Source organism: Camelus dromedarius, chromosome 1 (assembly GCF_036321535.1).
Source record: "Camelus dromedarius isolate mCamDro1 chromosome 1, mCamDro1.pat, whole genome shotgun sequence".
In the NCBI taxonomy this organism is placed as follows: domain Eukaryota; kingdom Metazoa; phylum Chordata; class Mammalia; order Artiodactyla; family Camelidae; genus Camelus; species Camelus dromedarius.
In genome coordinates, this window is record NC_087436.1 from 69,090,116 (window position 1) to 69,234,294 (window position 144,179).

The following is a 144,179-nucleotide window of genomic DNA, read 5'->3' on the forward strand; positions in this document are numbered from 1 at the left end:
ATAGCAATGTTTTTTTCTTACATATATATACATATATATATATATACACACACACACATGTTTTCAGATTCTTTTATATTATAGCTTATTACAAGAAGTTGAATATAGTTCCCTGTGATGTATAGCAATGTTTTTAATGGATTAGTTGCCAGATAGTCCTGACATATCCACGTATGCCCAAACTCTCATTAAGCACGACAAATGCGGAATGATATATAAAAGCTAACTTTGGCAAAAGTCCTGACATGTGGCGTGTGCCCTTACAGGAAACTTGCCTGATATAGCACGTTTGCAGCTAGAGACTTTGTCTTAAGAAAAGTACTGTAAGTACATATATTTTGCTATTTCTCTGAAAAGTGATTTGAAACTATTTGTTTAGATCACACGATGGAGGCTTGTATCCAGAGAGGTATGTCAAAGTAAATTATGCATTACAAAGATTTGCCAAAAGAATAAATCATTTTTCTTGGGCCAGCCTCTAAGCTTAAGGTTTCTCTCTCACTCTGTAGAAAGATAAATATTACAAGGTAAAAGGGACTATATACTTTCTATAAAGCCTATGTACAGTCTTCCTAGAAGACAAAGCAGAGTCATTTGGGGGGAATCTTTCTATAACCTTTTAAATATTAGATACATAAAATGTACATACTTAAGCTAAATTATGGCCAGTGTTCAAATTCAAAAAATAAGGGAGAAATAATCAGTAAGATTTGTGACATGCTTTTTTTCTGCCTCTTACTCTCAAAATTAATTAAATTTTCCATTGGTTAGACATTTCAGTTCCATAATTGTTTTAGTACTGAAAAATGATTATCTATAAGACCTTATGCTAAAAGGTAACATAGAAAATGCAAAGACAATAAATAAACAGATGTCTTTCCTTATAAGCTAGCACTTGAAAGTTGGAGTTTCTACAAATACTGCAAACCAGAGTCATAGACTTTTCTTATTAACATCTTTCATGGAGGGGGTATTGGGGAAATCCTTAGCTTAAACCATTTGAGTATTACAAAAAAGGCATGATTCTCCACTTAAGCAAAATTTAATTTTCAATGGAAACAATGAAATCTGCTTAATCCTGATTACCACTGGACAGTTTTTTGTTTTTAAAAAGATGTTGTTTAAGAATCCGAAACCATCAGAAGCAGAAAAACAGAATGGACTGATTCCTGTAGAAAAGTTGGTATCTTGCCAAGCTTGCTTTTCTTAAAAGGAAATAAATTTCCTCTACTTCTGTAAATGACATTTAGGGCAAAAGGTTAGCAAATAAGTCCCCTAAACCTTGAGCTCATAGCCAGCCTCTAGTTTTCCATTTCTGGTATTAAATTCCTCATCCTAAAAACCACACGTATGTTCATAGTTGTTGGTTGATTACTAGAAGATTGGGAGAAAATCCTTCCTCCTATTTTCAGAACTCCTCAGTTCTGGGATTATTGTTTCTCCACCCTCTCACTTCTTTTCTACCTGATGTCAAGGCCAAATGCTTTCCAGCTGGAGGCCTCTTTTCATGTCCTCATAATACCAGGGAGAGATTCCCTCTTATTCAGATCTCAAGATGACAAGAACGAAGACAGAACCCATGATGACCCAACTCTATTGCAATTCAAAAGCAGAAAGACAGTTGGGTCAAGAGGGAAAACAGCATCCTACCTTCAGCTGCACTTTGCAGGGAGGCAGAAGTGTGGAGCCCGCAGAAGAGCACCTTGCCCATGTAAGCAAAGCTGATGCGTGCGCACTCCACAGCTCAGGAGCCTCTGCACCCAACATCTTCCAGGACACCCATGTTTATAGCTATAGCAATTGCACTATGTCAGAAAGGGTTATTCCACTGTCACAGTTCCTTAAGGGCCAGTCTTGTTACAAGAAAATGTCAGCTTGGATTTTTTTTTTCCACCTTTATTGAGATGTAATTTTTATCTTGCATAACGATAAATAAGGAACACTGCACAAATGTATGTGTCACTCTTGACAGAGGTCAAGCTAATTTCTCTTTATGGTTCCAATTTTAGTATATTTGCTGTGAAAACAAGCACGAGGCTTTATTGGATATTTATTTGGGGTGTTTGTATTTTTTAATTATTATTTTGATATTATTTAGATCTGAAAAGTCATCAAAGCCCAGATTAATACATACACAGTAAAACAAACAAAAAAAATACACAGTAATATGAGTGGATATCTCTACATGATCTAGATTATTTTTAAACTTCTTCTTGATTATCAATGTTGTCTGAAGTTTCTGTAATGAGCATTTATTTACTATTTATAGGTTAAGAACAAACATAAAATTTCTTTTTCCTACAAAAAATGATTATCTCATATTAAGTGATTTTTCTTCTTTCTATTTTAATGCATTTTTTTCAAATGTTTACAATAAACATATATAATAAGAAAAAGTAGTCATTATTTTATTTCTAAAGAGACCTTGGTGAGGAAATTGTTTATTTTTTTGCCTGAGTGCTGGGAGCATACAAAGATGGAATTTAGGAGACCAGCACAATAAAAAGGCTTAAGTACTCTATAAAAAATGATGAGTCAGCAAAGGCAAAAGTGCTGTCTCACTGTATAGAAAGATGTTCTCGCCCCAGCTGGGTGAGCTTTGGTTCAGACTTAGGCAAATTCACCTCTGCTACTAAAGTGAGCTGGTATACCATGTCCTACTCTCCACCTGGCCAGAAAGATAAACAGCTAGAAAGAGTCTGAAATGGAAAGAGCAAGCCCAGCTTATTCAGTGTCAAATACTATTTGATGAACTGTTTGATCATTTATATAATGTCAATTTGACTTAGAAATTAAGGTAAAGGGCCCAGAAATAACGAAATTTGCAGGCTCTACATAACCAAAATGTGCAAGTAACTTCATCTCTTGGACCAAATGCCTTTTTCTAGTAAAAATCAGTATTTTCTGTGGTCTTTCTCAATTCTAATAGTCTATCAATTGTGTTGTTTCATAATAAATGAATTTGCATATATGCAGGAAATTCCTGTCTTCTAATTTCATTTTGGGAAATATTTGACAAAAGTGAAATTAATAGAGAAAAAATTGTCGGTGACTAGTTATCATTTAAAGACACAATAAAGCATCTTCAAGAAGGTAATTTTAGCTGTGGTTCTTAAAAGAAAAATTCTTTAATGTCCACTCAAAATACTGCATGATGTTCTTTTTGGGGGAAAACCTCAAAATAGGCAGCATACAGCTAAGGCAGCAACCCGTACAAATCCTCTTAATTTTGTTCTGAATTGCCAAGCCAGTAGCATGATGTTGATGAAATCTTCAAACTTTCCTGTTGATGCTGACATAACAACATGCAAACATTTTAACAATGTGCACATTAATAACTGTGTTCATCTGAACAGTTTCTCTAGGAGTTTGCCTACTAATCTTACCACTCACTTAAGCAATTGTGAAACTGTTAATGTGTGTAGTAATTTTTTAAAAGCTTCAAGAGAGTAATTATAATGTAAGGCTGGGTGGATGCATATAATTTGGTATTTTTAACTCAGAGATCCCCATCTAGAAACTTCCTGACAATGAAACTTTGTCAGAGAGAAATGCTGGTATACATACAGGAGAGACTACAATGCCTGGAGAAAAGAGGGTGTAATCACCCAAAAAGAAGTGGGTGGTGCTTTGATTGCAAAGCCCTTGGGCAAATGCCCAAAACTGGTGTTTCTCTTCAGCTTTCTTCTGTTTGCTTGCAGCGTTCTAAATGCTGGGCAGAGCCATTCACAGTAAAGTCTGAAATTTTGAAAATCCTTGGGAATGAAATGGAAATATTAACAGTTTCTCATTTTCAAAGAGCAAAGAATTTTGTTTATAGATAAGAAGCAGTCATTTTTCAGTGGATTTGCAAATGCCTTCATTCTTATCTGGAAAAGGCTTCTTAGAAATTGTTTGATCTTTTGTACTCTTTTAGCTAAATGAGTCAGTTGAAAGTTGATGTGTGATTTATGTTGTGAGACACAGTGGATCAGCTGGTGGGTGACATGGTGACGCATGGGTTGGTAAAAGAATTTACCAGAGATAAAGTATGGGAATAGAAAAAGAGTTTATTAGGGATACTCTGCTATAGATAACAGAGGGCCACACAGGTGGCGGGGGGGGGTGACTGTGTGAGCACAGGTGTGAAGAACAAGGGAAAGTTTCAACAGTTACACTCCTGTAGAAGATGGTGGCCCACACAGGTGAGAGGGGCCTGTGTGAGCGCCCAGGGCTGGTTGGTGGCGTTTTATAAGGCAGGATCACAAGGTGCCTGATCAGCTTGTGCACAAGTCTCTAATTGCTTGTAGGTGAGGTAAAAGATTTAGGGTTCTACTGTAAAGGGCGGTGGGATTCATGACTCTGATAAGGTGGGCTGAAACCAATAGCCAACCTGAGCTATTATAAGATTAGGCATTACCTGGTGCTATTAGTCTGTTAGGGGCAACATGCCCAGTAAAGAATGTCTGAGAGCCCAGAAATGGGGGTCATAGGACTTTGAAGGACATCAGTTGGCCCAACAATTTAGATATCTTTTCTGCTGCCATTGGAGCTAATGCTGTTGACTCATTTTGTTGCTGAACACAATTTTATGTGCCTGATGTACACTGAGTACAAATAAATGGAAACATCAGAGTTTGGATCAGAGAAAGGTTTATTGCAAGGGCCATGCAAAGAGAACGGGTAGCCCATGCTCAAAAGACATAAACTCTCCTATGGTTTTGGGGGAAAAGTATTTTTGGCAAAATTTAAGGTGAGGGCTGCAGGGTGTGTGACTTTCTTCTGCTTGGTTGGTGGTGAGGCAACAGGGTGGTGTTCCAGGAATCTCAATCATCAGCCCTCTGGTTGCAAACAGTGTGGGGTCTCAGTATGTAGTAGTTACCATCCTACACCTCGGCAGGAGCCTTAGTTCAGGTAGAAGAACTCAAAGATACATTGTTATGTATATTCCTTGAGGAGGAACTAGAACCCTGCTTTATTGCTTCACCACTGTTTCTTGACTATTCCTCTTTTGTTTCTTCATTTCTTCATTTCCCTGATTAGCAACTGTTTGAATCTGCCCTTTGGAACTCTGGGAAGGTCTAGGAGGCTGAAGCCTTTTTCTTACAAACAAGAAGAAAGGGAGACCGGGAGGCAGAGGGGGTGGTGGTGGGGCACTGGAAAGTCTTTTGTACCCTGGAGGGTCCTACAGGGTCCTACCTGGTTTCAATTTCTAAGAAAACACTGTAAAACCATCAGGTGAGGAACCACTAGTTGTTACTACTAAGTTGAGCAAGTTTTAAAACTAGTGTTGACTGACATAAATGCTCAGCCTAAAAGTTGAGAGTTATGTTTTATTTGGCAGGAGGACTGGAGCTGGGATGATAGCCTCTCAGATCACTCTGAGGATCTTCTCCGAAGAGGTAGGGGAGGAGCTAGGATATATAGGAGCTTTACAACAAAGACCAGGTAGTTGTAACAATAAAGATTACTTGTTATCTGAAGAAAACCAGGCATCTCAAGTTAAAGAATTTAGTGCTTTTCTGTGTATGGGAGGAGGCAAACATTTGGGCTCAGTGAATTCATTCCTTTGACAAGCACCTAGCTATCTAGGGCCAGTGTCCTGTCCTTTCTTATTCTGAGTCCCCTCAGGGTGCACCATTGTGAGTGGCTACAGAGGCTGGGCTGCAGGCTTATCTTCAGTGGGGGGTGGCAGCAGCTGCTGATGACTTGGTTTCAGCATTCTTTGTTTACTGATACGGTTTGTAGTATTTTTTGTTCACAATATGTAACAGTGTATCTTTGAGATCTTCTGTAGGAACTAAGGCCCCCACCAAGCTGGATGATGGTAACTTTAGGCTGAGTATCAGAGTCCTGGAACACTGTTACCTCACCATCAACCAGTCAGAAGAAAGTCGTATACTCTGCAGGTCTTCCCCACAAATTTTGCCTATAAAAATCTTCCCCATAGGAGAGTTCAGGTCTGTTGAGCATGAGCCACTCATTCTCTGTGCATGGCTCTGCGATAAACCTTTCTCTGCTTCAAACTCTGACGTCTGGTTTGTTTGGCCTCCCTGTGGGTCAGGCACATGAACTTGGGTTGAGCAACAGATTCTTCTGCTATAATCATACATATAGTTTTACTATGTGCTAGACATTTTTCTTGGTTCTTTAGATACATTAACACAAACTTCAAAGTAACTCTGTCAGGAAGGTTCTATTATTATCCCCATTGAGTAAATAATGTTAACTCTTCAAAGGTCATGCACCCAGTAAATAGCTGGTTTGGAACCCAGGCAATTTGGATTAAAAGCCTATGCTCTTAGACACTATGCTAACTATTTCACTGGATTATAACTGTCTCTTTACATGTCTAGGTCATTGTGATACTGTGATTTATTATGAGAAATATATATTTGGTCTTCATCCCCACTCCTGGTACAGAGCTTTTAAAACCCTAGGAATTTCCTAAATTCCTAGAAACAGAAAATATGTCTTTTGTTACGTTAATGGGTGACTTCTGGAAAGCCCCTAGATCACCTAAGGGTGGGGTCTGGTTGCCTGGGGAACAAACCACCTGGTTAGAGGGCTGGATCTTTTAGTCCCACCTCTGACTCCAGGGAGGTGAGAGGGGCTAGAGACTGAGTTCCATCATCCAAGGCCAGTGATTTAACTATTCACACCTATGTAATAAATCCTTCATAAAAACCCAAAAGGAAAGGGTTCAGAGAGCTTCTAGGTTGCTGAACAAAACACTTCCACGTGCCATTGTGCCAGGTCCCAAACTGCACAGTGACAGAAGCTACTTTGCTCAGGACATTGCCCTATGTATCCCTTCTTCTAGCTGTTAATTTACATTTTAAAAAATATCATTTTTAATAAACTGGCAATCTAGTGAGTAAACTCATTTGCTGAGTTCTGTGAGCTGTTCTAGCAAATCATTTGAACCCAAGGAGGTGATCATGGGAACCTCAGCTTTATAGCCAGTTGGTCAGAACCACAGGTGACAGCTGGGACTTGCAATTGGCTTCTCAAGTGGAGGGCAGTCCCATGGGACTAAGCTTTTAACCTGTGGAATTTAATGTTATCTGTGGGTAGATAGTGTCAGAATTAAACTGAATTCTAGGACATCCAGTTGGTGACAGAAAATTACCTGGTAGTGTAGGGGAAAAACCCACACAGTGGAATTGGGCAAAGAATAATAGTCCCCCTTAAGAACTGACTGTTCACTCCTTGAGGATAGGTGTTGTGGCTCAGTCATCTTTTTATCTTTATTGCTGAATACAGTGTAAGAGCCAAACAGATTTTGTTGAAATAAATTGCAAACTCTTTAAAGACTAGAATTCTTTTCACACGCATGGTATACAGTGTATTTTGAATGCTCTGCACACTAGGAATGTAAATAAACATAGATAAAGGAATGGATTTATCTCCTTATGAATAGGGTAAATTTTAAAGAGAGGATAGCAAGTGCTGCAAAATAGTAAATATAAATGGAATTTATTTCTAGACAGAAACTGCTAAAGATTAAAAAGTCAAATCTGACTCCCTTTCAAAAACTTGATCCTTCTTTCTCCTTAAACTCTCCAATAATTCACTTCTCTTAAAACCAGATTTCCATCATCTTATGCACTAACTAAACTTTTTCCTTGAAGTTCTTAACCACTCATGTCTTAGATGAGCAATTCTGAGCCTTTTATCCTCCTTGGCACAGAAGATGCTCCTTCAGGTAAGAAAACTTCAGGTAACACGTAATTCCCATCCATAGGATTCACTAAAAGGCCCTTTCCCTTCACAAAATTTTCTCAAGTCACTTACATGACTCCCCAGCTCCTCCTCTCATTCCATTCCCAGGCCGGGGAATCACTACTAAGACCACTTCCTACCTTCCCCTTTCTTGTTGCTGGTTTTTATTCTGTTTTGAAGAGCTAATTATTTATTTCCATTTTTCTGTTTGCCAACTGAAAGAAAAACACACAACCTAAAAGTTGAGAATTATGTTTTATTTGGAGACTTTACTGAGGACTATAGCCTGGGAAGGTAGCCTCTCAGATAGCTCTGAGGAGACTGCTCGAAAGAGGTAAGGGAGGACCCAGGAGAAGAAGGAGTTTTTGCTGGAAAAAAAAAATGTAGTCAAACATCAAATGATGACTGCTAATCACAAAAAAAAATAAATAAATAAAAGAAACTTCCTCAAGTTAATGATGTTAGTGCTTTTCTGTGTATGGGAAGATAAGGGTCAGGCGCCTTGAAATGATTCCTTTGGTATGCATCTTAACTGTCTAGGGCTACTACCCTGTTCTTCTGCATCCTGAATTCCCCTCAGGGTGCACATTGCAGGTGGCTGCAGTGGCTGAAGCTTGATGGAGGCAACATTCTTTCTTTACCAGAATGGCTGGCAACATTCTTTGTCTGCATATCTATTTCTTCACTAGTGATCCTATCTATGCTTAGAATATACTTTGCTATATTCCAAGGAATCCAAGAGTCCCCTTTAAAATGGCCCCTTTTCTTTCCAACATTGCAACAAATAAAATTCAGACTGTACAACGATTATTTATTAACCCTATATACAGATTTGTTTAATGTGCTTACATAAGTTTTTCTATATTGTATCTCTGAATATGAAAGATATCTGCCATCTGTATTTGCCATCTCAAAATTTTAGTGACTTGACAAAGTCACAATTCAAAATTGGTCCAGCAGCTCTGTTCAGCAGCTCCCTTCTAAGTGTTGACTCAGGGAAGCTCCACTTTCTAAAAATCCTTTGCTTACAATCATGGGACAATGGAGAGAGTGCACAAAAAATTGTGAAGGACATTTTAGGAGCCAGATCCAGAAGTGGCAAAAATAGCTTCTGTTCACATTCTATTTACCAATCTGTCAACCTAAACAAATATAGGAAACAGTAATCAAGTAAAAAGTATTTATTTGGGATCAAAGGATGGCAGTTCCAGGCACTCAGTTACTCAGACTCAGGAAGTAACCCAAAGAGTGTCCCTAGGGAGTAAAAATCAGGAGCTTTTAAAGGCAAAGAAGAGAGATTTGCATTACAAAGAATTTGGGGTGTATGTATATATACATATATATATATACTTTTTTTTAGTTGACATATAATCAGGTTACAATGTTGTATCAATTTCTGGTGTACAGCATAATGCTTCAGTCATACAGGAACATACATATATTTGTTTTCATATTCTTGTTACCATAAGTTGCTATAAGATATTGAATATAATTCCCTGTGTACACAGTATAAACTTGTTTATCTATTTTATATATATTAGTTAGTAAGGCAGAAGCTAGTCTTGGCTGAACATGACTGAGTGCTAAGGCTATCCCTAGAGAGAAGGAAACGTCTATTATTGTCTATTATTGCAGGTATTCTTGCAGAGTCCTTGGAATATTTGTGGTTTGGCCAGGTCAAAAGTTCATGGCTCTAGCCTGTGAGGACATGGGTAGGTCCACCTTCTTAATGGCCCCCAAGCTCCATTTTAAAACTCCTTGACATAAGTGACTCCATTTTGTTTCATATTTCTGAAGTCAAATGGCTGTGATCTATTTGATCTTACTACGAGAGACACTGAACTATGAAGCATTCCCATAGTCCCAAGAGGAGGAAACAAGATTAGTGAGCATCTAGTTAGTCTCTGCCACAGTCCTCCTTTCTAGCCACTCATTGTCCCTTTATCTGTCCTCCCACACATGAAAGATATTGACTCCCATCACTAACCCAAAACCTTTCATCACTAATTGCATCAACTCAAAATCCAGGCTCTTTTTTTTTTTTCTATCTATCTATCAATTGGCCAATTTTCTCCTGGGCTCATCTCTTTTTTTTAACTATACACTGTCAAATGAGCTAATAGTCCCAAAAAACACTTCTAACATTTGGTTTTTGAAATTCTTCCTATAGAGCGACAGTTCCATCAACACATGTCTGCCTTGCAAGGAAAAGCAGGTAACAAATTCACCAAAAAATTTGCCACCATATAACATAGTTATCTAGCAACTATTTCTTTACAATCTTTAGCCAATAGCTGATGCAGTGCCACATATTTTAGATTTTCGTTACGGCAGTACCTCACCTCTGTTACCAATTTCAATTAACAGGAGTAAAAATCACTAGCTGCTTTAACTATGAACCCTCAAATCAGAGGGATTAATACAACAAAAATTTGTCTCCAGTTCATGATGTGGCCCAGGCAGCTCTCCCAGGTGACTCTACTCCGAATGATGACTCAGAGATTTGGATTCCTTCCATAGTAAGTCAGTCTTACATTTCACTTCCAGCCACTCAGACAGAAAGTATGAACAAAATTGAGGAGGCATTTTAGTGGCTAGCTCTGAAGGTGGCAAACATCACCTTCACCCATTGTTAAAAACCAGTCATATGGTCCCAAATGAATGACAAAAGAGACTGTCAAGTACGTTTCCTGTGTGCTTTGTGAAATGAAAAAGTAATGTTCAGCCTGTAGCCAATCTCCGCCACGCTCTGCAAGGGAGAAAGAGCCCCAGACTTAGAATCAGAGTGGTTATATGTAAATCCTGGCTCTCAGTTCATAATAAATGTTTGATCTTAGTTAAGTCAAGTGGTATCTCTTAATCTTTGTTTTCTGATACATAAACAGTATTCCTAAAAATCTATCATTATAAGGTTATAGAGACATGAAATTCAATTCTATATTTTATTGGTCAGAATTATTAAGGCAAGTACAACAGAAGCCAACTCTAATTTAGATAGAAAAGTAATTTATTACAAGAATTTTATATAGCTAAGAGAATTGCCAGCAAAGCTAGGGAACCACATTCTGAAAAAAGGAAAGTACAAAAGATAGCAGGCAGCATCCAGGACCAGAACTGAAACCATGGATCTAGAGTCATGAAGGTGTTACTGAATTCACTCAAGAATCCAGTACCGAGAGACATGTTTTGGGTAAAAAGAAAGATAACTTTATTGAGGAAGCTGGAGATCCTGGGGATAAGGTGGACTTACATCACAAAGAACCAATTCCCCACTCCCTCTTTACTGAGAGATTATATAGGGAAAGAGGAAAGGGCTATGTGCTAGGGTGGGGGTTAATCTTCTATTTTCAGAGACGATTGTCTCCATCATGCCATTCCAAGTAGCCATCATGTATTGCTTGCAGTTGCAACATGACCTGAGCCATAAATCTCTGGTCAGCTAGTTTTTCTGGTTCCAACTGGTCTGGGGTCTGTGTGCCTGTGGGCAGCACACAGTTAATTTCTTCCATCTGGTGAGTGTTTCAGTATCTGCAAAACAGCTCAAAGGATATGGCTCAGAATGTTATCTATATCCCTTGAGGAGGAAGTAAAGGTCCTTGATTTTGTTTAATGGCTAAACTAGTAATAACTTGCCTCGCTTGACTATTTTCCTTTGTTTCTGCATTTTCTCATTTCTCTGATTAAATTTATTGTTTGGAACTTGGGGAAGGCTAGGAAGCTGAAGTTTTTCTACAAACAAGTGGTAGGCAGAAGACATGGAGGGGAGGAGGGGGTCTGTTCTTGGGAAGGTCCCCTAGGGTACTGCTCAGTTACAAGGGGACTTTTCCTACTACTGGCGAATTCTGGATGCTGTTGGATTCTGCCAAGCAGCTCCTGAGCAAGGGAGTCCTGCTTCAGAGAGACTCAGCGGATCTCCAGGGACAGTTCCAGGGCCCTACGGTTGAGAGAGGCAGAGAGCAGGTCAGAGGGGACTGGCTCCTCAGCAAGCTGGGAGCTCCTGGACCCGGGAGGGAGTGGGGGCTCCTAATCCCGAAACCAAGGAGGTCAGAGGGACCCAGGGTCTGGTTGCAGATAATTATCGCCCATATAAGGCATGGGGTTATCAGAGGCCCAGAAAGGCCAGAGTGTACTGGGATCAGGTACCTGCTCTGGGCAGTGGTGGATGGTGGTAGAGGCTCATTTGTTCATGGGCCCCTTCCAGGTTGATGAGGGCTCCTCTTAAGGCCTCCTCAGGGTCCTCCTGCACCTTTGCAGCTCCTCTTGCATGGACTGCAGCTCTAGCGCCATCTGCAGGCAGGGCATAGTCAGGGACACAGAGGCAGGTAGGTCCCAGCCTTGCTCTTCCCCACAGGGCAGCCCACCCACTTGTGCAGCCGCTCACCTCTGGCATGGACATCGTATGCCACCCTTGTTCTATTTCCACTGGAGCTCTGCAGCAGGCGTTAGTCACACACTGTTACCACAAGTAGAAGAGATTCTCCACTAGCTCCCAACACAAAGTCGAGTGGGTGCAGCTGACTGGTTGAGCCCAGGTCATGTTCCTGTGCACTTGCTGAAAAGGAAGATGGGATACCTAGTGTACGGCCTTTGAGGCTTCTGTCAGGGATACTTATGATTAAGAATTCCCCAAATATAGGAAGGGAGTTTGTGCTCTGAGCAAAAAGAACAACAAAAGACAAATATTTACTTTAGACACTTACTGAGCTATGCCTGGCAATTTCTGGGTTCAAGGGATAGAAGTCAATGAAATAGTTCCTGCCTCTAAAAAGGTGTACAAGAAAGTACTTTATGAATTGGAAAGACCTCAGAAATTGAAGATACTAATATTACTGCAATAATTTTAATATCAAGATTATATTAATAGATTCTTAAGATATATTAGTTTTATTCAGATCTATGCCCAAGTGTCCTTCTATTTTCAACATCATCTGACTCTATCTAGGAGCCTAGATATCTGACCTCACATGCACAATATCATTTTTAACTAATAGATTTTGATGAGGATTAGCAGATAGCAACTCCAAAATTACAAAAATACAATATATATGGATGAGTTTCTGTGATTTCTCATTAACTACTGAAACTACAGTTCCTGGTCTACCAGAAGGACCACCTGTATTCATGTAGAGGCATGTCAAACAATGGTAGGAAAATAAATAGTAAACAAAATAAAAACTAATGTTATTTGTTTTCTATCATAAAGAGAGACTTTGGAATTTCAGATGTTTCGTAAAAGAATATATTACTTTTCCTACATTATGGTATAAAAGAACTGTGGATCTCTGAAGAGTATTTCTTCCTACACAAAGGAAAAGCCCCTCTCCAGGGTTAAATTAGTAATTAACATTCAGTGAGTTGAATGATTGATCTTCTGAAAGAAAGTATTGTAGGTCGTACTTAGTCACGCTGCTTATCGTGGCAATGAACCAGGGAGTTTGTGACTTAGCCTGTCCCAGAGGGATGGATCAAAATCAGAAGTGGAGGAACCACTGACTCACAAATCTTACTTCCTTGGGGAACAAATAATGAGAAACAGGTAACAACAATCGCAACCAGCAGGCAAATACTAAGAAAAAGAAGCAGGACTTTCTAGTTCCAACACAACTAGATCCCAAAGGGTTAGCTTGTTCATCTGTCTTCAAATTTCAAAATAGTCATTTCTGCAACTGCAAAATCACTTTGAAATGCAGTATGTATAAAAATTCACATGAAATAATCAGAAAATAATAAGCATAATCATGATGAAAATAAAAGAGGAAAGTGGCATCACTATCAATTTACAGAGTGAATATAAACCAGTTTAGTTAATAATCGGTTTCCTTAGGTAATCTTTCTGAACCTATTCCTTCTCTAATTAGAAGATGAACAAGAAAAAAACAGATGACAGCTGAATTGTAATCATCAACTCTGAGTGATGTAATAAGCTTTTTCTTTCTCACATGGTAATGTCTATCCTTCCTCACCCTAAAAAACACTCTTCTTTTTAAACTTTTTGAAGCACTTTAATCAGCAGCCAAAGAAAGATATTGTTCAGATTACCTAAGATGTAAAGTTGGCATTTTTCCACATGACATGTATTCACTACATGATCAATTAAGGAGCCAACAGTGATGTTAAAACACACTGAATAGAATTAAATGTTCTACATGGAGATATAATATCCTCTTAATATTCACAGTTAAGACTATTAAGACTGTGCTGTATACTCCATTGCCTACTTTCTCTTTTGTGATTGTTCAAAGGAAGGGAGAAAATAAGAATATAGAGCAGAGGGTAAGTGCAAAGACAAATAATTTTGAGAGGCTCTGAGTTCCAAAGATAATCCTCATTCAAGGTCATGAATAATAATGAAAGAAAGGTAAAATGATAGCTTCAATTGAAGTACTTTCTAATGATAACACACTAAAATCTGTGAATGCAATTTAAGCCTCACATTATACCAATTAACAAGATAATGACAAAAGAAATTCCACTATTAAAAAAAATCACCATATTTATCACATAGAAAAGTGAAGGTTTTGATGAACATAGTGCATTATTTTCTTTTAAAATATACTTCCTACATTTATGTTTACTAGTATAAATATATGTGTCAGGTAAAGCTTTACAGCTTATCTTGTTATTATCATTTGCCAAACTGAAACAATTAAAATATAACTGCTATGATATTTATTATCTTCCTCTTATCCCAGAAAGGATATAAGAGCAGGGGATCATCAGAAGCCTGAGAATTCAACATGCTCATCCCCAGATAGCACTGACTTTCATATGCTCTCAAATTACTTCAGACCCCACACTCCCTGTTCTACTATGCATTATTATTTTTAAACAATCAAGTGCACAAAATTGAGTTAATCACACTCTATATTTCACTGTACTTTATCAGCCTTTTGAATGCCTTTTTTTCTACTCTCATTCAGTATTTTTTCCATTCATCCACCATCTTTATCTCTCTTCAACTCGTGTACAAATATTATTATATACTAAATGTAATATTAATAAAATATTAATTTATTATATATTAAAATACAGGCTTTTCCAGTCTGTCATCTCTATATTTATTTAGATACCCATGTATCCTTAAAAATAAGTATAGTGTTGCTTTCTAGGTGTCTGCATTTAATCTCCTTGAAAGATATTCTTTTATAAATCTCATATTTTGGGTTGGGGATGGGCATAGCTCAGTGGTAGAGGACATGCTTAGCATGCACGAAGTCCTGGGTTCAATCCCCAGTACTTCCATTAAAAAATAATAATAATAGAAAAAAATTTAAAAATCTCATATTGTTTCTTTTTTTTCCCTTGCCATGATATTTTAAGATCCATCTAGCTATATATTAATCTAGAACATTCTGATTACTGCATATAACTTTATTATGTGTCTATCTCTCACTTTACTTCTCATTCCTCTCCTGATGGACATTTCAGCTTCCCCCATTCTTATTACCATAACCAGTGCTGTAAAAAATATTCTTAGGGACAAGTGCAAGAGACTAGGATGTAACTGCTACATCCTATAGAGAGTATAAGAAGAGTTAATGTACCAAGTACTTGCAGGTTGCCCTCTGGAATGGTTGCACCAGTTTACCTTCTCTTAAGCCTTATAGGAGATTTCCTATTTCCCAACATCCACACCTCTACTTGAAATTATCAGACTTTCTAATTGATGTTTTAATTTGCATTTCTCTGATTACTTGTAAAGGTAAATTACTCTTCATTTGCTTTTTAGCCATTTGGGTTTCCCTGTTTGTGTTTTTTCTGTCTCAACAGCAGAATGGAAACTTCACAAGTCCTGTTATTTAGTGCATCTTCTTTTCTTTTTCCTGATTAGTTTGATCAGAAACTTGCCTAATCAATTTTTTAAAAGAAAAACCAGCATTGGGTTTTTATAGCAATATCTAGCACACAGATGTTCAATATATAGTGAATGAGTGAGGAATAAATGAGTAAGTGACAAAGGAATGTCTTTTGCTATGTAACAAACAACTGAACAACTCAATGACATAAGAACAAACGTTTATTTCTCACTCATGAGTGTGCAGACTGGTCTGCGGGAAGTTGTGGGCTCTGCTGAGGTCTACTGGGCTTGGCAACAGCCTGCAGTTTGGTTTAGGTCTGCAATGAGAGGAAACCATCCTTAAGGGTTTTTTGTTTTTGTTTTTGTTTTCAACTTTAACAGGTTTCATGTTTTAAAATTCCTTTAAAAATAGGAAAGAAAATGGGACATGATATTTATAATCCAGTAAGCTTAATGAAAACCCATGCAAGCTGACTTGTCAGGAAAATGTCTTGATTAAGATTATATGATTACTCTCTCTTCTTTATTATAAGTTAATATCCCCTATTTATTTTTTCTGATTTGCATTGTAAAGAAGATAAGGCTCTCCAATATGCCAAATCATTTTACTACAGACACTGTCTTCATCTCTTAGGAGTATAACATCTACCAAAGGTTAGTTTTAAAAAAATAAGTGTATTTTAGAAAATTGTGTGACATAATCAAACATGAAGACATGTTGCTACTCTGCCAGTATACATGACCATACCAGGTGTTAAAATTCTGAACAATCTGGTATCTGTTGGTAAATGGAAGCTACCCTGAGCCCTTCCCCCGTGCCTCTCCAAGGCCCCCGCATGACCCAGTTTGCCTCAGATGTACTTGCAATCTCCAGGTGAAGGGCACAGCAGGAGCCTCCCAGAATCTGCTCCAGCCCTTTGACTGATGTCTGCTCTGATTGGTCAGTGCCCATGCTGTATTAGATGTCATATATTTTAAACATTATCTCTGATTATAGGAAATAGTGCATATTCACATGTACAATTTGTAAATAAATTCATGGAAGGTTTTTATGGCCTTTGTTCCTCCAACAAATACCCATATACAAATGACATGTGTCCCACCTGTGTATACTCTATGAAATCTCTGGGGTAACAGAAGCGGTCCAGTCTAGCCACCCCCTGAAGCCATCTGTATTAACGGCTCCAGCAGCTTCTGATCCAAGCATAATGCAAAGCATTGCTTCTTCCACACCTTCTGCATCTCCTAGTTACCTCTTGGATTCATTGCTTTGCTTGCTCAAACACTTCCTCCCACCCTGTTTTCAAATAGAATCTTTGTGTGTCAGCCTTCTGAGGCATTGTGCACCTTACAGTAACTTATTTTGGCCTTACATATAATGAATTAGATTAAAACTGTTAGCTTGAAATTTCTCCTGTTTCAACACTTTCTCTGTGCTCTTTCCATCTAGATACTAATATCATTCTTTACTTTTGCAAAATTGTGTCACTGTGTCTTAACGTCTCTCTTTTCTCTGTTTTTTAGTATCACTTTGTCCCTTCCTAATTTCTCTGGGAATGTTCATTGACCTGATCTTACAGTTCACTAATCTGTTTTTCAAGTGTATTTAGTCTGAAAAAGTATCCACAAAAGAGTAGTAAAGTGTTTCTGATACAATACTTACTACATAATTTTGTCTGGTAGATTTTTCATGTTTAGTATCTCCAGTTGGTCCTTCATAATTGATTTTTCTGATTCATGTTTCCAATTTCCTCCTTTAGATCACTAAGGTTATTACTTATGCTTTTTAAAAATTCTTATTTGGTCTGGTCCATTCATTTGGCATCCTCTAAAGATTTCTGTTTACTTTCTTTTCATAGTACTCGCGTTCCTCCCACTTTGTTATTTTTTTCTTGTGTCCCCTAGGATTTAGAGTAATACCCAGATGATAGAATAAGCAGATGGCATGGACACCAACTAATTTTAACAGAATATTGAACACATTGGAACAGACAGATGCCCACTGTAACTACTCGATATAGGCTCAGTGTTGAACATCAGCTTAACTTGGGACTACAAGCTACCTTTGCTAGTTATATGTACCATCATATCTTGATTAATATCTCCAGTTTGCAAAGTTCTTGTGCCAAAAATATCCTGCTCAGTGACCAAATTCTGATTTTGTGATTTTCTCTAAATTGATTGGCAACATACCTTCTAAATCTTCTCCCTGCAACAATTAAACTATAATTTGGCATTTTCTTAAGAACAGTAAGATTTCTGAGGTCATAAAATGTTTAAGATATTAAGAAAAAGCATTTTCAAGAAAAGGCCTGCATTTATGAGCATTCTGATTATCATCCAGCAAGGGTTTTCACTTGCAAATTAGATGACTTCATACATCAAATTACAATCATGGACTATTGTATATAGAGTTTTTATTTATATCAAAATTTAATGAAATGGTGGTAAGATTCATTTGATGCTATAATACTTACTGTTGTCTTTTTAAATATTTGGATCTAGCACTCAAGTGTCAGAACATTTCTAGCTTTCAATTAACCTATCTTGCCACTAGGTGGAGAGTAATGACAGTTTATCGTCTCGTGGTAAACACAGGTTTTTAAGATAATTGCTTAAGTATAAAGTATGAGGTCTTGTCTTAATCTGGTAAACAATATTTCAGAGTTCAAATATTAATGTTTCTAGTTTCAAAGGTGAACTTAAAACAAGTTCTTTCCTCTCTAAATCACTAATATGAATAAAACAAGCCTTGTCCTTAATGCCTCCTCTAAATCTCCCTATGCTTATTCTGGGAATAAAAAAGAGGATCTTTAGCCCCAAGAACAGTCAAAAGTCAGTCACTCTCTTAACATTTGAGACTGGATGCTGTACATGCTCCTATAGAAGAAAAAGATGTGGGAACCGTTGTCTGACAGCCCGAGGGTTCCCTGGGCATTCATCGAGCTGCATTAAATCAGAGTAGGATAGTGACTTCATCAGTGGATTCCAGCCAGTGGAATGACAGCTGAAAGCCTGGGCCTTTCAGACCTCTCTGAGCTGTAGAGCTCTTCCTCACAGAGCTGCTTTCCTTACAGGGCTCTTACTGTGAGTGGCAAGAAGTTCAGAGCCTGGACCCATGTACATGTAACCCACAAACCTCATAAAACCATACTGATAAATATTCAAACATTTACAATTCAAGTCTAGGATATGCACCTAAACTAAACTGGTTGCATCATCATCAAGTTACATAATCTTAATTTTAGTTAAGGCCTACAGGCTTAAACTAAACTTAAAATTAGACTAGTTGAATTTTGCAGAGAGTGAAAGAAGAAATTTTTCTTGGTATTTACTTGAAAGCCTAAAGAGAATTGTTTTCCAATAGAGGAACATAGTAAGGTCACTAGATCTTAAAGTTATTTAACTAGTAATAACGAAAAATAATAAAACAAATGGATGAACAAAAGAAACGTTGTTTCCCATCATCTGAGATGTGTGAATGCATTACTGCATTACTGCTGGGGAAATGAATAGTCTAAAGACTTGACTGTAATTCCCCTATGGTGAGAATTAAAACGTTCAAACTTCCTAGCAAAAGAAATGCTAAGTTTTTAAATGATGTGTCGTTTTCCTTTTTAAAACTACAATAAATGCATTAATCATGATTGACAACATAGAACAAGGATGGCTAAAAAGAGTATAAACATAAATTTTCAAAAGGGCAATTTTGCAATAATTGTAAAAAACTTGAAAAGTACTTGTACCATCTGACTCAGATTCTACTTCTATGAATTTATTTTATTTATTTATCATAGAGAAAAATACTTAAGAACCTAAAAACCTAAAATTTAAGGAATGGTTAGGTGAATTATAATACAATGTGCTATTTCCATTCCCATCTACTTCTTTTCTTTATGTGCCTTTGAGGTTGGAAAGTAAAAACTACGTTACCCAGATGTCCTCGCTGTTAGGGTGGCGGATGGGTTTGGGTTCCACCAATCAGGGTCAAGAGATCGTGGACAGGACCCGCCACAGCGGCTGGTTTTGATGCTGCGAACCCAGGCGGAGCCTGTATTGTTGTGCCCGCCGCAGCCGCTCGGTTTGACGACTTCCTAGTGGCGGTGCTGCTTCGGGAGTGCAGGTGTGGCGGTGTGATTCTGGAGGGTGGAAGTCGGTCCCAGAAGCGCCCTAGCCCTGCCATCACAAAGAGTTTAAGCCGTCTACACCCCGGCAGTAAATCCTTCCTGCTTGAGCGACAGAACCGTGAGCAACTGAACCATAGCCAATAGCTCATCCATAAGGTGAATACGACACATCAATTTAAAAATCACATTGTCAAAGTTAATATTTAATGAAACTGGAGTATAATTTAATAATCATTTATGTCAAAAACTGTTTTCTTAAAGGACGACTGTGTCTTTAAGAGCAAATAATTGCATTCATGTGAGTAGTTCAATGTGGTTGTAGGGAAAGTTAAAAGTGATTTTTTTAAGACAGAGCATTTTAAAAGATTTCCCATCTGCCTTTCAGTTCAGCGGCAATTCTGTTGCTCTGCTCCCCAGTTTCCCTCGAAAGCATTTGTTTTTAGGTGTAATCCAGTTATCGACTAAAGTAGTCTGTCCTGTGTCATTCAAACAAGTTTGGCTCAAATCCACATAAATGGTAGAATTCCTGCATTCCTCCTGGTTTCAATTGCTCAGCTAATTCTGGGGAAAAGAGGGAAGGTGTTGGGAGGGTGACTTTGGTTTTTTTTCTGAACAATTAATCTAGTGATTTTTCTGCTTGTTCCCTTAGTTGTGTTAAATTAATTAAACAAGGAGGCCATTAGACTGAGGTGGCTATAAATACCCTGTCAGCCTATATAAGCAAACCAAAACCTAAGTCCATAAATACCAAGGTTACCAAATGAAAACCTAAGGACAACCAATATCCAAAATATATAAACTGCTCATACAACTCAACATCTCCCTCTCCCTCTCTCTCCCTCTCTCTCTCTCTCTCTCACTCACACACACACATGATTAAAAAATGGGCGGAAGACCTGAATGGACATTTTCCCAAAGAGGACATGTATATGACGTGAAAGTGGCCAACAGGCACATAAAAAGATGTTCAGCATTGTTAATCAAGAGAGAAATGCAAATTAAAACCACAATGAGATATCATCTCATACCTGTCAGAATGGCTATCATCAAACAGACCACAAATAACAAATGTTGGCGAGGATGTGGAAAGGAACCTCATACACTGTTGGTGGGAATGTAAATTGGTGAAGCCACTGTGGAAAACAATATGACAATTTCTCAAAAAAACTAAAAATAGAACTACCATATGACCCAGCAATTCCACTCCTAGTATATATCCAAAAAAAACACAGAAACACTAATTTGAAAAGATACATGCATCTCAATGTTCATAGCAGCATTACTTACAATTGCCAAGATATGGATCAACTTAAGTGTCCATCAACAGATGAATGGGTAAAGATGATGTGCTGTGTATAGATAGATAGACAGGTACATGGGAATACTGCTCAGCCATAAAAAATAACAAAAGTTTGCCATTTGCAACAACATGGATGGACTTGGAAGATATTATGCTAAGTGAAATAAGTCAGACAGAGAAAGACAAATACTGTATGATACCACCTGTACGTGGAATCTAAAAAATAAAACAAACTAGTGAATATAACAAAAAGGAAACAGACTCACAGATCTAGGGAAAAAACTAGTGGTTCCTAGTGGGAAGGGGGGAGGAGCGAGATGGGGATAGGGGATTAAGAGGTACAAACAATTATGTATAACAAAATAAGCTGCAAGGATATATTATACAACACAGGGGATAGAGCCAATATTTTATAATAACTTTAAAAACTGTGAATCACTATATTTTATACCTGTAACATATATACTATTTTACATCAACTATATCTCAATTTTTTTTGATTAAAAAAAAAAAAAAAAACCAAGATCAACCAATCCTAAACAGCCAGTTAGGCCTTAAGCTATAGCCAGTAGATAATTTCCTTATTTTGCAGTCAGTCTTCTCTGTAAGTCTTTCCCCCAGTTCCTGTGAGTGCAGTGTTTCCAACTGCTTCCAGTTTGGCAAGGCACAGTTTGAATTGATTTTTGCTGAAATAAACTCTCAAAATGTTTAATTTGCCTCAGTTTATCTTTTAACAGAAGAGAGAAATAGCAATCAATTTTAAGTGATTTTTTTCCTACTTCCATTTCGTAAGACTGCTAAATCATCATATTTTCACTTAAAAAGTTTTGTAAACCTGAGAACACACCTATATGTTCTGCATATGTACCTTCTGCATAAGGTGATTATGAAGTCAATGAGATAATATATGCAATTAAATTTTAGCATTTAAGAATATAAGACCCTAGGTGTATGTAAGTGGTGAAGAAATTGACCTAAACTGAACTTACATTCTTTACAATCCTGATTCTTCTTCTATATTCCTTATTTCGATTAATGACATCTTTTAGATGCTTGTCAAGAGCAGATGTTATTTCCTTCTCTGGGCTAGGTTTAACTTTAGTTCTTTTATTTTTTTTGGGGGGGGGTTAGGTAACTAGGTTTATTTACTTATTTATTCATTTTTTTAATGGAGGCGCTGGAGATTGAACCCAGGACCTCGTGCATGCTAAGCAGGTGCTCTACTACTGAGCTATAACCTCACCCTTCTCGCCCCTGTTCTTTTAAATTAAGCGATGAGAAGAAAATTTCAGAGCAGCAATAATGGTAGAACACACTACTCTGGGATTTAATAAGTAAATACGTGGAAAATAAATAAAATGATTATTGCTAACATAATGATCTCAGCCTTATTTCTAAATAATAGGAATAGGCAGAAAGAAGGCAGAACACGTCTTTCTTTTGAAGCAATCATCTGTCTAGTCATGCCCCAGAAGCCCAACCACTTATTGTGGCTAAAACTGTATGTCCTGCTCCTCTTCTCTCTAGGAAATGAAGTTGTGGTAAAACTACTACCAATAACAGCAACAATAAAACTTCCATCTTTTAAGCACCTACTTCTATGTGCCAGATGGCACACGTGCTTTACTTGACAAATCCATGCAGTAACTCTCTGAAGCAGGTATTCTGATACCCACATACCTGCAGATTAAGAGGCAGACTAGGAAGAGGTTAATTTGACCAATAGCTCCTAAGTGGCAGAGTCACAATTAGATCAGAGAGCCTGATCCAAGAGTTCCTAAAGAGAGATAAAAATTTCCAGAGGCAGGCTCATCACAAACCAAATTACAAGATGCATAGAGAAGTTGATAGAGTTATTATATTCAAATGTAAATCCAATCACTTCAGTCATTTAAGATGCCTGTTAATATGGCAGGTTCCCAGACTTAAACAAGCCCTGAATCAGATTTCTGGGTTCAATACCTGGAATCTGTATTTTCAATAAGTTTTCCTTATGAATCTTACACACACTATAGTTTGAGAAATCCCGATCTGGGGGATGAAGTTCAAACTCCTTGTTTTGGCACAAAAAACAATGTCTTGGGCAGTGCCTGTCATGCAGTAGATGTATAATAAATACTTGTGGAAAAAAACCTGAGGAGGCAAGAAGGGGAGTAAGTTGAGGAAACAGATCCAGCTACTTAGGTTTTGGATAAAATTAAGGATTAATAGGGAGATAAGGAAGATAGATAAGATTACCTACAGAAATACTGCACAGATCAATTCCAATGCTGAATCCGTTTTCTGCCTTGTTTTTCTTTCTCCAAAAGGCTAAGTAGCCCTTGAAAAACAAATACAATTATTAACTAGGTGTAAATTTAACTGCTCAGCTTTTAAATGCCTTTCATTCTTTCCCTCTTTTTATTACACCTTTCTTTGCTTGCACTGGCATGTGAGCTGATTGTTCTGGTCAAATGAGCCAGTTTAGGTGGAAGCATTGATGTACAGGAGCACAGCTTGTGTCCATGTCCTAGACACACATGCACAAAGGTAGTGGCTGCACATCTGTGTTCCACTTAGCCCACAAAATGTCTAAAATGTCCCTGGAAATTTGGCCTCAAACCTGCTTTAGAAAGTCTGGCACAATTTAACCAAACTTACCCAAATAAGAAGTATCCTAATGATTTTAAGACTTCATTTTTTTAGAGTAGTTTTAGGGTCACAGCAAAATTGAGAGGAAGGTATAGAGATTTCCCATATAACCCCTGCCCCGAAGCATAGCCTTTCCCACTATCAGCATTCTCCACCAGAGTGGTACATTTCTTATAATCAGTGAAACTATACTGACACATCATAATCACCCAAAGCCCATAGTTTATGTTAAATAGACCTTTGATGTTGTATAGTCTTTGGGTTTGGACAAATGTATAATGTAATGTAACCATCATTATAGTATCATGCAGAGTAGTTTCACTGCCCTAAGAATACTCTGTGATCCCCCTTTTCATTCTTCCCCCACCTTCAACCCCCGACAACCACTCATCTTTTTACTGTCTCCGTAGTTTTCTTTTCCAGAATGTCATGTATTCAGAATCATACAGTATACAGCCTTTTTGGGTTAGCTTCTTTCACTTACTAAGATGCATTTAAGATTCCTCCATGTCTTTTCATGTTTAGTAGCTCATTTCTTTATAGTGCCGAATGATAGTCCGTTGTCTCAATGTACCACAGTTTACTTATCTATTTACCTGCTGAGGAATATCTTGGTTGCTTTAAGATTTTGGTAATTATGAATAAAGCTATTATGAACATCTATGTGCAGGTTTTCTGTGGGCATAAATTTTCAGCCCCTCTGGTTAAAAACCAAGAAGGGCAATTGCTGGATCCCAGTAAGAGTATGCTTAATTTTGTAAGAAATTGCCTTCCAGAGTGGCTGTACCATTTTGCATTGTCACCAGTGTGTAAAGATAAACTGAAGCATATTAAATATTTTAAGAGTTTATTTGAGCAAAAATGGATTCAAAGTGGAGAGTGCTAAACCGGAAGTGGTTAGGAGAACTCTGCTGACAAGAGTCAGGGGAAAGACTTAAACACAGAAAGCGTAGAAACAAAGAAAGGAAAATATTTGACTGGCTATAGCTTAAAGCTTAGTTGACTGTCCTTAGCGGTTTGATTCATAACCTTGAGGCATTTACAGGCTTAGGTTTTGGTTTGCTTACATCAGTTGCCATGGCATTAGAGCCATCTCAGTGTGATGGTCTCCTTGTTTAATTCATTTAACAAGAGGTAAGGTTATCTGCCCAAGTCCAAGGATAAAATGCAATCATGTCTCAGAAAAAAACTGCAGCCAAAAACTAGAATGCTGTAAGACAACTAAGATGTGTGTTTTCCTTTTCTGCTTTTCCCTCTGCATTTCTTATTCTTTACTGAAAGATTAATCTTATCTGCTACTCAGTCCATATTATTGTCAAAAAGTGATTAGCTTCAAATATTCACGTGTTAGTTATAGCTTCAGTCACACAAAGAAAATGATTCTCGGTCTTAATTCACTTCTAAATTCTACATTGCTCTCAGCAGCTGTGGCCAGGAGAGACTGTAACTATACAAATATGGCGACTCAGAGCTGTGTGTCTGAGGGGCAGTTAAGGGCAGTAGTATGCTGGAACTGGCTCATAATGGCTTGTAAGAGCCAACTTAGATTTTCACAAATTTTGCAACTTGGTTGTTAAACACAGGAATTATTAAAAATTAGATTATATAAAGGTATAGTTAAGTCAACTATATTAAAAATAAAGTAAAACATATCAAAACTCACCACTTCCTAATTATTTCAACTAAGTTGTAATATTATCTATGTTCTTGAGGTTATTTACATCTATTGCACCTGTATGATAAAAATACTATTTAATTGTGTGTTACCACGTACTTCTCAACTCTGTTCAGTGATGTGATATCACATTGGTAGCTTCAAATAGGTCACGATGGGAGTATTTATATTACAGAAATTGGCAAACACTACAAAGAAGGTTTTTCCTTCTGGAGAGCTGGTTGTTAAATATCTACCAGCTCACCAGCAATTAAAGGAGTCAAAATACCGTTTACTCCACTATCTACTACTTATACTGTACTAGAAGGTAAGTTTCTTCAAACAAGCTATAACACAATTGATAACAGTACAACTTTTTAATTATTTATTTTTTTAAATTGAAGTAGAGTTGATGTACAATATCATATGTTATAGGTGTACGATCTAATGATTTACAATTTTTAAAGGTTATACTCCATTTATAGTTACTATAAAATATTGCCTATTATAACATACTGCTTAATATATATAAACTATATGTATAGCTTATATATTTATAGCTTAATATTATAAAATATTGCTATATTCCCTGTGTTGTATCCTTGCAGCTTATTTTGTTATACATAATTGTTTGTACCTCTTAATCCCCTATCCCCATCTTGCCCTTCCCTCTTCCCACTGGGAACCACTAGTTTTTTCCCTAGATCTGTGAGTCTGTTTCCTTTTGTTATATATTTGCTTTATTTTTTAGATTCCACATATAAGTGATATCATACAGTATATGTCTTTCTCTGTCTGACTTATTTCAATTAGCATAATACCTTCCAAGTCCATCCATTTTGTTGCAAATGGTGACATTTCATTCTTTTTTATGGCTGAGTAGTATATATATATATATATATCACATCTTCTTTATCCGTTCATCTGTTGATGGATACTTAAGTTACTTCCATATCTTGGCAATTGTAAATAATGCTGCTATGAACATTGAGGTGCATGTATCTTTTCAAATTAGTATTTTTGGGTTTTGGGGGATATATATCAGGTGTAGAATTGCTGGGCCATATAGTAGTTCCGTTTTTAGTTTTTTGAGAAACCTTCTGTTGGGCTACACCCCACAGGCCTGTAAGCCCTGTACTTGCCCAGCCTCAAGACTGAAGAAAGAGCCCAGAGTCAGTGACAGAGACATCAATAGTTTAATAGATAGGGGATCTTACATGTCTGAAGCAAGGTCCTGCAGCGACACCCCACCATGTGTGGCAGATGGTGGGCACTCAAATTATATGTATCCCAATTTTGGTTCAAAAAATAGGAAGGCTATTTTAAGGATGAGTTACTGCTAAGAGATGACTGTGAGTTTGGAAAGCTAGATAATAGTTTGGATAGCCAGGTACACAAGTAACCACAACGAGAACAGCAAGTGTCAGGGGACTATAGAGCAGGTTGGGTGATACCTTAAAAAGACAAAAATAAATAAATACATACATAGTTTTCCTTTATACAAGGTGTACATACTATGGAACATTGATTAAAATTAAATTCTATTAAAAAAAGTAGAAAGAAAAATTCACAGTTGGGAAGCATGTTGGACTCCTTGTAGGGAGCAGTAAGGTACCTAATTCACATTTTAAGCAAATGCTGTGAAAAATAAACAACTGGAAAATAATTTATGATGTAAAAGGAGCTCCAATTGTTTCAGAAGTTTTACTGACTTAATAACAATGCTAGCAAATGCCTCTTAGAAGTAGGAATTCCTTATTTCTTTCCCCTTCATCAAGCCATCATTATGGTGAGTTAGCTTTGATTCATTTTTGATCACCCATTGTGCCACTAACAGCATTTTAGTCTTCTACTCTGACTCTATGGCTTTTTAAAATTCATGGACTCTGGTTTCTCTTTGTGTGTCTCTCCATTTCTGCCTACCTTACTATTTTTTTAAAATTGAGATATAATTGACATATAACATTGTATTAGTTTTAGGTGTACAACATAATGATTTGGTATATGTATATATTGTGAAACAATTGTCACAATAAGTTGAGTTAATATCCACCACCACATGTAGTTACAATTTTTTTTCTTGTGATAAAAACTTTTAAGCTTTACTCTCTTAGCACCTTTCAAATATCCAATACAGTAGTATTAATTATAGTCACCTTGCTGTACCTTACATCCCCATGGCTTATTCATTTTATGACTGGAATTTTGTACGTTTTGACCCCCTTCACCAGTTTTGCCCACTCCCCAGCCACCCACCCACCCACCTCATATCCATGAGCTTGGTTTATTTGGTTTTGGTTTTGGGTTTGTTTGTTTCAATTAGATTCCACATATAAGTGAGATCATAAGGTATTCATCTTTCTTTGTCTGACTTACTTCACTTAGCATAATGCCCTCAAGGTCCATTCATGTTGCCACAAATGGCAAGACTTCCTTCTTTTTTATATCATATTTTCTTTGTCCATTCCTCCATTGCTGGACATTGAGGTTGTTTCCGGGTTTTGGCTATTATAAATAATATTGCAATGAACATGGGGGTGCAGATATCTTTTCAAGACAGTGTTTTTGTTTCCTACAGGTAAATACCCAGAAGTGGAATTGCTGAATCATGTGGTAGTCACAATCATATTTTCGATTTTTGAGGAATCTCCATACTGTTTTTCATAATGGCTGCATCAATTTGCATTCCCACTAAACAGTGCACAAGAGTTCCCTTTTCTCCATATCCTCTCTAACACATGCTATTTCTTGTTTCTTTGATAGTAGCCATTCTAATAGATTTGAGCTGATACATCATTGTGGTTTTGACTTGCTTTTCCCTGATGATAGTGACATTGAGCAATTTTTCACGTAACTGTTGGCTGTTTGTGTATCTTCTTTTGGAAAAATGTCTGTTCAGTTCCTCTGTCCACTTTTAATTGGAATGTTTTAATTTTTTGATGTTGACTTTTGTGTGTTTTAAATTTATTTTTAGTATTAACCCCTTATCAGAGTTATGATTCTTCCATTCCATAGGTTACCTTTGCATTTTATTGATAGTTTCCTTTGCTGTACAGAAGCTTTTATTAGTTTGACATAGTCCCATTTCTTTATTTTTGTTTTTGTTGCCAAATCCAAAAAACCATTGCTAAGACCAATGTCAAGGAGCTTACCCCTATGTTTTCTCCTAGGAGTTTTATGGCTCAGGCCTTCCATTCAAGTCTTTAATCCATTTTGAGTTGATTTTTGTGTATTGTGTAAGATAGGGGTCTAATTTATTCTTTTTGTATGTGGATATCCAGTTTTCCCAGTACCATATATTGGGGAGACTATCCTTCCTCCATTTTTTAAGGGTCACAAATATTTATTCAGAAATGGGTAAGTAACACAGAGTCTTCTCCATTCCTTAATGGCTCTTCCTCTCCTTTTGAATGAGAGACACGGAAGAGTGGAAGGTAGAGATAGACACAGGGTTGGCTTGCCACTTTCTCTTCCCTAATTCCCACAATGACATCCTGTGGAGGAGGGGAGGCAAACAGATTCCACTCCCCATTGTATTTTATGGCTATCCAGAGGACAGCATCCAGATGGCCAGGAGCTGCAGGTGGGCTTAGTAAAACTCTGGGAAAACTAGAGCAGTATGACATGGGAATAAGAAGGGAGAGGGAAAGGGAAAGCCATGAAGGCAGGCTACTTACCATCCCTACTCTAAGCAGAGTCCAAGCAGTGATCTGATTGTCCCCAGTACCTAAGAAACCAGGTCCTACTGCCTTGGGGTGCTTTCTTAGAGCAAGTAGAGAAAAGTTTAGGAGGAATGTCTTCCAGCTGCTAAAGAGAACTAAGTTGGTACCCATTCAAAAGGGAGGAAGGGAACAAACGCAGCACTCTTTAAAGGATCAGAGGGTAGAGCACCATCAGGTACATTCCTTGGACTCCTCAGACCTGGGCAACCTCTGAGCTGGTTTTAAACCCTGGGTTCTTCCTGCTTAACAGACTTAACTGTGGAAGTATGAGTTTCTAGGTTTTTCTTCTTCACTGGGCTAGCCCTAAGCAGGTCACCAGAATCTCTTAGTGCCTCAGGTTCCCTTGACCTTTCAGTCTTATGCCTTTCACAGCACTTGCTACTGATCTTGTAGAATCCTTCTTCTCAATTTGTTCCAAGTCTGCCAGCCTGGATTCCTATTACAGTCCCCCCAGACCAGCAGGAGACTAAGAATGACACTGGAGCAGCTCTGTCCTGGTTTTCGTGGACTTCCCCTGGGTTCTACAGGACTTGTCTCCAATACAGTTAGACATTGGGAGTTAGGGCTTCAACATACGAGTTTTGGGGAGACATAGTTCAGTCCAGAGTAATACCCTAAGGCAGAACGAACAAATTAAAGTTGAAGTTACTAGAACCGACATAGGATAGCTGTATAGGTACTGTTGACTGCTATGAATAGAAGTACAGAGCCAACCTCTGGTAACCCTGCATGGAGGGAGTCATGAAACTAAGTAATTCAACTCTTACTATCTTCCTACTCTCAGATCTTCTGTGTGTGCCTTCCCTTGTCTGCACTCAGCCAAAACCAAGGAAAGGAACCAACTGAGCAGTCTCCATAGGTCAGCTTTTTAAAGTACGGAGCAGGGTAGAGTGTAAGAAAAATGGGTCAGGGCAGCCAGAGAGACCCAGCACACCCCTGTACCAAGATGCTACCAAGAAAAGAGAAGAAGAGGAAAGAAAAACTCTGAAAGACTAAGCATTTACTCAAAAGAAACTTACCTCTTCAATAAAATAAAGATGACAGTAATGTCTCATGGGGTTATTAGATGGATTAAGTGAAGTAAAACACAGGCAGCATTCAGAGCAGACTTGGCAGTGCTCAGTAAATGTCATCTATCAATGTTGTTAAAAAGTAAGCAGAGCAACTTCGAAATTCCAGAATTCTTTAACTATCCCAGGAGTAGATAATTATTTTTTAAGCTGAGCAGAATTCTTTTCTTTTTTTGGAAGTACTTATATTTTGAAAATCTGTTTCCTATTAAAAGACTTAAACCAATAGAATTCCTATTAAAGAATGCATGCAAGGCTGCCTTCTGTGGTACATGTAAAAGCTAAATGAAAACTTGACGTTGACATCTTAGTGCAGAAGAAAATGTTCAGGTACCTGGTTTCAAATCAAAAGATTATTACACTTCCAAATTTTAAAATACCCTGCAATATCTAGATATTTAGATTTTTATTGATTTTTTTCAATTGAAAATATAACTGCTGTTATAACGTTTGTTGAATCTAACTCACAAGTTGGTTGTGAAGTTTAAATGAGATAGTATATGTGGAAAGGAAGTTCTAAGTAAACGTGCTAGTCAAGGTTAGTTATTTTAAGAGTACATAATATACTAAATTGTTCAGGCAGGAGTTCAGTGCTACATCAAGGCCTCTGCTGTGTTACACTCAAGAGTTCAGCAATGTTTACTGTGGCATATTTAATGTAACTTTTCCTTATGTTTGGGAAGTTCTGGAAGAGCTTCAGGCAAGTCTGATACCAAAAAGGACCCAGTCTTGCTAGGAGCCAAATGTGAACTGAGTCAGATGCCAGAAGGTGGTGCAGAATACAAATTTAAATATTTTTTTCAAATACATATTTTCATACTTTTTTTTTTTTTAATGGGAGTTCTGGGGATTGAATCCAGGACCTCGTGCATGCTAAGCATGTGCTCTACCCTGAGCTGTATCTTCCTCCATATTTAAATATTTTTTAGTGATTCCCATCAAGGTATCTTTAAGTCTTTTTAAATCTATTTCAAGTGACTTCAGGAAGTTCCCTTCTCTAGGGGTTTCTGCAGACCTTCTATTTCAGTCCTCTGTTCTCCTTAGGATTTCAAGTCCTGTGGCCTCTTTTTCTTGGTCAGCCCAGAAAGACCCTTGAAAGGCCTACGTCCTTCACAGATGTTTTCCAAAGTGGAGCAGCTACAGTATGAACAATTCCTCTCCTCTTTTTTAACTTTATTTTTTCCCCAGTTCTGATTGACAAATGAACATTGTACATATTTAAGGTGTACATTACATGTGTAAATTGTGACATGATTACCACAATCAAGGTAATATACACATCTGTCACTTCACATAGTTATAGTTACCATTTTTGTGTGTGTGTGTGGTGAGAACACTTACAATCTGCCCTCTAAGCAAATCTCAAGCAAGTAAACAGTACAACACTATTAACTAGTCACTGTGCTTTCATTAGATCCTAGAACTTAATCATAGTATAACTGAAAGTTTGTAGCTCTCCTAATACTGTATTCTATTATGCTAAACCTATTAGTGTGTTATTTTATAAAAACACCTAATCCTTACTAGGCATGGGTGAAGACGGAGAAGGATAGTCAGGAACAGCAAATCAGGTCCTGCCACATTCTTACACATTAGCTTACGGAGGCACCCAGGCAGAAACAAGAAGAGAGGCTGGAATGTGCAGGCAAGCTAAGCTTTATGCATCTGGAGGTCCAGATAAGTATTTCAATAAAGGATACAGAGTCCGGTCCCAGGCTGTCCTCTCACCTACACACACTTGGTTTAGGAATAGGAAATTTTCTTAAATCTGCATCAAGCTCTTCAGAATGAGCAGAAACAAGGCCCCCTAGTGGAGAAAGCCCAGAGACAAAGACTATAGGAGGGTCAGTTTCTTTTCTGCTGTGACCAACTATTTTAAACACAATTACCTGATGCAATGATGAGCACTAGAAATTTGCCTAAAATTCATGCGTAATTTTAAAAAATGAAATTTTTAAAAGATGTTGAAGAGAATAAGGTAACCCTCATGTACTCACTAATGTCATTGCTTTGCCATGTCTTTCAGGTCTTTCTTGTCTTAAATAAACAAAGCATATCTGATGAAAGTTTAGTCCTTGTACCCCTTCTCAGTTCTATTCCTTCCTCCTTTCCTAGAAATCAACACTGTTCGGAAGATTACTTCTGGACTATAATACAATTTTATATTTTCCATACATTATTTCTGCATCTATAAAAGAATACATAGTTTTTTTTTAACATTTAAATAATAGTATCATGGTACTCTGAGAGCTCCTGTTTTACTTAACATTATGTTTTTGAAATCTAACCATGTTTATACATGTAGCTCTTATTTTTGATGTTGTATTATATAACTGTATATGAATATAACACAAATTACCTATACATTTAATGCTGTATTGCATGCCTAGGTATGATTGTGTCTTTATTCATATAGTTGTCTTACTTTAAAAAGTACCACACTATCTTGATTACTATAGCTTTATGATACATTTTTCATAAAGTTTAATTTATTCATTTTATTATTTTTCTAAGTAATTTTTTTTGCAAGGGGAAAGGTAATTAGGTTTACTTATTTATTTACTTTCTAAGTGGAGGTACTGCAGATTGAACCCAGGACTTTGTGCATGTTAGGCATGCACTCTACCACTGAGCTATGCCTTCTCCTGCCATAAGTCGTCTTGAAATCAGGTAGTGCTAGACCTCCAAAATTTTTCTTGTTTTCCAAAATTGTTTTGACTATTCTAGGTCCTTTTCATTCCCTACAAACTTAAATTCACCCTGCCAACTTCTATAGGAAAACCCACTGAGATTTTGAATAGGATTGCTTTGAATCTATAGCTCAATTTAGGGAGAAATGACATCAATCAGTATTGAGTCTTTCAATGCATAATGAGTATGTCTTCATTTATTTAGGTCTTCTTTAATTTCCCTCAACACTGTTTTATAGTTTTCGGTATTCCTAAGTGTTTTATGTTTTTAATGCTATTGTAAACATTTTAAAATTTCATTTTCTGATCGTTTGTTGCTATATTTAGAAATACAATTAATTTTTACATATGGCATTGTGTATTACTTATCTAGTGCTGGGTAACAACACAGCCCCCAAATTTAGTGGCTTAAAAACAACTTTTATTATGTCTCGCCATCTTTGGTTCAGGAATTTCAGAATCACTTAGCTGGGCAGTTCTGGCTTAGGAAATTGCAATCAGATTAGGGCTTCAGTCATATAAAAGCTGATCACTTTGAACTTGTGTACACTGGATGTTTACATTTTATAGGAGTAGATATATGGAAAGTCCAATTTTTTTGTTATTGTTGTTGTTGTTTTTAATGGAGGTACTGGGGATTGAACACAGGACCTCACGCATGCTAAGCATGCACTTTACCACTGAGCTACACCCCCACCCACAGTTATACCCTCACCCCCAGCTATACCTCACCCCTACCCCCCCAATTTTCTTAATCCTCTCTAATATGCAAGACTCCAAAACTTCCACATTTTTTTCCCCTGTGGATCTTGCTGGGCCTTGGTTTTGGTCTCTGTTTGAGTAGATCATGATCAGACTTTACTTTAGGCTAAAGTCCCTATCTTTATGTGGTGTGGTCTTTCTGCTGTCTCAGCTGGATTGCTGGAGGATTATGAAGTACAACTGAGATCTCCCTCAGAGGGGCTAGATCTCCAAAGTTCCCTACCACAGCTCTTTCCCTAGCTTTGCTTATCTCTAGTATCTCTGTTCTGATATCAACTCAATAGTAACTGAAATCTGGTAATCAGTCCTTTTATGTTCTTCTCTCCACATGCATAGCTCGGGGCACTTTTTATTGCTAACTAAATTCAATTCAATTCACAATTCATTACCATCAAAAAGGAACTTTCCTCTGTATAAGCTGTATTACATTTTTTAAATAACATTTTGATGACCCCTGAGGTCTAAAGAGTTTTTGGTTCTATGTTTTTAGTTTACCCACCTTCGTTCAAGAAATCGTACACATCCATAGCTAAGGCAAAAATCCATGGAGAGCCATTTGGTGCTATATTTTCTGCTTAAGTTTACCAACAATAAAACAATCCATCCTCCCTCAACTACAGAAATAATAAATATAACAGAAGCTCCAGCTTATCGAACATTTAATTGCCTTTTTCTAACCTTTTTAAACATTACAGTAACTCTGAAAATGATTTCTAAGTTTTCATTCATAAAGACACGAAAGATTAGAAGTTAAGTTCTCTAAGATCTCATGCTAGTGAACGGCAGAGCCAGAATTTGTACCAGCTCATTATGACTGCAAAGCCTGTGCTTTTAATAATTACACAATAGTTTACTTGAATAGATTGATGTTCAACAAATCCAGAGATCAATTCTTTTTAACTCCATAACTTTTCTTTTCTATTAACATGCCTAAAACGAAAACTGCATTTTTAAAACAGCTGTGCCCTTGTTTTCACATAACTTTATTTTAAAAGCAAATACTTAAATATAGAATTCTAATTATATTAAAGATTATTTTTAGTTACTTTTTAGTTCTGATAGGATAAATATGGATTAGGGAAAGTGGCATTCTTATATCACCTTAATTTTCTTGGCTGGTTTTTCTTTCTCTGCTTTTCTTTAAAATTATTAAAGAAAATCTCAAATATTAAAAAAAAAAGTAGAGAGGAGAGTACATTTTTCCACAAATGCATCACCCATCTTCAGCTCATGAGTGGACTTATTTCATATATAATGCCACCCAAAGCCCCCTGTCCTGTCAGTTTATTTGGAAACAAGTCCCAGATACCATTATCATTTCATCTGCAAATATTTTAGCATGTATCATGAAATTATAAAAATTCTTTTTTAAACATAACTTATTAGACTAAAATTATTAACAGCAATTCCTTCAAAATCATCATTTACTCACTATTGTAAGTTTGCTGGGGGGGGTGTGTGTGAGATGTGTTTTCATGTATTCAAGTCAGCATTTAAATAAGGTCCACAGTATTAGTTTCATAGGACTGCTATGACAAGGTACCAGAAACCGGGTGGCTTAAAACAACAGAAACTTATTGTCTCACAGTTCTGGAGGATAGAAGTCTAAAATCAAAGTGTCAATAGAGCCACGTTCCTTCTGAAGCCCATTGGAGAGAATCTTTATTTGCCTCTCTGAGCTTCTGGGTTTTGCCTGTAATCCTTGAGTCCCTTGGCTGCATCGTTCCAACCTCTCCTTCCATTTGTCACGTGGCCAAATATTCCTTGTGTTCTGTTTCTGTATCTCTTCTCTCTTATAAGGACACTAGTCATATTGGATTAAGGACCCACACTATTCCACTCTAACCTTATTTTAATAAGTTACATATGAAACAAGCCTAAAACTAAATAAGGTTGCATTCTGAGGTACTTCAGGTTAGGTCTTCAACATAATATTTTGAGGAACATTTCAACCCATAACATCCACATCCTGCAATTGGCTTATATTTTTTATATTTCTTACAATTTTATTTTAACATATAGATTACTTACTCCTCTGTTTTTCTTTCCTCCTTCCCTGCAATTTATTTTTGAAGACACCTGCTTGTTTGTCCTGTAGAGTTTTCTACTGTCTGGATTTTGCTAATGATATTTGTGTGGGATTGCTTAACACAGTCACCTGTGTTTTGCCTGTGCTCTAAAGCACAATTTCTCAGCCTAAGCACTATTGGCATTTGGGTCAGATAGTTATTTGTTATGTTTAGGGGAGGAGGGGTGCTCTTCTGTGCCCTATAGGATGTTTAACACCATCCTTGGCCTCCACCCACTACATTCTAGTAGCACAATTTGTTGCAGTAGCTACAAATTTCTCCAAACTTTCCCTGGGGGCAGAGTCACCTTTGGTTGAGAACTACTGACAAGTCTTGATGAGATCCAGGTTTCATGGTCTTGGCAACGTTACTTCATAGATAGCATTATGTACTTCCCTCAGGAGGCACATAACATCTGACTGTTATATAAATTAGCAGCCATTAATAACCATTGTCTTGGTTTGTTTATTTCATTAATGGTTATAAAATGATGGTGTCCTACTTCTATCATTACTTTGCTCTGGCCATGTATTAGCTGGAATACTTCCCTAGAAACTTCCCTTCATCAACTACTTGCTTGGTAATACTGAGATAGAGTTCTAATTGGAAGGACAGGATAAATGATGATTTCTCTTTACCAGTTTTCAAAATAATGAACTGGTTCCCTAGCGTCATTCAAGAGGGACTGATGAATTTTTTGAACTATTATAAATTCATGGATTTAAACATATTGCATATGTTTCAATTCAATGCAATTTTATCTTTACAGATGTTCAAAATGTTTCATATCTTGATAGGACCCTAGCATTCTTTGATTACTACTTTTTAATATGACAAAATGTTCCAGATTCATACTGCATATTCCCTTTATTGATATTCTCTAAGACTCTGGACTGAGTCTTCTTAATTCCTCACTCCGCATAAACTTTCTGGGGCAACAGAATCTATCTTTTTTTTTCAATCCACATGCTCAATAGATATATACTTCAGTCAGTAATATTGGTCAAAGGTAAGGCAATTGAGAGGGATGATGCAGGAAAGGTCTTATTGGAAAGTGCATGCCCTGATTAAAGGCATTTAAGCTTCAGTAAAAGCACGCAAACACTGCTGGTTCCAGGAAAGTCTTAGGTCAGCAGACACCAGTTTGCAATTTGTGCTGTATGATCTGGCCCTGGCCTGATTTAATATTAAATGTTGTGAAAAATGTTTCAGAGACTCTAGATATTGTTATCATCCTCTGAGAAGTGCTGGTCACCTTGAACTTGTATTGGCTTGTTTTTATATTTTATAGCTGTGGATCTGTGGATCTATTCCAACCCTCCAGTGGATTCAACCTTGAAATTCTGTCCCTCTGCAGATCATGTGCTGTTTTTGTCTTAGCCTGGGTCTTGATTAGGCCCTTACTTGTATGATGTGGCCTTTCCCTCAAACATTATCTCAGTCACTTGCTTTCTCACTCATTATCTGGGTGGCTCATTGGTGTTCTCATTAGATCCTTGACCACACCAAGGCCTCTTTCTCCCTCAGAGCCTTTGTATGGGCTGTTCTTTGCCTGGAAGACTCTTATCTCCTCTTACTGGGTATCAGTCCACCTGATGTATTCCCTCCTCAGAGAGGACTTTACTAGTTTTTTTTAATATAAAAAGCCTCCACCCATCTCCGCCTTGCCACATTAGCCTCTTGTTTCTTTCACAGGATTCATCATGACTTTTAATTTGTTCCCTTATGCTTTGTCTCTCTCACTAGAACATAATCCTCAGCTTCTTCTTACATAACCATTGAATATAAACCTGAATTGAACCATGGGCAGCTTTGTCACCTAGGATTTTTTTTCACATGAAAACCATTCTTCTGCCCACCACCCTTGCCCTTTTTCCTTTTACTGAGGCTGAGAGGCTTTTAAATCTCAACTAGGCTTTATTTCCCCTTCTCCAGAAAGCTTTCGTTTACTCTATTCTTTACCCCCCACCAGTCTGAGTGGCCTGCCCCCAAGGGTTCCAGTAACATTCTGAGCTTACTACATAAAGCAGTATTAGGAAGTGGGTGATGGCTGAATCCAAATTACCTGGACTTCAGTCATGTTACTAACTACTACTCCTAACTTTGGGCACTTCAATTTCATAATCCTTCACTTTCCTTTCATGTAAAATAGAGCTAATAATATACTAATCTAATCGCGTTTTTGAAAGATGAAATCAGATCGTGTAGGTCAAGTGCTCAGAACAGTACCCACCACACAGTAAGAACACACAAATTTTTAGGTATTGTTTTTACACAGTAATATCCTGTTTACTTTTCTCTTCCCTATACTATATATTTAAAATTCCTTAAAGGCAGAAATACTGTCCTATTTAATCTTGATTCCTAAGCCTCTGATACATAGCTTGGTTTTATATTTACTGAATTGTTTTCCTTCTCTTTTCTCCCTTGAAGCCCTCCAGATGGCTCCAAACAAATCTCTATTCATGTTTTCCCACTGCTTAAAATCTTCCAGTTCCCTTCAGTTTGGTCTCAATATGTTAAAAGGGCTATCAAGGACCAAGACTCTGTAGACTGTCTTTCTCTAAATTTGCCATTAGCTTGTTTTTATATAACAGTGTTACCTCTTTTTTTTTTTTTCTTCAAATTTTGTTTCCCTTGTAATCTCAGTTATGAAGCAGTGAAGCAAAATTACATTTTCATTCCTTTGGACAGTTTACTTCATGCAAGTTTTCTTTGCAGATTTTACCATATTATGTAATTTTTGGTCACTTCTGTAGTTTTAATTTCTCACTAGTCCCAGGACCTCGATAAATGTTTAACAAACTTGTTATACAAAGCTATTATTAAAATATCATTCCTTTCCCCAATTAAAATCAATACTAGTAGGCTTTTGTGAAGTCAGCTGGTTGCATCCTGCGCTGAAGCAAATAAGAACTTACATCTGGTACCCAGAGTATAAAGTGATGGCTGCAAAAGGACCGGCCCATATTTGTCCTAAATAAGACTCCGATTTCCAGAACTGAATTAGGCGTCCCGCGGAGCGACGGGAAGCATCTTTGCCTGGAGGATGGAAGGTCCATTAATGGTCGTTTCAGGTGAGAAAACTGACACCTAGGAGTACGCAGCGCAGCAAGTTGCCCACAAAGTAACTTGGCCGACTTAATCACTAGAAGTAAAACTCATTCAAGGGACTTCCGGGCTGCGGCGGGGGGGGGGGGGGGCCGACGTGCTGACGTTACGTTCCCTTGCCCGCCCCACTTCCCCGCCCCTCTCCGCACTGTGACGTTCCCAGGGAGAAACGAGGCGTAAACAGCGCAGGGCATTTCGGGAGCGGGATTGTTTCACGCAGGAAGCAGGCTCCATTTTAGCACCGCCCGCCGTCGCCATCTGTTTCCCTTCCCTCCCCTTTGCCCCCTCCCGTCCCCAAGCCCCAACGGGAAGGCTGGGCCTAGGCTGCGGGAGGCTGGAGTGAAAGGAGGGAAGGGGAAAAGGGAGAAAGGGAAGAAGCAGGGAGAAAGGGTGACTGGTAGACACTCAGGTGCGAAGCGCGCAGCCCAGCGGACGGACTGACGGACGCGCCTGTGCTTCTGCTGCCGCGGCTGTGGCTCCCTCGCGGGTCGCGTCGAAGCGGCGGCGGCCACAGCGGCGGAAACAAGAGGGGAGCAATGGCGGCCGACAGCCGAGAGGAGAAAGGTTAGTGCGGAGAAGGGTGACGGGCGCAGGCGGGGCTCGGGAGTGGGTAGATGGAGCTGTGGTTGTCGTTGTGGGTTGGGGGTTGGGAAGGTTAATCTGCCCCGCGCGGAGCCGGTCTCCCCGCTGAGACCCTTGGATTCATTGGAAAAGAACAGGCCTACCCTTTCGTCTTCGATCTTCATGTCCTAACACTTCATCTAGTCTTGTTCTTTTTTTTTTTTTTTTTTTTTTTCTTTTCTAATCGTAATTCCCTTCTTCACTTAACATTAGCTGTCCTGGGCGCGGCTGAAGGAAGGCCTGTTCTGAGTTGCAAGGCCCTTAGGGTTTAGTTCCTGGTAGTAGTATGCGGATGTACTGCGTATTTTCAGAACATCCTTTTCTATTAGGCTAAATTTCGAAAACCCTTAATGCCAAGTTTAAAGCTAGTAAGCAACATATTTAAGAAGTGGTATATAGGTGGATTATTAATGTCGAGAAATGTTTATAATTAAGTTTTGGCTATTCCTGTCAAATAGGCAGAGTGGCAAGAATGGCCTGTTTTTTTCCCTAAATACTTATTTTGGAAAACATGATGTTTGAAAACGTGATTGTGTGACTGAGGCCAGGCAAAAACAAACAAACAAACAAACAAACCCCGCCACTGTTCTGATAGAAACACGTTGTGCGTAGCTCCTAGAGGGTACAGCGAGGAACAAATGGATGTAATTTATGGAGAATTGGAGGGATACAGTTACATTGAAATATCGGAAGAACTGATGTTGCCAGAATGGAATGCCGTATCTTTTGAAATACTGACCTTCCGGCCCCTGGAAATACTAACGTAGATCCTGAATCAATACATGTCTGTAGTAGAGTGGTCTAGATTGGATGCTGCGTTAAGATTTTTTCCAACCTTAAGATTATTATGATGGTTTTGAAAAGGTTATGGTTGATAAAAAATATGACTAGCTGCTTTCCTGTATTTCACGGATCTACCCTTTTGTGTGGCTAATTAATTTGGGGTGGGGATTTGTTAAATGGGCTGTAGAGTTAAATGATATTAGACTTGTGATGTGTGATTTTTCTTAAGAGAAAGAAGAAACTTCATGAATCAGTGAACTGGATAGGGACAAGTTTGGGAAATGGAGTGGGTGGGAATATGTTTAAAGTACTACTCCAGTCTTAAACTCAATAATTAAATTATGGCAGTTTAATTTTCTTTCCTTAAATTAATTCTAAAAATCCAACCCCCCCACCCCCACTTTTGAGAAATCCAGAAGGAATGTGAACATAAAATTGCATGGGGTTAGTGAATAAAAGAAACTGCTTTTAATTAGGAGTAAAGTAGTATTAAATAGATGGTTTTAATCAATAAGAATTAATCCAGTCAGCATTTGTGCTTGTGTAATCTGTGAGCTGTGTGTATTGAGAGTGGGGTGGTGGTTGTGGGTGAGATGAACTAGATACAAAATGAGTAAAACTTAATACTTCTTAAGAATTAATTGTCCATTCAGATGAACATAAGTTGTAAATAAAGTGATACAGTAGACACATTAAAGTATGTGGAGGAAGAAAAGTAGGTAGTGTTTTAAAAATTTTGTTTAAGAAATGGATTTAATGATGAAAATGTAGTTCAGAACTTAAACTTTGTGACTATTATTGGAAAGTAGTAAATGCCCCCTATTAGCAATACTTAAGTTAAATTGTCCAGCTTTTGAAAGGCCTCACATTTGTGTAGTTTTTTTAAAAACTTAATTTCCATAGTTCAGCTTCTTTATTTCAAAATTTATGATACAAATACTTACCTTAATTGTCTCTAGTTTATTGGGAAAGCTAGCAAATACAAACTTACTGAAATGACTTACTTAATTTTGGAATGGGAAGATTTCTAGAATAACCCACTTTGTAAATAAAGAAACTGAGGCCTAGGGTGTCTTATTTCATCTCTGTCAGTCAGCCAGAATTATAATCAGAATTAAAATTAATACTTGATTTCTCATGTTGAACAAAGAAAAGTGGAAAGCTAAGTACTTATTATCATCAGTTACCTTATATAAAACATTAGGAAATTAAAAAAGTAAACCCTGTAAGGATCTTAGACATGTTAACAAACCTTTGATCCCTTCTTAAAAGATTCTGTAAATGGTGTAAGATCTTGATAAGAAATGAGTTTAAGTTGCAGAAGTTTGCTATTAATCACAGAATAGTTAAAAGACTTTTGGTCATAAAATGCTTGGATTGTTGGGCTTTGTACATTAGCTGTGTAATAAGCAGACATTACCTTCTATAAATGCTCCTATAATACCCATACCTAGAAGCTGAAGCCTATAGCTGGAGAAATTGCCAGCTCCCTCTGATTCCTGTGGTGATTATTTGTCCAAAAAATGGATTTGGAATTGTTGGAATGTTGGTGGTGTTAGCTAAAATTAAATGCCATTTTTCTATATGGGGAAATAACACATCTTTTCTATCATGAACACCTTGTATACATTTTACTTCTTAAGCTCTTACAAAGTTCTCTCTGAAGAACAGCTATACAAGTTTAATATACCTAAAACATGGATAACAAGGTACCACTTTCAAAAGTAACGTGTTTTGTACATTATCAGACTGGAAGCTCCATGAGGGCCAGGAGTTTACCAGGTTCGTGGTATACAGTAATTGTCTCAGTGCCTTGAATAAATGATTTAGAAGGTTGTAAATCATTAGCTCAAGGTCAGACTTCTTTAATAACTGACTAGTTATGTGATATTTGTTATTGATGTCCAAAGGTAAGAGTTTCTCAGTTTAAATTGTATATGTACGCACTCACAGGTGCATATAAATATGTACACACAATTATATACACATACACACACACACATATTTACATACTGTAGCTGCCAATGTATGGTAAGTCCTTAGGGTTAGATTGACTTATACTTTAGTTAGGGCTTTATAAAGCATGGAGTATATATTTGATATTCCAGTATATTTGTTTTACCCATAATAGAAGTAAGACAAAAGATTTTAAATGCTCTCCTTAGACTTCACTTGTACGCTTTTTGGAAGACCTAAATTTGTATGGGGTGGGAAATCCAAGTCTCTGCACTTCATATAGAGGAATGACAGTTTTGAATGACAAAAAGTAACTGAAAGACTGGTCTAACGTAAAGCACAACAGAAGGGGAGGTTCCAGGAAATCTTGCTCCATTGCCAAACCCCACTGAAACTGTATTAAGTGAATTAAAATTAAAAGTATAATGTACTTTGGTGCCTTGTGTTGGAAAACAAAATGCATTGTATATTTAACTGCCCAGTGTTTTTGTTTTTTTTTTTTCCTTTAAATATTTCAGGTCTTAGTCTGATGCTGGATCCTGGAATAAATTGTACTTTGTGTCTCCTGACACTGAAGCTTCCAGGGTCAAGAAAATGAACTGTGTCTCAGATAAAGGTTAATTTTCTACGCTGATAATCCCTGGAGTTAAATAAGGTTTGTGGCCTTTCTGGGCCAAGAATTTCAACAGTAAGATGTAATTCTGGTATAGTAAAGAGAGCACTGAATTTGGAATCAGAGCTGTGAGATTTTAGTCAAGTTATTTTAATTCTTTGGGCTTCATTTTGGAATACTTGTTCCATACATAACCTTCTAAAGGTTAAACTGCTTTGAAAGCTAGTTAGGTTTTAAAGTTCCCATGTTTATCTTGTCCAGACCAAAATCTCCCAATCAAGCAAAAAGACACGCCCTGTTAATTCTAACACAGTTTTGAAAAGGTTCTAAAAACAGTGACTTATTTCCTTGTTTTGCTTCCTATACGTGTGAATCTGTACCTTTATCCTAAAATTCAGTTTGCTAATTATAGTTTGTGACAATAACTAAGATTGTGTTCCTTTGCACCAGTAATGATGATCAAGTCCATAGAAGCACATCATATATTGTGAAAGCGAAATATTCACAGATGATTGCATTTCCATAGAGGAGTCAAGCTAGCAGCAGTCTGCTTTGTTTTGTTTTTAATTAAGGCAGCATTTGGAAGTCAGAAAATTCCAAATTAAAATCTGAATTTGGGAATCCTCTTGAAAATTTGTAAGATCTGACATCATGGTGCTTACATTCTGTCAAGGCAGTTAATCTACTGGAGTTAAGTAGGCTTGTCTCTTTTAGCGTTCCTACTCTTTTACAAAGTATTGTATATATACTAAAACTGTAGTTTGGTGTCCCTGTGCCTCAGTGTCTTGAACCTTAAGTTTATTTGCATTTATTTAATATCAGTGTTGTTTAAGAGTTGTAGGTTTATATGCATTCTAGGGTCAGGCAGATAAAGTACTCATTTAATACAGTATGTAAATTTTGAGTATTAGGTTATAAGGAATAAAAGAGTAAACATGGTCTGTGTTCAGGCAGTATTAGTAAATACTTTGATTTATGGGGCATAAACCCAGATTGTCTCATGCACAACCTTGACATAAGTTACCTTCACGGTGTCTTAGCAGGAGACTGTCAGGACTGCTCCAGCTCATTTCTAGATGAGAGTCTGGGCCACTAATGATGAAACTGTCTTTTTTAGAAAATATAGGGTCTGGATTTTTATATTAAATCCCTGGAGTTTTCAAAAACAAAGCATCCAAGAACTAGATTCATCTACAGGTTGTTAGTATATAATTTTGTATGGATTTGAATTTTAGCTTTAAGTGGAAATGCTGTTTATTTTGTTTCATTTGAGTTAATTTGCACTGATGTAAAAAAACTCATTTGTCGTGGTGTCTAAAATACAATTTTTAGGGTTTTAAAATGCTTTTTTAAAAAGACTATGTAGTTCTTTATATAGACTTCTCAAAAAATATGAAGTGCTTTAACTCAGAAATAACTGCTTTTGAGTCATTTTTATACTATATAAATTGTGTTCATAGAATTCTTCTTAACTGGTGTTTGCTAACCTTTGTTCATTTTATTACCAGTATTCTTAAGGTGCTGCTGTCAAACAACTGTGAAGTATTTAAATATATCTACATCATTATACAGAATAATAATGTTACATTTCAGGGTAACGAAAATGATTTAAAACATTAAAGTAGCTTAAAGTCACTGTAGAGAACCAATGGGTGTTACTTTAATTATTAGAGATAATTATTTCTTTCCGAAAAGGTTATGCCAGTTATGTTTAGTCTTTAATAATAGTAGCTTTGAGACTACCAAAATAATCTTCCCTTTCTTTATAACTAATTGATTTGAAATTGAAAAAGTGAATTAAAATATATACAGAGTGTACTTTTTCTAGCCAATGAAAGAAGTGGAAGCAGCTTTTTAGCTTTATAACGCAATACTATGAGCTCTTTTTAAACCAAATTTTGATGTTTAAAAACACTCCATACATTTATTATTAAAATCATTAAGGTTAAACCAAAACTAAGCAGACGGTGGTAGTTTTGAAAATGTCTGCCAAGTTATTTGACTTTTCTCCCAATAATAGGTGAAGTCCATCCATGGCTCCTCTCTTTGAACCTTAGTAGACTTTTGTGATTGTCTCTGAATAAAATACTATGGCAGTGTTGTTGAGCTTCTGCCTGGCCCTTTCTTTTTTGAACTGTACATCTTTAGAGCCCTAAACCATGTAAGAGGTCAGCCTACCCTGAAGCTGCCTTGGTGGAGAGGCAAGTGACCCTGGAAAGGAATGCCCTTGGAGCCCCAGGTTTTTTGAGTCTTCCCAGCCAAGGCTCCAGCCAGACTTGTGAATAAGCAAGCCTTCAGATGATTCTAGCTGGCCCTCACTGCAGCCACATGAGAGACCCTAGTTAAGCCTCAGAACCATAAGCAGTAATAATAACTCATTGTATTGTTTTAGGTCATCGTCAAGTTTTGGAGTAACATATAAGATTTACATCAATAGATAATCAGAACATTTATATATTTGTCTTACTAAGAGGATTTTGTTTTATGTTCTGGACCAGTTTTTGTGTGTCATATACCCTAGTCATTAGCAAGGTTTGTGGCAGACAGCGTTCATTAGAATCTGATAGTGACTGGAAAGGCTTATCAGAGGATTTAGAAAACTACCTCCTTTCCCCCCTTCCCCAAACACTGATCTTTTTGTTTTAAATGCCTTTTCCCAGAGGTGAAGAAACTGAAGCTCAGACTGAGACTTTCCCAAGGATACCTGGCTCTTAAATGATGAGCTGGATTTTCTTACTTACAAATACAAACGTCTTTCTCCTGTGTATTATATTTCGGCAAATGCATGAGTGGTTTCAGTGGTGGAGGAAAGTAACTTAAAGTATGATATTTTATATCACAGGTTGGCAAATTGTAGATAATATTTTAGGCTTTGTGGGCCACATAAGGTCTTTGTAATATATTTTTTTGTTCTTTTTTTAAAAATACAACCTTAAAAATGCTGAAACCATTCTTATCTTGTCAGTCAAAAATAGGCCATGGGCTGGATTTGTCCTGCAGGTCTTAGCTTGCCAGTGTTGAGATAAAACTACAGTTAGGTTATTGATGTCATGGACTGTAATATGGATAAAAATGTGTAGACCATTAAGTGAGGATGCTATTGTTCATCTTAAAGTAAATTTAAGATGCTATGATATTAATACAGAGCTTTCTGGTGCACTAATTTGAAATTACTAGTGTACTAACTTGAAATTAATCAAGATTTTTCAGTGATACTCTGCAGTTTGGTTGTTCTCTTATACTTTGTTTAAAGGTGCTTTTAATGTTCCTCATCTAATTCAACCCTGAGTTTACAAAGCCTGAACTGTAGACAAGTGAATTTGCTCAACTCGAACTTCTGAGCTTGTATTTCTTTATCCGCAAAGTATTAGATCTAAAACATACTTTATGTATGTCATGTATGACGTGTGAGAGTGATAAAATGTTAGAAAACTAAGAATTGGTTAATATTTTAAAAATTTGTAGATGCTTTCTAAAACTGCAGCCAGTCTTTGAATTTGATACAATTATTTGTTAAAGCTTTTTAAGACAATAATACCCTTTTTGTAGGGAAATCATGATTTAGACATGCCTGAAATTTAAATGGAGTTAATTAACCTGCACAGTTCTTTCATTCTATAATAGATTTAGCACATATTAAAGTGTATAATTTCATGTGAATGTTCAAGCTTTTGGGTGGATATTTCTAATTAAGAACTAGTGATTTCATGAAAAGATTTTTATAGCACTATTTACTTAGTTGCCTGTTTTCCTGTGATAGTTTTAGTATTTTTCTTTTGGTTCTACAAATACATTTGATTTTTCAAAATCTGTTGGGCCCCCTTTTTACTGGCTAGAAAGCTTTGACCCAAGAATCATTAAGTATTTGAAAAACTTGGATTTTTAAAAATCAAATTACATGTTTTTGAATTTTTATTTACAATCTATCCTTTAAAAATTGTTTGCTACCATTCAGATCTTGAGGGAATTTCTTCCATAAAAACATGAACGCAGAGGATGAGAGAAGCCTTTTTGTTTGACATATCTTGATTTTCAGTAACATTTAAAAAAATAAATGAACACAAATGAAAACAGTCCGTATAGTATACGTTCATTTTAGAAAAATAGTGTAGATAAGCGTTCTTAACCACCCAAAGATACCAGTTACTATGCTATTCCAGGCATGTGTAATTTTCACGTGTTCTTCTTAAACAGCAACTGTGACTATAAGTACAGAGGAATATGTGCATTGTTACCTTTTCTGTATCCGTGTAATCTTGCTTTCCTCCTTATCAATGCCTACATTAACTTTTTTAGTTCTCTTCAGTCACTGATTTCTATCCCTCTTTGGAGAAATTTGAATCCCCTGTAACCTGTTTATAGACCTCAGGTTAACAGCCCTTGCTGTACTTTGAGTGGGCTTTGCCTTTTGGCTGAAGTCATAAATATAATTGTCCTATCTCAACAATTTTTATAATTTTATAACCCTCTTTGCATCACCTTAAATTTGCAGAGGTTTTTTTTTATACCGAAATATTTAGTGTTCAAAGCATTTACCATTAGCTTTAGTGCCTTATTTTTTTAAAAAAATCAGTTTAAAGTAGTAAATAAATATTTGCATGTATTTCTAAGACTTATTTTGTCCTGTTGGATGAGGGTGGGGATGGGGATAGGGTGATAAAACTTGAATTCTAAGTTTTCATGATTATTGAATATCAGTTGTTGTCAGTAGTTCCCTTGTCTGAACAAGTTGCATTTAATATAGTCCATACCAGCAGCCTCAAATGTTTTTGGTTGTGTAGCACATCAGTAATTTTCTTTTAACTTGCTTTGACATTATTTCAGACAAACAGGATAGCTATAAGATTAGTACAAAGAATTCTTTTGCTTTTCAACCACATTCCACAAATGTTAACATTTTACCACATTTATCTTTCTCTCTAACTCATTCTCTTTCGCTTTTTCTATTTCTCTCTCTCTTTCTCTGTATATATGTGTGGATGTATGCATGCAGACACATTTTTTTTCCTGAATGCTTTTGTCGGTTGCAGGCATGATGCTTCTTTGCCCCCAAATCCTTAAATGTTTCCTAAAAAGTAGGATTCTCTTTTACTTAACTATATAGTACTATCAAAATTAGAAAATTAACATTGATAACTTGTAATCTACAGACCTTATTTAGATTTTACTAGTTTTTCCAGTTAATGTCTTAGATCATATACAGTAAGTATTCAGTTATTGTATCTTTTAGTCTTCTTTAATCTGAAGTATTTCCTTAGTGTTTGTATTTCATGTCATTGATATTTTTGGATGCCCCTTAATTTGGGTTTGTTTAATATTTGTTTCCTCATGTGTAGGTTCAGATTTTGCGTATTTCATAGGAATCTATTACAGAATTGTTCTATTCATAGTGCATCATACCAGAGGGTCCAGGATGTTGATTTGACCACTACTGGTGATATGAACTTTCATTAGTTGGTTAAGCTGGAGTCTGCCAAGTTTCTCCACTGTAAATTGGTAATCAATAAGTATTTTGCTGGAGGTACACAATCTTTGATAAATGTATGTTTATTTAAAAGTTATACTATGCACATGTATTTTTATGCTAGTTTATTGTGCATATTTTAAAACAGCTATAAAAGTTAGAAATTAAAGGGTGAGATACACATACAGAAGTTCTTACATTTTCTTTTTTGTACCCCAGTATATCTTTTTGTATCCTATGGGGTATATACTCCTCCTGGCTTTGTGAATCAGAGCTCTATCACATCCTTTATTTTGTATGGTTTTACAGGAATTATTCTTGTGTCTTGAAATAAAAGCTCCTTGATGGTTATGTCCTTATACTTCTTTAGCCTCAACATAGTAAGTACTCAGAAATAAATGTTTAATGATAATGATTTTTCCCTATTTTTAATTTTGTTTTCAGATGGAGAACTTAATGTTCTAGATGATATTTTGACTGAAGTACCAGAACAGGATGATGAACTGTATAATCCAGAGAGTGAACAAGATAAAAATGAGAAAAAGGGTATGAAGGATTTCTATTATTTTTTTTAAAATGCCAGTATAAATAGAGATTTAATTTCTTAAGAAAGAGTCTTCACTTTTGCACTTGTTCCTTAAGACTCTTAACACCAAAAGCACAATCATAACAAGCAGTGGGACCCAATTCCACATGAATAAGAGTAATATGTTTTTTTCAAACATTTGCATGGGGTTTATTCCAGTATTTGAAAGCTGTTTTTCTTTATGATTAACTTTGGAGTAAACGTATTTGAGAAGACATGAAAGAGAAGAGGCTTTTTTCTCTCTGATATATTTACCTGTTAATCTTGGGTGAAATAAATCAAATACTCAGACTCTTTTTTTTTTTCTTTGTATTTTTAAGGATCAAAAAGAAAAAGTGATCGAATGGAATCCTCTGACACAAAGAGACAGAAGCCTTCTGTTCATTCAAGACAATTAATTTCTAAGCCCCTGAGCTCATCAGTTAGCAATAACAAAAGAATGGTTAGTACAAAGGGAAAGTCGGTTACAGAGTATAAAAATGAAGAATATCAAAGAGCTGAAAGAAACAAGCGTCTGGAAGCTGATCGGAAGATTCGTTTGTCAAGCAGTGCCTCTAGAGAACCTTATAAGAGTCAACCTGAAAAAACTTGTCTGCGGAAAAGGGATCCTGAAAGGAGGATCAAATCCCCTACGCCAGATGGTTCTGAGGTAGTAAATATTATTGCAAATATAAAACAGAAAGCAATTCTTTTTGAGGCTAGAACTATTTATTCACTCTGACCTTGTCTGTTACATGACTCCTGATTCCCTTTTTCTTTAAACATCAGAGAATTGGGCTTGAAGTGGATAGACGTGCAAGCAGATCCAGCCAGTCTTCTAAGGAAGAGGTGAACTCTGAAGAATATGGCTCCGACCATGAGACTGGCAGCAGTGGTTCTTCTGATGAGCAAGGCAACAACACTGAGAATGAGGAGGAAGGGGTGGAAGATGTGGAGGAAGATGAAGAGGTAGAAGAAGATGCAGAGGAAGATGAAGAGGTGGATGAAGATGGAGAGGAAGAGGAGGAAGAAGAAGAGGAGGAGGAGGAGGAAGAGGAGGAAGAGGAAGAAGAGGAAGAGGAAGAAGAGTATGAACAGGATGAGAGAGACCAGAAGGAAGAGGGAAATGATTATGACACTCGAAGTGAGGCTAGTGACTCTGATTCTGAATCTGTTTCCTTCACGGATGGATCTGTCAGATCTGGTTCAGGCACAGATGGATCAGGTACTAGTTTTTATCTGTAAAGTTTTGTCTTTTTTTTTTTTTTAATTGACATGATTAGCTTTATTCTTAAACCTGTTTAAGTTAAATTATAAAATTTTTGAGGTGCTGGGGGATGTTAATAAGACTGGGATGTTAATAAGACTGCCTAGTGATTTTTTGGTATAGCATGCTTTTATGTATTATACATGCATTTGAGTAAGATTTACATATCTTAGTAAAGGTATTTCCTGGCTACAAATTGATTAATTGTAAATGTACACTAGTCTGTTTCTCTATAAGGAGATGTATGTGAGGTTTTAATGTTATAAATTCTTAGATTTCTGTACTAAACAACAGCTTATTTAAACACTACAGTACTTGAAGTATATTCACGTGGAACCTGTCTGCTAGATATTTACAGTATTTTCACGTTAAGTGCTTCTACATTTCTATCATGTGGCAACAAATCAAAACAACTTAACTTTCTTTTTCTTTTGGGAGCACAACAGACTTTTCTTTCAGTTCTATACCTGTGGGTTGACTGACTGGGGCAGGATTACCAAAAGGCTGGGTATAAAGGTACAAGATGGAAAATAAGAGTAAAATTCTTGTGAAGAGATGGGGTAAGAGCCATCTTGAGTAATTCCTTCAGTACTACATGCCCTCCCACTGTATCTGACCCTTGGGACTTGAATGTAGAAGTGGGAGGTAGTGGCAGTCACTAGCCTGAGGGGACCCTCTTTTGGGGGAAAGTTCAGAGGGTAGAGCAAGGAGAGATCAGGGTACTTAAAGACCCCTGGCCACTATGTGATGATGACACTCTCATGGCTGTCTTATGTGAAGATACAGCTAGGTCTGCTTTATAGGCAAGATGTACTAAACATTAGAAAAATCCTATTTAGATATATATGATAGTTACAATTTTATTATTATAGAATGTTGTTATCTTAGTAATACATTGTTAGTAAATCATATTCTTGATAATAGTGTAAATGATAGAGCAAATGGCCAAGTATTTTCTAATTGGCAGCTGAAGTGCTTCCACCCTTGTACTCAGTAGAGTTCTAGGTTTGGGAGTTTAGATGGGTTTTTGAAGGAGGTTAGAGTTAAACTGAATGGATGAGTAGTTGCATTTGATATTTAAAAAAAAAACTTGTGGAAAACTTTTATTTTACTCTGATTCTGTCATACTTTTTGCAAACTGATGGGATATACATTTTATAATTTATGATAATGGAGAGAGAACAAAAATTGCATTGGCAATATGAATGAATGTTCATTTATGTGGAGAATGTGAAACACCTGTAAGAGTTTATTTTAGGAGTCTTCTTTTTGATGTCCACGTTAGGAACAATATTTCTTAGAATTTATGTATCTTGTTTTAAGTCAAATAAGGTAGAATTATATGAATAGGACCTGAAATAATCTGTATTTTTAATAAGTTCCTAGATGCTGATATTTCACAAGGTACTGATTAATACTTTATATATCTGTGGATAAAATATTTCAGATTGAATGATAGGCAATAGTTTTACAAAACCTTGATACTAAAACTGTTAGATTTGTTGTTTTAAAAGACATACCTAGAAGTCTTACTTTCCTTATTAAAGGGAAATATATGGCTTTTCCTTTGAAGAGCTCTTATGTGGAACATGTTTTAGAGACTGTATTCAGTATGCAGGACATTTTAATTTTTATCGTGGAGTAGTTTCTCTTTATAATAATGTGCGAAAGAAAAATGGGGTGGATTTGGAATGCTTTGATTAGGAAATGTCCATTTTTAAATACAAGGGATCACAGTTTAGTTTCTTTGTCATGAATTTCCTACATTCTAGTTTATTCTACCTTATTTTTTCTCAGAATTTCAGTACCGTCCTTACAAAAGTGATTTAGTAAAGGTTGTTAAAAGTTTGTTAGGTGACTTTCATTGTTTTTTTGACCTGAGAATAATTGTTGGGAGAGGGAAGAGCAGTGATTTATACAAAAAAAGTTATATAAAAAAGATGAAAAAATCCTTGGAGATTTTTTCATGATAATGCTGTATTTAACATTATATAAAAATAGTTGGGCAAGATCTTAACTTCTGCTTCTATCATTTTTCCTGTTCGATCTTAGTGAGACATCCTTTTAGTACTTAGAAACATAACATATTATTTTTAAATAGCAACAAGAAATGTATTATCCTTTGTGATCAATTTATAAAGTTCATATTCCTAAATATTCATAGAGGAAAAATAAAAAAATGCTAGAATTTTTGGAAGAAATAATTAAAAATTTTTAAAAGTTTTATTTTTCTCATTTCTTTCATGTACATGTTATATTCATTGATTGAATGAATTCAGTTCCTACTGTATGCCAGGCGCTATGTAGGAATGTGTAGTCAGTGAACAAAACAGACATGGATGAGAAAGAAATTTGGGATTTGACAAAACCTGTTTCTCATCTGTTTGGGTGAAGTTCTCAGTCATTTTATACTAAAAAGCTTCAGTGTATTCTCTTGAAGTCTTATAGTTTGCCCTGAGGGAAAAGATTTTAAAACTTGAAAGTCAGGTATCATTATTCAAAGCCAACAAGCCTGAAAATAAATGGTTTTCCCTACAGCTAGTTATTTGAATATTGTTATGTCCCCAAGGTTGCTAGCTTTAAATGGGCTTGGCTTTACAATTGTGCCGATATGTGTTGCTTAGCCCTTCTTTTCTGCCCTAAGTTAGGAAAATCAGTATTATTTACAAGCTTTTAATACTGTGTATTTGGAGAAGCAATTAATAATACATTACAAAGGGAAGGATACTTAAACTAAAATAAAAGGAACTTATCTCCTTGGAGTTTTCCATCTTTAAACTAGTTTAGACATAGGATCCCCCTAGAATAGTAGTAAAATTTTTTTGTTTTCTCTTAATAAGACTAGAGCTCGTGGCTTGTACTTTCAAGTTAGAAACTAGATTCTGTCACCTAAGAACTGTGGAATTGATTATTCTTTTTCAACATTCACTTATTTTTATAAAAATAAGTATATGCATTTTCTCTTATCATATTCCTCCTTCTAGCTGAAAAGTAAAGGTGCTTATAGTGGTATAATTAAAATACCAATAAACAGAGACAGGAGAGCCTAATTCCTGTTTAGGCCCTTGTTTATGTGCTTATAAAATTCCAAATTAAGCCTGAAATGGTTCTTATGTGATGGGTAATGCAAACTTTTTCTATTTACTGAAGATTCCCAGCTTTTTTTAAGATATCTATAGACTATCATTGATTTTAGAGATAAATTTTAAACTGAATTTGAAAACAAACAATAATTGAGAAAGGAAGTGGTTAAGAAGAATGGAATTGAAGGTACAAAAACAGTGACAACCAGAAGGGAATTACTAGTTTACTGTAGTGTAATTTTTTTCTTTTTTTAAACAGTTGAAAGGCTTGGGTTCTGGGGTTTATCAGACATCTAAGGGAGAATCACAGTTGGAATTGTGATGAAGAATGATAGAATACATCTTAAAAAGAGGACTTAAAACAGTGGTACCTGGTGCATAGAAGGGAGCACAGTAAATTTAATTAAAAGAAAAGTTGCGTTTGCTTTGCAGAATTTTTTTCCCCTTTTGAAAAACTTTATTCAAGACCACCTTTAGGTATAGGACAAGTACTTAATTATGGCCATGCGTTTTTGTTTGATTAAAATTGGAGGGAGAAATAACAAAATGTCCTTAGTTTTTGAACAGTGTCTTCTGATTGGAAAACCTGAAAAAATTTAAGTGTGAGAGATTAGTAATGACTAATACTTAGGGCTTATGCAAAATCCAGACACATAATAAAAACATTCTTATTGGATTACCTGTACCTGTATTGTAATGTTTTAAAAAATCTTGTTTGAATTCATTTTTAGATGAGAAAAAGAAGGAAAGGAAGAGAGCTAGAGGCATATCTCCTATTGTTTTTGATAGGAGTGGAAGCTCTGCATCGGAGTCATATGCAGGTATTCTCAGTTTACTTTTACTTGTGACCATATCTGACCAATTCTGATGTAATCTGCTGTAAAAAGTGTGTGGAGGCTGTAGTTTAGTGTGAACTTGTTGATGTTCATTAGTATTGATTTCTGGCATGTTCAGTGTAATAATTCTAGAGGAAACTAAGCTTTTTCTTATTATTTTAATCCTGTTCTGTTATTGCTTAAGTGGAATTTCACTTTTTTTTTTCTTGGAAGATGATGATTCAGTGACTAGTTTTCTGAGTGAGAAACTGTTCAAATATTTTTTTAAAAATCCAAACAACCCAAAAAGCAAAACACTCGTACACATTGAGAAGTATTTGTGTGTGTGGGTGCGCCAGAAAGAATAATTTGTCTTGAATGAGAACTTTATGTGACAAGACTTAGAAATTTTGTCTTATTTCTATATTAAAGCTCAATCTGAACAAATGTACTTTGGCTAAATACAGGTTCAGAAAAGAAGCATGAGAAATTATCATCTTCCGTTCGTGCTGTCCGAAAAGGTATCATTTAAATTTGAAATTGTTTTCATTGCATGCTGCGTAAAGTCATTATTTTGCCTTATTGGTTCTCCATTAATAGTTGGTTTTAATGTAGTAATGTTCTGATATATTACATTAAGGGAAGAAAAATTAACGATGTAGTCTTACATAGAACTCCATGTTCACTTCTTACTGCTTATCTTTTAGAATAATAGCAAACATTTTAGGATATCGTTAACAGTTTTTGGACACAGTGATGGTATATATATTTTTAATAGCATAGTGGTCTGTTAGCAGTTTTTAAATGATTAATCTGATAAAAGAAATCTATAAAATTTATAGCCATTTTTGTATTTAAATTTGAATCTGATATATCAGAGCATCACTATATTAGGTTTACTTTCATGCAAAATGCTAATGTGTCCTCTTAGCTTTGCTTTATTATGTGTTGTGGCTTAGCTTTCTAGGTTGAATGGGTGATTATGAATTTTGAAAGTTCAGCTGGGTTGTAGAGGGATAATTTCAGTTAGTACAGTTTACATCCCTCTGTTTGATAATGGCCTCTGGTTAATCAATTTGGATTTCTTTTTTTCAGATCAAACCAGTAAACTCAAATATGTCCTACAGGATGCAAGATTTTTCCTCATAAAGAGTAACAACCATGAGAATGTGTCCCTTGCCAAAGCTAAGGTATTAGCATCAGTTCTGTTGAAACTATCCTAATCTTGAAATTTTTAAATGTGAGCTGGATTTGAGTGTCACTTGAGTGCATGAGATACTGTAATTTTTGTGAAAGCTTTAAAGATCCATAGCCCAGTTGCCATAATCCATAGCCCAGTCTGCTTTTGGAGGCAACATAGTAGTAATTTAAGTTTTTAAATCTTTTAAAAGTTTAGGAGTAAATGTATTCAGTATTTGAAGAATGGATATAATTATACATTGTACTGCAAAAGATGTGTTTCTTTCAATTTTTGAGTTTTTGTATTCGGTTGCTAATTTATTATACTAATACTTTTTAAAGTTTCTTTAGTTAGCCAGTTTTTGTTTTATATTGATGCTGTTCTATGCCTTGAGATTTTTCTTGAAAAAAAATCATTCTTTAACAGAGAGTTTCTTTTACTTTTAAAAGTAAGGTCACTATTTTTTGTTTAATAGTTTCTAATGACTCTGAGAAAGTTAAAACTAAAGTTAAATATTTTTTAACCATATTTTTGTCACTTAATAATCCTATATTTCTAACTTAAGTTGAGGATTACCCATTAAATTTTACAGATGGAAGGAATAATACATCAGATAACTCTCTAGTGGAAGTTTATTCTGTTCTTTAACTAGTAGATTTAGGCAGAAGTAATTAATCACTTAGTGTGAATGAGATCTAGTTTGTATCAATGGGCTAAACTGAATTAGAGCTTCTGGCTTCTTTTACCATTCTATCTCTTAATCTTTAATGAACAAAGAATTGAATGCTCTGGAAATTAATAATTATGTTCCAACTCTACATAAAACACAGGCCTCTTCAAACTATTGATACGTGAAAATTTGAACTTAAATAGGAAAAAAGAAATGCTAGTAACTTGACAGAAATCCTTCACTTATGGATTTACTAATATAATGATAATTATTTCGTTAGGCATAGTTTTTTAAGAAGAAAAATGTACACATTGTGATTCACCTTCAAACAACATGCTTTTACCACAGTAAATGGTTCTGATATTAAAATAATTGTAGGTGATTGTTTTTATTACATGAAATTCTACGCCATATGATTTGCTCACCCCCCTGCCCAGTGTGGTTTACTAGTTGTTTTAGTGATTTGGTTAAGGTTGGTAATTTTCTCCATATTTTTTCTGAGTTTTTAATAGGTTATTCCATTATTTTGACAGCTGGTAATTCATTATAATTTACTTAAATTTAATGTACCACAGTATTGGTAGCTTTGATCTTCTGCAAATATAATTGGAAACGTAAATGATCTGCACTGATTTCGGTCTGTGATGTTTGCATATAGGGTGTGTGGTCTACACTGCCGGTAAATGAGAAGAAATTAAATCTTGCATTCAGATCTGCAAGGAGTGTTATCTTAATATTTTCTGTGAGAGAGAGTGGAAAATTTCAAGGTAAGAATAAAAATAAGTTGGATTTTAAAAACATTAATTATATTTGCATCTATATATTATGTTGTGATTTATTCCCTTAGGCTTTGCAAGACTTTCTTCAGAGTCACATCATGGAGGATCTCCTATACATTGGGTGCTTCCAGCAGGAATGAGTGCTAAAATGCTGGGAGGTGTGTTCAAAATTGACTGGATTTGCAGGTAAGTTATACATTTCAGTGTGTAAAGTTGTCCTTGTTTTGAATGGACTGCTAGTTGAGAATAATGTTAAAACTTCACAGTTACATGTTTTAACTTACTATTCTGATTATTCTCTCTTTTTGTTTGGTCTCATTCCTAGGGTGATTGGGACCTGTAAAATTTATTTAACAATCTAAAAAATAACATTAATATGCTTTGCTTGTCTTGTTCACCACCTTTATAATCTATATAGGATGCAAAGGGCAAAGGTTTATGTAGTCAAGAGTTTTATGTATTTAAGTTGTCCTCAGCATTAGTAATTCAGCAGTAAATTTGTTACGACAATTGCTTAGAATGTTATTTGGCATATATATATATATATGTTCAGTGATTTAACATATCGTATTACTGTGGAGTGGGAAAACAATCACTCTTTGATTTGGCTAATAACATTTTGGAGGTGACTAATTTAGTTGTGAACAAGTAGTGTTTTTAAAGGAAGTTAAATCATGTTAGCTGGCATTGTTATCTTTTGAAACTGGAGTATTTGATTTAAATGTTTGTTAGAAAAATAGACTTATTTCAAACACCGAGTTATTTGCCACTGTTTTTTTGTCCTTAACTGATTGATTGTACGTTGTTTTATTTTTTATTTTTTTAATAGATACTAATAGAGATTCTGGGGATTGAACCCAGGATCTTGTGCATGCTAAACATGTACTCTGTCACTGAGCTACACCCTCCCCCTGTATTATCGTTTAAAAAAAAATGATTAAAGAAGTCAATTTAGGTGATACAAACAAACTTGACACTTCAGGAAATGGACAGTCTCTTTTGGAGAACTGCAAAATAGGGCAGATGGCAGAAAGCTTTTCTAGGATCAATAGTAAAGAAAACAAGGAAGAGACGAATAACGAAACATCTGATTGGATGGAGCCACATAGTCAATCATGTTTGGAATGAGAAAGCCCAGAGTTGGCTTGGCATTTGGGAATTGGCTGACTGGATATACTGCATTTCTGATTAAGTGGAGTGTTTGTTTATAGGGACATGAAAATTTTACAAGTTTCAGTTTGCTGATGTGACACCTGGGATAGGATTGGCTCCATCTTGGGTCTAGAAAGTTATTTCAACAACAGAAAAAGCTAATTATTTAAGTGAACTTTGTATGACATACACAAATCTATTACCTGTAAAATTAATTTTAGTCAAATAAGAATTACCTGAAAGGGACCATATGGGTTTTTTTCTGTGTCATAAATTGGCTTACATGGATTTTTATGAGGATGGAGGAATTGGGTAAAAGGGAAAAATGCTATTCATATTCAGGAAGGTAGACTAGCACAAAGAAGAGCCAAGGAATCAGAAACCATGGTGTGGGAGATCGGGGGTGGGAGTGGGGTATGTGGGTGGGATAAGGAGACACCTTTTTAATGAACTGTATAGTAAGGAGAAGAACAAAAGACAAAGATGAATGGTAATGTGGACCAGCCTAAGGAGTTAAACCTTTACTGTGGGACAGTGAGGAACTAAGAAAATACATGGGCAGTGATACAGTGGTATTAGGTTGATAATTAACCAAAAAGCTTATGCCATAAGTGTATCACCATTATTCGTCCCATCATTACTTTCTATAGGGGAAAAATAGAAGCAGTCTGAATTCTCCCGTATAGGAAATTGGTTAAGTAAATTATGGTTTGTCACTTAAATGTAATATGCAAAAATAATTGTCCATGTAATAAACGGAAAGATAAAATAGATGAAAGAATACATAATTGTAATGTTGGAATGCATTGTTAGGGTGGTGAGACAATAGATGATATCCCCATACTCCATTGTACCCAGGGTTTATAAATACAAAATTATAGTTCTTTAGAAATTAGTTATAATTCAATTAAAATTAGATCATAATCAAAATTATAAAATTTAAAAATCTGATGGCAGTTTATAGGGAAGACAAGGTGCCAATTATTTCTTAGCAGAGATAGACACTTTTACTGATTGACTGATTGATTGGCTGGATAACTATAAATACCAAAATAGAGGTTAAGTCTATAGTTTTATGACTAGAAGCATTGTGTCACTAATAAATATTTGGAGATGATGTTTTCTTAGTAATAGAAAAATAATTACCAATTTTAGATCACTGGTTGCAAATTTTATTTTGAATGTTACTTGTTTTATTAACCTTCATTTTTTAACTATTGGTAAGGAAATTTGTTTCTTAATTTTAGAAGATAAGTTTAATTTATTCACAGATTATTGTCTTCATGTTCTTCATTGACTTACTGGCTATTATACTAACTCATTAGATATATATATATATAGCAACAGAAGAGGTACAAACCTAAATAGTCCATTCTACTAACATTTTGTTCAAGATTTTGGGTAGTGACTTTTTTTTTTTAAACTGTTTTCAAGTAAGTTTTAGGTTTAGCTGGAAAGAATATTCTTAAATTTAAAAAGCTTTAATATTATTTTTGTTCAAGAGTAATTTTACAGTACTTAAGAGTTCTGAGGGGGCATGTGATACTTACTACTTTGATATTGCCTTGGGTAAATCACTTGAACTCTCAAGTTCTCTGTATGAATTAGAATTGCATTTGACTCGGAGTTAAAAGGATTAAACTTCAATAAATATAAACCCTAAGATCTTTGCTATCAGTAATACTGCTATTAGTATTTTTTCTTTTCAGATATGATAGTTATTAGACTTTCATTTAAGCACCTTGTGGATTTAATAATAACTAGCCTTAAGTTTTTAGGTGTGGTCCCTGGATCACTTGCATCAGTAGTATCTGATTGTTAAAATGCAGACTCCTGAGACCCACCTGAAACCTGTAGGCACACTGAAGTTTAAGACCAGATGGTACGTGGTAGCAGATAGGAGGGGAGGCATAAAAAGTGACTTGTCACTGGGAGTTAGATCAAAATAAGGCTGTAATCTATAAAATGTCATTCGACTAGAATTAAATCTGCTGACTATTACTATATTTTATACTCACCCTTTTCATGGCCATTCCAAATAACCCATTTCTCTTCTTTCAGGATTTCTCTTTTATTTTGACTTTAATGACCAAATCACTATCCAGTACACAGAGCCTCTGTACAGTTTCATGTTCTTTTGTTAAATTTGCCCCATTTACTAAGCTTGCTAAGTTAAAGAATTACTCCCATGTTATCTAAAGTACTCACAGTAAAGATAGTCATCTGTAGGCTTCTTCATTACATGTCTGCTCAAAAGCTAACTGTTAGGATGCCTGTTCTCTAATTGTAATCACAGATGTGCAATTTCTCTTATTCTTAATCTGAGCCCTGTTTTGCCTAAGACCTCATAGTTCTCTGTGATATTCTGGCTGGGATTAACTAATTTGTCAAAACAGTAGGCAGATATCTATAGAATCTCGTTAGAACCAGTGCCACCAAAGACTCTTAACCCCAGGTGACTCAGCCGGCTTGACATATGCCTTTATTTTGGACCTAGGGTATTCTATTGCTAATATTTAAATAACAGTGATAACTCTGTGCAATAATAATTTGTAACCTTCCTGCACTTTGGTTAGTTGTAGATTATGTATTCCTTTCCTAAAACTGTTTTTTAACTGGCAGTTTAGAAGAAAAATCTAAGAAAGTATTAAACGAAATACAAAGTTTTAAACTATAGATCTGCCTCTAGATATTCTAGGCTTTGGTATGGACTTGCTCTAGCTTAATGATAGTCTCTTTCTCCCAACCTCCCTGAAAAGGGGGCAGGGCAGGGAATGTTTGTGTGTGTATATGTATATTTTATGTATGTATATATGCTTTTTTAATTTATTTTAATTCTTATTTTTTTGTTGACATGTAGTCAATTTACAGCATTAATTTCAGGTGTACAGCAAAGTGATTGTTATATATATACATACCTATGTGTATATATATTCTTGAACTACTCTTGATGTGTGAGGTAAGATATGTGTTAGATGAAGAATCCAAGCCTTGTAGTAGTACCTAGTGGGCATTTCCATCACTCACGGCCCACTTCTTCCATATCTTCACATCACCACTACAGATCATGCCCCCTTGTTAACATTAATTTTAGATGTACTTCTCTTTTCCTATAAATGTCAAAATGTTTCTGAGGTTTAAAACAGTGGTATAAAATTTGAGCATGTAATACTCATCTTGAAGAAAATTCATGTAAGGTTAGAATAAATGGTTATATAGCATTTGTTTACTGGACCAGGTTACCTGCTTGTATTTTGTCTTCTCTGTTACGTCTTTGCTCAAGTCCTTTTCATTGCTTCAAATGTAACCCTGCCTTAACCTCCCTACATATGGCTTTTCCTGAATCTCTTTTTCTTTCAGATTTATCCCATATGCCACCTTTTCCAGGATGCAATTTCTGGGTTTTTTTTTCTTTCCAAAATAAATATGAACATCCACATTAAAAACAAAATTCTATACTCTATGCTACTCATTCATTTACAAAATAGTTGTGTGTGCTTGTTTATTCTTTGATAAAAGCTGTGGAAGAAAAGTTAGGAATGCAGGCTCTTCTTTATCTTATTCATCTTTGTATGTCCTTTGAAAAATTTCATTTGTATTATAGTTATAATAAATAGTTCTTTAAAGCATTTACTTAATTTGACAATGCTTGTTTTATGCACAATTAGATGATATCTTACTGAACGTTGTTAATTTCTGATTGTTTTTTGACAACTAACAAGTACTTATTACAATGTCATATTTGTGTTCAGTATTATGCTAGGTTGATAAAGAACTATAAAAATACAGGATACTTTTTTTAACTTGGAGAGACCATTTTCCCCTATTGCTCAGAGAGCTTAGAGCTAGGGTTTTTTTGTTTTTTGTTGTTTTTTTTTTTAAGGTAAATAGGTATAGTGCTATAGTATAAGTGGAGGACATAATTAATACATGCAAATATATGTATTTATAACTATAAACATTTGTATTGTCAAGAGCCATTCCATGTGTGGTGGGGAGTATTGTGTTATCAAAAGGGGAGGATGCTTGAATCTGGGAAAGCAGTCCTGAACTAAGAATAGGGAACACTTATTTTCATTTGGTGTTAACTGCCTGGTTTAAGGGTTATCTCTTTGTTGATCAGTTATTAAAAAAATACAGTTTCTTTTAGTACAGAGAAGCAAGAAATACGCTAAACATTTGATATTTCATTTCAAACTACTAAAAACAAGTATGAAGACAATAGTGATATCCTGGTTTATAAGATGAAGAAACTCAGGTTCGGAGAAGTTGAAAGAGAGTTGGGATTTAAACCCCAAACTGTCTTGGTTTCCAAGCTCATGTTCTTAAGCATATTATTTAGATCTGTTTTGTTCCATTTGTTTTTTTTAAACACTGGAGAGAATGTGGAAAGAATGCATCTCTGAAGGTGGTTCCCTTTCTGGGAAATAAGTTCTACCAGTCTTAAATTTTAGTCACATTTAAATTGTGATTAACATAGGAATTCACTGTGAAAGTACTGTAAGGCCTTTAAAGGATTCTGCAAAAGAATATAATTGATAACACTGTATTTTTAGGCGTGAACTACCCTTCACTAAGTCGGCTCATCTCACTAACCCTTGGAATGAACATAAGCCAGTAAAGATTGGACGCGATGGACAGGTTTGTTGTTTTAGTTGATTCTTTAAAAAAAACACATATTTAATCAACCCTTTTAGAGATCTTTATTGAGGGACATTTAAAAACCATTTTTGAAAGAACTTGGGAAAGATTAAGGGAAGATACTCTTATTTGGAGTTTGTGATCACTGTGATTATGACTGATTAATAAAACTTCCATTAATATTGAAAGATAGGTAGCTTTATGTGATACTTTAATTAATACAATTGAAGGAAATTTTTTTTTGAAGAAAATTGACATTATTTCAAATGGTTTTTCATTATATTTATTACGGTTTTAATAGATTCTGCATTTTGTATAATACATTTCAGAAATGCCATTTAACATCTTTGCTGAAGTTTTCTGAATAGAAGGAAGCTTTATGAAAAGATGATAAGTATATGTACTCAGATTTTCGAGTCTACAAATGAAATTAAAATAAATCCAGACCTGTGACCCTTATGTTTCTACATATATTTTTGAACCAGGTTTTCATTGCTTATAAATGAAATGTTGGTAATTGAAAATAAAACTTAATTTTAAAAAGCCCATAGGTTAGTCTGCCTTTGTAGTTAATGTATTTCAGTGCATTTAGCTCTTCGTAATTACGAAAGTTGTTGACACACACCAACGTAAATGTTTTTCCCCCACTGTTAAGATGGATGACTTTGTCCTGATTCTTAAGTATTCTGCACAAAGAAATACTCCTTTGTTGCAGAGGGTGATTGTCACAGAGTTTTTTGTATAGTTAACTTTGGAGATTTTACACTTTTAGTTTTTTACCTTTATATAAATACATGAAACACTTTTGAAAGGCTTTTTAAAACCTTTCACGGAAGTTTATCGGAATCTCATACAATCATCAACCTCAGGAAGGAAGCCTTCAAGTCAGTCTGTTTTTCTTGTACATGAGGAAAATACAGCAAGTCTATTGAAAGTGTCTCCTCTTTTTTTCATCTTGTAAATTACTACTTTCCTATTTTAGGAAATTGAACTTGAATGTGGAACCCAGCTTTGTCTTCTATTTCCCCCTGATGAAAGTATTGACTTGTATCAGGTCATTCATAAAATGCGTCACAAGAGAAGAATGCATTCTCAGCCCCGATCAAGAGGACGTCCATCCCGTCGAGAACCAGTCCGGGATGTGGGAAGGTTAGAAACGTTCTTTGGACTGATAATAGGCACATGTGTCAGAATAACATGATGGAGGAATTTGATTCGTCAAAAGTTTGTCCTGCGGTAAAGAAGAAAGAGAAAATCCTCAAATCAAGCTGCATGGACTAGTTTGTGGCTTCATTGAGGATTTCACATGGTCTCACCTTGGTCTCAGTCATTTTTCAAGAGGAAAATGGGGATCTTTCCTAATGCAGAAAAAATTATTTGCTAAAGCATGATAACCAGTTTAGATGATAATCTCATTATACGATGTATACCACTGAAATGAGGTAGGCCTTTTTTGCTAAGAACAGGCTAGGAAGGAGGAAGAGGAGAAAGTCTTTATTTGCAAAAATTGTAATATTTTGTAAAAAGCCTTTTCTTTCAGGTGTGTCTCTGGATAACCTTATCAGATATGGGACTTTTATAAAGGATCACTAATATTTTTTCAGAAGATGCCGCCTCGTTTAGAGGATAAAATATTTTAAATTATTTTGATGTTCAAGAGGAGCATTATTGGGACTATTTCAGATTTTACCACCGTGATGTGTTAACCCCATTGTCAAATATTGTCTAACATGTACCCAGTGAATTCACACATCTTGCTGAGCTTCTGAAAACCATAGGTTCTTTCCAAAGGGGATCAAGTGGCCCTGGGAGACCCGGCAACAAACCAAAAAGAAGGGCTGTTGCTGTGTCTGTTTACAACTTTTCCAGATGCTGGCAGTACCTGTGGACTTAAAAGTGTTTTTAGAGGATCGCCATGGTTATTGATCACTACTTTATGAACTAAACAGCATTTTCCAGGAAAAGGGGGTTTAACTTGTTACAGAATTGGAGAAGTTTTTGCAAAGGACTGATTTAAGCCCTTCTACCCAACACCTTCCCCTGTATAGATTTGCATACAGCTAAATCTAAAATACTCTGCTAAAGACTGTTGGATGTATGGTTGATGATGGGATGAAACCTTTGGTTAAGTTTCCTTTTGATGGAAACATCCTGTGGTAGGTACAGATAATCCAACAAGCGTCCCTATTTCTTTGAGCTTAAGAAGGACACTGTCAATTAGGTAGGAGGAACCTGGCAGAGCCCCCTTATTTTTGGCCTAGAAGGACTGAACACCAAGATGTCTCTTGAAGTTTTAAGCTAAGAGAGTTCCAGTGCAATACAGTACATACAAGTGAAGTTTACCTCAGTTTTGCAATGGACTGTAAACCATACTTATTACACCACTACACCTTCTCTCAAGCCTGCCAGGGCCTCCATATTTGTATGTGGCTTACAGCTTAAAGTCAGTAGTTGGACTACTTTATGAACTGTTACTATCATGTTTTATTCCGGTCGTAAATGCACTTCCCAAACTACAAGAAAGCGGTATGTTTATTTTTTAAACCAGTTTTTATTTTCTTAGTCTTATTTATTGTAGATGCAACTGTTTTTATTCTGTTGGGGGGCTTGGGTTTATTGCAACTTAGCAGTTTGAATTTGTGTTGCAAAAGTTAATGAAAGCAGTTGATACTCAGAGAAATAACTGGAAAACTAGTGATGTCAGGTTATTACAGAGTTTTTGATATTAAGGGTAGAAAGATATTTATTACCTTAAAAACTTGGATTTTTGTTTCTTTTGTGTAGCTCTTTATTAAAAGCTAAGTAAAATGAGGTGTATTTAATGATGTATTTACGTTAACCATTAAGATTTATGGCAGATAGTGAAGAGCAGCCCTCTGCAGAGAGTAAAGTTTGAACTTGTTGTATAAACTCTGTTAAACTCTGGCCCATTACTTGCCAGTATTATTTTTTAAGGCATTGTCTCTGGAAATAAAATTCCCTTAATTCTTAAATGTTATTAACTTTAGAAATTAGTTTTTTGAAGTATTAAGATTTTCAAAACTTACCTGTAAAGTCACTTTTAATAAGTGTCAAATTTTCTGTATGATCATGTGAAAAGTATAATTTTGTGCAAAGTAGAAGAAAAATATTAAAGAAGTCCTAATTCTTCAGACTTAGCCTAACATGACACTAATAAGTTTAAATATATAGATTTTGTAGTTAGTTATTGTGTAATGATGAGAGAGTTTTTCTCCCTCTCTTTTTACTTGAATGGAGACTCTGAGAAAGTGTTTTGATTGCTAAACTGGATATTAACATTAGTTTGAGGGCAGCTCATTTACTTTTGTTTTGATTACTAAAATATGATTTACATATTTTGAGCAGATTACTCTTTGCAAGCGTCTCATCACAGCATGAGGATTACAGAGAATATCTTGTTTCCAGCAATACATCTAAGGATTGGTATATAGTAATTAATTTGAGGAATTAAAATTTAGAAATTTTAAGATATTTGCTCACCAGAAATTAGGGTGTTATTTTAAAGGAAGTAATAAGCTATTCTTTGTACTTATTTTTGTCAGAAACTCTTGCTTGCTGTTTGTTCTCCCAGCAGTTTTTGGTTTAATTTCTAATGTGTCTAATTTGTGTAGGCGTCGACCAGAAGATTATGATATTCATAACAGCAGAAAGAAACCAAGGATTGACTATGCCCCTGAGTTTCATCAGAGACCAGGTTAATATTTTATAATCCTGATGACTTGAAATTATTAAAAACAATAACAGCAACAACAACACAAAAACTTCTGTCATGGGCCTATAGTTTTTAAAAGTGAGAAAACTTAGGATGTGACTACTTAAACCTTAGGAATTTATTAATAGTTCTTAATAATTCTTCCTCTACTTTAAATTTGTTTAATCTATTCCAGTGTGACTCATTATCATAGTCTGTTAATTACCTGAAATTGCCAGTTTATAATTATTGCACAAATGGAAACTGCGTATGTATTTTAAGATTAAATGTAGTTAGGGAAAGCAATGATCTTAACACTGTTAGGCTTTTTATTCTCTGGTACTTAGTATTTCATGTGGTATATAGCTTTAATTAGAAACTGAAATTTTTTTTTTAAATACAAGTATCTGACTTCCATGTTTATAGAGAGGAGTAGGAAGTACTTGGTTTGTAATCTAAAAGCAGCTTCTCAGTCTTTCCCTTACTAGAATCATAAAAGGCAAACTGTATTATTTAAAATTGTCAGTGATCCAATTATAAAAATTCAGCAGTTTGGAAATTGGTGTTCGTGAGCACTACAGCACTATTCCATCACAAGTGGCTTGATAAGCCTCATTCTTCTCTAAAATGGAATATTCCAGAGAGTAAAATTAATTTTACTCCCATAACTTGGCCACTCAGATTTTTTTACATTTTAATTTCCTGAGTCCTTATTAGAAGGAGATATGGGAGGGGGCGAATATTTCTCTTATCACCATGGTTCTTTCATTTAAAGTGTATATATCTTCATTTTTGCAACTTTTGTAATTTTGCTTTTCTTCCCTTAAGTTTGCATTTTTTAAAACTATCTATGATTGATTCAGAAAGGCTTCTGTATACTCAAGGTGGAAGGTAAACATTTGTTTTAAGAAAGTCCTATTACAGTGTCCTCAAGATAATTCCTCTTCCCTTACCTTTATTATGGTGCAGCATGAAGAAATTTCTGTCTAGCAAGAATTGGGGTGTGGATTTAGAAGATCCATATGAAAACCTCTCTAGCAGTTTATAATTCTGTGATATCAGTAAGTTACTTAGTTACTTCCTAAATTATCATGTAATCTGAGAAGAAAATCTGAAAATGGAATGATATGTAATAGCATCATTTAATAGCATCACTATATTTCATGGGAGGAATTGAAATGAGTGGTAAGGAAGGTTTAATTATAATGCCATAATAAAAAGTATAAATTTGATATACTAAAATGCTTGATGTTTGAACAGGGTATTTAAAGGATCCACGATACCAGGAAGTAGACAGGTAGGTTGGGTTCACTCTTGCTTAGTTTTGAATTACATTCTTGGAACTAGTTTATGAATTACCTGAATTTAGTTTCACAAATCTTATTCCCAACAGACGATTTTCAGGAGTTCGCCGAGATGTGTTTTTAAATGGGGTAAGCATTTCATTTTTTATATTTAATGTATGTAAAATCAGGATCTGATTTATTTTGTAGTTCTGGGTTTTTTATTTACTTATTGACATTATCATCTTTCATTTTAGTCCTACAATGATTATGTGAGGGAATTTCATAACATGGGACCACCACCACCTTGGCAAGGAATGGTTTGTATTCTATTTTTGCAAGTTATTTTACTTCGTTTGCAGTTTGATTATTACAGTTACCCATTAAGAGACTTAAAATACGTATCTTTGAGGACAAATAACTGCATGCTGTTTTTAAAACTCAAGACTCATGAATGATTTGATTTGTATTAATAGTACAGGCTTAACTGACAAGTCTTATGATTTATTATTGTAGTGGTAGGTAGTGCAAACTTTAGGTTCAAACACCTTCTCTTCACAAATCTGACCTGGACAAGTTTCATAATACTTTTTTTTTTTCCTTAGTTTTCCTTACCTGTAAAACTCAGTGAGCATCTATTTATTCTTTGGCTCATCAAACTTAATGTTTAGTATCCACTCTTTGCAAGGCACTGTGCTTTCTCTGGGTATGCATTGGTGAATAAATTGGACGTTATGCCTATCCTTGTATGTCTTAAAATTTAATGGAATAATGTCAGCCTCATAGGAAGCTTAATTTGCAAAATACATGTAAAATTTATAGCCTAGTGCCTGACTCTAATATTCAGTAAATTTTCTGTTTAAGATAAGGTTAATTAAACCTTGTTTCTAAACTTTTTTTCCTTTATTTAAGAAAACTGGATATGCTTTTTAGAGTATATTTTGAGATACTGAGGATAGCTGAAGCATCAATTCCTCAGAAATAAAAAACTTGGAAGTAGTTCTTACTGTTTCTTTCTTTTTAAACTTTTTTTTATTTTAAGTGCTGCCTTTAATGTGACCTTTACATCTGACTTTTGTTTCACTTAAGGTATTGTATACAGATAGATGAATTATTAATTTCTTTCCTTTAGATTCTATGAAATTAAAATAAACAAAGTATTTATTATGTTGACGCTAACTAGGGGGAGAAGCACCTTTGATTTGTTCTTACTCATTTTATAATGGCATTTAAAAGTTTATTAGCTCCTGGATTTTTTTTTTTTTAAATAGATTTGTGTACAATGGTTAGGATGACTGATTCCAGAGCCAGAGTGCTTAATGCTGTGTCTAACTTCCACTCCTTTAATAGCAATGTGATCTTAAGCAAATTACTTGACCATTTTGGTGCCTCAGTTTCCCCTTTTGTAAACTATGATTATGTAATAGTACCTATCTGGTAGGGTTGCTGTGAGAATTAAATGAGATGTGTGAAGTGCTTAGGATAGTGCCTGGTTCATAGTAATCAATGTGTAGTAACGGCTTGCTATGTCTATTAGAATTTAAATAATATGTTAAAAAGTATAAGCATGTTAAATCTTACAAGATATGTATCCAATTGGATAGTTTATTGCACATGTGTTTTCAATAAGCAAATACAATATTGTGAACAATCCTAATACCATCAAAGTGGAAGGCTAGTACAGATTAAATTGTTTGGGATGGGTGGTTTGGATAGGGGAATTCTAAAAATGGTTTGTTTACAAGGGTGTTTGGTAGATGCTCATGGAAGTTTTCTTTTTTTAGACTCCTTATCCTGGGATGGAACAACCTCCACACCATCCTTACTATCAGCACCATGCTCCACCTCCTCAAGCTCATCCCCCTTACTCAGGACATCACCCAGTACCACATGAAGCCAGATACAGAGATAAACGAGTAGTAAGTGCATAAGAAGGCAGAGATGTGAGGGATCTACTTATAATTCTGTAGAAAATTTAAATGTGGGGTATACCAGGGCACGTTGAGTGGTGGAATGTTTCATATTCTTACTGCTTACTGCAGACTTTGAAGCAGTTCACGGTTTGTTTTTACTAAAAGTGACTAATCCCATTTAACTAGACTATATTTCTTTCACTGATCAAGCATGAACTACTTAGGTTGAGGCAACTCCTACATACAACTTTCAGGTAATGTCCTAGTGATATAGCAAACTAGGTAGTGTCCTAAAGATACCATAAACTAGGATGTTTTCTTTTTGTGCTTGGATCTTTAAATACAACTCTGTAATTAATATTACAGATAGGTATTTCTAAGCTCTATATATTCTGGCTGACTCAATTTTCGTACGATAGATGGTATATATTTAGTTAATAGATAAACTCTAATCTCATTTAGTCATTTATTTCTGGTTCTACCATATTTTGTTAAAGCTAGTAATCAAATGAATTATTTCACCTCTCTGTCTCTTGATTCTTATGATGATACAGCAAATGACAAACAGATAAGAAGCAATGCAGCAGAAAAGTAATTGTCTCTTAATAAATTTTGGTTCCAATAGTTGATATGAAAGCTTTTTTTCAGTAACTTCAAAGTAGGATGAATGAAAGACAGTCTCCAGTTTGAGATTTCTGGGTCTTCAACATAGTAGTTGGGTCGAGTTTGTTTCTTAAATGTTATGCACGCACACGCGCACACACACTCTCTGACTCTGTGCTGGGCCACATAAACTCCTTTTATCTTCCCAGATGGTGAAGGGCTTGCATATTTGAGAGGGCCCGTCAGAGCAGTAGTTTCCTAGCCTGTCATTGAGATACTTTGGTCTGTCATTTATTTCGTTATCCTTATACAGATATTAATCCTTCAAAATAAAGTCATACTAGAACTTTCAATATTCAGTAAAACAGTCTGTGAATATTAATGACTAATAGACTTTAGTGGGGTTTTTTTTTTTTCAGTCACAGAAAAAGAAATATACAGCCTGTGTATGATGAAATCTTAGTTAACTAGATTACTGGGTTGTGTTTAAAAAAAATCCCTTTTGTGAATGATCATATTATTTTCACAATAGGAAGTTTTCCTGAGATTCTTTTACAAAATATACTCGTCTTTTTTAACAAGTTCTGTTTCGTGCACATTTATGTGCTTGCTTTTTGGTTAGTATTTATGTTCCATGCTCACGTAATATTTACTTATTTATTATATATGAAAGGTAATGTGGAATTGTTGAACCTTATATCCTGTATATTCCAGCTGACTTTTGAAGAGACCAAGTTCAGTAAGTAGAGTTGAGCTGCGAACTAAGAGTAGAAAGCCCAGAGGAGGTGTCAGACTTAGAAGTAGCCGCATGGCACCTTTGCACCTCAGTTGCTTAACCTTACCCTTCGCTGTCCTCCTCTACCTTTTGTGGATTATTAGCTCTGTGTGGAGTAGACTCCACAATCTTACTGCAGTACGTATTTTCTCAAAATTCTATGAAATGCCTGAACTGTTTGTTATTAACAGTGATTTAGTTTGAGAGAAAATCCAGAATGGAAAAATTCCTAATTTCACCTTAAGAGGGCAGAGTTGGCTTAGTTTTAGTTTGTAGAATCAAAGGAGGAAAAACAGGGTTCACCATGTTGCAGAAAAACATTGATGACATTTAATGTAATTGGCAACATGTATTCATGTCTTGATCATGTGGTTGATGGTCCCCACTAGGTGATTATTTTGGCCTAAATCTTATTAAAGGGATTGGATGGAGAAATTAAATAGAAAACTAACTACATGAAGTAATTTTTAACGAGATTTGAATAATCCTCTGCTGTAGGTGTCTAATGAGTAAGACATCAAAATCCTTTTTCTAAACAGCGTCAGAATTACATTCTGTGAATTAATGCATAAGTATATTTCTCTAGATTCTTTCTCTCTACCAGACAATTATAATAAAGGGACTCATAAATTCCATTTGATTTTGACATACCATACCCATTTCTTACCTTTTTTAGCATGATTATGATATGAGGGTGGATGATTTCCTTCGTCGAACACAAGCTGTTGTCAGTGGTCGGAGAAGTAGACCCCGTGAAAGAGATCGGGAGCGAGAACGTGACCGTCCTAGAGATAACAGAAGAGACAGAGAGCGAGATAGAGGACGTGATAGAGAAAGAGAAAGAGAGCGATTATGTGATCGGGACAGAGACCGAGGGGAGAGAGGTCGTTATAGAAGATAATGCGCTTTTGGAAGCACTGATTGTTTAAAGATAAAAAATCTTGTATTTTTCTTTTTGTGTGTGTTTACAAGTAGTAAATTTATTTTCAGCTGTCTGCTTAAAGTTCATTGTGTAGAAGGATTTATTATGACCCTCTTTGTTCCAAGCATGCAGTATAATAAGAACTGGAAAAACTCAAATCCTCCAAAAATGCACAGCTGACAATTTGAGTTGACACTTACTGGGGCAGAATGGAACAGTCCAAGAATGTAGATATTGATTCATTCTCCGTAATGTTTATCTACTTATAGTGTGTTCATCCTAGAGTTATTTTTGTTTGTTTTCTTCCTTTTGGATCTTACTGATGACTGCCATGATATTTTGCTTTGATGTGTTTCTAAATGTAGTTGCACACGGTTCAGTAAAAATAATGCTGCTATCAGGTATGCAAATATTGAAGTATGATGGTTTGACTGTATGGCAGTGTTGTAGCAGCCTCTTGGTTTCTCCCTTTCCTTTTTTTTTTAATCTTAAAAAAGGTCACTTTTTATTTTTCTTCCATCTTCAATGATGAGAGCAATATTAAGAAGACATTGCTATCTAATTTTTAATCTTTTTAAATAAATTCCCATGTTCAGTAGCATGGTTGATGCCATCGCTTTAGCCTTCCCCTCCACACTGTACACATCGGCCTGGAATGTTCACAACTTGTGTGTGCGGCAGCGGAAGATAATTCCCGTATTCTACATTGCTACTGTTTTGTATAAAATAAATTGGTAAAGATTGACACTTACCCGTTGTGTTTCTTTCTTGTCTGGAAGCAAGTTTGTTTTCTTATGTATTAGTGGGCATCAAAGAATGCTTTGTGTTTAGGGATTGTAGGGGCCCCATTTGCCTTTTTTTTTTTTTTTTTTTTTGCATATTTTAGCAATTAACCTAGGTCATTTAACTTTCTTTTTTTATGTATATTTTTATTGAAGTATAATCAGTCTACAGTGTTGTGTCAATTTCTGGTATACAGCACAATACTTCAGTCATATAGGAACATACATATGTTTGTTTTTATATTCCTTTTCACCATAAGTTACTACAGGTTATTAAATATATTTCCCTGTGCTATACAGTATAAACTTGTTTATCTATTTTATATATATTAGTTAGTATCTGCAAATCTGAACTCCTACTTTATCCCTTCCCCCTGGTAACCATAGTTTGTTTTCTGTGTGAGTCTGTTTCTGTTTTGTAAGTAAGTTTGTCTTTGTTTTTCTTTTTTTTAGATTCCACGTGTAAGTGATACATGGATTTTTCTTTCTCTTTCTGGCTTGCTTCACTTAGAATGACAATCTCCAGGTTCATCTGTGTTGCTGCAAATGGCATTATTTTATTATTTTTTATGGCTGAGTAGTATTCCATTATATAAATATACCACAGGTTCTTTAATTAACTTTCTAATACAAGAACTAATGGTACACAATGGAGTTAATTTCCTATGTTGGTTAAGTGTTCTTCACCTGATAAAATTTTTGGTTCTACTCTGGGCACAGAATTGCTTTCTTCTTTCAGGTTTTCTGTTTTCATCTTTGATAAGTTAGCTACCTTAGATATTTTCTATTTTACTTAAAATTTAAACCACATAGTTATTTTAAGTTCATCATTCCCTGTCAGTAATAACAAGCTATATAAAACACAGTTTATGAAAAATATTTTTGTGTTTTATTTTGAGTTACACTTGTAATTTTGGCTTTTATTATGTTGAATATTTAAACATTTGGGATATCTGAATATTTGACCACATTTTTTGTTTTCATGCATTGTCATATTTATAATTGTGTCCTGAACTAATCAGAATCACAGTTTGGTATTTACTCTATTTATTAGTCTCGAACATAAGAACTTCACTGTGGAAGGATATTTAAAACTATCAGTTTACTGCTTCCATATTCTCACTGGCACTTAGAATATTTTTCCATGCACTTGTAATTAGTGGTTTTATTTACCTATTTCAAAAATAAAGCCTAAGGGTTTATTTTAAATCTATCAGTGTAGGGAGAGACGAAAGAATATTTAACTATGTGTTAAGAAAACTGGGTTCTAGTTTCAGTATTTGCCTTCATTTAAACTAAACCAGCTGGTAATGCAATGCAGGTCATTTCACTGATACTTTGTTTTCATTAGTTTTACACATTAATATCTAAGGTTTTCTTTTCAAGTTCTTAAACTGAAAAATTTCTAAAATGTAGAGGAATCACTAAAAATGTTACTTTATGAGGTGACCAGTTATACAAGACCGGTGGGTAAATGACCAGTAGTCATTTTCCTGAAATTATAACAGTAATAATAAAATACAAGTTATATTGAGCGCTTAGCATTTAAAGGCACTTAGTGGCTTTCGTGTACTGACTTATTTCACCTTCATATGACATCCAACTCCCTATTTTTAAGATGGAGAGAGAGGCCCAAAGAAGCTAATAACTTGTCCAAGATTGTGAAGTTGATAATTGGTGGAGCCAAGGTTCAACCCGTGTTTTTATCCAATTTGGTGTTTTTTGAAGAAGTCACCTCATCTCTTGGAAAAGTAGAGTATTAATAAATATTTTTAAATGATGATGCTGGGTTCTACTAAGAATATTAAATGTATTTCCTTCAGGTTTCTATTTCCTATTTCTGATTTCCTATTTAAGTACCAGATACAATCCTATATGCTTAATGTTAGCTGATTTAGTCATCAAAATAATTGGTTTCTCCCCCTCCTGATCTTTTTTTTTCTGGTTTTAAAAATTATTTACTAAATCTGAGGGCTTCTCAGCACATTTCCTGCACGTGCCCTTCAGATATTCAGTCTGTAAATTCATAGCTGAGAGAACAGCTACAGAGATACTAAGAAAGACCTACTCTGCTAAGGCTCCATTGGGTTTACCCTTCTAAAAGAGGTAACTGCCAGGTCAAGATGAAACCGCAGGTCGTTTATGCATTGATTTCCAATTGGGTTTTAAGAACCATACCATTTTGGTGTCCTGATTTTCCAAAACAAATTACTAGTTTTAGGTGACTAGTGACATAATCAGTCAGGAGCCCAAGCAAGATGAAGGAATACAGCATACATACCAAACATTAAAGACTCATTTTCCCCACATTCAGAAAAAATACTGATTTTTAAAAGTTTTTTAAAAGCAAGCCTATACAAAATAAAGTTCCCTTACTATTTTGTATATAAGTATATATATATTTTTTACAATATCAGGAACTTTTTCATTTTTAAAAATTGAGGTATGGTTTATTTACAATGTTTCAGGTGTACAGCAAAGTGATTCAGTTCTATATATAGGTAAATCTATTCTTTTTCAGACTCTTTTCTTGCAAAGATTACTACAAGATACTGAATACAGTCCCCTGTGCTATAGAGTAGGCCCTTGTTGGTTATCTATATTATATGTGTTAGTTCCAAACTCCTAATTTATTCATCCCTCAAATTTCCCCTTTGGTAACCATAAGTTTGTTTTCTATGTCTGTGATACTATTTATGTTTTGTAAATAAGTTCATTTGTATCATTTTTTTAGATTCACATATAAGTGTTATGATACTTGTCTGTCACTGACTCAGTGTCATAATCTCTAGGGCCATCCATGTTTCTGCAAATGGCGTTATTTCATTCCTTTGTATAACTGAGTAATACTCCGTTGAATATATCACATCTTTATCCAGTCATCTGTCGATGGATATTTAGGTTGTTTCCATGTCTTGGCTATTGTAAATAGTGCTGTTACGAACATTAGAGTGCATATATCTATTGATACTACAGTTTTCTTTGGATATATGCCCAGGAGTAGGATTGCTGGATCCTATGGTAACTCTTAGTTTTAGTTTTTTAAAGAAACTTCATACTATTCTCCCTAGTGACTGCACCAATTTACATTCCCACCAACAGTGTAGGAGGGTTCCCTTTTCTCCATGCCTTTTCCAGCATTTATCTTCAAAGTAACTGGTTTCTCTCCTCCTGATTTTTTTGGATGAAAAAAACTGACAGGACCACGGTGTAAAAGATTGCATGATATTTTTTTTTCTCCTATGCAGAGGAGTCAAAATAATAGAAATGTAAAATGGAAATCCTGATTAGCTATTTGAAGATATTTATGGCAGCTTTCCTTGCTGTGAAAAGCATAGTTTCTTTCATGTATTCCACAATATTGATTCTAAAAACCTATACATCACCAACATGTTCAAGTCAAAAACAAAATTCAATTATTCAGAGTTTATAGAAATTCAGTCAGGATTTTATTGGCTAGAGTAAAACTTCAAGGGAGTGAAACAATGTCACTTCTCTTTTGGCTTTGCTTTCCCCTATGATCATAGATTTTATTCTCAGGCTTAGTCTTAAAATTATCATCCTAAGGCATTGAAACATGGAATAAGAAGGAAGTGTAAGTTGCCAGCATTTGACTGACTATGCTGGAGTTCCCGACTCCAAGGTCAGGATGACTGACACACATGGATGATTTTATCCCAATTTTTAAAATTTGGTTTGATTTGGATAGAAAACATCCCAAGTGTAATTTGTTATATGTATTAAAAATTAGGCACCTGTGACACTATTTATCCAAACTTTTAGACTTCAAGTTCCTTGTAGTAGGAATTGGAATCTTAGAGCTTAAACAATTTAGAGCATTCCATCCTCTGTAATACGGGTCATTTATTTTTTTCCCCTCCTTTTCATGCTTTTAAGTCTTTGTGGTTCCCTTTCAGTTTCTTCTCTATGTCCTAAACCTGTCTGTGGCATCTGAAAGACAATTCAATCCTACAAATGATATTCAGGTTATGAAAGGTCAGGAAACTTCCGGATCTTGGCTTCCACTGAAGTCACTCAAAGGAACTTTGTTTTTAAAATGTGTGGCAAAAGACAGGGCAGGGGGCTGCAGTTAGCCTCACAGAATTTCCAAGGGACTCTGATTCTGGAATATGAGCTCAGATTTTCTTTTTTTTCCCTTAGGTTGGAAATATTAAATCAACAAAATATTAACAACTGGCTAATAGACTACAAAAATTCCGTCTACCCGCTTCATTTGTAGTGGTTTTCAGAAGTGTATGCGAATTTTGGTACAAAATTAAGGAACTTAAGTGGTTTTTATGGGAACATCCTATTTAAAGTATTTTACTGGAGAAATGTGTTTTTCCTCTGTGTAACTTCTGAGAGTTTTTAACTGAAATCTATGATGACAGAATAATATTGGGATTGATTTTAACCTCGTAATACTCAATTTGGGGTGTGTGTGTGTGTGTGTGTTTTCAAAGCTATTTAGATGCACATAAAATTTTACTGAATGTAAACTTCCTTTTTGGGATTTTGGATTTAAAGTTAAATCCCCATTTGCATCATTTCTTATTTCAAAATCACAAACCCATATTCTGTTTTGTAGAAAAACTCATGCAAGAACTTGGGCTCTTCTCATACTTTGTAAACAGACATCTTTAGAAACATACATTACCTATTCTGTAGCAGCTGTATTTCAACACCACAGTGAGGTCATACAGCTAGAGTGATGATTTGAGAACAGATGCACTGACTTCATTTTATTAATAAAGTCTAAATAATAGTTACTGTGAATGTTAACTGGTTTCCTATGTAGCCTCCATCCTTTTTATACATTCTAACAGTTCTTCAGTTATCACTCAAGTATCCCCACCCTACCAGAACCCATGCAATTCAGGAATAGTTGGCCCCATCCTTGGAGAATGGACTTGACCGTCCTGCGTTATCCCATTTCCTTAGGAACTCCTAGTCACATAGGGCCTGGCATTCCTTTTGCCATGGCTTGGCTTAGAACTGGGCAGTTTACTATCCTTAGGCCAGTGAGATGTCATGGGAGTTTTTCCGAGAATTTCTGGGAAAGATTTGCCTGCTCTTAGGACAGTCACTGGAGTAGATACTTTTTTTTTTTTTTCACATCAGGGGACTAAATTATGCGAAAGCAAAGCCTGGAACTGTTACAACTATTTTGCCAGCTTCAGGGAACTGCTAGTTTAAGGATAGATCCAACAAACAGCAGGATAACCCATTCTGTCTTGCATCATAGAATAGGGTAGAACTTTATGTAATCTTTGAGGAACTTTTCTACTTCACTGGGCCTTGAACCAAAGATGCCATAAATACAGTTGACGATTTACAGAAACAGAAAAATCATTGGGAAAGGGTCATAGATCTGAGTAAAGTAGTGGATGAGTGAGTGCAGGATCAATAGGAACAAACAGATCTTGATAAAACAAAGTACACTTCAGCTATTGAAGTGACACAGGGATATGTTTTGCACTTGAACTCATCAGACACAAGTGTTGATGTGGGGGAATGGTACTCAGGGCACACTGAGTTTGCACAGTAAAATTCTGGGGAAGGGCGAAAAGAGGAAGGAGGAGAGCTTTAATGATGTCATGTTTACTCTTCACATCATCTCTTTCTGATAGATGCTTCAGACTTTATTGTTAGGATGCGACAAGGTCAGGCTTTGAGCCACGTTGTTTTTACTGCAATAGCGCACAATCTGAGAGGAGGAAGGGAAAGCTTATTTGTCCTGTGTTTGGGAATGTGTTTCCTGGTGCAATCTGGCAAAATAGTCTAGATGTGATATTGATTAGGAACGAAGGGAAAAAAATCAAAATATTTTTAAAAGCATTCAAAATTAAAAATTTATATTGATTTGTTTTTTAATTGAAATATGACAATATTAGCTTCAGGTGTCCAACATGATTTGGTATTTGTGTTGTGAAATCATCACCACAGTCAGTCTAGTTATCACCCATCACTGTACGTAGTTTTACTTTCTTTTCTTGTGATGAGGACTTTGAAGATTGACTCCCCTAACAACTTTCAGATAGTCAGTGTGGTATTAGCTGTAGTCACCATGCTGTGTATTGTATCTCCATGACTTGTTTCTTTTGTAACTGAACGTTTGTACTTTTTACCCCCTTCACCCACTTCACACACCCCCACCACCCATATTGCCCACCCCCACCACCTGCCATCTTTGGTAACCACCAACCTATTTTCTGTATTTTTGAGCTTTATTAAAGTTTTACTTTAAATTTTTTTCTTCTGGACTCTACATATAAGTTATATCGTACAGTGTTTTGTCTTTCTCTGTCTGACTTAATTTCACTTGAGTGTAATGCCATCAAGGTCCGTCCATGTTACAAATAGCAATATTTCATTCATTCTTATGGCTGAACAATACTCCACTGTGTATATATACACATTTTCTTTATTCACTTATGTCTGTACCTTGGCTGTTGTAAATTTGCAGTGAACATGGAGGTGGATATATCTTCCTGAATCAATGTTCTCATTTTCTTTGGGTAAATACCCAGAAGTGAAATTGCTGGAATGTATGGTAATTCTATTCTTAAATGTTTTTTAGAAACTGCCATATTGTTTTCTGTAGTGGCTGCACTGATTTATAGTCTCACCAACAGTGCAGGAGGGCTCCCTTTTCTCTACATCCTCACCAAAACTTGTTATTTCTTGTCTTTCTAATAATAGCCATTCTAACAGGTGTGAGGTGATATCTCATTGTTTGATCTGCATTTCTCCGATGATTAGTGATGATGAGAAGTTTTCATATACCTGTTGGCCATCTGTATGCTTTCACTGGAAAATGGCTATTCAGATCTGTCATTTTTTAATTAGTTTTTTTTGTGTGGCTATTTTATGAGTTTTTTAAAAAAATATATTTTGGGTGCTAACACCTTATCAGATATGATTTGCAAATATTTCCTCCAATTCTGTAGGTTGCTTTTCAATTTTGTTGATAATTTCCTTTGTTGAGCAGAGGTTTTTTAGTTTCATGTACAGGCACACCTCAGAGATACTGCAGGTTCAGTTCCAGACCACTGCAATAAAATTATCAATAAAACTAGTCACACAAATTTTTTGGTTTCCCAGTGCATGTAAGTTATGTTTATACTATATTATAATTTATTAAGTATGCAATGGCAATATGTTTAAACAACAATGTATGTACCTTAGTTTAAAAATACTTTATTGCTAAAAAATGCTGATCATCATCTGACAAAGCAAGATTTCCACAAACTTTCAATTTGTAAAACATGCAGTATCTGTGAAAGGCAGTAAAATGAAGTGCAATAAAACAAGGTTGCTTGTAGTCTCACTTGTTTATTTGCTTTTATTGCCTTTGCTTTTGGAATCATCCAAAACACCATTGCCATTCTAATGTCAAGGATCTTACCATCTGTGTTTTTTTTTTTTTTCTTTTCTAGTAGTTTTATTGTTTCAACTCTTTAATCCATTTTGAGTTAACTTTTGTGTGTGGTGTAAGACATCCAGTTTCATTCTTTTGCATGTGGGCTTCTAGTTTTCCCAGCATCACTTATTGAAGAGATTGCCCTAATCCCATGGTGTATTCTTTGCTCTTTTGTTGTAAATTAGTTGACCATATATGTGTGGGTTTATTTCTGGGCTCTCTATTCTGTTCCATTGATTTATGTGTCTGGATGCCAATACCTACTGTTTTGATTACTATAGATTTGTAGTATAGTTTGAAATCAGGGTATGTGATGCCTCCAGCTTTGTCCTTTTTTCTTAAGATTGCTTTGGCTATTTGGTGGTCTTTTGTGATTCCATACAAACATTAGGATTTTTTTGTTCCATTTCTGGGAAAAATGCCTTTGGGATTTTGGTAGGGACTGTAAATCTGTAGTTCACTTTGGTTAGTATGGACATTTTAACAGTAATAGTTCTTCCAATCCATGATCATGGAATATCTTCCTATTCATTTGTGTCTTCTTCAGTTTCTTTCATCAGTGTCTCTTACTGTTCAGAGTATAGATCTTTCACCTTGGTTAAATTTATTGCTAGGTATTTTCTTTTCAATGCAATTATAAATGGATTGTTTTCTTAATTTTCCTTTCTGATAGTTTGTTATTAGTGTATTAAAACACAGCAGATTTTTGTATATGAATTTTATATCCTACACTTTTCCTGAATTTGTTTGTTAGTTCTAACGGTTCCCTGAGAGCATCTCCACAGGCCGCTAGAGGTGTGCCAGACCAGAAGCCTGCCCCTCAGGCCAAAGCTCCTGGACAAACAAACAGGTCTATTTTTAAGAAAGACTGAGGGCATGTTTCTGTCTACTGTCTTTGCAGTGCCCTGGGGGTGGTAGTCTGCCAAGAACTGTCTCTTCAATTGTTACAGTGCCATGGGACCCAGGAGCACAACCCCCCCACCAGCCTTCAGAGACCAGCAGTTGAGGGGTGTACCCTGGGCAGCAGCCACAAAAATCAGGACACCAGCAGAGGGAGAGCATGAAGATGGCACCTGCCAAGAAGAGAGAAGGAAGAAAGAAAGATGCGAAAACGGCACCTGACAGCCTCTGTCCCTGGAGATTATTCCAGGAAGCATGGGTAGCATATTATCAGTTTGATGTTTATTCCAGGCTTTTTTCTATGTTTGTATATAATCATTTGCATGCATTGTAAAATATCTTAGGAAATATTCTGCGGATAGTTTTTTTCCACTTAAAAATGTATCATGAACATACTTCAGAGTTAAAGAGTACTGACTTCCTTTTTTTTCTGTTTTGATGGCTCCAGCTTTTCTAACGTATGGATGTACCCAAATATCTTTATCCATTCACCTATTCTTAGACAATTAGAGAACTCCTCAATATCTTAGACAATTAGATAACTGTGCTATATCGAGTATTTTCACACATACATCTTAACACGCTGTTTTTTATAAGATAGGGAGGTATCTTGAAATGATATTGTTCAGTCATCTTACATTTTGATAGTTATTGTCAAATTCTTCTCCAAATAGTTGTACAATTTACTTAAACAGTCTATGAGATTTGTCCATTTACTATGCACCCTTATCAGCACTGGGAACTATAGAGCCCTTAAATCCCTGCAGTCTGACAGGAGAAAAACACTATTTCTTTTTAAAATTGATTTGCTTTTCCTTAATTATTTATAAATTTGAGCATCTTTTCATAAATTCATTGAACATTTCTATTCCTTTCCCTAGAAATTGCCTTCTCCTATTCTCTGCTTATGAGTTTACCTTTTTATATATGAATATTAATGTGACATGTGTTATCAGTATTCTCAGCTAACGATGTCTTTTTATTTTGTTTATGGGATCTTCCTCCACATAAAAGTTTAAATCTTTCATGTAGTTAAACATACAAATTATTTATGGATTCTTGGTTTTACACTGTTTTCATTCCAAGTTTCACAAGAACACAAAAAAAGTGTTCTTCCATGTAGTTTTAAAATTTTGAAGTTTTTAATATTTAAATCTTCAATTCAATCTGCAGTTTGTTTTTGTGAGACTATCGCATGGGGGTCTCATTGTACAGTTGTCCCAACATGGTTTATAATTGAGAAATCATGAGTAATTTTCAAAGCTCCCAATATTAGGCACTGAGTTTCTACATACACCTGGGTCTGCTTTGAACTCTAGACTGTTCATTGATCTACTTATCTGCATCTGCTTACACCAGGGCCACAGTGTTTTCATAACTATGGTCCTCTCTAGTGTGTATTGTTGACTTTCAATTTTTTTCTTATCTTTGTGCATTTAATATTCCATAATAACACTAACATTTTGTGCCTTTTAAAAATATTTTCAGGATTTTGAATAAATGCATTGAGATCATGCAACTACTTGGAGAGAATAATTTAACTATTGAGGTTACCCATCTAGGTACACAGTAGTTCTTTCCTTTTTTTTTTCATATTCTTAAGTAAATCTTTATATTTTTCTTCCAATGTGTATTGTACATTTCTCGTTAAGATTATTTTTATTTATTTTATGTTTTCCGTTCCTATTGTAAATTCTACAATATTTTATGTTTGATTTTTTTTCCTGACACTTAGGAAATCTATTGATTTTTAATATTAATCTTGTTCTTGGCCATCTTACAGAACTTACAATAACCTATGATAATTTTCCAGTTGTTACGTTTGATTTTTCTCAACAGACACCATATTACCTACAAATAATGTCAAATTCTCCTTCTGTGTTCCAATTTTATTATTTTAACATATTTTTCTTATTGAATTGGCCAGGACTTCTAGTACAATACTGCATGGTTAAAGATTGACAACTAAATATTCTTGTCCAGTTCTTGACTTTCATGATAATGATACTTCATTTGAGAAGGAAAACAAAACTTAGCAAAAATCTAAGAATTCTTATATGTGGTTAAACAGATCAAACACTATATATGGCCTTATATTATAAAAGAAATATCTCCTCACCGTTAGCCTACTTAACCATTTCAGTTTTTGTTTCTTCTAGTGGTTATCACATCTCCAGATAATATCCTTACATAGCTGTTTATAGATTTATCAGGTTTATAAAATGCATTTTTATAATTAATTTATCTAACCCTTGTAAAATTTTTTGCCTCTTTCCAAATCAGCCACATTTTTAGTCTCAATTCCTCCACTGAAGAACTGTGACCACTATCTGTGTCTTTACAGAAAGCTAGCTTCACTTGTCTCTTCATCCTCCTCTACTACAAATTCTTTATTTCTCTCTCGCTGGGCCAGCAGTTCAGGTGTTCTGTATTGCTAGTCTGATCAGATGACATGAGCCTTTATCCGCAAACTGCCCTACCCTTCTTGGGTCATGCTTGTTGCAGGTGCGCTCTTAGAGTTCTCATTTGGCACTGAGTTCCACCCCTCTAAATTGTAGGTACCCCTCTGCATCTTGGATCTCAGATAAATTCCTTCCTTCCCTATCATGTAACTATGATCCTAGCTCCTGACTGTGATCAGGGTCACTTGTCCCCACTGATAGTAACTATTTTCCTTGCCCACTGTCCCACTGATGGGAGGAGTCTAAAATGACCATGTGATATTCATAGCTTTAAGTTCAGTGGTAGCCTTACTGTGACCCATGAAAGAAATGTCTTCACTATCCTACCTCCAGAAGCAGAACCCAGAAGAGTCTGGGTATTGAGGATTTGCAGGCTTGTTCCCCTACCTCAGGTCTCAGGAGTCCCATTCTCTTTCTATCTAGGCCCTGACTTTGGTCTAGGAAGCTGTTGAGGTTGAGTCTCCTTTGTAGCTCTTTTATCTTTGCAATTAAATTTTAAGCCTGGTTTTCTGCTGCTACAGAAGAAGAGAATCTCTAAACACTGCCAGGGAGAACTTCTGAATTTCACAGTGTACTTTGATTTGATATTTGTTCAAACTGAGCTTGTCATTTACTTTTTACAGAACTTCTAAAACTGTGACATTTAAAAAAAATCACTATAAACTATGTAATTAGCATTGTCCCTATACTTTCTGTAAGTCAATACTTTACCTTCCCCGTGTACCTCACCCAAATTCCTTGTTCCTATCTTGTGTGAATCTTATAAATTGTGATTCGAGTGAATGCTAAGAGCTATCACCATCACACATGCCATCAGTAGTGAGATTGTTATTGCCAGGATTGCCAGTGAATTATCCAATTTCCAAGTTTCATCCTGCAGTGTGCTTTTTAGAGCCAGTTCTGGTACAAACTGTCTCAGTCTATTCCCCTCAGAAAATAGAGCCTGAGATAAGGATCAGAATGTAATAGCTTAGTGAGAGAATCCTGGGGTACAGGAGGTAGGGACAGGGAAGGGTGAAACAGGAGGGGAGGAAAGGTAGTACAAGCATATTGCCAAGCTCATCATCACTGTGAGCAACTGGAACCTAATCCCGCTGGGACCCAGTAAGAAGCCACGTGGCATGTACTCACAGGTGACTACCTGGAGGATGGGGGAGGGCTCCTATTGAACATACTGCTAGACTATGCATATGTGAGTGTTAATGAGCTCCATCAGCAGTTCTATGCAGTGATGTCAAAGAAGCCCTACTGTAGGAAGAGAGAGATCTGGGCTACCAAATTATAACCGTGCAGAAGCCCCTTTGCACAGCGAAAACTAGTGAAAAAAGTGGGATAAAAATGTATGACATAGGGATAAGAGATGTGAAATATATAAGAGCCCCCCCTTTTTCTCTTGTTTCTTTGTAGTATATGGATGAAATATTTTTGACTATTTATGCTACTAAATAAGGTTAACTTTTTATTTTTTAAAATTCTCCTTTGTTTATCAGTCTATGTATTCTGGTTGTGTGTGTGTGTGTGTGTGTGTGCGTGGTTATTTATCTTGGCCTTACTCTGCCATTTTATCAGCTATCCCTAAATGTTGGCTGATCTTTGGTTGTCCATATTTAAGAAAGAGGCAATAGATCGAAGAGATTGCTGGGATCTCTTTGTACCTGTGAAGGATTTGTTAACTGTCTGGCTTTGACTTTTATGCTGAGTGTGTATTACTAAGCATTACCTAAGGGACCCATAAATTTTAGGATGAGAAAGGCTTTACTTTGATGTGTTACCTTGATTTTAGTTGCTTTATTTCACCCTGGCCAGTTTATTTCAATTTCTTTAGAAAAGGACGCTAATTTGGGGTAGAGGGGGATTGAGGGTAGGAAGGGTATAGGAATCACAGTATAATGCCCTAGCTTCTGGTTTTCCTATTGTCTCACTAATTTTTTTTTTTTTTTTTTTTTTTTTTTTGCACCAGGATCCAATCCAGGATCATATGTTGCATTTAGTTGTCATGTCTCCTTAGTCTCTTTTAATTGGGGATAATCCCTTGGCCTTTTTTTTTTAATCCTTCTTAATTTTGACAATTTTGATGAATTATTGGCTAGTTATTTTAGAGGATGATCCTCAGTTTAGGTTTACTTGATATTTACTCATGATTCAATTCAAATTATGCGTTTTTGGCAATAATGGTGCAGAAGTGTGATCTCATTTTCAGGAGATACATGATGTTAATGTATCTCAATGGTGATGTTACCTTTGATCACTTGATTAAGGTGATGTCTACAGTTTACTGTGAAGTTACGATTTTTTAATTTAAAAATGAAATAACTAATACAAATGGCCTAAAATTGTTTATATATATATTTATATATATATATGTTACACATACAGATATATAAAATTTCTAATACTAAATGAAAATTTATGCAATATTATTAATATCAAACAAGTAGAAGAAAAGATGGAAAGTATGAAATGTGTTAAACATTTCTATGGTTAGAAGTAATTTACTAAGAATCAACACATAAGAAAAATTGTGAAATTTTTATGTACCCTCATGTAAGCAGGAAACTGCTCTCAGCAAGAAACCCCTTTTGCCTTCTCACTTTACCAAAGCTACATTGTAACTAACTTTTAAATCAGGCAACCTCATGCTCTACTCACCTCCAGCCCAAGCACATTTTTCAAACCTTTTGATCAAATAATACTTGCCCAACCTGTTGGTTCTTTTAATAGATCAAAGAAATAGAAATGAAGAATAAGTAATTAACAGATATCTAGATCTCTTTCCTAGCTTCCCCTTGACTATGTGAACAAAGTAGCATCAAAAGAAAGATAATAGTCAGCAAGCCTGCATGCAGTAGGAGATGGCTATGAGTTTGATCCCCTTTCTCAGTGATTAATTGAGATTGCTTCTCCTTTTCCCTTTAAAACTTCCATGGCTGAGCAGAATCTTCAGAGTTGTTTTGGGGGATATGTAAGTCTGCCTTCTCCCCAGATTTCTGGCATTCTTTAAAAGTAACTTTCCTTTCTACCAACAATTGCCTCTTGGTATTGATTTTCAAATGGCAAACAGCTGGATGGGAGTTTGGGAACCTTCAGAAACTGATAGATCAAGCAAACAAAAATTAGTATGAAAGTTGATTTTTTTTGGCAACAAAAGTAACAAGATTTATCTTTTGAATCCTGCAGCTCCAAATAGAGTGTATGCATTCTTTTCAGGAGCACACAGATGTAACATTTTATAAAAATTGACCTTAGGCAAGGTCACAAATGAAATCTCAGCAAATTCTCAGTATTTATATAAGACATCTCTGACTATAGTGCAATAAAATTTCTAAAAATAATTAAAAAGGAATGCCCCATCCTCGAAATACACACTTAAGAGTTCCATTCAGTGTAGTGGACTGAGCTGATTATAAACGACTCAACCCTCCCCACTTCTGCTTCAGTCGCATGTACATCTTGAAGAAAAGACAACATAGGACAACATACACAGCCAAATATGCTAACAATTTATGGATATCCTCTTTTGGTTTCATAAGAGGAAATTGCATGAATAAATGATTGTAGGAGATATACAACAGTAGTTTGGAAAGGAATTAAAAAAGATAAAGACATTATCAAATAAGGATCAAAATTTACTCTGTCTACAGAATGCAGTGACTATAGGCTAAAAAAATTATATGGAAATGGTCATCCCCTAGACCCCAGCAGAGGCAATCAAGAAACCATTCTGAAGGGATGCTTTTACAATACAAGACATGTGGAATATTTGAAGAAATCAACACCCATTGAAGATTAATTCATGAAAACCACATGAGGAAATAACCAACCATACAAAACAGGGTGATTAGCACCCACGGTTTTTAGATAGAAAAAAAAATCAGGATGAGCTTTTTAAAGTAAGCACATTTAACATGTTCAGAGATGAAGCAGTTAATAAGCATGGGTATGGGTGGGATGGTTGAATATAAAAAGAACCATTTAGAAATTCTAGAAATCAGAAATACACTCATTGATTATACGAAATAAAATGGGACTGAATGGAAGATCAAAAGAATGAACAAGACCAGCTATAGAGAGAATTAGCGCATTTGCTTTCTTGACTGAACCTCAGCTGATAGAGCCCCCTAGACCTAAAGGCTCTAGGAATTTTCAGTCAACTGATTAGAATGTGTGTTATTTGCTAACACCTTACATCAGAAGCCCCCTGATTATCTGCTGTGCTTCTAAAGCTCTCGTTTCTAATTGTTTTCCTGGCCTTATTTCCCCATCCTGTGCTACTCTGCAGTATTTGTGATCTGATTCAGTGTGTTTGCCTCAGTTTTTATTTCCTTCAATCCTTGTCATGGGATCCAGTGGGCCAGTGAGAAGACAGTAAAAGAATTTACCAGAGATGAAGGAGGAGAGTAGTAAAGAAGTTTATTTGGTACGCTGCCACAGACAGCAGTGGGCCAGACAGACGAGAGGTGCCTGTGTGTGCCCTGATGGTGAAAGCTTAGGGTCCTTTATGGGGAGGGGTTGGTGAACACAATGGGTTGGGGGCTGTGTAATCAGCTCATGCACAAGTTTCTGATTGGTTGTAGATGAAGTGAGGAAGTTAGGGTCCATGAAGGGGCAGTGGGATTTATGACTCTGAAAAGGATATGTGGGTCAAAACAAACCAGCCCGAGCTATTGTGAGAGTAGCCCATTTCCTAAGGCTATTAATGCTGCTGGGCAAACACAAGTCAGGAAAGAATGTACTTTAACTTTTGAGGGATTGCAGGCGGACACCTGGGAGCCCAGGAATGGGGATTGTTGGACTTTGAAGGGTGCCAGTTGGCCTCACAGTCCCCCTAATAGATTGGCAGTGACAAATCTTTGGAAGAGGGGTGATGGTCTCTTCTTCTGTGGCTACTTCCTGCTGAACAAGGGCATCACGCTGTCCCTGCCTATCATGCCAGTCTGTCCAGGGCGCGCGGTGGTCCTGGCGTCCCAAAGAAATCCGACTGCCTAAAGGACGGCCAGGAAGGAGACTCCGGTGGCGTCTGAGGGCTGCATCATCATAGCACTGGCACGGATCATGGCATCTTCAGCAGAGTGAGTGTATCTGCCTCTAATCTCGTGAAACTTGGATCTCAAAAAAAGAGACAATCATTTTTGTAAGAAAGGGATACAAGACAAAAATACATATACCAAGATAAACAGCCAGTCCTAGTAAAAGTATGGAGAGGAGTAATTTTAAAATGCCTAGAAATAAGGACCTTATTCCGTCAGGGATCCAGGAAAAGACACTGGAAAACCAGTCAATGACCTGTTTGGTGAGTACTGTAAGCACTGGCATCCCCTTAAGTGTTTATGTGAGTTTGTAACTGGGTGAGGAGAGTAGAAACTTTACCTAACTCGTCAGGGATGTAAGTACAGCACTCAGTATGTATTACTTAGCATGTGCAAGTCTTACATGCAGTTTCGTAAGACTCTCCTCATTCGGATCATCTCTGTATTGAATAAAAATGTAATTTCCTTGGCATCACTTAGTGCTTTTTGTGTAAATTTTTCTAGAGCTTCTAGACGAAGGGTTACATCCTCTAACCCAGCTGAGGGATATATAGAGTTTAGTAAGTGATTGTAGCATTGGAAAACTGACCTGGTCCGCTGAGCACGTAACAGGGGAGGTTGGCTGTTTTTGCACTCTGGAGTGAGGCCCATATATGTACCTGAGCCCAGGGGAAACCGAATGTGCACTGGCCAATCCACACGTTTAGCAGCCAAGGCCAGAGATTGGACTCATACATCCATTTAGTTCCATTGAGGGCCAGGGAATCTGGAATTTGTGGATCCAGTTAGTTCCAAACCAATCAGACTACTTGAGATATACAGTCGCTCCACATGGTCTGAGGATGTCCATCTAACATGACTAGTGAAATTTGGCCAAGTATCATGGGAATGATTTCTTTGTTCCCAACATAAGGGAGTGGGTGCAGCTGAGCCAACCATATTCGGGAGTAAGCCAGAAAGTGCCATCCCGTATTTGGGAGTACCTGTCGTTTCTTCTCTCTAGGCGTGGTGGAAGTTTCCAAGACCAGTCTCCCTGACGTTTTAACTAGGTCATCGCTCATTCCTGCTGAGAATAGGTCTCATAAACGGAAACAAAAAATTATGCCCTGGGTTTGATTATGTAAAATTAATTTTCCACATGAGAGGGTTCCATTCACTAACGTCTGGATCATTTAAAATACTGTCAATCTCTCTGAGCCCCTGTATGAGCTTTGCAAGTTGGATCCAATAGGACCCCTGCAAAAGGGAAACCCACGAAGGGAGCCCCAAAAATCTGGAGACTGGCAGTTGGCCACAGATCCGGAAATTGGAGTAAACACTTTAGCATAGGAAAAAGCCCATCCCCAAAAGCTGTTTCCTATAACAGTAAGGGGTGAAGTAAGAAGGAAAATCAGAACAACTGGGTGTCATATTTAATATTCTAAGTAAAGATTAATTTCATCAGGTGTAAAATCAGAAGTCACCTTGAAGATATAGATCAGGAATTAAATCTGTAAACTGTTTCAGAAAAAGAAAGAAGACCTTAAACGGGAATTTCAGTTAATGTTGAAAGAATAATGTCATAAAATAGGGCAGGTCGAGAACTTAGTACCAGTCAGCACAAGGATGGGAAGTGCAGGGATTAGCAAGGCTTGGAGCAACAGAAAGTAAGAAGTATAATAAGACAAAATGCTACCAGGAATAGCTAAGGAAACAAGGGCCACTGATGGGGTTAGCCAGCAGGTGGCGCCCATGAGTTAGGAATTGGGATTCAGAGCACCAGGTTTTCTCCTGAACAACAGGCAGAGATCCTCCACAGGTTCGCAGCTGTCGGCGGTTTTTGCTGGAGACGCCTCAGCCACTTCTAACGGCAACGGGGCGGCAACCTCCATGCGGGGCAGCTGGACCCAAGAAGCAAACCCGTTGAACCTGACTGCCGTAGGGCTGGTTAAAAGCACCTGATGCGGTCCGGCCCAAGCCAGCTGAAGTGGCTGTTTATCCTGAGGGAGAATTTTAAAGTAAACCCAACCCCAGGGTGGGGGAATTTTGGCTGTGAGTTTCCCTGAAAGTTGGGGATCAGGCTTTGGACTAAATTTATCACAATATTCATGAAGAGACTTAACATTCTGGCCTGAAGTTATTGGGCGAGAGAATGATTTCCAGAATCTATTAGTAAATGCGTCTGGAGAAACGGCCGGCCGGAAAGGAGCTCCAAACGCTTAAATGTGTCTGGCTTGGGAGCCGTCCGCGCGGAGTGAGGCGGCGGGAAGAAGAGCCGGCAAGATGGCGGAGTTTCCTCCGCGGGCGTTTCCTTACAAGGCTCTCAAGGGTCTGGTGGGCCTTTCCACGCAGCCTGAGGCCTGGGGTAAGTCATGTTCAGTCTGAAGGGTTTCTGGCACTCTTTGTGTCATCTATGAAGCAAAGCTGAGGCCCATATCCGATTGTAGCAAAGGAGGCAAACCAAAACGAGGGACGTATGTTCTGTCAAAGCACTATTTCCCTCTGAGGCCCTTCAGTTTGAGTAGATAAGGCCTCAGTCCATCCAGTAAACGTGTCAACAAATACCGAGAGATATTTTAAGCCCTTACAAGGAGGCATGTTGGTGAAACCTATCTGCCAGTCCTCTCCGGGTAAAGTTCCTTATCTCTGAAGGGGGTGTAATGAAGGAGGCGGCTTCAAAGGGCGCCCTCGGCATCTGTCCGACAGCGAGGAAGGCGGGCTCGAGGGATGTTACGTATTGTCCGGGAAATCACTTTTCCTACAGAAGTGAGTGGTATTGAGGCCTGTAAGGCTTTGGCCCCAAGGTGTGTGATTTGGCGAAGGTTGTGTAACAGCTTCCATTGTAAGGCCCCTGGAAGCAACAGTTTACCCTGTTTTTAAACCATCCTTCTGGGGTAAAGACGAAGCCTGTCCCTGTTGCCTTTTGGATTTCTTCCTCGGTGTGATGTGGAGTGAGAGGTGTAAAGGCTGGACGAGGGCTGCCTGTGTGGGGAGTTTTGCTGCTTCCCTAGCCTGTTTATCTGCCCTATTTCCTTGGGGGATTTCGCCGTGTCCCTTTTGGTGTGCTTGACAATGAATTATTGCCACTCGTCGGGGGAGCACGACGGCTTCTTGTAAAGCCACGATTTCTGGGGTGTGTTTTATTGGAGTATTTTGTGCTGTGAGGAGACCTCGTTCTCGCCAGATGGCAGCATGGGCATGAACAACATGAAAAGCATAGGACGAGTCTGTGTAAAGATTTAGTCTCCTATCAGCTCCAAGTTGTAAAGCTCTGAATTCTGCCTTTGGAGCTGAGGTGGAGCCCCATGGAAGCGGCCCCGATTCTGTAACCTCTGTGAGCCTTACTGCTGTGTAGCCTGACAGCCTTACTCCATTTAAAATAAAACTACTGCTGTCAGTAAACCGTGTGTCATCTGGATCGTCAATGGGTGTATCTGGAAGGTCCTGCTTGGCTGGGCAAGTTACTTCTAGCATTTAGAGACAGGAATGTTCCAAAAAGGAGTTAGAGTTGGGGTTAGGAAGTAGGGGAGCAGGGTCTAATGTTGCGTTCGGGGGTTTCTAAAAATAGAGTTTGGTATTTAGTCATTTGGCTGTCTGAAATACAGTGAAATGCTTGGGGGTTTTGGATGTCTAAAACTTGGTGGGGGTATAAATGGTCATCCCCTGTTCCAAGGTTAATTTAGATGCTGCTTCTACCTATAAAGCTGTAGATGCCAATGCCCTGAGGCAAAGGTGCCATCCTTGAGAGAAGGATCCAGATTTTTGGATAAATAGGCTACTGGGTGCTGAGTGGGTCCCAAGGCTTGGATAAGGACCCCCAAGGTGACACCTTACTTTTCACATATGAATAAGAAGAAAACCTTTTGTAAGTTTGTCAGGGCCAGGGCTGAGGCCGTTGAAAAAGCTTCTTTAAGAGTTGTCAAGGCCCGGTTCATTTCTGGGGTACATTCTGAGGGCTCATTTTCTGGTCCTCGTAAGGCCTCATAAAGGGATTTAGTTATGAGGTCAAATTGGGGTATCTAAGTTCCGCAAAACCCTGGCACGCCCAAGAAAGAACACAGCTGTTGCTTGGTTGTGGATAACTCCCATATCTAAGATTGTCTCCTCTGAGTTGGCAGACTTTTGGTTACTGCGGTTAATATGAGTTTGAGGAATTATACTTCCTGTGCAGTTATTTGGGCCTTAGAGGGAGAAACTTTATATCCATTGGAGGCCAATTTTTGTAACACCATGATAAGGTTAGAATTTGAGGATTCCTTCTCAGGGCTGTGTATCAGCAAGTCATCTATGTATTGAAACAAGGCACTGCCTGCAGAGAATTATAAAGTGGAAAGATCCAAGCAAGTGAGGGCTATCCTTAAGTCCCTTGGGCAGAACTATCCAGGTTAGTTGTTGGGGATCTTGGGTTTCCAGATTATGCATTTGAAGGCACAGAAATTAAGAGTCAAGGTGAACAAGGGTACAGAAAAAGATGTCTTTAAGATCCAACACTGTGTACCAGGAGGTCTCAGCTGGAATTTGTCCCCAAAGAGTGTAGGGGTTTGGCACAATGGGATGGACAGGAATTACAGCCTCATTGATAGCCCTAAGATCTTGAACCATTCTAAATGCTCCATCTGGCTTTTTAACCGCTAGAATGGGGGTGTTACACGGAGAGTTGCAGGGGCTTAATAGACCAGCTGTTAAGAATTTTGTTGTTAGAAATTGCAAGCCCCTATGGGCTTCTAATTTTAGAAGATCCTGAAGCTTTCTAGGAAAGGAAATAAGATCTTTTAATTGGACTTTTACAGGTTTTGCAAAAAGAGCTCTCCATGGAGTAGCTATGTCCCAGCCTTCTGGAGCACTTGTAAATAAACAGCAGGAGGGAGAGCCTGGAGAGCCTGTGAAGCCTGCTGTAGAGGAATGAGTGAGGCCAGTAGAGGGCAAACATGCTCTGGCAAGTGGCCCTTTGCTTGGAGCTTAGTCATAATATCTCTGCCTAACAAGGGAGTGGGACATTGAGAAAGAACAAGGAAAGCATGTGTAAAAACAATTTTCCTAGTGTACAGACTAATGGTGCAATAAAGTGGCTTGTTTATGGTTGGTTGTCTATACTGGTGAGGAGGCTTGAGTACTAAAAGATTGGACCAGAGAAATTAAGGCAGAGTGCGTGGCTCCTGTGTCAGCTAAAAATTCAGCCTTACCACCTGCCACATCCAAGATCACCCAGGGCTCTGCCATTGAGGTAGAAAGCATGGGAGCCTGCACAGCCTCTGGGGCCCTTCAGTCAAGGATAGAATTGTAATCATCGCCGTCTTCGTAGGGCTCTTCATGATTGAGGAGCAGGGTCAAGGGCATCTGCTGGCCAGCCACAGGCTTAAGCCGTGGCGAGGGGGTCTGGAGTGAGGATGGCCCTCTCCCACGAGGGAGAGAGGGACAGTCCCGTCTCCAGTGTCCCTTCTTCTTGCAGATGGGGCGTGGCCCTGCAGAGACCTCCGGTCTTGGCTGATATGTCCTGGTTGTTGGCACTGGGACCAAACAGGAGAGGGCCCAAGAGACGTAGGCTCTTTCTTGGGGGCCGGTGTCCCGTAGGGCCTCGGCTGAGTTGAACCTGGCAGGGAGTGGGCAATAGTGGCTGCCATGTATTTAGCCTGCTGCTTGTCTCTTTCTTTGTCCTTTTTGCCTGTTCAGCCCACGATATTTCCTCCCAGTTGTTGAAAACCTTAAAGACTGTCTAGTAGGACAGGAAAAGGAGTTTGTGGTCCCTGTTCAAGCCACTGAAGTTTATGTATAATGTCGGGTGTGACTTGGCTAATGAAATGGACTGCAAGAATGGAAGGTCCTCTGTGTTTTCTGGGTCAAGATTTGTATATTTTGTCATTGCCTCTGCCAACTAGGAATGAAAAAGGGCTGGATTTTCATCTGGTCCCTAGGTAATTTCCCTCAGTCTGGTATAATTAACAGGCTTAAAAGTGACCTTCTTCATCCTTTCTATTAAACAAATAATCATGTGATTATGGTATTCCCTCCTGGTGTTCCTCTCTTGATAAGACCACTGGGGATCTGAGTCAGGGACTGCTTCCTTCCCAGACCTAGATGAACCTCTAGATCTAGGATTTTGGGTGGCGTGAGCATGGACCTTGTCAGCCCAGCTCTGAGCCGAGGACCAAATGTGAGTTTTTTCTTCATGTGTAACAGGTGGTGAAAATAACAAATATGTCCTGCCAGGTCAGATCAAAGGCTGTGGTGAGGGCCTGAAATTCCTGTATGAAGTGAGAAGGGTTCTGGCTAAAAGAGCCTAATTTGTATTTGTGGGAGACTTGGCAGAGGGAAAGGGACGTGGACCTGAATCGTGCCCACTTTGCCATTAGCAACCTCAAGAAAGGGTAACAGATTCCCTTGCTTTGAGGCTTCTGGAATAGTAGTCTTAACTGGGGATGCTGGTCCTGTTGTGTCAAAAATAACACCTGCTCTAGTATGTGGTGGGGAGAAGGGATTCTAATAGCAAGGAGGGATCGGGGAGGAGAAATAAGAATCTGAAGAAGTCCCTGAGTTAGAGGCCATTGGATGCAATGAAGGGTACAGAGAAGGGAACTGATTATTGTTAGGAACCTGGGAAAGTAAAGGGTCATCTAGAATATCTGGTTGCTGTTAGATGCTGGTGAGCCAGAGGGTGGCGATGCCTCTAAGTATTGGGAAAGAGACATGCAGCAATTTTTACAGAGATCTGAATCTTGGGAGATGGCCATAAAGGCATGAACATAGGGGACCTAAGACTGTTTGTTCAACTTGTGACAGAAGAGATCAAACTGATAGATGGTGTTATAGTTTAGAGTCCTATGAAGGGGCCAAGTCTCCTGATCTGGGAGTTGGTACTATGGCCAGGTGGTAGAGAGAAAGACAAGACATCTTTTCTTTAATGTCTGGGGATCAAACTTATGGCAGTTCTTTAAAATGCAGCCCAAAGGTGAGTCCTGGGGGATTGAGAAGACCTGCCCTATAGTGATTAGAGGAGGAGAAAAGAAAACACCCACAAAGGGACTGTCAAACCCGTAATCTGGGGCATCACATCAGAAAAGAGAAGCCTGTAGCACTAGGGGCCTACGGAAATGTTAGAAACAGAAGAAAGGACAGGGAGACTCACCAAATTGAGGCTTCTGTCTGGCACATGATGGTCAAAGACAGGAGGCTTAGCCAATCTGCAGGTATGATCCACAAAAAGCGGAGAGAAGACAGAGGTGCACCAAATGGGTCAGGCCCGAGAACTAAGAAGTGTTTCGATAGCCAAGGCCAGAACAAGGGAAAGGTGGAGGGAAGGGAGTAAGAAGAGAGGGAAGATGAAGTGGGTATTGGGCCAGATGGTGTGCTGCCTATGAGGGGGCTCCAAGTGCTGTGACACACTGAGTCATCCCCACCTTGTATGGGTCTGGGGCCAACCAGGAGACAGGGTCCTGGGTGTCTCAAGGCACTGGATGACTAGTCCTTATGTGTGCCTTCTCCAATGAGAGAGTCCTTTCTGACCCAGGGATGGAGTATGGAGTGAGATTTGCATTCGCCTTGGGGGCTAAACATCCAGTCCCATTTGTTAGACTGCATTTCAGGGCTTGCTGAGAGTAGCCCAGCCAGAGCCCACCAGTCACTGGTGAGACTTTGGGGAAGTCCCGAACTCTAGGAAAAGGCAGGAGAGTAAGAGAGAGAACAAAGCAGAGAGAGAGAGGGAAGGAGTATCCCTGCCTAGAGAACAAAGCCTGCAGGGAAGCCTTTCCTGACAATGGGACGTCCTAAATGTTCTCCAACCCTCCGCACTCCCAAGGGAGTCTGGCGCAGAGAAATGCCTAGGAGCTTCTGATCAATCCAGGGAGAGCCCCAGTAGGAAGAAGGGAGAAGAGAGATATCCCGTCTCTGTACAGGCCACCAAAATGTTGTGGAATCCGGTGGGACAGTGAGCAGGTGGTGTAAGAATTTACAAGAGACAAAGGAGGAGAATAGTAAAGGAGTTTATTTGGTACGCTGCCACAGACAGCAGTGGGCCAGACAGACGAGAGGTGCCTGTGTGTGCCCTGATGGTGAAAGCTTAGGGTCCTTTATGGGGAGGGGTTGGTGAACACAATGGGTTGGGGGCTGTGTAATCAGCTCATGCACAAGTTTCTGATTGGTTGTAGATGAAGTGAGGAAGTTAGGGTCCATGAAGGGGCAGTGGGATTTATGACTCTGAAAAGGATATGTGGGTCAAAACAAACCAGCCCGAGCTATTGTGAGAGTAGCCCATTTCCTAAGGCTATTAATGCTGCTAGGCAAACACAAGTCAGGAAAGAATGTACTTTAACTTTTGAGGGATTGCAGGCGGACACCTGGGAGCCTAGGAATGGGGGTTGTTGGAAGTTGAAGGGTGCCAATTGGCCTCACAGTCCTGACTCCTGCAGTCTGCATGTCCTCATGATTGATCAACCTGACCTCGAATTTCTGATTAACTTCTACCAGTTTATTTGACTTCATGGATATTATTTCTTTGCCAGTCACTCTCAGCCACTGTCATCCATGGCTCTGGAATTCTAGATTTTTTTATAAATGACAAATTGACTTTTTGTAATTTCTCTAAACCAAAGAAGAGTCAGTAGAAAAATTCCACAATGGAAAAGGAGTGCAGTACATGAAAAAAAAAAAAAAAAGAACCTGGAATGGACAAAAAAACAGAAACAGACATATAAAAAGGTGACCATTCATATTCATAATTAGAGATTTGCCAGTTAAATCAATGAAATACTTTATTTCCATATATTTTGGATTATTAGATTTAATATTCACCATGGACCAGGCACCAAATAACTGGCACTCTAGTGCTGCTTTGATGGATGTCTGAACAGACTGGTTGGTGATGGGTGCAGAGATAAAAGCTACACGTGGGCCTGTTGGAGAGGAAAACTTTTTCCTTCTCTCCTTGGTTCATTGGCTGACTTAATACTTAAATTGCCATAAAACAAATTAACAAGGGAAAAGTTAGTTTTGTACTTATGAGATCCTGTAAAAATATGAGATTCAAAGAAGTGACCAAAGCATGCAGCTTTTATACCTTTTAGACAAAGAAGCAATACATTTGTGAAGAGTTGACAAGATAAAGGGGTTTGGGCTTGAGGTACTGTCTGGTCAGGACACTCAAGGTGACTTTTCTCTTGCTCTCTGTACATTCCCTGCTCAAGCAGCGCCTGTTTCACCTATACCCTACTCACCTGACTGACCTGCCTACATACTTGCGCCAGACCCCAGCTAATGATTGGTCTAACTCAAGCCACCCTGATAGCTTATGAAAGAGGTGATGAGGGGTGTGCCCCTCTGTTGATTTTCCTGGTAACCAGTGAGCGAACCTTTGTAACTGGTAACCTTCTCCTGCCCCCCTGAGCAAAGACTGTGTCCGTGTCCTGCTCTCTGTCTGCTGCACACAGTAGGGTGTCACTCCAGGACCTTGCTTCCAACATGTTAAGATCCCCCTATCCATTGAGCCATTGATATCTCTGTCGCCAACTGCGAGCTCTTTCTTCAGTCTTGAGGTTGGGCAAATACAGGCCTTGCAGGCCTGCATAGTGCAGCCCAACAGATTGCAAATTCATGAAGTAACAAAGTTTGTTTATACAGCCTTCTCAGCCCAGAGTTCCCTCTCTCTCTGTTGATAAGGATGGCTTCTACTCTCCTGGTATAGGGAGGGCAGCTGCACATGGGAGTTTGATATCTTGCTTTTAGGGCAATAATGGAGGCTCAGAATATCCTTGCACCAGCTGTTTGTTAAGTAACTTTAATAAAAAGTCATATGTCAAAGTGGCATATTTTGGAGTGGCACATTATATACGCCTTCAGGAGTAACAGAATGGATGACCCTAACCAAGACTGAGCTAGCTATTACGTAAGGCAAGAGTCCAGCCTGCTAGTATGTCTATTCCATTATACATTTGGAGATCAGAAAAGTGGCCAACAGCGGGGCTGCCGACCCAGAGGAGCCTACTCTTAAGTTCCCCTTTGTCAGCTCTATCTGTCTCCACTTTCACAAACTTCATTTTAAAAGAAAGCCATGCCTCTTATTCACCTGAATTTTACCATGATGCAGTAAGGATGCAAAAACGTAAGGGATGCTAACAAATGAGACATTTGAAATATTGTCTGCTTTACCAGTTTTCAGTTTATTGTGTCTCAGCTCCAAATTCGGCTTTGCGATACAGACATATCTTGTTTCACCGTGCTTTGCTTTATTGCGCTTTACAGGTATTGTGTTTTTTGACAAATTGAGGGTTTGTATGTAGTTAGCTACTTCACTTCTGTGAATTTGTTGTTCGTATCCTTCATTCATTTTCACGTTGGACTTGTTTATTTTCATTGGAGATTTGTAGTAGTTCTCACTGTACAATGACTACCAATCCTTTTTTAGTTACATATGTTGCAGGATAGATTAGAGAAAAATGATTTAAGACTATATGCATGATTTAACAATATTATCTATATGGCACCATATTAGTTCTATTTTTCTTTAAAAATGTGTCAGTTTTGTACAGGGTTTGTATGGAAACTTCTGTGGTAAATTTTTCCTGTAATTGCCCAAGCATCCATAGTTTAATTTGTTTTAAAATAAATTATGTCTCAGGCTGGAGAATATTTGTCATATGATTTCAGTGTTTTTTTTCTTTAACTTTATTTGTGTATTTATTTTACAATAGATTTTTAAAATTGAAGTACAGTTGATGTACAATGTTATGTTACAGGTATACAATATAGTGGTTCACAACTTTTAAAAGTTGTATTCTAGTTATTATAAAATATTGGCTATATTCCCCATGTTGTACAATACATCCTTATAGCTTATTTTATACCTGATAGTTTGTACCTCTTAATCCTTCACCTCTATCTTTTCCCACCCCCTACCCTCTCCCCACTGGTAACCACTAGTTCCTTCTCTACATCTGTGAGTCTGTTTCTTTTCTGTTATATTCACTAGTTTGTTGTATTTTTTTAGATTCCACATGTATGTGGTATCTTACAGTATTTGTTTTTCTCTGTCTGACTTATTTCACTTAGTATAATGCCCTCCAAGTTCATCCATGCTGGACACCAGAAGCTAATACAACTTTTTAAATCAACTGTACTTCAATTAAAAAAGCAAACAACCCATTTAAAATATGGGCAGAAGAATTGAACAGACATTTTTCCAAAAGAGGAAATGCAGATGGCCAACAGGAGCATGAAACATCACCAGTATCAGGGAAATGCAAATCAAAATCACAGTGAGACACCATCTTACATCTGTCAGAATGGCCACCGTCAAAAAGCACACAAATAACAAATATTGGCAAGGATGTGGAGAAAAGAGAATCCCTGTCCACTGTGGGTGGGAATGTAAAGCGGTGCAGCCACCATGGAAAACAATATAGAGGTTTCTCAAAAACCCAAAACAGAACCACCATATGGCCCAGCAATTCCACTCCTGGGCATAGACCTGAGAAAAATGAAAACATTAATTCAAAAAGATGCATACTCCTCACTATAAACAGCAGTATTTTTTATAATTGCCAAGACATGGAAGCATCCTAAGTGCACATCAATAGATGAATGGATAAAGAAGATGTAGCATATATACACAATGGAATACAATTTATTGAGTGGTGGTTTTGACCAATAAGACAAGTATGCATTTCATCTCCTGGACCACTTTGATATAAAGTCCTTTCAGGACACGCAGTTTTCAAGAGTGCCTTCAGATTGCTTTCATTTGATTTACCAGTTTTCCATAAAATGTATGTAATTTCTGTATCCTGCTCATTGTTCCTGATTATGTCAGTCATGGTGGGCCTAGGTTTAAAGAAAATGATGTCTGTATTATTTTTTTGTCATGATGACATATTGAATGTTTATGGGAGGGATGGGGCAATAGGCTAATGAGGAAAGAGGCAAAAGATTGACACACGATCTAAAATGTGGTACCATAGAATAAAAGCCATTATTTCAGTGTGTGTTCAATGAACACATTAAATTTCATACCATATCTGCAAGTAGGTAAGTGATGCTGTGTCTTGTTTTGTAAGAATATATACAGATATAGATATAGATAGCACATATAGATATATTCAGGTATATTTGGAGAGAATGAAAATTCAGTAAGTCCCTTTAGAGTACAAGTTAAATATTTTCTTACAGTAGAAAACTTAAATCTTATTACCAGAGGCTGAGTGAATATGGGAGTAAAAGAGATCAGGTGAATATTTTTAAAGTTAAGGAGAAAAAGAAAACTCAGTCATATATCAAGGCTTTTCACAAATAGCTCAGTTTTATAATAGGAAGCAGGTAGCAGTTGCTGTATTCCTAATTCCACAGACATTTTACTGGGACATGACTTAACCTGCATAAATGTAAATGACTTGCCATGGCTTTAGGTAAGAAGTGATTCTGAGGCTGGATGCACAGTAAAAACCAAGAAGTGTTAGTGGTCTCGCAAATGAAATGGAAGGGTGAATCTTTTTCACAATTCCAATTATTGAACACTTCTGTAGTAAGATAAAAGTATAAAATTCTACAATAAAATAAAGTTAAAATTTTCAGAATATCCTCAAATATAATATGGAAAATATAGACTTTGTATTTTATTGTGTATATGCACACCCTGTGAAACACAGTTAAACTCAATTTCTTTTTAGTAAAATTTTGAATTAAAATGATAAATTTCAATATATACCCTTATAGTTTTATTTTTTTTTAATATCTCATTAGCTTTTCTCTTGGCATGACGTATTTCTAACTCTTAAGCAGGAAGAAAATCCCTTGAAAGCAAATTTTGATCTTTGATGCTAAATTGTGAAAAGTCCTTTTGTCACAGGAGGACAGGAACCTCATCATAACTCCTTCTTGCTGGAATCAACTGAAACAGATCCATGTATGGGGTGTTCCTGCTTCAGGCCTCAGATAAAGCTACTCCCTTTTTTCCTTCTTTCCTGGTATAGGAAATTTCTTGCAGCAAAACAGACAACATTTTGTGATGACAAAGAGAGCAACTGCCACACAGACCAGCAGGAACCCAGTCACATCCAGAGAGTGGTACTGGCACCAGGTGAGGTCGTGAGCGGCTGGCCGCAGGTGCTTGGCTCCTTTGTGGCGCATGACAAACTCGATCCAGAAGACTGCTCGGTCCAGGGGCTTTATAGGTTGATCGTGTTGAATGGTTGATAACCTCATAGCATTCTGTTTGTAGCTGAAGGAAAAGCAAATAGACATCAATTTTTACAATAAACTAAGAAAGATACATATGTGGAATCTTCATGCATATGGTAAAAATGAGTGCCACATCAAGTGGAAGAAAAATAGATTATTTTTCTCAGAGATGATTATAGAGATCTTAGCTTATGTGCTAGAATTTGTTGAATGCATAGAATTTCAAGCTATGGAGAAAAGAGAGAAAATAGGATAGGACAGGTATTTGTAGCCAAAAGAATGGAATGAATTAGGTCCTGATGTGAAAAAAAAAAAGAACAATAGAAAAGATGTACATGATTTGACTGTTCAAAGTTTGTACTGTCTAGTAAGGAATTGTTAATAGACCTGTTGGACAAGTTTTAAAATACTATCATAATGCAGAGATAGGAGGAAAATCCATATTGAGATTCAGAGACATGTCCAGCTGGGGCTGGTGAGCAGTTGGTATTGAGCATTAACTGGTATTTATCTTCTATTAGTGAAGTGGTGGTTAAAAGTTGGAAGTGATTGCCTTGTTTTGAATCTGACTCTGACATTTGCCTTGATGCCTGCTTTATTATTCTTCTTTCCTCAGTTTTTCACTGATAAATAGGATGGATAGGAATGGTATCTGATCTGATTATTTGGAGGAATAATATATCGATTCTTAAGTATTCCTGGCATACAGTAGACTCTTAGTAAACGTTTGCTAGTATTGGTGGTGTTTTTCTTGTGAGTGATTTTAGAATCTGGCGAGTGCTCAACATTTCACTTTCTGGCATTGCAGTTGCATTTGTTTCTAGTGTTGGAATGACTATGGACTAACAGACAAGGAGGAAGGGAGGAATAAAGAGATATGGCTCACAAACTCTAAATCACAAAGTGCAGTAGCATGGCACTGAAACAATAACAAGGAGGTAAAATCTCTTTGTGTTCTGTATAAAGCACAGGAGGAGCCTTGGGTTTTTCAGAGGAGACACTTATGTGACATTTTTGTAATGCAATAGGGAAACACTACTATGAAGAAGGTACTTAATATATGCAAAGGACTTAATACAATGTGTAGCATATAGCAAACATTCTGTATCTAGCAGCTAATAAATTATCTTCATTTTTGATACCAGCTTTACATTATTAAAAATCGAAAGTGGTATAAGTATTCCACAGGGTTGCAATTTTACATTAAACAGTTACTACAAATTTTGGCTGTATTCCCATTGTTGCTCATAACATATTTGAGCGCATATTGCATCCAAAGTTTGTATCTCCTAGTCCACCACCCTTATGTTTCCCCTCCCACTTCACTGGTGTTGTGTAGCTTTTTTTCTGCATCTGAAAGTCTGCTAATATTTTGATCTCATCCCTGATAAAAGGAAACAACTAAATCTTTCTAATTTACCCAATAATGACTACTTAGATACTACTTATGAATGTAGGTATATTCTTAGTTTTTTTGGTTTTACTTGTTTTTGTCTATTTATAAGACATATGTTGGTATATTTCTGTTTCAAAGAGATAATATTTGGTTTCCAAATCATTTGAGGATTTTTATGAATTTTGATATTATTATTAATATTATCATAACTATTGTATGTATTTTCTCCCTTTTGTTTCATAATGACTTTATAAAGAAAACATTTTGAGAATGTGTTGGTAATAATAGCAATGGGAGAATAATGCAAAGGGAGAAAATATTTACATATAAATCCTCTTAATCCTTATGTTACCATTTCAGTGACTCTTTTCATTCTAATGATTAGCTCTTTCAAAATTTCTCCATTTTCCTTAAACCTCTGAAGAAGCTATCCACTAAAACCACTGAAACAAACTTTATGTGACACTCCCAGTAGGCTATTGTAGACTATTCAAAGCCCTGTGCAACTCTTACTCTTCATTGTGTTTATGAGAAGATACATTGCTACCTCCCTGGCCTCCCTATGAGAACTTCTCTAGACAGAGTATGTAGTAGAAAAATATACATGTATACTCACGAAGGATTATTAATGACTTGGTTCAATGCATTGAGCAAATCTGTTGTTGACATTTTACTGAAGTCCAGCCTGACAGCTGCCCCCTTGACTGTCATGCGAGCGATGTTATCGGGTTGGTCAGCAAACAAAGGAATGCCCACCATAGGGATCCCGTGGTAGATGGCCTCATAAATGCCGTTGGTTCCACCATGAGTTATAAAAGCTTTGGTTTTTGGATGACCTAGGATTGAGTGAATTTCAGTAAAATGATTAATTAATGTTAGAAATCAAATGAGAACTGGCCATTACAAGGCAGTGAAAGAAGCAGTGTCCTTTCGATAACAGATGATTATACACATGAAACTGCATTTCAACTGCTTTCAGAACTCAGATCAGGAAGCCACTCAGTCTGCTGGAGAGGGAAGTGAAGCCTTCATGAAAGGAGTGCTGTGTGAGTTGAATTCACAAATGTACTCCAGATTGTCAGGTGAACAAATGGAAAGAACATTCTGGGTAAAAGAAACCACATGAGCAATTAAGGGTGAGAATATGTCAAAAATATAGTCTCTTAAGGAAATAGACATTTAGTCTGATAGGAAGGGTGTCAAGGCAACAGGAAAGATAACGGTCGTGACACTGAGACCAGAGGAAGGAAAAGCTGCATTTTATCATGAAATGTGTTACGGCTTCATGAAAACAATTCTGAAGTATTTTCCTATAGAACATGGGGAGTCACTGGTAATAAAAAGGAGCTGCTGTATTTCAGGGGCATTTAAAATACCCATAAGATGGGAAAAGAGAGATGTATGGAGAGAATTTAGAGGCAAAGCGATAATCCAGGATGTTCTTGATAATTTTACTTAGAGAAATAATTACAACCAATATAAAGATTCTGTCCATAATAGATGTGACTCTTTAATAAAAAGCCACCTGTTACACAGAGAACAAATTTACTGATACCTGGGGTAAAGGGGGGTGGAAAGGGATAAGTAAAGAATTGGAAATTTGCACCTCTTGGAGAGTGATCTAAATGTTGGCCATCTTGATTGTGTTGGAGGTTTTATTGGTGTATACCTCTATCAAAATTCATCAAATTGTACATCCGAAAAACATGTAGTTTACTGTACAGGAGTCGTACCATAATAAGGGTGTTAAAAAAAAGCCGACCTTTATATTTTATTTGTTTTCCCCTAGGACAGGAAAGAACAATGAAGATTCAGAGTGTTCCTTTTGCATGCTTGAGTAATAAGTGCTGAGTAAGTTGGTTTCTTGTCCCAGTGCTCTCACTCCCTCAGCTGTTACTCTTGTTTCCAGCATTTGTTCTCCCAGGTCTCACCAAGAAGGTCGTTCTGGGGGATCCACTTATACAGCCGAGTATTGGGTCCTAAGGTATCTGGTTTCTTGCCGTTGAATCTCCAAAGAACCTGTTAGGGTGAAGTAGATAGCTTATTCATGAGTTGAACTTCAAAGTTATAGCACGTTAGAATTCTAAAGAGATGAAAAGACATCCAGTTAAATGCCTTCCATACGACAGGTCAGGAAATGAGGACAGCAGATCCTAAGTAGGGATGACTAGTAATGCACTGACATCAATAGGAATACCCACATTCTGTGTACTTATTTTTATGTTCAATCAGGTATGGAATGAATCATGACATTTCACACATGATGTTATTGACAAACTTCTCAATGACAAATTCAAGTATTTGGGAAATTGTTAGGTATTCTTGATTCTAGTGAATTAAAACAGTGGCAAATTAGTAATAATCTTCACATTTGTTTTGATTTATTTTATATACTAGCACTCATTTTCAATTTTGGTATCCACTGGTTTATTTCTTTTTCACTCATAAAATGGAGTTTACTTGTATCCAGTCATTAATATAACTTTTTTTTATCAGTTTTATATCTTTTGATTTAGTAAAAGGAAAATGCCTACAGTTAGTCACTTAAGAGAAATATTTCTGCTTATTTATAATTTATTAATGATAAGATAATTAATGCTGCTTAGGAGGTACAACTTCTTTTAGATTACAAATTGTTAAGCGCCTCTTCCAAAAAAAAAGACAATTATTGTTTTTTGATGTAAATCCAGATTATTGCCACTATTAGTAGCTCTGAAAATTTTTAAGTTTAGAAAAGAGGAGCATGTTGGTAATTTACAAGTAACAATAAGGCTGTTGAAAAAGCTCCAAAATAGGGATACTAAAATTTATTCAACTGACCCCGAACACTTCAACAGTGAAGCACAATGCATTGACAGCAGTGGTTAATGTGGTTTTTATACTCAATACCAAAATAAGATACCTATTTTGGACTTCCTAGCAATTCTCATAAGCTGGATTATAATTTAACTGGTGTTTCATTTCTGTTTGCTATGTGAATGAAATGACTAAGTTCTCAACAAAAAATTAGCATAGGTGTTTGTGAGAAGACCACAATATCGGATAGTAAAAAGTAGTTCGTAAATAACAAAAGATCCCAGGTGTATTTTATTTACTAGAGAATAAGTTACTATATAATATGGAGAAGGAGGCAGCAGAATCTTTTCCATGCCAGTCTTCCTTATGTTTGACTCTTGCCCTTCTCCCTCCTCAGTCAGGAAGAGTAACCTGATAGGCTGGAAGCAGAGTTCATTAAGGTCCACACTTTATAATGCATAGGATCCACCTTAAGGGCAGGACCCCATCTCCATCCTTTCTCTTTCATCTTCCTGCTTTAGGCTTTGGCAGGGCTCAGTCACCCAGGGCAGGCTGATGTTTGTCTTTGTCTAAATCATGGTGGCTGGATGGGTGTCTGGAGGCAGCTTGGGGAGCCCTGACCAACCTTTCTCTGAATAGCACCCTGAAAAGCACACTGAATGGGTCTGTTGCAAAATTTAGAGGAAGTGATGGGGCCCAGGATTACCTGGCAAGCACAAACTGCATGGCATATTTCTGACTTTGATCACTGCTGTTCAACATTACTGTGCTAGTACAATTTCTGTTAAAATTTAACTCCTGAGAACTTCTGTATGTGTACTATGTCCTCAGGAATCCTTCAGAGATAAAGGAGCAATGACAAGGCAGAATTTGGTGATTTTTCTACCTGCCCACATACCATTATAATACCAGATTTCACACTGCATCTCTTAAATACATTTATTTGATTACAATGAGAATCCAAAAGTCATTGTCAAAGATACTCTCTGTATTATTGTAGGACCTGCTGTGTATATTTTGATTTTTAAATACTTGAGATACATTGGAGCTATCATAATAATTTACCTTTCTTGCAGAATATGTAATCATACTTTTTACAGAATTTAATAGTCTCATTGTATGGTTGTCCACTATTATGCTGCTTTATCTACCTTTTGTGGAATCTGGGCAAGGGCTGATGCAATCATATTGGCTCTTTCTTCTGTTATGTTAGTGACAATTGACCCCAAAGTAAACACCACAATACCATCTTCTCCTGAGCTCTGGACAAACTCTTCCATTTCCTGTCAAAAAAGAATTTTCTCCATTACAAAAGAGCAACAGTGTAGCAAACATTATTGAAAGATTAATACAAACAGCTGAAGAGAAAAAATCTGTTATAGTCAGGAATTATTACGGTAGTAGCTTTTTGAAAAAAAAAAAAAGGTAAAATATACACAAGATGCAGTTTACCATCTTAGTCATTCCTAAGTCTATAGTTCAGAAATGTTAAGTATATTCGCATTGCGGAACCAATCTGCAGAACTTTTTCATCTGGCAAAACTGGAAGTCTGTGCCCATTAAAAACTCCATTTTCCTCTTTGATCCCAGCCCCTGGGAATCATCATTCTACTCTGTGTTTCTACAAATTTGATTAGTCTAGATACCTCATATACATTGAGTTGTATAGTACTTGTCTTTTTGTGACTGGCTTATGCCCTTCTCCTGAAGTTCATCCATGTTGTGTCATGTGTCAGAATCTCCTTTTAATGACTAAGTAATAACCCAGTGTTTGTGTATTCCATATTTTGTTGTTTGTGTTTTCTGTTCATGTACACCTGAGTTGCTTCAGTTTCTCGTCTCTTGTGAATAGTGCTTTCAAGATTATGGTGAACAAATAGCTATTTGGGATTCTAGGTTCAATTCTTTTGGATACACAGCCAGAAGAGAAATAGCTGGACCGTATGGTAACTCTATTTTATATTTTTTGAGGAAATTCCTCAAAAGTTTTAAATAATGGCTTTTTAAAAATGGACCTCAGGGTTGAAGGAGATGTGTGATTTGAGGTCAGTGTCTTCTATTACATGTACTTGTGCAAATGTGTGTGGGTGTGTGTATAAGCAAAAATGAGATAGAGGCAGTACACAGTAGTGAGGAGGACACACTGGTAAACAGTGTTAGACTCTTCATCAGTCATGTTATTAATTACTAACATAGATCCTAGGAAGGAGGTCACACAGCAGGATCTTAACTCACCTTTAATTCTTTCTTATTATAGTTCTCCTAAATCATTTGTTTATTCCAGGTACTTTTTAGAGAATTATTTTAGATTAGTCATTAGTATTTCATTTCCCTGACTATGATCACTAAGAAAAAGTTAGGATTTGAATGACTTTATCCTTCTCACAGATCTATAATCCTCAAACCTTAACTTAAAGTTACTCAAAAGTTCCCCAAATCTGTCTCTAAATTACTAGTCACTGACATTGAGGAGTCTGGTATTATAGTTTAGAATTTCTGTGAAACAGCCCTGTGTGTCCTATTAATAACCAAGAGATGTACTTGTGTAGTTGCATTTCTGAGTGACCATACTGCTGGGTTTGTTTCCATTGGACACACTCTGCCCTGAAATCATGTTGTATATTTGTTGTCACAGTAGGATGTGCTATGTGTAAGTGGCTGTGAGGGACCCTCATCCTCACCTCACTAAGTCCCTGGGGGAGCACCTGCCCCACAGTGGGAGAGGTACACCAGGCTTTCTGTAGCAGAGATCTGATCACCTATGAGTAGTTCATGTCAAACTAAATGAGGCTCCTGGTGAAGCTGTATTTGATTGGAATTCTTTCAGAATTATTTTGTCTTGTAGTCCTTGAACCTAATTTAAAAAATTTTACTTTCTGCACTAGAATAATTCCACATTGTTCAATATTCTGTATAACAAAAAAAATGCAGAGGAGCAAAATTTTCCTGATTATCTGATGAAACCATATACTCCTCTTTTTGAAATGCCTTTCTTCTTTTTTACATTCATTATTCTTTTCTCTCTGGAAAATTCTGACCCCATCCTTCCATTTAAAATGTATAGTTTATGATCATGATTAATGTCATAAAACATTTTTTATAGAAGTATAGTCAGTTTACAATGCTGTGTTAATTTCTGGTGTACAGCGTTGGTATTAATTTATATATATATGTAATATATATACACACATATATACACACACACATTCCTTTTTATATTCTTTTTCATTATAGATTATTATCAGATATTGACTATAGTTCCCTGTGCTAAAGAATAGAAGCCTATTTTAAAGTTGTTTTCAAAACTGTTTTTAATAGGAACAAGAAAATAGGCAATTTCTTACAAACTTTAACCTTGTAGACTATACCGTGTAGATCATTCTTCAAAAGTATAATTTCATCCTGATGATCAGTTTTGCTATTAATGTCTCTGAACTTCCCTATGACTCTCATGGTGCATCTAGGTAATGTGTGTATTTCCAGTGACTTGTCCCAGCATTTAAGGTTACCTGTGTTCTTTGTTTTTCCCTCATTGGTTTGCTCCCCAAAGCTGCCTCATCTCTCCTGTAGAAGATGCATCCCTATCATATTATTGTAATACATCCTCTATTTAAAAGTTAATCACTGTTGTGGACTGGTTATTCTCATTGTCTGACATCTGTATGAAAATAATATAAGGTCATGACATTAAAGTATTAAAAATACGAAAAATTATTAAATTAAAATAAGATATATTCTACCCTCTGTCTAGGGATATCCTTAGTTTAAAATTTATAAATATTTTTAAATGATGAAATATGTTAGAGGTATAACATTATTTCAGTTGTATAACTTACTGATTTGATACACTTAACAGATTGTAATAGGATTACCATCTTGGTGGTAGGTTGCACCTCTGTCATGTCAGATGATTATCATTTTTCTTTTGCGGTTGGAAAAAATAAGGTCTAGTCTCTTATCAAGTTTGATGATTAGAATATATTGTTATCTATACTCACTATCCTTTACCTTAAATCTCTAGGGCTAATTTACTATGAGATGCAAGTTCATACCCTTAAATAACATCTCTCCTTTTCTCCCACCCTCTAGCCCTTGGTAATCACCATACTGCTTTCAGTTTATATGATTGACTTTTTTAGATTTCACACAGAAGAAGTATAATACAGAATTTTTCTTTCTCTGCATGTTCAAAAAGAGAAACTGATGACAACCTTTAGCTAGACTAAGGAAGGAAGAAAACTCAAATAGATGAAATTCGAAATGAAAGAGAAGACATTACAATTGAGACTCCAGAAATTCACTGGATCATGAGAGATTTCTATAAAGAATTCTATGGCAAGAAAATACATAACCAAGAAGAATGGCTACATTTGTAGAAACAAGAAATCAATAAAGACTGAATCAGAAAGAATTACAAAATCTGAACAGTCAAAATGAGTTAAGATATTGAATCAGTAATTACAAAACTCTGAACACAGAAAACCCCAGCACCAGATCTCTTCACTGATAAATTCTATCAAATATTTAAGGAATACTTAATGCCAGTCCTTGAAAAACTTTTCCAGAAAAAAATTACAGGTGGGAGAGAACACTTCAAAATTGATTCTTCAAAGCCAGTATATGGAGATACCAAGTAGATAAGGACATTGCAAGTAAAGGAAGGTATACGCCAATATCGAGAATGAATATAGATTAAAAAATTCTCAGCACAATGTCTGCTAGCTAAATTCTAGAACACATTAATAGTAATATATACCATGACCCAGTGTAATTTACCTGTAAGATGCAAGGAAATTTCAACATGCTGAAATCAATAAATGAAATACATTGCATTAACAGAATGAAAGATAAAATAAGTTGATCATCTCAATAGCTGTAGGAAGAGAATTTGACAAGATACAAAATCCCTTTAAGATAAAAAACCTGACCATGTTGGGTATATAGAAGGAATATTTTTCAACAAAATAAAGGCCACATATGACAAACCCAAATCTAACATTGTAGTGAATAGTGAAAATTTGAAATATTTTTCTCTAGGATCAGGAAAAGGCAAGGGTTCCCACTCTCACACTTCCAGTCGACGTAGTACTAAAAGTCCCAGCTTAGAGCATCCAGGTAAGATAAAGAAATTAAAGACATCCAAATGAGAAAGGAAGAAGTAAAATTTTCATTTTTTTGCAGATGATACGATTTTTTTGTATGGAAAATCCCAAAGAGTCAACCAAAAGCTTTAACTAATGAACAAATTCTGTAAAGTTGCAGGATATAACATAAATTCAACATACAGAAGTCAGTTGCTTTTCTCTCTATTAATAACGAAATATATGAAAAATTATTTCATTCAACATAGCATGAAAAACAATAAAATAACTGGAAATAATTTTAGCCAATGAAGTGAAAAATCTATACAGTAATAATTACAAGACTTTGTTGAAAGATGTGAAGAAAACACACACAAAAAGAAAGTCATCCAGTGTTCATGGATCAGAAGAATTAATATTGCTACACTATCCACACTACCCAAAGCCAAAGGCCTCACACCTACCAATTCCAAAGTATTACTACAAAGTTGTAGTATTTAACAGTGTGGTACTGCCCTAAAAATAGAGAAATAGATCGACAAATGAAACAGAATACAGAGTCCCGAATTAAATGCCTGCATATATAGTCAACTAATATTCAACAAGGGAGGGAACACCACCCACTGGGGAAATGGTAGTCTCTTCTTTTCTTCTAAGAAAACTGGATAAGCACATGGAAAAAAAATGATGAGACCCCTATTTTAGACCTCTCAAAAAATTAAATCGGAATGGATCAAAGACAAGATCAGGTATCATAATGTTCCTCAGTAATTTTCTGAGAACCTCATAATTAATGGAAAAGTTAGTAGTTTGAAGGAATAATTAACAGAAAAGTTAGTAGTTTGAAAGTTAGTAGTTTGCAGACATTCTCTTGCATTCATCTCTTGTTTTGCAACTTAATAACAACAGCTACTATTACTAATATCATTATATTACTATTCATCTTTCTATTTGTCCTTCTTTCTCTGGTCCTTTCTCTCCTACTAACACTGACTTGCTTGAAAGGAGAATGGGGATATCTTTGAAAAATGGAGTTAGATATAATTTTCACTGATTTTATTTCAGCCTTTGGACGCTGTGACAGTTTACCACTGAATACCAAAACAATTTGTAAACAAATGAGATATTGTGTTTGACAGTTGAAAAAGATATGTTTCATTTTTCCACTAATAAGGAGTAATCAAAAAGGATCTCCTAAGAGATCACAAAATAGTTTGCTAAAGATTGCTTGCTTCCTATTTATATCTTGAATCAATTTAAAACAGCATGTCAATTTAAAACAGATTAGCTTCTTGCTTTCCTTCATAAGGAATAGTATCTTATAAACTGAAGAGAATTTTTGTAATTTGAAACTATGGGTAGTTTTTGTATTTAAGTGGTAGAAATTATTTGGTCGTTACTGTTAGTGTGCAGAATTAATGTGCTTATATACGCAGTGTACATTTTCTGTCTGCTCATTCTGTCAGCAGCTACAATGTTGAGACCCGTGTTCCTTAAGGGAGCTGTACTGAGGTTTTCTGTATGCTTAGTTTAGGCAGAAAACACCTGTTCTAATAGACTAATTTATATCTTTCATGCTGTAAGATGTAAAACTCCAGGATTTTAGATGAGGAATGGTTTAAACGCTGTTGTGGAAGCAAGGAAGTGTTGGATTTGGTGCAGAAGTTGTTGGGGCATTCATTTGTATTTTTGAGGAAGGGTCCCTGGTGAAGAGCCTCAACCCTTATAAAAAGTTTTTAGCTTGTAATCTTGCTCATCTGATTGCCCAAAACATGAAAAAATTCTCAACATTTAAGATTTTTAACTTAAGTGTATTAAATTATATTTTATTTAAATTCAGTTTTTAATAAATTTAGTATATGCTGTTATTAAATTTTTTGATTAAAAATCTTTTAAAATTTGCTTTTCAAGCACTCCATGTGCTATCTTCTCTCTAGGACTTTGCTAGAGCATATAGGTGTATTGGAAAATCAGTTCCTACTCAATTACAATTTAGATCCAGGTGGCTGGCACATGTTGGATTATTGATAGTGTAATAGTAACAAAATAACAATAAAGACAATAGTTAATGTTTATTCTGGATCAGTATGTGCCAGACATTTTGGATGTTTCATGTGTACTAACAACTTTTTTCCCAACTACAACTGTATGAGATTCGTACTGTTATTATGAGTCAGTATGGTCATGTCTGTATGAATATTGTAGTCTAGTTTTCCATCATTGTTGCCTGTATCTCTCAGCAAACCTGTGAAATGGTCTCCCTTTCTACTCTTACCCCTTCATAACCCAACCCAGTGACTACATCCTGTGTTTTTCTTTAAATGTGATTGTACCTCTCCCTTTCTTAACACTCTTAATTTTTTCCCGAATGCCCCTATTAGATGCTTCACACTCCTTAGAATGTCTGTCTCCAGCTTAATTCTCCAGCACCATCTGTCTCTTTACTCAGCCTCTTCCTGTTCAGACTAAACTTGGACTTCTTGGGAACTGTCACTAACTACTCTCCCTGGCTGTCTTTTGTATCTTCCTCCACCCCTGACCTACCCCGTCTGCTTATTCCTGCACATGTTCAGATCTGACCTTAATTATCAAAGAATCAGAGATACTTTCTATGAATTCTGTGAATGTTTCCTTAGCATTGTGGTCTTCCCTTATTATAACACTCTTTACACAATGTTTACGACTTGCCTGTATTCTGTCTTTCCAGTAGACTGTCAGGTGGCAGAAACTGTGTTTATATCATTCCTCTGCATATGAGCACTCACTTCTGGTATAGGCGAGTCCCTTTATAATTATTTTTATGACTGATGCTTTATTATGTGTTGAATAATGAAGGCTGTAATTTAAAATAGTATAAGTCCTCCAGGTGTCCCAATTTATGCTGTAATGGTAATGAATTTCACATACTTGTGCTAGTATAGAAATAAGAGTTTCTAATTGACAAGTCACTTCATCCGGCTTCCCAATTTCTCTGTTGTATAAACCATTGTAAATAAAGACTGCATAAGTATTCCCCTGAAAATGCAAAGTAAGGAAAACAAAATAAATAGGAACATGTTACCATAGGCAAAGGTTTAGCAGGTCTGCAGTGGAGGCCTCCTACAAATTCAAAATTTGGTAGCAATGGGTGAGGGAATTCAAAATCCCAAAAGGTTCGAATGAGCCACATGTCAGCTTTCCCAATTGTCTCAAATAATGTAGTGGGTCTTCCTGAAAGGAAAAAACAAAGACAAAAAGAACAAATGTTCGATCAAATGAGAATATTGCCATGTGTATATATTAAGCAATATTTGAAATGGAGCTTGGAATGATGTAGTCAAAGATGTCTGAAAGTGGCTGTTCTTTGATAAAGCAAATATATTTCTTTGTGACTCTACTATACTATACTATAATGTGGAAACTGAGCTACACAAGTAGAAACAATTTCTAAATGCCACCTAGTTACCTATGCTACAAATATGGGCATAGCTCTTAAGTCTACATTTTTTTAAGAAGACATTTTAGTCACCTTTTTAAAGTTAAAAAAAGTTTAGTAAGATGGATACTTAGTTTCTTGGAGATGTCTTAGGTGCTTCAATTTATGGTTTATGACTCCTGGAGTGTCCTGCGCTAGTAATGGGCCTTACCCCATGAATTAATGTTTCCATAATTATTATGAAATTGATGAAACATTTTATACTTTCATTTTATCATTTCACTTATAAAACCCAAATTTCTGTGATGTTTTATTTATATGATTTCATCTTCAAAGTCATTAGAAAAGTTAGGACTTTATGCCACCAACTGAAAACATGACTTACCTAGTACTTCACTGTAAAACTGATTCCACTTCTTCTCATTAAATGTCTGGAACCAAAAGTCAAAGTAAAGTACGTACATCATATTTTTCACCCTCTCCATGAATGTCATTTGATCACCTAATTCTGACATGATAACCGGTACGTAGGATGGTGGGAGTGGAAGTTTTCCACCATACTTCTCCAGTAAAAAGCCCGGAGAGAAGCGGAGACTGTACACTAATGGGATTTGAAGTATCTCAGCCAGCAGCTCACCACAGGGCCCAATGGCATCTGCAAGAACGACGTCAAACCTTGATTCATGTAGTTTTGTCATAAGTTTCTTGTTCGAAACAAGATCTTTACAGCCTGTGATAAGAATATCAGAAAATTCCAAAAACGTACTTTGCACTGTTGAAAAGTAAGTCCAAAATGAATCTTTTGCAAAATTAATCCATTTTTCAAGCAAATGCTTGAAAATATACTTAAAATTATCTTTAGTTAAAAGTGTTGGAAAAATCTCAAATTTAATAGAAGATTGTGTATTGGGATTAATAAAAATGGAAGCTGAAGATATCAGGACAGTCACCTCATGACCCCTCGTGATAAGTTCATCCAGAATTGTATTCATATTAATCCAATGACTATATTCCACTGGCCACACGAGCACCTTCCCACAACTCCCAGAGCTAAAGTAGCAGTTCAGCTGCAGCAGCAGCAAAAGTGAGAGCCATTTCATGGACATCTTGTTCACATGCAAAACTTTTGAAAATTTCTCTATCCTTTTGCTATTGCTCATGCTTATATCCAAGGAGAAATCAATCAAGAAGTTAAAGTATAACTCCTACACTAAAGAAGTTAAATTATAACTCCTACACCTTAAGTAAACACATTTTATGAGTAGTCAGCAGCCATGGAAATCAAGTGAAAGGGCAAAATGTAGAAAAATCCACGATTGTACAGTTTGTTTTATATTGTGTTGTCAGTGTTAACACCCCTCTAAAAGTCGATGACTTTACAACCTGCAAATCAACTGTATTATGTAAGTAATAAGACTAATGTAAAGCAATAGGAAGTGAGGGGCTCTCGTGTCTGCAGGCTCCTTGACACAAAATTAGAGATACGGTGACATCAGCACAATGGAGGGTTAGGAGGTCCCAACACTTTAAGACCCACAAAAACAACAAAAACAATAAATGAATAACTACAAACTGGTGTTAAGTTATTTCGGGGAAAATGTCTGGACTACAATGAAGCAGCAGCAGAATCCCTGCAGATTACAAAACTGAGGATGGCCACGTAGAAAAGCACAGGAAAGACTTTACCTACCTCGCCTCATGCCCTGGTTCAGAGCAGCCTGTCACAGCAGAGATGCCCTGGAGGCATTTCACCCCCTGGGGAAGAAGAGACCAGGAGGACCCCAGCAAGCCTCTCCACCCTAGGTGTTTGTGGCCTTTGACACAGAGGACTTCCAAGATCTTTACCAACACGGATTCCAGCTGACAGAGCTGCCCAGAGTCCCTGCTTCTGTGTCTTTCCTGAGGCTGGAAATGTAGCTGTGGTGTGACCTGACCCTTGGGGCCCCGTCCCTCCTGTAACCTGCTCTCCCTGATGGAGTTGCCACCGGGCCTTGCCATTTGTGTGACTGGAGCTGCTGCTGTGCACCGAGCCCCAGGTTCCGAGTCAGGGCGGGTTCCTGCCATAAATGTGGCCCTGCTGCTACTGCTTCGGACCTCACCCTGGATTCCTACTTGTGGCTCTGACTGGCCACTCCCTAGGCTGAGCTGCTGCTGCTGTACGCACCTTCCGTGAGTCCTGAGTCAGGGCTTTAAGCTCTCATTGCTGGGGCCGCAGGGCTGCGCTCTGCTCCTCACCCTGGGTCTTCAGCCAGCGCTCTGCCCCACCGTTACCAGGGCCACACCGCTGCTGGTCTGCACCCCACCCCCTGGGTCCTGACAGGGGGCTTTAACAGGCCATCACTGAGAACAGGTGCTGATGCTCTGTGACGCCCCTGGGGCCAGAATTGGAACTTTGACCCAGTACATCTCCGGGCTCTACTGCTATAGGACCATGCCCTCCTGGGCCTCAGCCACTGCTGCAGTCCCCCTCCCCAAATGTATTAACTCTGTGTCTTATGCCTACAGTACAACTGTATGCATGGTTTACCTGCTTGCTTTTTATATTTATTGAGAGAAGAAAGGAGAAGAAATGTACACTTAATACTGTTTTGTATAATTACTTAATTGTCTTCACCCGTGCTCTGGTTTATCCTGGTAAGTAGAACTGCAGTCTGTGTTTACTTTCTTGAGCACGAAGATCTTCCTTCAGTTTTTCCTGTAAGGCAGATTTCCCACCAATGAATTCTATTTTGGTGGAGTGTGGGACAGAGGAATATCTGTATTTTGCTCTCTTTCTTGAAAGCAGTTTTGTTTGATAGAGAATTTTTGGTTGATAGGTTTGTAGCACTTTGAATATGTCATCCCACAGTCATAGAGCTTCCATTGTTTCTGATGTTTTAAAAGCAGTATCTTACTAGAGTTTGATTGTATGGATGAATATTCTCTTAGTGCTTCGAGATTTTCTGTCTTTAGTTTTTGACATTTCACTAGTGTCTGTGTGTGCCTGTGCTCTTTTTCTCTTACTTGGAATTGATTGAACAATTGGGATGTGTAGATCAATTTAGTTCATCATATTTGGTTTGTTTTCAGGAAGTTTTTAAATAATATTTTCTTTGTTCCTCTTTCTTTTGGCACTCCCATTTTGTGTATGTTGGTGTTCTTAATTTTGTGCCAGCATCTCTAAGCCTCTCCAGTTGTTTCATTCTTTTTTCTCTCTCTTATTTGGATTATATTATCTTTTGATCTATTTTCAAGTTTGCAGGTTTTTCATCAACTCCTACAAATTGACTGTTGACCGCCTCTAGTGAATTTTTCATTTCAGATACTGTAATTTTCAACTCCACAATTTCCATTTGTTAGTTTTGTTAAATACAGTTTCTGTTTATAGATGCTCTTAGATGGGATGTTGTTATTATACCTTTCTTCATTAAGCGTGGTTTCCTGATAGTAGGTTGTATGCTTCCAGGGATTTGTCCATTTTTTCTGATTTGTTCAATTTGTTAGAATATCATGACTCACAATAGACTCTTACAATCATTTAAATTTTTTAATTTAATTTCTCATTTTATTTATTTATTTGAAGGTTTTGTCTTCTTGGTAACGTCCTTTGAGTCACTGAACCCACTTACAATAGATAAATTGAAATTTTTCCCTTACAGCCAACCATTTGTTCCTCCCACAGGCAGTTTCTATGGCCTGCTGTTTTTCTCATGTAGGTCACATTTTCCTATTTCTTTTTATGTCTTGTGAAATTTTTCTTAAAGACAGTAACATTTAGATAATCGAGTGTAGCCACCCTGGATGCTGGTTCTCTCCAGTACTATGTATTGTTAGTGTAGTTTGTTTAGCGACCAAATGGACTATTTTAGTGAAGTTTGTTCCCCCTACAGTGTAAAGCCTCTGATGTGTCTACTTGGAAGGGGTTGCCGCAGGCATCTTCCCATCTCCTGGGCTGCCAGTGGTTTTAGTAGGGCACTCCTTTTGAGTCTTTTCTTACTGTTAGCTATCACCAATTGTTGGATGATTAGGCTAACGTTGATGATAATATCTTGGAAGCATAAATTGCTCCAGAGTCTGAGCCTAAAAGCTCAGGCTCTTTTGCAGAAATACTTTTTAAAGACTTTGCATTCTTTTTCATTGAAGTATAGTCAGTTTACAATGTTGTGTCAATTTCTGGTGTACAGCACAATGTTTCAGTCATACATATACATACATATATTCGTGTTCATATTCTTTTTCATTAGAGGTTACTACAAGATATTGAATAGAGTTCCCTGTGCTGTACAGTAGAAACTTGTTGTTAATCTATTTTATATGTAGTAGTTAGTATTTGCAAATCTCAGACACTTAGTTTATCCCTTCCCACTTCCTCCCCCCGTTGGCAACCATACGTTTGTTCTTTATGTCTGTGAGTTTATTTATCTTTTGTAAATAAGTTGATTTGTGTCTTTTTTATTTTTTTAAGATTCCACATCTAAGTGATATCATACGGTACTTTTCTTTCTCTCTGACTTATTGAGATTGACGATCTCCACGTCCACCCATGTTGCTGCAAATGGCATTATTTTATTCTTTTTTATGCTGAGTAGTATTCATGTAATTCACACACACACACACACATATATATATATATATATAAAATTTTCTTTATCCATTCATTTGTGAATCAACATTTAGGTTGTTTCCATGTCTTGGCTGTTGTAAATAGTGCTGCTGTGAGTATTGGAGTGCATGTGTCTTTTCGAATTATAGTTTTCCCTGGGTATATGCCCAGGAGTGGGATTGCTGGATCATATGGTAAGTCTATTTTTAGTTTTTGAAGAAACCCCCATAGTGGTTGCACCAATCTACATTCCTACGAACAGTGTAGGAGGGTTGGTTTTTCTTCACATCCTCTCTAGCAGTTATTACTTGTAGAGTTTTTAATGATGGCCATTCTGAATGGTGTAAGGTGATACCTGGTTGTACTTTTCATATGCATTTCGCTGATAATTATTGATGTTGAGCATCTTTTCTTGTGCCTGTTGGCGATCTGGATGTCTTCTTTGGAGAGATGTCTATGTAGGTCTTCTTTCCACTTTTGATTGGGTTGCTTTTTGGGTTTTTTTTGATATTAAGCTGTATGAAATGTTTGCATATTTTGGAAATTAGTCCTTTGTGGGTCACATAATTTGCAAATATTTTCTCCCAATCTGTAGGTTGTTTTTTCTTTTTGCTGTTGGAATCCTTAGCTGTGCATAAGCTTTTAAGTTTAATCACGTCCCATGTGGTTACTTTTGCTTTGATTTGCATTACTCTGTGGGCTGGTTTGAAAAAAAACTATTGCTTCGATTCATGTCAAAGAGTGTTCTGCCTATGTTTTCCTCTAGGAATTTTATAGTATCCAATGTTACATTTAGATCTTTAATCCATATTGTTTTATGAGGGAAAGGTAATTTGGTTTATTCACTGATTTCTGCTTGGAGGAGGTACAGAGGATTGAACCCAGGACGTCTTGCATGCTGAGCACTACGACTTGAGCTATCCCCTTCCTACTCTTTAATGTATTTTGAATTTATTTTTGCATATAGTGTTAGAGAATATTCTAGTTTCATTTTTTATAAGTAGCTGTCCAGTTTTCACAGCACTACTTACTGAAGAGACTGTCTTTTGTCCATTGCATATTCTTGCCTCCTTTGTCATAGATTAATTGACCATAAGTGGGTGGGTATTTCTGGACTTTCTATTCTGTTCCATTGATCAATGTATTTGTTTTTTGTGGAAGTACCATACTGTTTTTGTTTTTCTTTTTTTGAGTTATAGTCAGTTTACAATGTTGTGAGTGCCGTACTGTTTTGATTACTGTAGCCTTGTAGTGTAGTCTGAAGTCAGGGAGCATGATTTCCCCTAGGTCCATTCTACTTTCTTCAGATTGTTTGGCTATTTGGAGTCTTTTATGTTTCCATACAAATTTTAACATTTTTTGTTCCAGTTCTGTGAAAAGTGGCATGGGTAACTTGATAGGAATTGCATTGATTCTGTAAACTGCCTTAGGTAGTATTGCCATTTTAACAATGTTGAGTCTTCCGATCCAAGAACACAGTTTATCTTTCCATCTGTTTGTGTTGTCTTCAATTTCTTTCATCATTATCTTACAGTGTTTGGAATACAGTTCCTTTGCCTCTTAGGTAGGTTTATTCCTAGGTATATTATTCTTTTTCATGTGATAGTAAATGGGATTGTTTCCTTAAGTTCTTTTTCTGCTATTCTTTTGTTAGTGTATAGAAGTGCAACTGGTTTCTGTATATTAATTTTGTCTTGCAACTTTACTGAATTTATTGATGAGCTTTAGTAGTTTCCTCATAGCATCTTTAGGATTTTCTATAGTATCATGTTTATCTGCAAACAGTGACAAGTTTTAATTTCTTCTTTTCCAATTTGGATTGCTCTTATTTGATTTTCTTCTCTGATTGCTGTGAGTAGGACTTTCAAAACTATGTTGAATAAAAGTGGCGAGAGTGGGCATTCTTGTCTTGTTCCTGATCTTGGAGAAAATGCTTTCAGTTTTTCACCATGAAGTATGATGTTAGCTGTGGGTTTGTCATATGTGACCTTTGTTATGTTGAGGTATGTTACCTCTATGCCCACTTTCTGGAGAGATTTTATCATAAATGGATGTTGAATTTTATCAAAAGCTTTTCCTGCATCTGGTGACATGATGATATGATTTTTATGCTTCAGTTTGTTAATGTGGTGTATCACACTGATTGATTTGCAGCTCCTGAATAATCCTTGCATCCCTGAAATAAATAACACCTGATCATGGGGTATGAAACTTTTAATGCATTGTTGGAGTCGATTTGCTAGTGTTTTGTTGAAGATTTTTGCACCTGCATTCATAAGTGATATTTGGTGTAATTTTCTTGTTTTGTGGTGTCTATCTGGATTTCGTATGAGGGTGATGGTGGCCTCATAGAAGGAGTTCAGATGTGTTTCTTCCTGTGCAGTTTTTTGGAATAGTTTCAGAAGGATCAGTGTTAACTGTTCTCTAAATGTTAGGATTCACCTGCGAAGTCATCTGGTCCTGGACTTCTGTTTGTTGGGAATGTTTTAATTACTGATTTGATTTCAGTACTGGTAATTGGTCTATTCATATTTTCTATTTCTTCTTGGTTCTGTCTTGGCAAATTTGTAGGAAGTTTTCCATTTCTTCTAGGTTGTCCATTTTGTTAGTGTGTAGTTACTCATAGTAGCCTCTTATAATCCTTTGTATTTGTCTAGTGTCAGCTGTAAATTCTCCTTTTTCATTTCTGATTTTGTTCATTTGGACCCTCTCCCTTTTTTTCTTGATGAGTCTGTCTAAAGGATTATCAATTTTGTTTATCTGTTCAAAGAACTGGCTTTTAGTTTCATTGATGTTTTCTATTTCTTAAAGTTTCTATTCCGTTTATTTCTTCTCTAATTTTTATGATTTGTTTCCTTCTACTCACTTTGGGTTCTGGTTATTCTTCTTTCTCTAATTTCTTTAGGTGTAATATTAGGTTGTTTATTTGAGATTTTTCTTGTTTCCTGAGGTAAGCTTATATCTCTATAAATTTCCCTCTTAGTACTGCTTTTACCCTGTCTCAGAAGTTTTAGATCACTGTGTTTTTGCTTTCAGTTGTCTCTAAGTATTTTTGTATTTCCTCTTTTATGATCCATTGTTTGTTTAGTAACATACTGTGTAGCCTCCACGTGTTTGCGATTTTTGCAGTTTTTTTCTCTTTGTTGATTCCAAGCTCATAGCATTGTGGTTGGAAAAGATGCTTGATATGATTTCAGTTTTCTTTAATTTACCAAGGCTTGCTTTGTAGGCCAGCATGTGGTCGATTCTGGAGAATGTTACATGTGCACTTTAGGAGAATGTGTATTTTGCTGCTTTTGGTTGGAATGCTCTTTAAATATCAATTCACCCCACCTGTCTAATGCTTTTTTTAAGGCTTGTGTTTCCTTATTAAATTTTTGTCTGGATAATCTGTGCATTGATGTAAGTGGGGTGTTAAAGTCCCCTACTATTACTGTGTTATTGTTGATTTCTCCTTTTATATATGTTAATAATTGCCTTGTATGTTGAGGTGCTCCTCTGTTAAGTGTGTATATATTTACAATTGTTACATCTGCTTGGATTGATCCCTTGAACATTGTGTCGTTTCCTTCTTTGTGTCTTGTAACAGTCTTTATTTTAAAGTGTATTTTGTCTGATATAAATATTGCTACTCCAGCTTTCTTTTGGCGTCCATTTTCATGGAATACCATTTTCCATCCCCTCGCTTTCAACCCGCACGTGTCTCTAGCTGTATAATGCATTTCTTGTAGACTGCATATATAGATGAGTCATGTTTTGGTATCAATTTAGTCAGTCTATGTCTTTTGGTTGGAACATTTAATCCATTTACATTTAAAGTAATTATCTATATGTATATTCTTATTGCCATTTTCTTAATTGTTTTGGATTTGGTTTTGTAGGTCTTTTTTTCTCTTTCTTCTTTCTCTCTTCTCTTGTGGTTTGGTGACTATAACATTACAATTGGAGTCCTCTTTCTTTTTTGTGTGTATATCTATTATAGATTTTTGGTTTGCCGTTACCATGAGGTTTAGGCATCGAAGTCTCTCTCTCCCCCTCTCTCTCTCTCTCTCCATTGTTTTACACTACTAGTCTCTTAATTTCAGATGCATTTTACATACCCTGCATTCATACCCTCCTCCCCTTATGATTACTAGTTTTGATATTGTATTGTACATCTAATTATTTTGTGTATCCTTTAACTGCTTATTGCAAATACAGATGATTTTACTACTTTTTTTCTTTCAACTTCTCTTTAGTTTGTGTGTGGATGATTTCCTACATTTATTGTATGTTTACATTTCCAGTGAGCCTTGCCAGTTTGTAATCTTCTTGTTTCTGGTAGTGGCCTTTTCTCTTCTGCCTAGAAAGCTTCTTTAACATTTGTTGTAACTTTGGTTTGGTGGTGCTGAATTCTTTTAGTTTTTGCTTGTCTGTCAAGCCTTTGATTTTTCCATCAAATTTGAACAACAGCCTTGCTGGGAAGTGTATTCTTGGTTTTAAGTTTTTCCTTTTCTTTTCTTTTTTCTTTTTTGGTTTTTCCTTTTCAACACTTTAAATATATCTTGCCACTCCGTTACAGCCTGTAGAGTTTCTGTTGAATAATCAGCTGGTAAGTATGGGAGTTCCTTCGTATGTTATTTGTTGCTTTTCTCTTGCTGACTTTAATATTTCCTCCTTATTGTTAATTTTTGTCAGTTTGAGTTTTATGTACCTTGCCATGTTCCTCTTGGAGTTAATCCTGTAGGGGACTGTGTTTGCTTCCTGGATGTGACTGTTTCCTTTCCCAAGTTAGGGAAATTTTCAGTTGTTACCTCTTCAAAAAAAATTTCTCTCTGTCTTCTCTTTGTGGGAACTGTAGAATGTCAATGTTAGTGTGCTTCATTTTGTCCCAGAGGCCTTATAATCTTTCCTCATTTATTTTCATTCTATTTTCTTTTTTCTGTTCTGCAGCAGTGATTTCCACTACCCTATCTTCTAGCTCACCGATCCATTCTTCTGCCTCGTATAGTCTATTTTTTTTCCTTCTTTTGTATTATTCTTTTCAGTAATTTTATTCCTCATTTCTGTTTGGTCTTTATATTTTCTAACTCTTTGCTGAAAACTTTGCTCTGTGAATATAATCTCTTCCCACGTTCTCTGGTCATTCTCACAATGTTTAAAACTAAACTCTTTCCTGAGTAGATTGCCTATCTTCTCATCACTTTTTTTCTGGAATTTTATCTTCTGCCTTTGCCTGGCACATACTCCTCTGATGCTTCATTTTGTCTAAATTTGTGTTTGTGTTTTTATGTAGGTTAGTTATGTTTATTGACCTTGGGGAAGTGGCCCTCTTTAGGAGACATCCTGTGCATCCCAGCAGTGCACTCCTCTCTTGTCACCCAAAGGGGAAATGTCCAACTGGTCCCAGTATAATCTGGCCTTTGTTTGGGAACTCCTTCCACAAGTTGTTTCCTTACTTCTAGACTCTTCCACCTGGTGGGTAAGGCTGAACTAGAGGGTTATACAGGTTTCCGAGAAGGAGGAGGCAGTGCCTGTTCACTGCTCAGTGGAGCTGGGTCTTGGCAGTCTGGTAGGCAGGGCTGTTTCTCGGTGTGTCTAGAGGTGGCTGTAGGCTCAGGAAGTCTGCTGAAGGAAGGAGTTGTGTTCCCATCCCATGTATTGTTTGGCCTGGGCTTCCCCACACTAAAGCCAGGTATCGGCACCAAAGATCCAAGGAAGATGTCAGCCTCCAGAAAGGCTCATGTAGGTAAACACTCTCCAAATGTCTACCACCAGCTTCTATGTGCCCAGCGTGAGGCAGAGCCACCCGCTTCCCCAGGAGACCTTGCAAAACCTGCAGGCATCTCTGGCCCAGGCTTCTGTGAAATCACTGCCTCAGCCCTTGGTCTCAGTGTGTGTGAGTTTCTGTGTGCACCTCCCAAGAGAGTGAAGTCTCTTTCCCCTAGTCCAGTGGAGCTTCTGCAGTTAAGTCCTGCTGGCCTTTAAAACCAGATGTTCTGGAGTCTCCTTCTCTCAATGCTGGAACCCCAGGCTGGGGAGCCTGATGTGGGACTCACAACTCTCACTCCTTTGGGAGGGCATCTGCAATATAATATTTCTCCAGCTTGTGGGTTGCCCACTTAGAGGGTATTGAGCCCAATTATATTGCGAGCAGACCCCTCCCACTGCCCCACTGTGGTTCCCTCTTTATGTTTCCGGTTGAAGTAGATCCTTTTTGCTAGCTTCCAGTCTTTTTTTTCTTTAATCGATGGTGGTTTAGCAGTCAGTTTTGTTGTGTTCATAAGAGGAGGCAAACTTGTGGGCTTACTACTCTGCCATCTTGACTGAAAACCCAGGTATACTTTTGATGTCAGTATCTAAGGTGTGTTCTGACCTCTGGAAGCCTCTTAGCTGTTTCTTTGTCTGGTTTTCTTTGACAAACTAGCTTGGCAACAGTTTAGTTTGTGTCTGTCATGAAGCAATCAGCTTCCTTTTCACTGCTTACCAGGAAACCTTTCATAGTTTAAAGACACTCTTTGGGTTGACCTCTTTAGTCTGTTTTAAATAAAATGAGTTCCTTGGCAATAGTTCGGAGGTCCACGTTTTGTGTCTTGAGTCTCCCTCTGGTCAAACTCTCTGAACTTTGACTTCTAGAGCTGGGACAGTGGCATACTTCTCTCTGAGTGACATTCCTGCTTTACAAGAAGGAAGTAACCTTTATTTTTAGTTTGCCTTTATAATCAGGGAACTTCCTACCTGGGAATGAGCTTAGGTGATGACTCTTTGGGATTCAGTATTTTCAATATGTCGTGCCTGAATAAGACCTCCACTCTATGAGTGGGGCTAGGTGGAAGAAGAGAGAATCTTGTTGGCCACACTTGTCTGGAACTTATCCTCTGTAACACACGTGTGCGTGTGCGTGTGTGTGTGTGTGTGTGAAATTCAAGTGGCTTGACAGTTCTAAGAATATACCACAGTACTCAGATGTGAATGTGGGGAGTCGGAGCCCTAAGTTCTCTCTGACCCTACTAGGAATATCTCTTACTCTGATTAAGGAAGGTGAGAAGGGTTGAGTTTTAAATAGCACAGGTTCTCACTGATTTTACCATTTTGTATTTTCTGGAATAAATGTGTACTTGCTGTATGTCTTTAGGACAATTTCTAGACCTTTTAAATAGTCATTTAAAAATAATTTTTGTCTAGTTATGCTCCATTCACATGGAAGCTGGTCCATAGAACATGGCATACTGCCATTGTGAAAGTGGGAGGTTGAAGGAGTTTTGTAAATTTCTCTACATTCTACTTCTTGAACATATGCTGTGTTCTTGCGTATGTTCAGTAAGGGAGAAATCCTGAAATAAAAATAAATTATGTTCCCATCAACAAGAAATAATCATATAAAATCATGCAATGTAGTTCTTGAAAAGAATAAGATATATCAATATTTAAACAATGCAGAAAGATCACTAAGGTGTACTATTAATTAAAAATGCAAGTTGTAGATCAGTAATCACATTAACTGTACTTACTGTGCATCACTTATTTATAACCTAGTTACACAAACTGTATATCCTTCATGCACATGTATATGTAATAAATATGTAATAAATAAAGATTAATAAATAAAAATAAACAAAGAATAAAGACAGAAGATAGGAAAAAGAAAATCTTAATATTTCAGAAAATTTTAATTAAAGAACCAAGAAGATATATGAAAGATTTATAAAGAAACCTGATTAATGTTGTAGTCTTGTATGTCTTTTTGGGAGGTTGAGGTGGGGCATTGCTTTAACATGCTGTAGAATGAAGCTTACAGAATGCCAATTTACTATGGCCTGGGGAGTGAGTAATTGGGAAGTAACTGTCTACTGAGAATATAGATTCATTTGGGTGCTGAAAATAGTCTGGATCTAGATAGAGGTGACAGTTTACATCTCTGCATGTTTATTAACTTACACTGAATTGTATAATATTTAATGGTTAAAAAGGTGAATTTTGTGTTATATGAATTTTACCTCAGTGGTAAAAACCCAAATGGCTGCTAAGATTTGGTCAAGAGGCCATGGTGGAACAGCCCTTAGTTTGTAACATAATTCAATTTATTTATTTACATACACTGAAGTGTAGTTGATTTACAATTTTGTGCTAGTTTCAAGTTACAGAATACTGGTTATTTTTGTAGATTATATTCCATTACAATTTGTTATAAGATATTGAGAATAACCTCTCATGCTATATAGTAAATTTTTGTTGCTTATCTATTTTATATACAGTTGTTTTTTGTTACATATTCGTTATTTGTCCCTCCCCACCTCTAGTTTAGTAACCATAACTTTACTGTCCATATCTATGAGTCTGTTTCTGTTTTGTGTATAGATTCATTTGTATTATTGTTTAGATTAAACATATAGGCAATATCTTACAATATTTGTCTCTCTGTGTCTGACTTATTTTACCAAGCCCAGTATTCTTTAGGTCCATCCATGTTGCTGCAAATAATTTTATATTCTTTTTTATGACTGAATAATAGTCCATTTTACATATGTACCACCTGTTCTTTAGACAGAGTTCTGTTGATGGGTACTTGGTTTGCTTCCATGTTTTGGTTATTACAAATACTGCTGCTATGAACATTGGAATTCTTGGATCTTTTGAAACAAGAGAGTAGTGGAATTTCTGAACCATGTATTAGTTCTATTTTTAAGTTTTATGAGTCTCCATTCTTTTTTCCAAAGTGGTTGCACCAATGTACATTCCCACCAACAGTGTAGAAGGGTTCCCTTTTCTCTACGTCTTCTTCAGTCTTTACTACTGGTAGACTTTTGATGATACTCATTCTAACCAGTATGAAGTGTTACCTCATTGTGATTTTGATTTGCATTTCTGTAGTAATTAGCAATGTTGAGCATATTTTCATGTGATTGTTACACATGCATATGTCTTCTTTGGAAAAATGTCTATTCAGTTCTTCTGCCCAGTTTTTGATTGGATTGTTTTTTGATATTGAGTTGTATGAGCTGTTTTTGTATTTTGGATATTAACTCATTACTGGTCACATCATTTGCAGCTAGTTTCTCGCATTCCATAGGTTGTGTTTTCAATTCGTCCGTGGTTTCCTTTGCTGTTCAAAAGCTTTTAGGTTTCATTAGGTCGCATTTGCTTACTTTTGCTGTTATTTATTTTTCCGTTGGGGACCAATCTAAGAAAATTTTGCTGATTTATGTTAAAGAGAGTTTTACCTATGTTCTGTTCTAGGAGTTTCATGATGTCAAGCCTTATATTTATGTCTTTAAACTAATTTGAGTTTATTTTTGTATTTGGTGTCAGGGAATGTTCTAGTCTCATTGTTTTTAATGTGACTGTCCAGTTGTCCATTACCATTTGTTGAATAGACTGTGTTTTCTCTTTTGTATATTCTGACTCCTTTGTCATAGATTGACTTTAGGTAGATGGTTTATTTCTGGGCTCTGTGTTCTGTTCCATTGTTCCATGTGTCTGTTTTTGTGCCAATTCCACACTGTTTTCATTACTGCAGCTTTGCAGTTTTGGCTGAAGTCTGGAAGGGTTGTATCACTAACTTCATTCTTTTTCCTCCAGATTGCTTTTCCCACTTGCGGTCTTTTGTGGTTCCATATAAATTTTAGTATCATTTGTCCTAGTTTTATGAAACATATCCTGGGTATTTTGGTGGTGATTGCATGAAATCTGTAGATTGTTTTGAGTAATATAGCCACTTAAACAGTGTTAATTCTTCCAATGCAAGAGCAAGAGATATCTTCTCATTTCTTTCAATCATCTTCAGTTTCTTCATCAATGTTTTATAGTTTTCAGTGTATAGGTCTTTCAACTCTTTGGTTAAGTTGATTCCTAGATAATTTAATTTGATGTTTTGATGTGATTTTAAACAGGAAAATTTTTTCTTTTTATTTCTGATATTTCATTGTTAGTGTATAGAAATGCAACAGGTTTCTGTATATAAATCTTGTATCCTGACACTTTGTTGAATTCATTTCTTCTAACAGTTTTTGTGTGGAGATGTTCAGACTCTTTACATAGAGTATCATGTCATCTACAAATAGTGACAGTTTAACCCCTTACCTTACATTTTGAAGAATTTACTTTTTTTTTTCTTGTCTGATTGCTGTTTTTAGGACTTCACGTCCCATGGTAAATAGAGGCTGTGAGTGGGAATCCTTGTCTAGTACTTGATTTTGCTGGAAGGCTTTCAGCTTTTTCACTATTGAGTATTATGTAGGTTGTTGGTATTTCGTAAATGGCCTTCACTGAGGTATGTTTCCTGTATATCCACACTGATCATAGTTTTTGTTCATAAATGAATGTTGTCTTTTGTTAAATTCTGTTTTGTGTTTATTGAGATGATCATGTGGTTTTTGATTTTCCTTTTGTTAATTTAATTATCACACTGATAGGGTTGCATCTGTTGAACCATCCTTGTTCCATCATAATTCCAATTTGATCAGGTCAATAATCCTTCATATATATATTTGGATTTTTTGGCTAATATTTCATTGAGAATTTTTGCATCTTTATTCATCAAAATATTGGCTTGTAAATTTTTTTGTCATGTCTTTGATATCAGGGCTAATATTTGCCTTGTAGAATTCATGTGAGGTGTTTCATCATCTTCAATTTTTTGGAATAATTTGAAAAGGGTAGATATAAGTTCTCTTTTATATTTTAGGTAGAAGTACCATGTGAAGCCATCTGTTCCTGGACTTTTGTTTACAGGCAAAACTTTTTTTTTTTTTTAACTTACAGCATCTATTTCACTTCTAGTGATTAGTTTGTTCAAATTGTGTCTTAAGTCAGTCTTGGCAAGTTGTATATCTCTAAAAATTCATACATTTCTTCTAGGTTGTCCCAGTTTTTGGCATATAATGATTCATAGTATTCTCATGTGGTTTTTTGTATCTCAATGGTATTGGTTTTTATTCTTTTTCTTTCATTTGTTATTTTGTTTATTTGCGTCTACTCTCTTCTTGTTGAGCACAACTGAATGTCAGTTTTATTTGTTAAAACAGAGCTCTTGGTTTTTTGATCTTTTCTAATGGTTTTTTAGTCTTGATTTCATTTTCTTTCTCTTTATTAATTTCTTCCTTCTGCTTCTTTGGTCTTTGTTTTTCTTTTTCTGTTTTTTGTATGTAGTAGGCTAAACTGTTTATTTGAGATTTTTTTTGTTTCTTAAAGAAGGCCTGCATGACTATGACCTTCCCTCTTAGAACAGCTTTTGGTGTATCCTAGAGATTTTATAAAGTTGTGCTTTCATTTTCATTTGTCTTGTGATATTTTCTCATGTCTTCTTTGATTTCATCATTGACCCATTGGCTCTTTGGTAGCGTGTTGTTTATTCTCAACATGTTCATTCTTTCCTTCTTTTTCTTTCTGTAAGTGATTTCTAGTTTCTTAACATTGTGGTTTAATACATGCTTGATATACTTTCTATCCTCTTTAATTTGTTGAGGCTTTTTTGTGACCTACTATGTAGTCTTTCCTAGAGACTTCCGTATATGCTTGGAAAGAATGTGTGCTTTGCATTTATGCATGTAATTTCCTATAGATATGAATTAAATCCTACTAGTCTCTTGTGTCATTGCGGAGCACTGTTGCCTTATGAATTTTCTGTCTGGGTGATCTGTCCATTAATGTCAGTGGGGTGTTAAAACTCTCATTGTATCATTGTATCCCTGTCAATTTCAGCTTTAATTTCTGTTAATATTTGCTTTATATATTGAGGTGCTCCTGTTTTGATTGTGTATATGGTAGTGAGGGTTATATCTTCTTCTTTTATTAATTCCTTTATCATTGCATAATGACCGGTTTGTCCTTTGTTATGACCTTTTTCAAAAGTCTATTTTGTCTGATACGAGTATTGCTAGCCTTACTTCTTTGTTGTTTCCATTTGCATAAGATACCTTTTTTCATCTCCTTGTTTTAAATTTGTGTGTGTCTTTTGCCTTGAAATACGTCTCTTGTAGGCCACATAGTGTAAGTTCTTGTATTTTTTTTACAATCCATTCAGCCAGACTTTTGATTGGAGCATTTAGCTCATTGCATTTAGAGTAATTATTTCAAAAGTAGGTACTTATTGCCATTTTTATCCTTGTTTTTCAGTTGCTTTTTTAGTTCTTCTCCATTCACCACTTCTTTTTGTCTTTCCTTTTGTGGTTTGATAATTTTGTTTCACAGTATGCATGAGTTCTTTAATTTTTAGCTTTTTAAAATCTATGTATGGTTTTGATTGGTGGTTACCTTGGGATTTATTTATGTTGACCCATAAATATGTCTATTTGCTTTAAACTGATAATTATTTAAGTTCAGTCACACTCTAAAAGGTCTTTATTGTCTATTCCTCTTTCCCACATTTTGTTATTTATGTCCTTTTTTTAATCACCATGCTTGTATATCTACTGTTTATTGTAGTTGAGTTGCTTTTACAATTTTTTGTTTGCTTTGTATTCTATGAACTGGCGTATTTAAGTGATACTCAGTCATTACTATGTATTTTCTTGCTATTGGAATTTTCCCTTCAGAAAAATTTTTGCTTCTTTTTCATGTAGGGAAGACCCTTCAACATTTCTTTTAGGGTAGGTTTAGTACTGCCGAATTGTTTTAGTTTTTACATGTCTCATAAATTCTTTATCTTTCCTTCTATTCTGAATGATAATATTACTGAGCAAAGTATCCTAGGTTGCAGGATTTTCACATTCAGGACTTTGTATATAACATGCCTCTCCCTTACGGTCTGCAAATTTCTTGCTAAGGAATCAGCTGATAGACTTTAGGGTGATCCCTTCAAAATGACTCCTTATTTTTTCTTGTGCTTTTGCATTCTGTCTTTATTATTAACTTTTGCTATGTTAATTATATGTATTTTTGTGTGTCTTTTTGGGTTCACTGTTTCATACCCTTCTGCTTCTTGTACCTTGGTATCTGTTTCTTTCTTTAGTTTTGGCAAGTTTCCATCCATAATTTCTTCACATACATTAATCCACTTCTTTGTCTCTTCTTTCTCTGAAATCTCTATTATATATAAGTTGGCATGTTTTATACAATTATATGTATCTCATATGTTGCTTTTATTTAAAAAAATCTTTTCTGTCTGCTAGCCTGAGTGGCTGATTTCCATTATTTTATCTTCCAGATCACTTATTCATTGTTTTGTGTTTTGTAATCATCTATCCATCACTTTTACAGTGAGTTTTATCTCATAAATTGAATTATCTATTTTCATTAGTTGATCATCATAAATCCCCTCTCCTTGATCAAAATCTGTATTTATATCTGTTAGTATTCTTAATTCATGTAGGTTTTTTATCACATCCTTTTTGAACTCAGGGTCTGATAAACTTGTGTTTCTGTGTCATTATTTATTCTTTAGGAGGATTTCTTTTACTCTTTCAATTGGGGATGTTACTTCTGCTTTGTCATTTCAGTGAATGTTCTCTGTCTTCGTGAATTTAGGAGAAACTTCTCTACTGTGGTCTTGAAGAGGTGTTTTTATCTGGGAGAGTCCCTGTGTAGACTACATGTTTCCCGTGTCTCTGGTGTGCGCACTCGTTTGGAAATGCTAGTCAGCCACATCTTTCAACAGATTGTGATGGCCATTATCATGTTGATGGGGGGGTTGTTGCTGTTGGAGTGTCTAAAACCTGTGTAGAGTGTGAGGCATGACTATTTCTCTGCTCCATGTCTGTTACCACCTTGTCAGGGGTAGTATCTTCTTCCCAGGTGTTGGAATAGAAGCTTGGAGATTCCAGCACAATCAGGGTCCTTTCTTATTGATAGTATTCCTAAACCCAAGGGTGGGGAGTGCTAAAGCATGTGAAGCCTTTGTGTTCAGAGAAGTCAGATATACCACCTGTGTAGGCATCTTTGGCTCTGCTCAGGTGCAGCCCAAGTTTGTATCTTGTACCTTGTTGTGGTTGTACCAGATAATAGTGCAAGGCTGTGTTGTGGAGTAAGAGGGGCCAAAGTACTTGGCCAGATGTTAGAGGGATGTGTCATACTGGTCCCTGTGGATCTTGAAACACTACCTAATCAGCACCAACATTCGCAGCAGCCTCCCCCAACCTGCCCCCCAGACCACACCCAAGGCCCATGCCTCCACTGCATAGCTAGACTGAGTCTTTTTCCAGGGTCCAGCTGTCCCAGATCCAGAGCCAAGATGTGGTGTGGAATGAACTGGGCTGAGATGCTTGCCCACTCAGATTCTAGAGTATTGCAAGCAGGCATCTGCCACTGTAGAATGTCCTTACTGTTTGTTGGCAAGCCAACATGTATACTTTCTTTGAGAGTGGAGTATAGGATAGTCTAGCCCTGTTATTTGTTTCATTAGTTCCCCAGCATCCAAAGGGGTTATTTCCTCCATATAGGACACCAGGGCTGGAATGCCCAGTCTGGTGCTCCATAGTGAGTTCTCCAAGCTCAGAAGAGGCTCCACCTGTGAGGGCCTTCTCTTCTTTTCAAATTCCTCACAGGGGCAGAGGCCCCAACCCTTTACTTTTTTTCCATTCTACCCACTTACGTGGAACTCTTTCTTGTAGCTTTGTTTTTGTAGGAGTTCTGTATGTTTACAGGTAGTTTTCTGTGACATTTGTTCCACATGAAGATGTATTTTTGATGTGTTTGTGGGTGAAGTGAGCTGTGTGTCCTCCTACTCTGTCATCTTGACACAATCTTGTAACTTAAATTTTATAACTACATATTTACAGAAAATGCTGTTATTATAATCATTTACAGTTGAAATATGACACACTAAAATATGTTACATAAATGAGTACTAAAATTATTTCTATGCATTTAAATGGGAACAGTGCATGTAAATTACATTTCACTATATACACCAACTACGTTTAGTGCTTTACAAGGTTAGTATAATCAGACTTTCAACAACTCCATGAAGTGGTTAATACCATTACTTTATCTGCATTTCACTGATGGTGCAGCTGAATCATAGGAAGGTGACATGCCCAACCCCGCATAACTCTGGTAGTTTTGTAGACTTAAATCCATGCTACCTGAGTACAGAGTGTAACCACTTAACCGTTTTGATACAATGGATCCCCTTTTTGGGTTGTAGTTTTTCAAAATGTAACATTGATAATTTCCCATTATTAAGCTATATCTTAAATTTTAATATTATGGCAAAAGTATAATTTTTTTCCAGTTGTATATTGCTGCATAAAAAAATGCCCTTAAAAGTAGGGATTTAGAACAGCAGTACTCATTTTATTTTTATCTATTACAGTTGTGGGTGTTGTGTAGGCTCAGCTAAGTGATTATTGTAGGATGTTTCTCAGGTGGTTACAGTCTTGTGGCTGGGGTTGTAATTATGTAGACATAGCTGGTGATTGGTTTGAGAAGACTCAATCTGTTGGAAGGTCAAAGTTCTGGGACTTCTTAGGCATATCTATGAACTTTCCACAAATGATCATTTACGACGGGGAGTTTGGGTGTGGTGCAGGGCTCCATGCTGAGTATGGAGCTACGGAGGGAGAGAGAGACAGAGAGTGAGACAAAGAAAGAAATAGACAATGTGTTGCATTTTGTAACTGAGTATTGGAGGTTAGACTGGAACATTTGTGAGACAGCAACAAAATTTTCTTTTTAAATTTTTCTTTTAAAGTTTTTGGAGGGTAGGTAATTAAGTTTATTTATTTATTTTAATGGCAGTACTGGGATTTGAACCCAGGACCTTGTGCATGCTAAGCATGCACCCTCCACCTGAGCTATACCCTTCCCTTCCCAGCAACAAGACTTCCCAAAGTTCAAAAGAGAGGAAATTTCTTGATGGGAGAGGTATCAAAGATTTTTGTCATATCTCAAAAACAATATAAATGTAAGTATTTGAAGTAAGCCAGCAGAGGTGCTTGAGCTATTTTAAAATTACTTCAATATTGGCATTAAAACCACAATCATTAAATCTTTGTGAGTTAAGTTTTTTAAAACTATTGAAATTGCAAATATATGTTGTAATATATTTATCTATAATATGTAAAATGTGTAGTTGGTGTACTAAAAAACAGCTCTAATTTGATATATTTCATATGTCAAATTTCTAGTCATTTCAAGTGCTCTGAATGAAACTAATAAATTGGTAACAAGATATCAAAAATTGTAGAACTTAATATCTTGAATGAATATGTTATTTTCACTAATAATTTTTAAACCATGTAAATAAGAAATGAAAACATTATTGTGAAAGGTCAAATAATGATGTCTAGAGAATAAAAATTTAAATTCTCATCATTGGGAATTCAGTATATTCTTTAAGAGCATTTCTTCTGTGGTTTATAAATTTACATACATGTAATTTTATTTCCAAAGGAGAATGTCATACTTTCTTTGTTTGTAATCTCTGTACGTGTTCTTTATTTAGTAAGTGACATGGAGAGCATTCAACAACATGGCCCATAATCTATCCGTTTCCTCTCATAGCTGTATAACCCATACCTATGTTGTAGTTAAGTGTGTTTACTAGTGGATAGCCATTTAAGTTCTAGTGGAATATTCAGAATATAATAATGAACATACGCAAGTTTTTCTGCATTCCTAGATGTAGAGTTGCAATTGTCAAACACTGTTTATATTTTATTTACAAGAGTATTTCCACAGTATACTTCCAGAAAAAATAGTGATCCCAGATTGTTTTTTCCATAAATCATCTGTAGACAAATAATTTATTGACAGTTCCCATTTCCCAATTCACCAGTGGCCTGTGTCAACATTTGTATCTCATTGGCAATTTCACTTTTGGGAAAATCCTGTTCATATGCTTCATCTATTTTCATTGTGACTGTTTGACTTTTTATTGAAGGTAAGTAGTGGTGATCACTGTACAGTGACTATGAATCCTATTTGTGTTACACATGTTGCAGAATCAATTTGAAGAAAAGTATTTAAGCCTAGATGCATCATTTAACAATATTATCTACTATGGTGCCGTATTAATTCCATTTTTTTTTTTACAAAAGGTTTTATTTATCTGAAAGAGTTGTATGAAAAATTCTGTGGTAAATGTTTTCTAAAGTTCCCTAAGCATCATGTTTTAAGTTATTTTTAAAATAAACTATGCCTTAGGCTGAAGAATGTCTGACATATGACTTGGATGATGCTCTTCTTGACCAGTAAGACAAGTAGACTTTTCCTCATCTGGACCATGTCGATCATAAAGGGCTTTCCTGATGTGCCGTTTTCAGGATAGCCTTCAGATTTCTTTCCTTTGATTTACTTATTTTCCAAAAAATTTATGTAATTTTTGTATTCTGCCTATTGTTACTGATTATGTAAGTCATAGTGGGCCTAGGTTTAAAGAAAATGATGCTGTTATTATTTTTGTTGTGACAAAAGATTAAACATTTACATTTAAGTATTATGGGAAGGAAGGGGAAATAGGTTCATGAGGAAAGAGACAAAAGAATGACACACATGATGTTAAGTATCATTATATAAAATAATAGTAATTATTTCAATCTGTGTTCCACAAACACAGTGAATTTCACAACGTATCTTCAAGCTGCTAAGTGATGCTTTGTATTGTTTTGAAAAAATGTATATAGATATATAGATATATAGATATAGACAGGGTATATAGATGTTTTCAGGTACATTTGAAGAGAATGAAAATTCAGTAAGTCCCTTTGGTGTACATGTTACGTATTTTCTTAATATATAATAGAAAACTTAAATCCATTATCAAAAGCTGAATATGGGAGTGAAAGAGATCAGGTAAATATTTTTTAAATTAAGGAGAAAAAGAAAATTAAGTCAAGGATTTTCACAAATAGCTCAGTTTTATAATAGGAAGCAGGTAGCAGTTGCTGTATTCCTACTTCCAGAGACATTTCACTGGGACATGAGTTAAACTGGATGAAGGCAAATGACTTGCCATGGCTTTAGATAAGTAGTGATTCTGAGGCTGGATACACAGTAAAAACCAAGAAGTGTTAGTGGTCTCACAAATAAAATGGAAGGGTGAATCTTTTTCACAATTCCAATTATTGGAACACTTTTTGTGGTAAGATAACGTAATAAAATTCCAGAACAAAATAAATTTACAATTTTCAGATTATCTTCAAAATAATATGGATAATATAAGTAGACTTGTTATTTTATTATGTATATGCACACCCTGTGAAAGACAGTTAAATTCAATAATTTCTTTTTAGTAAAATTTTGAATTAAACTAATCAATTTCAATATATACCTATATAGTTTTATTTTTATTTAATTTTCAGCAGCTTTTCTCTTTTCATAACATATTTCTAACTCTCAAGCAGGAAGAAAATCCCTTGAAAGCAAATTTTGATCTTTGATGCTAAATTGTAAAAAGTCCTTTTGTCACAGGAGGACAGGAACCTCATCATAACTCCTTCTTGCTGGAATCAACTGAAACAGATCCATGTATGGGGTGTTCCTGCTTCAGGCCTCAGATAGAGTTACTCCTTTTTTTCCTTCTTTCCTGCTATAGGAAACTTCTGGCAGCAAAACAGACAGCATTTTGTGATGACCAAGAGAGCAGCTGCCACACAGGCCAGCAGGAACCCAATCACATCCAGAGAGTGGTACTGGTACCAGGTGAGGTCGTGAGCGGCTGGCCGCAGGTGCTTGGCTCCTTTGTGGCGCATGACAAACTCGATCCAGAAGACTGCTCGGTCCAGGGGCTTTATAGGTTGATCGTGTTGAATGGTTGATAACCTCATAGCATTCTGCTTGTAGCTGAAGGAAAAGCAGATGTTAATTTTTAGAATAAACTAGAAAAGATACATATGTGGAATTTTCATGCACGTGGTAAAAATGTGTGCCACATTGAATGGAAGAAAAATAGATTATTTTTCTCAGAGATGATTATAGATCCTAGCTTATGTGCTAGAATTTGTTGAATGCATAGAATTTCAAGCTATGGAGAAAAGAGAGAAATTAGGAGAGGACAGGTATTTGTAGCGAAAACAATGGAATGGGTTAGGTCCTGATGTTGAAATAAAAGAACAGAAAAGATATACATGATTTGAGTGTTCACAGTTTGTATTATCTAGGAAGGAATTTTTTTTCTTTGTATATAATGACAACAAAAAATTTTTTTATATTGAGGTATAGTCAGTTTACAAAGTTGTATCAAGTTCTGATGTACAGTATAATTCTTCAGCCATCCATGCATATACATATATTCATTTTCATATTCTTTTTTGCCATAAGCTACCACAGAATATTGAATATATTTCCCTGTGCTACATAGTATAAGCTTGTTATTTATCTACTTTATATATACCAGTCAATATATGCCAATCTCGAACTCCCAGTTTATCTCTTCCCACTCTCTTCCCCCCCGGCAACCGCCAGTCTTTATTCTATGTCTGTGAGTTTGTTTCTATTTTATATATACACATTCATTTCTTTTTTTTTTTTTTTTAGTTTCCACATATAAATGATAACATATGGTATTTTTCTTTGTCTTTCTGGCTTGCTTCACTTAGGATGACACTCTCCAGGGCCATCCATGTTGCTGCAAATGGCATTATCTAATCGTTTTTTATGACTGAGTAGTATTCCACTGTACAAATATACCATAACTTCATTATCCAGTCATTTGTTGATGGACATTTAGGTTGTTTTCATGTCTTAGCTATTGTAAATAGTGCTGCTGTGAACACTGGGGTGCAGGTGTCTTTGAATTAGGTTCCTTCTGGATATATGCCCAGGAGCAGGATTCCTGGATCATATGGTAAGTCTGTTTTCAGTCTTTTGTGGAATCTCCTTACTGTTTTCCACAATGGCTGCACCAAACTGCATTTAGTAAGGAATTGTTAATAGACCTGTTAGACAAGTTTTAAAATACTATCATAATCCAGAGATAGGAGGAAAATCCATGTTGAGATTCAGAGGTATGTCCAGTCGGGGCTGGTGAGCAGTTGGTATTTAGCATGAATTGGTATTTATCTTCTATTAGTGAAGTGGTGGTTAAAAGTTTGGAAGTGATTGCCTTGTTTTGAATCCTGACTCTGACATTTGCCTTGATGTCTGCTGTGTTATTCTTTCCTTAGGTTTTCATTGATAAATGGGATGGATAGGAATGGTATCTGATCTGATTATTTGGAGGAATAGTATATCAATTCTTAAGTATTCTTGGCATACAGTAGACTCTTAGTAAACGTTTGCTAGTATTGGTGGTGTTTTTCTTGTGAGTGATTTTAGAATCTGGTGAGTGCTCAACATTTCACTTTCTGGCATTGCAGTTGCATTTGTCTCTAGTGTTGGAATGACCATGGACTAACAGACAAGGAGGAAGGGAGGAATAAAGAGATATGGCTCACAAACTCTAAATCACGAAGTGCAGTAGCATGGCACTGAAGCAATAACAAGGAGGTAAAATCTCTTTGTGTTCTGTATAAAGCACAGGAGGAGCCTTGGGTTTTTCAGAGGAGACACTTATGTGACATTTTTGTAATACAATAGGGAAACACTACCATGAAGAAGGTACTTAATATGTGCAAAGGACTTAATACAATGTGTAGCATATAGCAAACATTCTGTATCTAGCAGCTAATAAATTATCTTCATTTTTGACACCAGCTTTACATTATTAAAAATTTAAAGTGGTATAATCTTTCCAAGAGTTACACTTTTACATTAAACTGCCAAATGAATCATATATTTCTTTAAAATTAGAAAGTGTGCTGCTTATGCTGTTCAGTTAGGACAATAGTTGTGTTAAAATTTAAATAAATAACACTGTTTTTAGGTAGCAGGATAGAAGTTTAACACACAGAAATCTGTTGCATTTCTTCACACTAATTATGAAATATCAGAAAAGGAAATTTTCACAAAAATCATGTCAGAAAAAAATAAAATATTTATGAATAAACCTGACGAAGCAGGTGAAAGACTTAGAGGCAGAGAAGTATTAAACATTGATTAAGGAAATTAAAGATGACTTAAAGAAATGCAAAGATATCCCATACTCTTGGATTGGAAGATTTAATGTAGTTAAAGTGGTCACACTACCAAAGCATTCTACTGATTTAATGGGGTCCCAATCAAATTACCCAGGATGTTTTTTTCACAGAACTGGAATTAATAATTCTAACATTTATATGGAATCACAAACAACCCAGAATTTCCAAAGTGATATTGAAGAAAAAGAACAAAGTTGGAAAAATAACCCTCTAAGACTTCAGACAGTACTGCAAAGTTACCGTAATCAAAAGAATGTGGTACTGACACACAAAATAAGACATATGGATCAATCGATCAAAATACAGAGCCCGGAAATAAACATACATACATACAGTCAATTAATCTTTGACAAAGTAGGCAAGAATATAAAATGGAGAAAATACAGCCTGTTCAGCAAGTGGTGCTGGGAAAGCTGGATATTCAAAACCAGTGAAGTTGTAACATTACCCCACACCATACACAAAAATAAACTCAAAATAGCTTAAAGACTTAAACATAAGTCACTATAATCCCCCTAGACGAAAACATAGGGAAAACATTCTCTGACATAAATCTTAGCAGTTTCCTCCTATGAAATCATGTCTACTAAGACAATAGAAATAAAAGCAAAAATAAACAAATGGTACCTACTGAAACTTGTAAGGTTTTCCACAATAAAGGAAACTGTAAACAAAACCAAAAGACAACCTACACAATGGGAGAAAATATTTTCAAATTATGCGACTGACAAGGGCTTAATTTCCAGAATATACAAACAGCTCATACCACTGAATAACAAAAAAACAAACAACTCAATTCAAAAATGAGCAGAAGAGCTAAACAAATATTTCTGCAATGAAGACATATAAATTGCCAATGAGCACATAAAAAATGCTCAGTATAGGTAATTATCAGAGTAATTCAAATCAAAATTACAATGAGGTATCATATCACACTGGTTAGAATGGCCATCATTAAAAAGTCTGCAAAGGACAAATGGTAAAGAGGATGTGGAGAAAAGGAACCCTCCTACTCTGTTGGTAGAATGTAGTTTGGTGCACCCATTTTGAAAAACAGTATGGAGATTCCTTAAAAAACTAAAGCAAAAGTTACCATATGATCCAGCAATCTCACTCCTGGGTATATATTTGGAGAAAACTCTAATTTGAAAGCTTCATGTACCTCAGTGTTCATAGCAGCACCATTTACAGTAACAAAGACATGGAAGCAATCTAAATGTCCATGGACAGATAATTGGATAAAGAAGTTGTGGTATATATATATAGAATCATACCCAGGTATAAAAAAGAAAAGAATAAAATAATGCCATTTTCAGCAACATATATGGATCTGGAGATTGTCATAAAGACAGGATGGAAGAAAGAAAGACAAATACCATATGATATCACTTATATGTTGAATGTAAAAAAACTGACACAAATGGACACATCTACAAAACACAAACAAATACACAGACATGGAAATTGAACTTAAGTTTACTAGAGGGAGTGGGTTGGAAATGGAGGATAAACCAAGGATTTGGAATTTGCAGATATTAACTACTATGTATAAAATAGATAAACAACAAGGTCTTATTGTATAGCTTAGGGAACTACATTTATTAACTTCTAATAGCCTATAATGAGAACAATTATGAAAAAGGATATATATAAACACACACACACAAACAAACGCATACATATACATACGTACATCATACAATAACTGAAACACTATGAAACACCATAAATTAACACTACATTGTAAACCGACTATGTCAGTTAAAAAAATAAAATAACACTGCTATTAAAGCCAAAATGTCAACTTTGCTATTATTACGAACACATTCACAAAAAGTTTTCTATTCAAAGTCATTATGAAACAAAAGGGAGAAAATACATACAGTAGTTGTGATAATAATGGTAATAATATTACTGAAATTCATGTAAATCCTCAAATGATTTGGAAACCAAATACGATCGCTTTGAAATAGGAATATCCAAACATGTTTTCCAAATAGACAAATAGAAGTATAACCAAAATATCTATGAATATACCTACATTCATAAGTAGTCTCTAAATAGTTGTAATTGGGTAAATTAGAAAGATATAGTTGCTTCCATTTATCAGGGATGGGATCAAAATATTAGCACAGACTTTGAGATACAGAGAAGAAGCTATCCATCACCAGTGAAGTGGGAGGGGAAACAAAAGGGTGGTGGACTAGGAGATACAAACTTTGGATGCAATATGTGTTCAAATATGTTTTGAGCAACAATGGGAAAATAGCCAATAAGTTTTATAACTGTTAAAGGAAAGTAACCTTTCAAAATAATATGCAACTAATTAAAAAAAAACAGGAATATCCCAGCATATCTCTTCCAAGTCACTTTCTGATTTCAGTTCTTCCAAATAGTCAAAAAGAGTTATAGCAAAAAGAACTAAGAATATACCTATGATTTTAAGTAGTGACTACATAGTTGCAGTTGGGTAAATTAGAAGGTTTTGGTTGTTTCCCTTTTATCAGTGATAAGATCAAAATATTAGCACAGAAAACTTGGGAATTGCTAAATGTAATGAGAAGTTGAGATGGAGTATGTCATGGTGGTTTACTGAAAATAGACATCTTAGAAGAGCTTAAAATATTTGAGGAGTTCTCATGCTGAAAGAAAGTCATAACTGCGGATGAGTACTCTTACAACGTCATGATTCCCTACTTGAGCTTTGTCCTTTATGCTTCCTCTTAATTCTTCTTTCACCATTTCAGTGAGTCTTCTCATTCTAATGATGAGCTCTTTCAAAATTTCTCCATTTTCCTTAAATTTCTGAATAAGCTTTCTGCTAAAACCATTGCAAACAAACTTAACGTGACACTCACAGTAGGTGATTGTGGACTATTTAAAGCCCTGTGCAACTCTTACTCCTCATTGTGTTTATGTGAAGATGCATTGCTACCTCCCTGGCCTCCTTATGAGAACTTCTCTAGACAGAGTATGTAGTAGAAAAATATACATATGTACTCACGAAGGATTATTAATGACTTGGTTCAATGCATTGAGCAAATCTGTTGTTGACATTGTGTCCAAGTCCAGTCTGGCAGCTGCCCCCTTGGCCGTCATGTGAGCGATGTTATCGGGTTGGTCAGCAAACAAAGGAATGCCCACCATAGGGATCCCGTGGTAGATGGCCTCATAAATGCCATTGGCTCCACCATGAGTTATAAAAGCTTTGGTTTTTGGATGACCTAGGATTGAGTGAATTTCAGTAAAATGATTAATTAATGTTAGAAATCAAATGAGAACTGGCCATTACAAGGCAGTGAAAGAAGCAGTGTCCTTTCGATAACAGATGATTATACACATGAAACTGCATTTCAACTGCTTTCAGAACTCAGATCAGGAAGCCACTCAGTCTGCTGGAGAGGGAAGTGAAGCCTTCATGAAAGGAGTGCTGTGTGAGTTGAATTCACAAATGTACTCCAGATTGTCAGGTGAACAAATGGAAAGAACATTCTGGGTGAAAGAAACCACAGAGCAAGAAAGGGGGAGGATGTGTCAAAAATACAGTCTCTTAAGGAAATAGTGAAGTCATTTAGTCTGATAGGAAGGGTGTCAAGGCAACAGGAAGGGGAATGTTCGTGCACTGGGACCAGAGGAAGGAAAAGCTACATTTTATCATGAAATGTGTTATAACTTCTTGAAAACATTGTGAAGTATTTTCCTATAGAACATGGGGAGTCACTGGTAATAAAAAGGAGCTGCTGTATTTCAGGGGCATTTAAAATACCCATAAGATGGGAAAAGATAGATGTAAGGAGAGAATTTATAGGCAAAGCAATAATCCCAGATGTTCTTGATAATTTTACTGTGAGAAGTAATTACAACCAAAATAAAGATTCTGTCCGTAAGAGATGTGACTCTTTAATAAAAAGTCAACTATTACGTAGAGAAGAAACTTATTGTTACCAGGGGTAAAGAGGGTGGGAAAGGGTAAGTTGGGAATCGGAAATTTGCACCTCTTGGAGAGTGATCGAATTGTTGGCCATCTCGATTGTGGTGGATGTTTTATTGGTGTATACCTCTATCAAAATTCATCAAATTGTACATCCGAAAAATCTGTAGTTTACTGTACAGGAATCGTACCATAATAATGGTGTTAAAAAAAAGCCAACCTTTATATTTTATTTGTTTTCCTCCAGGTCAAGAGAGAATAATGAAGATTCAGAGTGTTCCTTTTGCATGCTTGAATAATATGTTCTGGATAAGTTGGTTTCCTGTCCCAGTGCTGTCACTCCCTCAGCTGTTACCCTTGTTTCCAACATTTGTTCTCCCAGGTCTCACCAAGAAGGTCGTTCTGGGGGATCCACTTGTACAGCCGAGTATTGGGTCCTAAGGTATCTGGTTTCTTGCCATGGTATCTCCAAAGAACCTGTTAGGGTGAAGTAGATAGCTTATTCATGAGTTGAACTTCAAAGTTATAGCACGTTAGAATTCTAAAGAGATGAAAAGACATCCAGTTAAATGCCTTCCATACGACAGGTCAGGAAATGAGGACAGCAGATCCTAAGTAGAGATGACTAGTAATGCACTGACATCAATAGGAATACCCACATTCTGTGTACTTATTTTTATGTTCAATGAGGTATGGAATGAATCATGACATATCACACATGATGTCATTGACAAATGAATTTTTCAATGACAAATTCAAGTATTTATGAAATTGTTAGGTAGTCTGGATTCTAGTGAAAAAGCAAAACAGTGGCAAATTACTAATAATCTACACATTTGTTTTGCTTTATTTTATATACTAGCTCTTATTTTCAAA

General features: G+C 36.4%; 3 protein-coding genes, 1 long non-coding RNA gene and 1 pseudogene across 9 annotated transcripts in view; 1 reads left to right on the forward strand and 4 right to left on the reverse strand.

Moving 5' to 3' along the window:
• Window positions 1-1,928: 1,928 nt before the first annotated feature.
• LOC116148992 (U6 spliceosomal RNA) lies at window positions 1,929-2,029 on the reverse strand (annotated as a pseudogene).
• An 8,665-nt stretch (window positions 2,030-10,694) lies between these two features.
• On the reverse strand, window positions 10,695-23,232 carry LOC135321152 (uncharacterized). 2 transcript variants are annotated; one of them, XR_010380667.1, is made up of 4 exons: window positions 23,172-23,232; window positions 12,086-12,256; window positions 11,848-11,991; window positions 10,695-11,638 (listed from the first exon to the last, which is right to left on the reverse strand). It is a non-coding gene; the product is annotated as an uncharacterized LOC135321152 (long non-coding RNA). The 2 variants fall into 2 exon arrangements; XR_010380669.1 differs by having other exon boundaries at window positions 23,168-23,232.
• YTHDC1 (YTH N6-methyladenosine RNA binding protein C1) lies at window positions 19,764-72,186 on the forward strand. Of its 5 annotated transcripts, none has more exons than XM_064485108.1 (17): window positions 19,764-19,785; window positions 48,520-48,621; window positions 48,982-49,310; window positions 49,430-49,865; window positions 53,722-53,811; window positions 54,273-54,326; window positions 54,901-54,995; window positions 56,314-56,422; window positions 56,503-56,620; window positions 62,143-62,227; window positions 63,210-63,376; window positions 65,860-65,942; window positions 67,200-67,236; window positions 67,309-67,372; window positions 67,480-67,542; window positions 69,007-69,141; window positions 71,190-72,186. In XM_064485108.1, the coding sequence occupies exons 3-17, from the start codon at window positions 49,005-49,007 to the stop codon at window positions 71,412-71,414; spliced, it is 2,067 nt and encodes a 688-aa protein (XP_064341178.1). In that variant the 5' UTR covers window positions 19,764-19,785; window positions 48,520-48,621; window positions 48,982-49,004; the 3' UTR covers window positions 71,415-72,186. The 5 variants fall into 5 exon arrangements, with proteins under 5 accessions (XP_064341178.1, XP_031325692.1, XP_031325707.1 ...); XM_031469832.2 differs by lacking the exon at window positions 19,764-19,785 and adding an exon at window positions 38,838-39,202; XM_010994701.3 differs by lacking the exon at window positions 19,764-19,785 and adding an exon at window positions 38,839-39,202 and having other exon boundaries at window positions 67,333-67,372.
• A 25,944-nt stretch (window positions 72,187-98,130) lies between these two features.
• LOC105101503 (UDP-glucuronosyltransferase 2B31) lies at window positions 98,131-114,988 on the reverse strand. Its single transcript, XM_031469874.2, has 6 exons — window positions 114,243-114,988; window positions 113,504-113,652; window positions 106,513-106,644; window positions 104,497-104,584; window positions 103,182-103,401; window positions 98,131-101,209 (listed from the first exon to the last, which is right to left on the reverse strand). Exons 1-6 carry the CDS (start codon window positions 114,961-114,963, stop codon window positions 100,930-100,932), a joined length of 1,590 nt encoding a protein of 529 aa, XP_031325734.1. The 5' UTR covers window positions 114,964-114,988; the 3' UTR covers window positions 98,131-100,929.
• Window positions 114,989-136,662: 21,674 nt separating this feature from the next.
• The window catches only part of LOC105101504 (UDP-glucuronosyltransferase 2B31-like), a 17,535-nt gene continuing 10,018 nt past the window's right edge, over window positions 136,663-144,179 (reverse strand). The window contains exons 4-6 of the mRNA XM_064485120.1: window positions 143,693-143,780; window positions 142,377-142,596; window positions 136,663-137,138 (exon numbers count right to left, since the gene is read on the reverse strand). Coding sequence (XP_064341190.1) covers window positions 136,859-137,138; window positions 142,377-142,596; window positions 143,693-143,780 — 588 coding nt within the window. The 3' untranslated portion in view covers window positions 136,663-136,858. The remainder of the gene's footprint in view (window positions 137,139-142,376; window positions 142,597-143,692; window positions 143,781-144,179) is intronic.

Excerpts from the sequence above, each read along its gene's own strand:
- YTHDC1 (XM_031469832.2), top strand. The coding sequence starts at position 39,175 with ATGGCGGCCGACAGCCGAGAGGAGAAAG. Across the intron at positions 63,377-65,859 it reads CCAGTCCGGGATGTGGGAAG|GCGTCGACCAGAAGATTATG; the intron begins GTTAGAAACGTT and ends TAATTTGTGTAG. Across the intron at positions 69,142-71,189 it reads GATACAGAGATAAACGAGTA|CATGATTATGATATGAGGGT; the intron begins GTAAGTGCATAA and ends TACCTTTTTTAG.
- LOC105101503 (XM_031469874.2), bottom strand. The coding sequence starts at position 114,963 with ATGTCCATGAAATGGCTCTCACTTTTGCTGCTGCTGCAGCTGAACTGC. Across the intron at positions 103,402-104,496 it reads CCCCCAGAACGACCTTCTTG|GTCATCCAAAAACCAAAGCT; the intron begins GTGAGACCTGGG and ends ACTCAATCCTAG. Across the intron at positions 101,210-103,181 it reads CAAGTCATTAATAATCCTTC|CTACAAACAGAATGCTATGA; the intron begins GTGAGTATACAT and ends CTTTTCCTTCAG.